The sequence below is a fragment of the Lissotriton vulgaris genome, unplaced genomic scaffold (assembly GCF_964263255.1).
Source record: "Lissotriton vulgaris unplaced genomic scaffold, aLisVul1.2 SCAFFOLD_5993, whole genome shotgun sequence".
Taxonomy (NCBI): Eukaryota; Metazoa; Chordata; class Amphibia; order Caudata; family Salamandridae; genus Lissotriton; species Lissotriton vulgaris.
This window is the reverse complement of record NW_028245798.1, coordinates 1-110,786: the sequence shown is the minus strand read 5'-3', so window position 1 is coordinate 110,786 and position 110,786 is coordinate 1. Positions and strand designations below refer to the sequence as shown.

Sequence of the window (110,786 nt, the reverse complement as noted above, 5' to 3'; positions counted from 1 at the left end):
AGCCCATTGTTACACAATGGGATAATTAACAACTGACAGAGTAAGCTTGCTAAATGTTCTCATGAAAACCTAGCTAGATGTATCTTTTGTAGCCGCCTATTAAACAACAACATGTCGAGATGGACGTTTATCACGGAATTCCAGGAATAAGGCAACAGACCATTGGAAGATCCTCTCCCCTTGGTCGGGGGTGAGTCAACATTTCGAGTTAGCAACATGTTTTGTGCTTTTCCCTATCGTATGTTCCTAGCTAGGGAGGAAAAGCATTCTATGCATACCTTCCCTGCCATGCCCCTTACCACTTTACTGTGCTAATCCTGCCCAAGATTGCTATAAACTACTGCGAACTGTGATTTCCTTTATTTTCCTTACCTTTTGTGACAAGACTTTCCTTCTTTGTGCTGATCATAGCTACTGCTGTGACTGCTTCTTTCTATTTTATGGGTTGTCAGTGCAGCTGGTAGAAAACTCTGCTGAGTTTCAGAACTACTCTTTGTGGGGAGTTTGGCCTTCCATTGCCATTAGCCTTTTACTATATAGTGCTTGCTCTTTTCCAAAATAACTCTTTATGGGCGCTCTTCAGGATACGTTAGGTTCTTTAGATTACGATAGGGAGTATTTCCTTTGTGGAACACACTGTTATTTTAAATACTGTCTCTAATAACACCTTCGAGACCTTCCTCAACCTCTACAACCGCCTGCTAAGGGCAACAAAGAAGACAGCCCTTGTTGCACTCATTGAAACCAGCGACACCTATGAACTTTCCAATATTGTTAAGGAATTCTCCAACCCGGTTGCTGAAAACAACATCACACTCTCACAGAAGGTGCCCGACAACCACACCCACTTCTTTCACGACAGGATCGCAATCATATACAGAAACTTCAAACCCCAACCCTCATTAAGGGGCTTGCTCCACAGATACACCACCACTAAATTCGACACTCAACACACACTGACCACCTGGAACATCCTTTCCACCCAGGAACCCACCTCCACCATGAAATCCATCTACTCAGGAGCTCCTACAGACTGCACAATATCTTCATCCTAGGAAACCAAAGGATCAACCAGGAACTTACCACCATACTCAACACGTATATTACCACAGCATAATTTCCTGACGCCTGGAAACACGCCAAAGTCAGACCACTACTCAAAAAACCCTCTGCTGACCCCAGCGAACTCAATAACTACCTGCCAATCTCCCTGCTCCCATTCCCAGCAAAGGTACTGGAAAAGATCAATCAACTCATGACACATCTGGAGCAGAACCAGCTACTTAGCGCCTCCCAATCCGGCTTCTGCAGCAATCACAGCACTGAAACCGCCCTGATATCAACCGACGCCATCCGAGCCCTCCTCAACTGAGGAGAAACAGCAGCTTTGATCCTCCTCAATCTCTTGGCAGCCTTTGACAACGTATCCCACCACATACTGATCGAAAGACTCCACCACATCGGCATTCAAGGGGACGTGCTCAGATGATTCACCTTATTTCCCACTGAAAGAACACAGAGGAAACACCTCTCAACTGTTGCCTCTGAATCCGAGATAATCACCCTCTGTGTTTCGCCCAGGCCTCAACCCTCAGCCCCACAATCTTCAACGCATATATCATCACCCCGCTGGCCAACATCGTCAGATCCCATGGTCTCAACATAATTTTTTTTACACAGACGACACCCTACTCATCCTCTCACTCACTGATTATTCCCACTACCACCAGAACCAACTTCCACGGATGCAAGACAAACGTCGCCGACTGGATGGACAACAACTGCCTGTAGCTAAACACAGATCAGATGGAAGCACTGATCTTTGGCAACAGCAGCAACATATGGAACAATTACTGGTGTACATCAGATCTAGGACCCGCACCCACTCCCTTCAACCATGCCAGATACCTCGCAATCATCATTGACAACAAACTCACCATGAAATCATAGATAACCGTTGTTTCCGCATGCTTCCTCACTCTGCGCATACTATGTAAAATCTTCAAAAGGCTACCACTACACACGAGATGCACAGTGACAAGCCCTCGTCCCCAGACATCTGGACTATGGCAATGCCCCCTACATAGTAACCTTCTACAGAGACTTCAGATGATACAGAACGCCACAACCAGACTCATCCTCTGCCTTCCCAGACGAATCCACATCATACCCCACCACAGGAAACTGGCTCCCTGTACAGAGGAGATGCCAATTCAAGTTGCAAACCCATGCACACAAGGCTCTACACAACAAAGGTCCCGCCTACATTAATTACCAACCATTGAGAAGACTACGCTCCACCTCGCTACCACTTCCCCATACTCCCTGCATGTACAGAAGAAAAAGTGGAGTACGGTCCTTCACCCACATTGCAGCAAAGAACTGGAACAGCCTCCCCACGCACCTCCAGACCATTATCTCACTTTCGGAATTCCAAGTGGCTCTCAAGACCTGGCTGTTTGAATAAAGCTCTGGGGCCTGCAAGTGCCTGGATACCCATTTGGGTGATTAGCCGCGCTTTTTGAACCTTGATTGATTAAATAATGATTGTTTATATTTCAGTAAACAAACTTTTCTGTCTAACCTGAATAAAAGAACAAAATTACAAACTAATCCCTTTTATGAGAAATAAAGCTTTTGAATCTTAATCAAACCACTCATCGAGTGGTTTGATTAAGCAGTGCGAACCCCCCCCCCCCCCCCCCCCCCCCCAAGCGCCTTGAGACCCTCCGGGTGAGTAGTGCGCGGTATAAATGCCTATGATTGATTGATTGATTGATTGACCAAACATTAAATGTTGTTAGTTAGCAATGTATTCAGATTGTGCTCCATTCTAACACAGTGGCAAAGATTTGTCGACCAAAGAAAGAAATATTCAGAGAAATTGTAGTTCCACTTAGTAAATCTTTAAGTGGAGCTGGTTATAAAATGTTCAAGAGATTTGCACGCTCGCATAACTGTAACTCGCTGTAACTCAGGTACCCTGCTACTGTTGTAAAGTGCTCTGAAGCCTTCGGATCATGTCCACGCTATATAAAAATTGCAAAATTACAAATAAATACCCGGTAGAGCGCCCTGCTTATTCCAACTTGGGCCACATAAACCTGTGGCACTTGACACAAACCGTTTCTCGAATGCTGCTCCCTTCCCTACCTGTACCTGGAACAATCTCCATTCACCCTTGCTGCACCTGAAAGTCCACGTTCTGTGATCACCGCTTCCCCACACCTGGCACACTTTGGTTTACTATCTCACCGCCACATTCATGTAGTACTGGCCTCCGACCCTCGCTCATGCTAATGTACCTGGCAGTGCCTCTGTTTTAAGCTGTCTTCCTCGCCTGTGGCGTTGAAGAACAAACGTTTCTGCAGATCTAAAAGCCTGGCCAACTGTACCTGAAGAATTCCCCTACTGCATGGGACCGCTAAATATTAGCACTGATATCTCCCAGGACATTAGACCCCCACATTACCTGATAAAACCCCTCCCCATATTGTTGCAAACCTCTCCTCCCGCAACTGTAGCCATGACATGGCCCTTCCCTACTCTACCTTATGTCCTACTTTTCTTTTTCAACCCGACACTTTCCTCCCTGAAAGACCCCCATGGCCTCCGTCCAGGGCTGTCCAAAAGCCACGTGCCAGGAAGGCAGAAACTCCGATCAGTGTCCCCATCGACGCATAGGCAATGCGCACCCAGAGGCGCCGGCTGAGCGCCATAGGGAAGAACAGAGGAAACAGGCAGACCTTCCGAAGCACTTGCTGGCGCTGACAACTAGGGCACACAAGGGGGCGGGGTAGTCAGGGACACCCAAGAGGGACTAGGGCGGGCACACAGGGGAAGGGTATGGGCAAAGACACTAAGGACGGACTATAAATATATTGTAAGGGGGAAGAGTTGATGCTAGATACAGAAGAAGGACAAGAGAGGAGACAAAAACTGAAGATGCCTGTTTGTTTTAAAGTGAAGACTGACTATCGCTGTTGGATTGACCCCGAATGGATTTCAGTCCAACTTTAAGTTTCAACAAGTGCAGCGCCCCATCTACAGTTCGTTTGAAAAATAAAGCAACGTTTGCGGTTCAGAGGTCCCCTCACACCCCTGGGGCAGTGTAAATACTGCACAAGTGATTGCTAGCCCTTATCCAAAGTATGTTTTGGGCACCTTCACAGAGGACACGGACAGACATGAACAGCGGGAGGGGACGGGAACAGCAGAAGGGGGATTTTTTGGGTAGTTAACACTTTTCTACACGTTCTTAATAGGAGCAATATTTAATTAAATTATGATTTTTGTTCTCTCAAAAATCCGGGCGACATGGGTTTTTCGAGAGGAGTTAAAGCTTAACGGAATGGCCGACCACTTTTTTATTTCCATGATTGAGACAGTGACACCATTACAAATGGGGCGGAGCTGGAAACCGGACGCAATTCCCGGAACAGAACGGCCACGGCTTGTGCAAGGCTGGTGCAAGAGCTTGTATAGGGCGTGTTCTACAAATGTAAACAGTATTGCGCAGACACTGTAAACATTGACGGTTCAAACCTCCCGCAAGTTTACTATATCCACTTAATTAATTTATGTATCCTACTAGCGGACAGACACGAACAGCGGGAGGGGGCGTGAGGGAGGACAGCGGGAGCCACAACAGAATGGCCACGGCTTGTGCAAGGCTGGTACAAGAGCTTGTATAGGGCATGTTCTACGAATGTAAACAGTATTGCGCAGACACTGTAAACATTGACGGTTCAAACCTCCCGCAAGTTTACTATATCCATTTAATTAATTTATGTATCCTACTAGCGGACAGACACGAACAGCGGGAGGGGGCGGGAACAGCGGGAGGGGGCGGGAGGGAGGACAGCGGGAGCCACGAACAGCGGAAGGGGGCGGGAGGGGGGACAGCGGGAGCCACGAACAGCGGGAGGGGGCGGGAGAGGGGACAGGGGGAGCCACGAACAGCGGGAGGGGGCGGGAGCCACGAACAGCGAGACAATCCTCATAGGAAGAGAAACTAAATAATGGCGGACGGAAGGTTCCAAATTTTTCGGATAGGGGGCGTGTTCGGTGTTTTCAGAATGGGCGTGGCCTAAAAGTGGAAGGAAGAACACCGAACACACCTCCAAATCCGAAAAGGACGGAGCCTATTCGGAGGGACAGCTCTCTCTTCCAATGGCTGGCCTCCGTTTAGGAAGCCAGCCAATGGGAGAGAGGCAAAAACAGAGGCGGGACAAATAGTCCACTCTGAGAAACATAAAATCTCGGTACTTCCGGTTCTGCCTTTGGCAAACCGGATATTACCTCGACCTAAAAAACGACATCAGTCATCAGTGACTGTATCCATTCTTTTAGCTTGTTAATTTTACAGTGAAGTACAAGCTTAGTATGTCTACTTTATATCTGTATGATAAATAGCTGTGGGATAATCAATCCCAGGGTAGCCTCTCTCTCATAACTCATCATAATTCATCAATAATAATTAGGCATATTTTGCAAACTATGGGGCCCATTAGGATGGCGGGTGAATCGCCCCCACTGGGCCGGCTGTAGCCACCGCTGGCCCGGCGGGGGAGATCCGCACGCCATCCACACCTAAAAGACCCCCCACCATATTAGGATGGCACCCCTGGCGGACAGTCCCGCATTCCGTTCAAGGCCGGACTGGGAACCAAAACCGGCCCTGGCAAAGTGCTTGGCCGGCCCCCCTCCCCACTCGGGGTGGTTGGAGGTGCCGCCGAGCTCTTTGCCGGGGCCGGTTTTCGGCCATTTTTGGTACAGGGTCGATTTTGCAACTATGCTGCAAAAACGGCCCTGTAACAAAAACGGCACCCAGGGGCCCAAAACCGGCCCCTACCCAGGCGGCGCACCGGGGGATTGCCTGGTGCCCGCTATGGCCAGTCCGGCCCTGATTCCGTTACGGTGGCGGGCAGACAACATCGTAATGGACCCTATGTCACTTCCTCCATATTTTCGGCAATTGCCAGGTGAATCATTAGTACCTAGGTATCCTGTATGGAGAACTAGTTGTTTTAATATACATGTAGAGGGGAAGGGTGCTCAGATGAAAAAAGTCAAGCCACAGTGTCAACTGTCGCTTAACTAGGTAGCTAATGGCAGAACCCTGGGAAAGGAGAATGCAGAGCAGGGCAAGTATTTTTAGCTAAAAGGTCACTTTAAAGTAAAGAAATATCTTAGTAGCTGTAAACATGTTACCCAATGCAGGAACATACTGATAATGAAAGAAATGATTGCAAGCACGTTTACTGATTTAACTTCCTAATCATTTTGATTTATGTAGCCCTTAATGTTCCTGCATATCTCCACTCGAAGAATAGGAGAGATTCAACCAGTATGACCTTTCTATCACAAAGGAAGTGGTTTACACTCAGGGAGCAAAACTGTTAGTTTCCGCATTGTATATGGTAGATACATGTATTTTATTCTCATAGGGCAAAAGTACAAAACTGTTTTATGGTACAAAAATTATTAAAATCTCTACTTTATATTAATTGTTTTCATCAGTTCCAAATGGCTATTCATAGTTTCACTTTCCAGAATATAACTGGTTTCAAATCTGTATCACTTCTATTTCCTTTGATTATCCCCACATTAAATGTCTTCTAATCCAGCTCTTGCATCCAGTTATAGGCGATTGGATCACTGTTATTTTCACAGCCAACCAGTCATTCAGTTCATGTGTAGGCCATTAGATCACAATTAACTCTATGGCCTGCCAACACGTGTTTCTTAGGATCACCAGCTACTTCTGGGCTACTTCAAGGCTGCATATTGCTAGAACACAAATAAATAATTACTATGGATGTAATATCTTTGGCATAAATACCTGTCTACGTTATGTGAAAGTACTTCACCTTCTCTAATAGAGGTATCTCTCAAATTTTCCTATTACGCTTTACAAATTATAAATAAATGCTGCTAAATAGTTTTGATCCATCAACATCAAAATTCTTCTATTCAGGCAGGCAGTGTTGGAGGGGTTTCCATTAAATTAATGCACTTTTATATTTTGACTTAAGATGATTTGGGGACCAATCCTTTGAATTTGTTGGCATTGCCTTGTCACAATCGCGCACCTACAAGGTGTTAATTAAAAGTCCTCTCTCCGTTATTTTCAACAGGAGTGTGCTGCAGTAATTGTGAGTTGCCAAGGGTGGCACTTGACTTACCCTAAGGTTGGATGGCTTTCATTTACTACTGTTTTGTAACATTCAGGGCTCTAGTAGCTTTAGAAGCGTGGTTTTCGAACAACAATGGGCCTACTTTAATGTGGGTGTTTGTAGTAGCCCTACTCTCCCCAAACCTCTCCTTTCCTTTCCTCAAACTCTTTCCATTTTGTAGTAAATATTCCCTATTTTTCAGCCACTCCCCGTTGCCTCCCACATTTGCTAATGAAATGTAGGCTTATGAGTGCAGATATTGTTACCACCATGGTGGAGATCTCTGAGCAGAAAAGAAAAACAAGGAGGGGATCTCCGTTCATAGGTAGTGAACACAATTTTGTAGTAATTCTTCATATACTACAAAATGCAGTTTGTCAAAAGGCCCTACAGTTAGCAAGGCATAAGTGATATAAATCATGTTTGCTTAAGTGGGCTAATTCAGAAAAGACCAGTGGACATGATGAACCTGGCTTATTCGTTCTTACTCTACAAAGTGAGAAACTCTGTTGAAGTAGCCCATATCAATATAGGCGATTAAGCCTGCCTACATAAAAATTATCTAAAGCATTAGTGGGGAAACGGTTTTAGGGAAATGGTAGAATCTTGATGCATTTTTCATATCTGTGAGTGTTGATTTGTTATTAGGCTATTTGTTGATGGAATGTGCAGCTCTTCCATGTTGGCTTAGTTATCATTCTGGAGGATTATGGATATGGATCAGCTACAGCTGATCCAGAAATGGGGTGCTTTTTTTCTGCAGATCGTCTTCCAGGGCCAGACTGGGGTACCAAAAGCAGCCCAACAAAAATGCTCAAACCAGTCCTGCTCCCTTTGTCGCCTTGTGATATTTCTCCATATCCATCGCACCATTCTCTCACTCTAATTCACTCCTCTCTTTGCCTCTGTGATTGCTTTCTCTCCCGGCTTCCTCCCTCCCTCCCGCCCTCTCCTCTTTTCCTCTCTCTCGCTTAAATCCTCCCTGTGTCTTCCTGTTGAAATTAACCTCTGTAGCTAGGAACAGTGACAGGGGTGCCAGGCATGGCCCTGGACTTTCAAAATCAGCCTTCAAGGGCTCCAGCCACGCAGAATAAAAGACCTGTCCATCTTTGGTGTCTTCTAACTAGAATATTTGCAGTTTGGAAGAAAGAAAAACCAAAAATATTCCCTGAGACTCAAAGAACCAGAAAATGGTGACCGTTTGTGAGGTCTCCCACACAAACACACACTTCTGAAAACAATTATCTTTCTAGAGTCCTGTCAGACCTCACACTTCATGTATGTAAGAGACCAAGGGGCATATTTATCACAGAGTTGTGTCGCCCTTACACCGCGCAAGGGGGCACAAGTGCAACGCAACTACTAAATCAGATTTATCAAGCCACCCAAGGCCACCTTGCATGGCCCTGCATGGCATGATACATCAAGAGTAACACAACTCAGCGTAAATCACTGTGATGCATTCTGCTCCCCCAGGGAGGCGTTCCATGGGTGTAGCATGGGTGTTCCCATGCATTCACCCATGGATTTTGGCACATTCCCAGATGTACCATTACTAGTAGACCTGGCAATGCGTCAAAATGCTACACCTCTCAAAGTGAGGAGCAACAAGGAGAAATATCTTTATTTCTCCAAATGTTTTTCTCTTTCTATGTGTGCTGCATTATGCAGCCCATATAGAAAGAGGTAAATGCCTCTGAGAAATCCTGCTTGCAACACAGACACACGCAAGGGTGCCTGCTTGGGTGCTAGGCAGCACATTGTGCGCCACCACAAGGAAAGAACAGGAAGGAGCCGTATAATGTTAAATATGTCACGTTCCTGGCCTTTCTCTTTCACGCACAGCAGCACAGGAAGGTGGCTTGCTGCGCTGCGTGAAATGTTGAAAAATATGTCTTTTCACACATGCACGCACACACACATACACTACATTTACATGCAAAACAGACACATCATGACTATTAAGCCTAAAACAAGTCAAACTGTGGGATTTGTTTTTAGGTCGAGCCCGGCAGCACATGCGCTGCTCTGCGAGGCATGCTGTATTCAGGTACGGACTTGAAGCTCCACCCACTCTCTGCCCATATTTTCCTTTGGTTTGTGTCATTATCCACTGTAAACTGTGGCTTTTCATTGGACAATAGGCTTAGTAGATCCTCCTTAGTATCTCCCGGACTCATTTTTTTAAATCTGTTTTACAATGTTAATAGCTCAAACTCTCGTAAATGCAAGACCTATTGCATTGCAAATGCTTGTTTCATTTTGGGGTGTATAACACACAAGAAATTGGGCTTTCTTTTATTTAGGCCAACTTTGCTTTGTCGTCCACCTTGGATGCAACACTGTAGTCTACCATGTGATCATTATTGTTGGTATTATTTTGCTGTAATAAAGTATTTTAGGCTTTTGCTATGAAGAACAATACACTATGTGACAAGTCATGTCATGTGTACAGACTTTGGGAACACCCAAGTCCAATGTAGTAGAATTGTGAGAGAATGTTCGAAGTATTCTGTAATAAATGTTTCCTTATGTTTGCTTCTTATTAATGCAAAGCCTGTGGACCACGTAGGAAATCTTTTCTTTAGAGACTTATAAAAGGATCTGATTCCTCCATGCTAAAGAGAACCCCTTACCCGCCCTTAGAAAGCAAATCTACGTGGATTTCCGGGTGAACTTTACTGAGTTCTTCTATGTACTCCTTATGATTTGTATCCATATTGGACTAACTGATTGATGGCCCAGTTTACACATATGATATTCTTTACAAAACTCTTTAATCTTTAGTCCTTCTCTGTCATTCTTTAAGTAGTATTTCTACCACTCCAATATTCCATGTGTAAGACTTAATTAATAGAGAGACGGAACCAGCGGGGAGCACCAAAGTTCGATAGGGACTATACCACTCCTGGTCCTGTCGTTGGCGCGTACAGAATGGTACGCTCTGTAAGGTTTGCACGCCTACAGACTCTGAGACACTATAAATAAACACACACCAGACTCGAGTCAAACTGACTGACAGGGCATAGGGACACAGTGGTCATTGGGTGGTGGTCAGGTATTCTGTTATGAGTTCTTGGTTTTCAGGAACATTCCCCATGACAATTTGTCCAACCCCAACACTGAAGGGGAGTACATGTAATCAATCTCTTTGTGGTAAATGTTCTTACACCGATTCTCCATAAACACAAAAAGAAGAAAATTCACTCTGATTCCCCTGCTCTTGAGTTGCAACAGAAGAGCATCTCATTTCGGCCCGTGACAACATTGTTCAGCTCCCTTGTGCACCAAAAAAACACACCTTCTGTAAACTAAAACCAGTTTTATATTTTTAGCACCCTTTATACACATCAACTCAGTAGTTCAGTGGCTGCCTGCCTTGAATTCAGGAATTGTGCTTTCATTTCTTTCGAATGCACTTTTCCCAACTCTTTCGGAAGTCATGAAAATTCATGTTTAATATAATTCACACAATTCAAGCTGTAGCGTGTGTTTTGTCTATAATGAGAAATGAAATTCAACACATTTGTTATTGATGGAGCAAAAGAAGCAGCAGTTCATTGATCTGTACTGTATACATGTGCAATAAGTAACTATTGCATTATTTTTAAAACTGCCTATCTAATGGCGTCAATATTTCTTTCAGATTACTCCAGGGAGCAAGTCCTCTGCAGCAAACCTGTGCCCCGGTGACGTCATCCTCTCCATCGATGGCTTTAATACAGCTAACATGACACATGCAGAAGCACAGGACAGGATCAAAGCAGCGACCCATCAGCTTTGTCTCAAGATCGAGAGGTAACGTAATCCTAAAGTATAAGGTAGCAATCCATTATTCGGTTACTAAAATATCACAATCAAGTTATGGAGGAAAACCGAGGTTTGTTAAAGACATAGGGGCTCATTAAAGTTGGGGTGTATTTCGGCCCGAAGTGTGGGATATAAAAACTCCACACTGTAGGTTTTGGGGAAATGACGTGCAGGGATCAGTGTTCCACAATAATTCCTGCATGTTTTCTCCCAGAGTTTCACACAGAAACTTAGTTCCCAGGTGAATTCTAGAACTATACAATCCTGATGGGGCTAGTAACTCCTGTTACCGAAGCCCTGCCAAGTACCACGCATCAGGCGTTAGACTAACGCATTTCAGTGTGGTGGTCCGCATACCGCACTGAAGTGCCAAGTCATGCATAATAGGCATAGCGCCTCCTGGACTGTGAAGTCCTAGCGCTGCTAATCATGCACCATTAATGCTGATTGAAACTAAAGCTGGAGTCGGCAGCGCGTCCTGCACGCTGCTCCCTGCAGACTTGGGGAGTGGCTGAGCTGCTCTGCAGCTCTAACTGCTACAATGCAACAATAAGATTCATGCTGCATTGTTATGTTATGTTATGTTATGTTATACCGGGGTTTTATATAGCGTACGGCTACTCGAAAGAGTGTCCCGACGCTTTGAATTGCACACTAAACTCATAACATAACAGGAAAAGCAAATAAAGAGGCGGAGAAAGGAAACCAGACAAGGCCAAAAAAAAACTAAGAAGTAAAAAGCCAGGTTTTGAGCCCTTTCCTAAAAGCCATTACTGATTGAATACACCATGAAGGAGAGAACGACTACTAGACCGGCTACTGGACCGGACCCCAACCTCATGGACCGTGGTGGCTGCTTAGCCCAGAGTACACCACTGTTCCTCTGCTGCTGCTGTGCCTGAGACTCATTGCACGGAGAAGCAGCCGGGTCTTTGGCGGTGTGTTTGTACTCTTGGGCGCCTCCTTTCCTCCTGCTTACAGCCGCTCTCACTTATCGGGCTTTGCAGCTGCTGGGGGATGCTCAGGCCGATGGGCCCCTGCTGCCAGTTGTGCGGGATCTCTGGTGAGTGAGCAACCACCTGCCTCCCTCCCTTACACCACACTGGTACTCTGCCACAGGGTACCAGGCGGCTCTGCTATCTACTTGCAGCCACTTCCTGATATGCCTCCCTTAGTGCACCCACCACGTCTGGTGCTCGGATCAGCCTGCTGTTGAGGCTTGAAGGTGGCCTGCTTCCCCTCTGGCATTCTGGTGGCCCTGCTGGGGGCCGGTGGCCTGACTTCTGTTTCTCGCTATGCTCTGAGGCCCCCCTTCATGCCCCAGCTATTACTGCCCAAAGCTATTCCACATCCCAATGGGTACCTGAGAATAGGCCTTTCTCTCTATGATACCCCCTGCCAGCTCCCATTTATGAGAGGGGTGACTCTTAATGGCAGTGGCCCGACTGGAGCAACTATATAGGACTGGCCCTGAGGAATGGCCGTTGAGAGATTTGGGCGCCATTAATAATACGGCGCCCTGGCTGTCTGATCTATGTGGGTCACCTGGGGACTCTCCAGACGTGACGGTTTGCCTTTATGTTTATTTATTTGAGAACTGCTTGAAACATTCTGCAGTCATGAAGTGTGTGACACTTAAAACAATTAAGACAGATAAATGATGTTTAGTAGTCAGCCTCACACGACTGATCTCGCGGTTAGGTTGTAATGTACCCACCTGCTTATGCACATTTAATGGCCTTGGTGAGGGGCATTAACCTCATGTCAGCCACTATCGCACACTCACCGATGTGTCTGGCACGCACATTCTAGTGGCATCATATAGAGACGAAAAACGAGACTAACAGACACATGCTCTCAAAGTGTCCACGTGATATTAGCCTGGGTCTTCTCAGATCCTCTTTGGGCCTTTGTGATTCTAGTTTGATCCATTTGGAGCTCACAGGCGATTTGAATCCTGCTAGGACACGGGAGGGCCTAAGCGGCAGTGCAGCACTATTTGGAGCTCCGAGGCCTGGAACCGCAAGGCTTTCATTTGAAGAAACCCTAACCCAAGTCTCCCAAGGCTGCTGACACCTAATTTAGTTAATTATAAACCTACTCTTCACATTCCTTTTCAGGGGCTTTGTAGCAGTTTCAAGTAGTTTTCAGAGCTTCTCATTGCTTAAATTGGTGTAATTTCTGATATTTATATATTTCCGTGCACTTCATTGTTTGGTTTTACTCGTCAGAAAGTGTCACCCATAGTCTTTGAAATGTCACTCATAATTACACTGAAATTCTGAAAATGTCACACATAGCAGTCCCTCATTGCTTCATAACTAATCAGACAATACCAATTCCTCAGAGCTGAGAGTAAAGAATCTACTCAGCACACAATGAGTGGGATAATCCTCTTGTGAGTCAGAACACTAGCAAAGCAGACATCATATGCTGTGAAATAGAAGGCATGGAAGCTGTAAAGGACCAACCTCTAGACCGGAGATCAACCTGCCAGTGCGACAGCAAAGTCAATCAGCCTATGAAGTCCTTGGTTAGGAGTGACTCAAATATACCAATGAGTCAAGTAACTGGACCTACGGGGTCTATTGGAATTGTTTTGGCTTTTCACATGTCGATTTGATTTTGACTGCTGAAAGCTACCATAATCTCCGTATCAAACTCTGTAGGAAAACGTGGAAATCGGACGAGAAACACCAATCCCACATGTTATGTCCAAAAAACATGTACTCCCTGTTATTTCTCCTTCTCTGGAATTACCAAAACCCCTAGTCACACTAATATCGAGATTGAAATAGTCTACACAAGGAAACAAGTAAAAAAAATTGTATAGGTAGTGACAACAGCTGTTAAACGACAACAATGGTGATTTAAATGTTGGTGGACCAAATATCTATAATTCTCCATGCAAATAATGGAATCCCCATAAATAAAAACACACATTGTGTATTCCCATTGTAAAATAGGCACACACGTATACAGATTCCTGAAGGAAGGGAATAGTGTCTACCACCATCGGACTGGTGTACATTTTCTGCATCACTGCATCTTTTGTGGAGCATTGGCAAAGGGAAAGGAGGGTCTGGGGATGCTTGCTGCTACCCTAACCAGCTGCGTTCCATTGCATGCCTTCAATTGCATTAATAATACGGCGCCCTGGCTGTCTGATCTATGTGGGTCAGCTGGGGACTTCTTAGACGTGACGGCCATTCCACTTACATTTACATTTACATTTGCTTGAAGCATGGCAGTGTGGCAATGGCAGGACAGTTTGACCGTGATCCAAGAATGGCTGCAAATGATAGGAGTTTGTGGGGTACTGGAGGTCCTCAGTTAGGTAGATTGTTAGTATCTCCAGCCCACTCATAAATGGTTATGGTTGGTCCTAGTGGTGGCTGAGCTGTAGGATCACACTTGCTATGCAATCTTATTCTAGTTGCAGATTCCTGAGCACATGAAAAATCCCATCCACCTTCCACAATGCAGTAATATATATAATGCCATCTAGACAGTTTCCGAGTACACTTTAATACACTGCAGGTATGCTCAACATCAGTTTCCTAGGGAACTTTTTTATGGCACAGGTAGGTTTAAATCCTTCAGGTTATCAGCAATTATAATTATTTATTTGCATAGTTCAGCAATAAATTATGGTTACCCTTGTGAGGCGAGAGATGGAGGACAGAACTTGTTTAATGCCTTTGAGCTGCATGGCAAAACAAATGATTTACAGGTGTATGGGTGGAAGGTAGAAAACATAGCTAGGATTTACCAGCCAGTTGCTTTCCTAATACCACTTATACTACCTCATGAGGATAAAGCCTTGCAAGCCATGGCCCGTCATGTTGAGTGACCACAGGTAGAACTTCGAACAACTCCCACCTTCTTGTGCCTTACCAATCTCATCCACCTTCTTGGGTTGTAGAAGTAATTGGGCCTAAAAGACTTCTGACTCACATATGAGCTAATGAACACATGCCGGTCTGCAGGTGAAGGACTTTTTTCATAGTCCAATAAATATCTTACTATGCTCACCAGATGCAAAGAGAGGGTAACTGCATCCTCCTAGAAATGACGAAGAAGCATCGCCTGATCAGAAATACCCAATGATACGTCAAAGGCCGTAACATCCAGGTCCATCTTAAAAGAGATAAGGCAAAGAAGTATTGTGACAATAACAGTTTTTTTCCACAAATTAATATTTGTCCACTCAAAACATAGATGAGGAACTTTGTGGAAGTCTCGGCAGCGACTATACCTTGACATATTTTACTATGTTATTCTTTAGTAACTAACAAATTAAAGGGTTTGTCCTGACTGAGATTCTATAGTTAAAGCAACAACTCAGCTCAGTTAATACATGTGTGTGTACAATAACTCATTCCTTGTTGAAATAGCTCTGATAAGACATTGTCCATATTTACCACAGGTGCCAACATGGAATTCTGATCAGGTACAAGCTAAACTACATCACTCTTACTCAATACAAATAAACAAAATGGATGTGGTATCTCCCTCTTTGTCCCCCCCGGCGGCTCCGCGTGTGATGGTGCTGCTCGCGGTGACATCACTTAGAATGTCACCGCGACCAGCGTTCCAAGGCGAGCGCCGGGGACACTGAGGCGTGACAGCGTTACCGAGAGGCTGTGGCTGAGGTCGCAGGTGTTGTACTTGTGCTAAATAAGTACTTCTGTTCACACACGTGACGGCTCCATCTGTCATTTGAAACCATCACCACACTGGCGACGAGGGTGACCTTCTGCGACCTCAACACGCCGGTGAGAAACAGCTGACTCGTGTTAAGCAGCCGGCTGACTGGAGGAGTTTCGAGTTGCTGTGGTAACGAAGACGGCAGCGCAGTGAGCTCACAGCCCAGGGAAGAAGGAGAGGCAAGGAAGGAACGGTGCCTGGAAAAGTACATGCAGGAGCGACCACGGGTCGGCGTTTACCCTTCATCTCGCAATCACCTCTCTGAAGTAAGGTAACGCGTGTCTGCCACTCCTGCGCGCATATAAGTATCTTCCCAAAGACACCATAAGAGTCAGCGTCAATGGTGTTTGTCGAACACACAAAGAAGGTGCGAAGTATGTGTGAAGACACCTCCAGGTTGGTGTGTAACCCCTAGACGTGAAGTACGCCTGTGTGCCAGCCCTGCGCGCTACCCCAGACCCTGACGAGCTACGTTTTGACAGCTGCCAAAGTGGGAGAGAAGCCCGGTTTGTGTGAGAACCTGACCAGCGCGCAGTCTAAACGCAGGTGCGCTGTGTCGCAATCGGAAAAGAGTAAAATCTGAACTTTGTACTGCTTCTATGGCTCTGTGAGTGGTCGGCCAAGGCGTTGACAGGAACAGTGCAGAAATAAAGTGGCTCATGCACTGCTTTTGCGAGTCTAAGCATAGTGTAACAACGTGAAGAGACTCGAACTGTACCACATTGAAAAGAGTCAGAGCATACCACGACTGCGTGGGTTAAAGGATTGCTTTGCGTGCAGCTGTTGTTTGGTGAGGAACTCTTCATGCTGTGACCCTGCTGGATCAAGGAGGTTCCGCCGCTAGCGCTTGGGTCTGGCATCATCCTCTCACACCACTGTTGACAGGCGCCTCAGGGAGCGACAGGGGAGCTGTGTTTGTTGAACTAAGCGCGCCGCCTGTGGTTTGTCGGAGGATTTTCCTGCGCTTGTAAAGAACTGTTGGCGATTTTGGCCCCATTGAGCAGACGCATATGGATGTGAATGGACAACTTATGAGGCCCCTGGAGTCCAGTCCTGACCGATGTCATTAAGAAAAGAGAACTGCACCTTAGCAAAACGTTGACTTTTCTTAGGGCAGACTTAGCGCAGGGCACATTCTGCCCCAGAGTGAATGTCTGTACAAATAAGGGGAGTGTAGTCGTTTTGTAATTGGGTCTTTCACCTCCCCATTGCTGGCCTTTCCATATGGTAAATAACTTCTGAAGCTCAAGTATTTAAGGGCCCCTAGCAGTATTTCCAGGCATACCTTCTTAGTACAGGCTGATAGTTCCACCTCTCTGAGTCTCACGAGGGGGGTTGGTGCAGGCTTCCAGAGTCCTATCTCATTCTGAGACTGTTGTGGATTGAAACATGCAAAGTGTAACCCCTCCACCCTTTTTCTTAACAAACCCAGGTGACCCCACCATCTTATGGAAAAAATGGAAGAAAGTTTTTTTAAATTACGCTACTGTGTGTGGGCCTAACTTAGGGTTAGAAAGGAAAGTTGCTTTGTTCGCTTATTATCTGGGCGCAGAAGGGGAGGAAGTTCTAGACCATCTCCCGGATTTAGGGGCACAGGAGGCAAGAGGGCTGAATGAGTTTGAAATTAGCCTAAAGAAGTTAGATCTGCACTACCTCCCTAAGACAAGCACAATCATGGAGAGGTACCACTTTGGGAAAAGAGCACAGAAGGAAGGAGAGTCTATAGAAGATTTTGTGTCTGAATTGAGAAAATTGGCCGCCACGTGCAAGTTTGGGGGAGCGAGTGAGGAGAGAATTAGGGACCAGTTTGTCTTGACCTGCAGGATGGAACGAGTGCGTGAAGAGCTATGGCTTAAAGATGACCCGCCGTTGAGAGAAGTTCTCATCATAGCCAAGCAGGTAGAGCACATGTTGCAGTGCGTCAAGGAGATTAAGCAAGATGCAGGGGAGAAGAAGAACGATGACAAGGTCAATGTCAGTGAGGTGGTGTCCGAATGCGAAACTGTGTCTGTAGTTAAAGGTCAGAAGGCAGTGGGCAAGGAACAGAAGGAAGGCAGGCCAGGAGGTTTATTCAAAGGTACCTGCTACAGGTGTGGCAAACAAGGGCACTTAGCCAACGACAAGGAGTGTCCCGCCCTCAGATTCACATGTAACAAGTGTGGTAAGAAAGGCCATTTTAAGCAATACTGCAAGAGTGGGCAGGGGGCCAGTAGACAGAGTAGAGACAGAACGAATGTGGTGTGCGACGAGTTTGTGGTGCAAGTAAAAGAGTTGAAGGCGCCTGGATCCAGAAGCCCAATGTGTGCAGAAATTACAGCACAGGGTGACGAAGATCAAGTCGATAGTCCCAAAGACACCATAAGAGTAGGAGAGGTTGACCTAGAAGCATTGTTTGACTCCTGTTCCAGAATAACTATTATTAATGCCAAGGAATTCTCGCGTGTGTCTAAAGGAAAGATAATCTTGAAGAGGTTAGACCTGAGGCCAGGAGGGTACGCGGGGCGCCCCATCTCCATGAAAGGGTACTTTCTGAGCAAAATTGAGTACAGGAACAGGACTACTGTGTCTAAAGTATATGTATCCACTGTAGGAGACAACATCTTGGGGTGGCGAGCTCAGAAGGGTTTGGGTGTGTATCTCAATCCCAACAGCAATCCCCAGATTTTGATACAGGAGATACAAGAATGTGAGTCAGACATCACCAAAGAATTTGAAGAGGTGTTTAGGGAAGGGCTTGGATGTTTGAAGAACTACTGTCACAAAATAAAATTGAAGATGAATGCCAAGCCTGTTGTGGCAAAAGTTAGAAGACTCCCAATAGCAATTCAGGAAGAGGTCAGATCCGAATTGGAGAAACTGTGTAAGGCTGGAGTCATTGAACCTGTGGAAGCGACCGAATGGTTGGCGCCCATCGTGGCAGCGAAGAAGAAGGATGGGTCAGTCCGGCTCTGCATTGATTTGAGGGCCCTCAACAAAGAGGTCGTCGTTGACCGATACCCCTTGCCGAACATCACCCAGATGATGAGCATGCTGGAGGGTGCCAGGGTGTTCTCCACCCTTGATCTCACCTCGGCCTATTTCCAGATAAAACTTCATGAGGAGTCTCAGGAACTCACTGCTTTTGTGACACCTATAGGCGCTTACAAGTTTTAAAGGATGCCGTTCGGTTTGGTCTCGGCGGCTGCCGTGTTCCAAAGAATCATGGGCAACATCCTGAAAGGCATCCCAGGCGTCATGTGTTACCAGGATGACGTGCTTGTCTTCGCTAAGAACCAAGTTGAGCATGATGAGAGACTGAGATGTGTGCTGAGGAGGTTCTTGTCCCAAGGCCTTACCGTAAAGAAGAACAAATGTGTCTTCAGTTGTGCTGAGTTGGATTTCCTGGGTCACAAGATAACAACAGAAGGCATACGTCCTAAGGCAGAACTGCAAAACACCATCGTGAACCTGTCACCCCCCAAAAGCAAAGACGAGATCAAATCGTTCATGGGGATGTTGGAGTTCTATGGAAAGTTCATAAGAAACTTGGCAGGCAGGACTTACGCCATCAGGCTACTGCTAAAAAAGGATAACGAATTCAAATGGAGCCAGGAATGCCAGAGCGAGTTCGAGGATGTGAGGAGGGCTCTTGCAGAAGCCCCTAGTTTGAAGTCGTACCTGCCCGGCCGGGCAACGATCCTCACCACTGATGCAAGTGCAAAAGGGTTGGGAGCTGTACTCACCCAGAAAGGCGAGGAAGGAGAAGAGACTGTAGCCTTCGCCTCGAGGTCACTCCAGAAGTCTGAGAACAACTACTCAGTTATCGAAAAAGAGGCATTGGCGGTATCATGGGCTGTAGGAAAATTCAGAGACTTCCTGTGGGGTACGCAGTTCACCCTCCGAACCGACCACAAACCGTTGGTAGAAGTGTTCAGTAAAAAGGGTTTGGATGCCATCTCCAGCAGGATAAGGCGTTGGGTGGTCAGCCTCCAGGAGTACACATTCCATGTTGAGTACGTCCCAGGAACGCAAAACCTTGCAGCTGACTGCCTGTCCAGACTCGTCAGCGGTGTAGAAGCAAGTGAAATGCGAGAAAAAACTGATGAAGAAGAAGAGGGATACATGGTTGAGAATGTCTGCACCATTCAGAAGGCGTTGGGTGAAGAAACGTGGAGAAAGGCACAGGAAGAGGACAAGACAATGGAAGAAATTTGCAGAAGAGTGAGGGATGGTTGGAAGCACAGTGACAAACAAGATGAAGACCTACGGCCTTTCCTGGCTGTCAAGGACGAGTTAACTATTGTTGACGGATGCCTGTTCAGGGGAACAAGGCTCGTGCCACCAGCGTCTGTGAGAGACAACCTGATCGAGATAGCCCACGAAGGGCACTTGGGCATCACCAAAACCAAGCAAAGGCTCAGGGAGAGCTACTGGTGGCCGAACATGGACCTGGTCACCGAAAGGAGAATCAGGGAGTGCATCCCGTGCTGCAATAGTGACAAGGTCTTGAAGCAACAGACACCACCCATGGTATGTAGGCCGCCCCCGTCAGGACCTTGGGACGAGCTGGCTTTGGACATCGTGGGCCCAATGACTGGGGAGCTGCGGACACCTTACATTCTAGTGCTCGTAGATTTGTATTCTCGGTGGCCAGAGATAAAACTCGTCAGTGAAGTCACGACCAAGACTGTCATCGGATTCTTACAGGAGGTATTCATCCGAGAGGGCCTCCCCAGCAACATACTCACTGACAACGGAGTGCAACTATGCTCGAAAGAGATGGAAGACTTCCTAGAAGAAAAAGGCATCAGACACAAGCGATGCGCATTATACCACCCAGAAACCAATGGCATGGTCGAACGCTTTAACAAAACCATCAAGGAGAGCATCCAGCTGGCCAAAGCCAGTGTCATAAGTTGGAAAGAAGAGGTGTGGAGGCGCCTGGAAGCGTACCGGTTCACGCCGCATCAGACAACGGGTGCCACCCCGTTCGAATTGCTCCGTGCAAGGACACCCAACACTAAGCTTACCCCGGGGTGGATGGAATGGCAAAAGGGGTGGTCGGACCGAACCAAAGAAAAGGATAGCCTGGGGAAACATGAACAAGCCATGAAGGTGAGGAAGGAAGGTTACGACCAACGCAAGGCCACACGGGAGGTTGAGTTCAAAGTAGGTGACAATATCAAGATCAAAGCTCCCACAGGGAAGGCAAGCTGGTCAGAGTACAGCAGTCCCACGAAAATCACTAAACTTTTCAAGAATGCAGTCAAAACCCAAGAAGGGAAAATATGGAACCTAGGGAGAGTTGTAAAGTACCACCCTCCTGTAGAGGTCCCAGAAGGTGCAAGGGGGGGGGGAGAGTGGTCCTAGGAGGGATAGTGGTTTCACTGTCAGGAGACCGTCAGGTGTTTCCCATCCGGGCCACAGGCCCAACAGGAGAGTGACCAGACCTCCCAGGCGTTTTGATCAATATGTAATGATGTAACTATTGCCATTCTACCTAATGTAAGGTCTTAACCTATTTCTGGTTTCTGCACATTGCTTTATAATGTTTTCAATTTCTGCATGGAAGGGGGATGTGTGGTATCTCCCTCTTTGTCCCCCCCGGCGGCTCCGCGTGTGATGGTGCTGCTCGCGGTGACATCACTTAGAATGTCACCACGACCAACGTTCCAAGGCGAGCGCCGGGGACACTGAGGCGTGACAGCGTTACCGAGAGGCTGTGGCTGAGGTCGCAGGTGTTGTACTTGTGCTAAATAAATACTTCTGTTCACACACGTGACGGCTCCGTCTGTCATTTGAAGCCGTCACCACAATGGAGTACATCAATCACACGCTAGTGAAACATTTGATTACATTTCCAAAATGTGGAGAATCATTTCCTTGAGAAATGTGAAAAAATTTAAATATATCTACCAGAAAAAGGGACACAGAGCAAGACAATAGGTAAGGAGGGAAAAGGGGCAGGAGTCATGAATAGTTGGGAGTGAAGAGGTACCAAGGTATAGATAGGTGGACAGGTATTAGACATTAGGTAAGGGTGGAGACACTAGGGTATAGGTTATGGCACAGGTACGAGAGTATAAGAAAGGTAGGAGGTATTAGAGTATAAGGAAGGGGAGAGGGGAAGAGAGGTGTGAAGGTATAGATAGTAGTAGAGTTGGAGGCACTAGGGTATATGTGGTGGAGAGTTACTAGAGTATAGCTAGGGTTACCAGTCCTAAGGTATAGACTTACGCGGTAGGAGGCTATAGTTAAAGGTACAAGTACTAAGAAATAGACTGGTAGAAGGAAAGAGGTATAGTATATGTAGGAGTGGAAGCATTAAGATAGTATTAGGGGCTGAGGCAATAAGGAAATGATAGGTTAAAAGTACTGGAGCGTAGACAGAGGTAGCAGGAGAAGAGGGCGGTCGAAAAGCAAAAAATAACTTAAAGAGAGGGAGAGAGAAACTACCTGGAGTAGAGGATAAAGAATTAGGAAAGGAGGTGAGAAATGAGGGCAGGGTTGTGAGCCCACCCCCAAACAAGACAAATCGAAGGCAGCTAGGGAGGGTCCTGAAGGAGGTTTGGGGTTCAGACCTATAAAAGGGAAACATAGGATTCCCGTGATCCTTGGGGTAAAGAAGTGCATGGATTTCTTCCTTGAAAGCCTCTGCTTTTTCCTACTGTTAAATATGGCAAGTAAAGGTGCAGCACAAACAGGTCTCCCTCAGAGAAGCCCCAGACCTTTTGAAGATGAATAACAAAGGTTGATGATACAGCCGGCAGTCGCTGGTGTCGTGGAACAAGTGGCCATGTCAGCATGATAATACCGGCTGCTCAAGCTTGCCAGATACAGAGGGTTGCCAGAGATGGGGCAGGCCAGGCAGTAATGGCTGCTGGATTTTATGTTTTGCCAATGAAAGGATGAAGTGTGCCCCTTCTTTGGTGCCTGACCCAAGTCCAATTAAGAATTAAATGAGGCACCTCTTCACAGTAACACAGGACAGAAAGGAGAGGTAAAGGAATATTTTGTTGATTATTACTTTGTATTTTTTATTATTTGGGTAAACGCACCTTACCCCCCCAAAGGGATAACTATGCACTGTAGAGAGATGTTAAAAATAAGAGCAGCACATAGAGAATAGCCACCCAACATTAGGAGAAAAAAGAATTACAAAACAAACGTAACAGCAGGCAGACCTGGAACAACACTAATCACAATAAAAATGTTTAATTAAAAAGTCAGAAAGCAAAATTAAAGGGGATGATGGACGGAGTGTTGAACATTGCAAGCACTCACCCACAGTCAACTGATCTGGGTTTAATTCATCATCATTCTTTAGCTCACTCCGCCACCCCGGTTCAGACTTGACCATATGCAAATCAGTCTGACCCTGTGCCTCATGGGAACAGTCCAGCCCGAACTGCAAAGTTTGAATATGGCCATGTCTGAACTGGGGTGGCGGAGTGAGCTAAAGAATGATGATGAATTAAACCCAGATCAGTTAACTGGGGGTGAGCGCTTGCAATGTTCAACACTCCGACCATCATCCCCTTTGGTTTTAAAAAGTCAGAAACACACAAAAACACTTACTTAAAATATGTGGGGAAAAGTTCATGAAACTTATTAGGTTTCAAATGTGCTTGTGTAAATTGCTCATTTGCGTTGACTTAAGCACGTGTATTTTTAAGCCTACTTTACATTTCTGGGTGTTCCCAGGGGCCTGTGAGGGGAGCAGCTGGGTAATTCCGTTCAACTCTTGTGAGATATAACTTAGGGGCATATGTATCAAGCCCTTTTCCCATTCACAAACGGGCCGATTATCTGAATCGGCCTGTTTGTGAACAGGCAAAGGCCTTTTGGGATGTATCATCCCAAAAGGGCATTGCAAATTAGAGAATTGCAAAATTTACGATTCTCTATTTTGCATTGCATTTAAGGCATCGCAAATTTTGATTCCTTGAATGTGATGTAGAAAGCACTTAAGTTGTGCAAATTTGGCATAAGAAATCGTAAATTACCAGCAACTGACAGTTAGAGGTAAATTGCGAATTCTTTGAAAAAAAGCACTTTTTTGCTTTTTTCAAAGTGCCATGTGGCACACATACATGCTCTTAGGGCATGTATGTGCACCACATGTGCACACATGCTCATTTCAGGGGTGCATCAGGGTGTCCTTATGACACCCTTGCACGCTTGAAATTGCATTCGTAATTTGCGAGTACGTAATGGGTACTTGCAAATTGCGAATGTCTTCCCATTCACTCCTTTGGGCCTTTAGGCCCATAGGAATGAATGGGAAGCCATTCTTTAATTGTGACTCGCAAAGTCGCAATTAAGGAATACCAAGGAATCACAAAATAATTACGAATTTTTTATTACATCTTGTGTTGCGATTCTCAAAAAATCGCTATTTGAGAATCGCAAATACAGTATTTGATACATATGCCCCAAAGTGGGTATTTGCAAACAAGTGACGACACACTGTTTCCACTGTTGCAAACCCACACCACTGATCTTTAAAGAATAAACGCTGTACTGTGTAAAATGCTACCCACAATAATCATTAAACATTTTTTGTCATCGAAGTGGTTCTGACAAGGGTAGTTTTGTAAAACAGCCTAGAACTGAGCTAGAACACGTGGAGCCTCATTTAGTGTTCAGGGGAGCAAGTGGCATCTGTAAAACACCCCAACACACTCCCAAAAAAGTGTCCCAGCTTGCTTCCTTGTTGGAACCCTTCGCCATGGCATTCCATCTGCCCTAGAACTTCGGGCACAAGGGCAGATGCCACACCCTGTCTTAGGCAGGCCTCCCAAACCTATTTCATGCCTTACAGAGCTGGCCCCTCCAGAAAAAAACACACGTTTCGTCAACATACTCAGAAAACATAGTATCATGCATGCTTCGCAAAATTCTGTTGGGGTTTATTTCTGAAAAAAAAGAAAACCCTTGCACCCAGTTTTGCAGAAGAACATTTAGCAGAAAGTGCCCTGTTGGCATTAAGGGTTCTCTAAATTAGGAGGGAACTACTACTTTGCTGAATCATGAAGGCAGGGCCTCCGCTGTCCAGTCCAACTCTCAATATTGATCTTAACATACTTCTCAGAAAGTACATTTTGCCTTTTGTTTTAAAAATAAATGAAAGGAAAGACTCAACCAAAACGTGTGTTCTCTTTTTCTCCATTTATAGGCCAGAAAGTAGAATATGGTCCCCACAAGTAACGGAAGATGGAAAGGCACACCCATTCAAAATTAACCTGGAAGCAGACCAAGAGGTAGGAACGCTCATCAATGAAAAGTACATGCGAGAGTAGCAATGATTGAAACAGCAGTATCTTGGGCCTTCTTCAGGGCTCCTATCAAAGAGCCTACGCAAGAATTGTTGTCAGTTAATTAATCAGTAAGTCAATCAATCAATTAGTCATTATTTGAGTGTCCCTTGAATGAATTAAAGCTACTGCATTTTACTACATCCAAGTTTGAGTCCAGAGCATAGACCACATATGGCATAGTGGGCCACCTATTGCAAGAAAGAGTGAATCTTCGAAAGGCAACTGAAGAGATCATATTTGATTTATCATATGAGGCACCTGACAGAGTCTATACACTTAAAGGCATATTACAACGACCCTGTGGCACTTTTACGCTGGCAGAGCATCACTTTTATGATGCTCCGGAGGCGCAGTGTGCTGGCACATATTTACAAGGCCACATAAAGTCACCCTGCATGACTTTTCATGGCCTTGTAAATATGGCCCCCTTTCATGCATTACTTTGCGTGAAAGGGGTCTTCCATGGGTGTCGCTGTGGGTGTTCCCATGCAACACCCGTGGAATCAGAAGTATTCCCAGATTTACAAGGTTTTGTAAACCTGGAAATACGTCAGATTCTAATAACTCCTCAGGGGTGGCGTTAAAGTGGCACAACGAGAAGAAATGCCTTTATTTCTCCTCGTTTTTTGCTCTTCCTATCTGTACTACATTCTGCAGCACACATAGAAGCAGGAAAATGCCATCAATGATTATTTTTGTGCATTTCCTGCATGAAAACATTCACCCCTGCAATGGAAGCACCCTTTCACCATGGTACAACTGTGCCTGCATTGGCGCTAGGCAGCCTATTGTGCGCAAAAGCAGAGGAAAGCACAGGGATGCATCGTATTGCTGTAAATACAATGCATCCCTGCACTTTCCTAATGAGGCAGCTTGGCATAGCAAAAGGCATCCAGCAAAGCGCTGCGTTCTTTTCTAGTAAATATGCCTCTTAGTTTGGAATTCTGTTCCTCAGTTCAAATAATAAATAGAAAGACAAACTTCCATCAAAGAGTAAATTGTTCAAAGCCTGAACCATGTGGCTCTGTAGGCCTCTCTGCAGCAAGCTCTTAACATGGCTCATGCCAGTAGGCCTCTGAGATAGATACACTACCAAGTGAAGGATGATGCTGATATTTAGGGAGCATGTTCCAGAGCCTGGACCTCTTACCAACAAAGGAGCTCTCACTGTTGTGGGCCTTTGCTAAAATCCCAGGTGCAACAGAATCCAAACCCCAAGGGCACTCTTAAGCCACCAGAATGCACGGTGTGGGTGCTAGATCAGACAAGATGGCCGCAATGCCAATGGATCTATGAGTTAGCCTAAGGAGCTGTACCTAAAAAGCATTACATTATTGGGTAGATGCAGTATCCTTGCGATGCAGTCTAGGATCATATTTAGTAGGTAGGTGTGGGTTAACAGAAAGGGATGAAGTAAAAGCTAGAAGGTCAGAGTTCAGACAGAAGGACAGATGTTCTGGTACAATGCCCTTTCCAGGCCCAAACCGGATTAAAGACTCTACAGGGAGATGCCATTAACCTTTTGCCCTTCACCTGGATGTCCAAATGGCAAACTAATATTTTGCCTGGGACTCTGAATATTCTTGACGGTTGAGGACAGATAACCTTGAACACCATCAGCTGCTGGACACAAATGTCTTTCTTTTGAAGCCATTGCAAATGATTATTCGCATTGGCTCTGAGAATCCGGGTTCCTTCTGAAAATCAATTTCAGACCACACCATTGGTATTTGGGAGTGCAGTAGGCAGCACGGTTTACTTACATAAGCATGGCAAGACCTTTATATGTATAAAAAATGACTAAAAATCAGTTTTTAATGCTGATTCCACCACTGATTTACTTCTGGATGAAAATCTGTATTTTCTTTTCTCAAGCCTGCCTCTGTGGTGAGCAACTCCTTATTGTTTGATGTCGGCCAAGTGTTTTTGGCTGACGCGTTTGATGTCTGACCTTTGTGGTTAGTCAGAGGCTAGCCGTTCACATGGATTAGTTACTCTTTGGCTCTGTTTGCAACACACGTTGTACTATACTGAATTGCATCTAATACCTCAGACTGCCTATTTCTATTTTAACTACATACCTGGTTCTCTGGCCAACTTCCTAGGTATTTAGTCCTAGTCTCATATCAATCTTGCTGGCCACATTTGACCCCAGTGCCATTCATTTGGACAAGGTAATGTCTCTAAATAACGGTTAGCAGCTGTCTTCTGAATGCCTATCTGGTATTTGTCCTTGAATCAACCTGTAAGTGTGGCAGACTTCCACTGTGAATTTAGTTTTTTGAAAGTGAGCCCCAGGATCAGAAAGCTCCCTTTAGTGCTTGACAACTTGCAAACTCATTGCAAATTGATTAACACTTGATAGAGAGAAACCTTTAACTTTGGAAGCATACATTTCTAGCATAGTGTTGCTGTTGATCTGTTTGGCTTCATCAAGTCCTTTCTGTGGACTGAGTCAAACTGCCACTAAATAGCTACTCTATAAAAGATGTAGATGCCACTGTGTTTAAAATGTCGTAGGTTATCTTAGAAATCGCTTTTAGATCCAGAATACAAAATATATAATGACAAAATGATTTCAATTCAATAGAGAAGTGTTTTTTTATGCTAAAGCATCTTATTTCCCCGCATTTTGGTTCCCTGACCAGTCAGAGCGCGTGCAGCCTATTCTACTGAGGTAGTTCTGCTTTTTCCCCACAACCTCTACTCTCATATTCACCATGCTGGTGAAGGGTTACCTAGGGGCCTATTTACAAGGACGGAGTTAAAATTATCGCCGCTTTAGCGGCAAGAAACTGCAGCTAAAGCCGCGATAATGGGCTTAATAATAGGCTCTTGAGAATTCCAATAGAAGCCCATGTACGGGTGTAAACTTGGGCTTCTATTGGAATTCTCAGGAATTCTCAAGAGCCTATTATCAAGCCCATTATCGCCGCTTTAGCTGCAGTTTTCTGCCGCTAAAGCGGCGATAATTTTAACTCCGTCCTTGTAAATATGCCCTCAAGTCCCTTCTCTTTGTGTGGACATAAATTACCACAACTTGTACCAATTCCCTTTATAAACCTCAGATATATTCCTGGTATTGTACACCCATTATCCCATTGTGTTGCACTCTGTCATACTTCCACACTATCCTAGCACAAAAGTCTCTCTCGCTCTCCTCACACCTCAATTCAAGTCTGGCTTTAACAGCGTTAAATCATTATGCACCAGAAAACATATTTTTGTCAACAATGAGCCTATCACGATTGAGAGAACAAGCGTTTTCATGTTCTAAAATTAATAATCAAATGCTTAATTTCAAACTCCCAGAGATTTTAAAGTAAATTGAATATTATAAAGGAAAAATGTGGATTAAGCTAGGTGTTTGGGAAAGGCATTAATGAACGTATGTGTTAGACAAACATAAGGGTTTTGAACTACCTAAAGAAGTGTATAAGAAAATGTTAAATAAAGTAATATTGAAGGTTTCTTCATATAAAATGAAGTCGAAGTTTAGATATCTCGTAGAACACACAATAACCAGTGCATCAATAAACTCAAATTTTATGTTGCACTAAATTCCCTGAATTCAATGGGAATCTTGACCACTGGGAACCCTTAAATTAGAGAATTCTTACAGTAAGAAAATAAGGGCACTTCTAGGGTATGTGAAGTTGCCTTAAAAGGCAAACATAAAGAAAAAGTATATTATGGCCCAAGAAAGGTAGAAAGAAAAACAATATAACAACAACAATATAATAAAACACAGTGTTATAAATTATAAACAATGATATTGCTATGGATAGCATCTGATGGTTGAAACACACAGTGGGTAATAAGAGCAGTGAATAAATATCATCTAGATAAATATTGTGGCCCACTGCCGAGTAAAACATTGTTAACAAGTTGCAATTAAGTCAAAAGCATAATACAAGAAAGGCTCACTTCATCCAATATAGCACAGTGCATTCACACAAATATGATCAATAGAATAATACATATTAAATATTTAACCTATGAACAAACCATTAGCAATAGAAATTGGTTCTGTTTTATCAAAAAATAAGAAATAAATACTGTGTGCTTATTTTTTGACAAACACGTGAGAAAAATGTATAAAAAACAAAGGACGAGGTTAAACATCAATCGTAGGAATTACGTAGAAAGTTCTTCAACATTCAATCCTTATTGCAAAATAATGTGACTATCTTAAAACAAGCCAGTATTACATTTTAAAGATGGTTCATTTTTGTGGTTTTAAAACCGTAAAAAATCTTTTGCATTTTGGGCCAAATTTATCAAAGACTTGCGTCGCCCTTAAAATTAATCTAGAGTAACGCAGCACAGCGCAAATCGCTGCATTGCATTTCTCTACCCCAGGGAAGCATTCCATGGGTGGAGTGTGGGTGTGTCCACCCATAGATTTTGGTGTATTCCCAGATGTACCATTACTGGTAGACCTGGGAATGCATCAAAATTCTATGGGGCATATCAGCAACAGACGGCGATAAATATCGCACTGCGCGCTTAGCGCTTTTTTATTTATCACCGGCTATCGCTGGAATTTATCACCCGGTTAGCTCATTATTAACAACGTGTTTCTCTAGGGTGATAAAATTCCACCGATAGTGGCTTTGTAGGAGGGGATATCCCCAGAAATCCAGCGAAAAGTCTACAGGATTATCGAAAACGTTGTTGATAGGCCAGGGTGCACTCAGCCTGACGATCCACCTGCCATAGGATAATGCAAGTAAGTCAGGTTTTCAGCAGATGTTAGTTTTCGGCAAAAAACGCGGTTACCAGGGATATTAAAATCGCTAACCATTTTGTGGGCCTGCCTTGTAAATATTGCGATATGCACATAGCGATAATTTACATGGTATTCCGTGAGGGATATGCCCACTTTGCATCTCATTAGAGATGCAGAGCGAGGAGTCGGGAAAACGGTTGCTAACATGCGCTAATGCATGTTAGCACCGCCTTGTAAATAGGGCAAAAATATTATATCCGCTTTTTTGGCTTTTAAAGCCAAAAAAGCTGAGATAAGGCCCTTGATAATATGCCCCAAAGTCTCCCCAGGTGAGCTGTAATGGGGAGAAACATTGCTTTCCCTTTGTGCTGCATTCTGCAGCACACATAGAAATAGGAAAATGCCTCTCAGGATTGTTTTTGTGCATGAAGGTGTCCCCTCCTGCACAAAAACAGCCCTGCTTTAAGTGTAGGCACCTTTGTACCATGGTGCAAGGGTGCCTGCTTTGGCACTAGGCAACACATTGTGCATCAGCGCAGGAAAAAACACAGAAATACACGGTATAATTTTAGATACAGTGCATTCCAGCCCTTTCCCTACCGTACGGCACAGCAAGGTGACTTGCTGCGCTGCCCAATGTTTTAATAAATATACCTCAAGGTATATTTAAAACTTAAGTGACATGAACCAAACCTTACAATAATGTGTCACCAATGCATAATTTACCTGGGTGACATTAAATGAATGGGTGGTAACACTTTGTTTTGTTCTGTGCTTAATTGCACCATGGCTACATTTGGCACATCATTGCACATTGCCATTTTTTGGGGCAGTTAGTGGTTTGCAATGTTTATACTTGAAAAAAAAATATTAACATTGATTTTTACCACTTCAAAGCACCAATGACTGTCATAAAATGAAATGGAGAAAATCAGCATGACTTTAGAAAATAAAATATTGTGATGAATAGCACAGCAGTGCAAATTAGCACATGCCTACAGAAGTTAGATCACCCATTCAACTATTGTTTCTAAAGGCGAGATGTATCAATATTAGGAACAGAAGTTAAAGCAGTCTTTTTATTTGAGTGCAACCTGTTTTCCTTAAAGGAAACCGCAATGCATTTAAAACAAAAATATCTTTTTGATTCTTTTGTTTGTCTAAGAAGACACAGTGGTTCCCTGGATCACTGCCTCCTCTTAAACACACTTTTTTTTACATTCTTAGATGGAAAGGGGTCCTGATGGGACACCTTTCCATTTGTGAATGGATTATCGCTACACTTCTGTAGACGGTAAATAATTAATGTTCTGTGACTGGAAATTTGCGAATAGGCCCGTTTGTGACTGCAAAAAAGCTTGAAACACGTGGCCCTAAGTATACTTAAATCTTGCACTTAAAAAAAATAGCATTTGTTTTTACAATGCATTTTGTTTTTACTTCTTATCCTCTGTTAATGCAATGATATATCTGAATTCTAATGTTGTGCTTGGTGAACATGACACTTGATTGATTGATTGATTGATTGACTACGATTAAAGTAACCTTCACTTTCACATTCAGTCTTGAAAGAGTGTCTTGTAGTAAACCTTTTTACACATGTAACATGTTCTGTTCTGTTATGTTATTCAATGGTGATTTGTATGGCGCACGGGAGGGGGTGTTGAGTGTGGGAAGGGGTAGACCAAGTGCCCTGGAAGTTGTGGACTGAGTTGTCTGAGAGTAACCTAGTTGAGGATTCAGGTTTTCAGTTTCCTCCATAGCTTTTGCACAGCAGTAAGATAGTAATTTCATATGAAGCTGAATTTGATTTACTAGTGTGCTGCTACAATAATCTGAAAGTGCATCTAATTGGTTGATTGGAGGTCTATGAAATGTGTTATATGTTTTTGTAAATTTAGAGGTTCTTGTGTTGCGATCATAAGTACCTTTTCACCTCGGCAGCTAATTGAGGTGCTCAGCAAGACCTCAAACAACATGCATTTTTCCTTGTTTTTGATAATTACGAGCAATTAGAATGTAGAAAGGAATCATGTTTGGACACACTTTAATTTAAGGTTCACAATGAACACAAGAGCTGGACTGTTTGTTTCAAGTGTTGTACTATATACGATATGTGTCATGAGCATTGATTTTCCAGGAAAGTAATACCTAAACTTCATTGAGAACTACTATGACTTAAAAAGCATTGCAATTCCATATACCATTCCAACTGAGTGCACAGTCCACCTATATCGAACAATAAATTGTTTCTAATTTTGTACCACTTGCACAGAGTGTCATAAGACTTTTCTCCTCAAATCTTTTAGAAAGCATCACAAACAATACCAACCAACCAATTATATTTCTGCTTGCTAGCAAATGAATATTTCCCATTGGTAAACCTTAAAACACTTCAAATCGAACTGTGCAGCACAGTAAAGGTGTCATACACATATGTCATTGAGTTGCAGAAAAGATCCCTAAATGTGAACCAGAAATAGTTAAAAGCAGAACATGACTGCTGTCCTGTACCAGCCATTCAAATTAGTATGCACATACATGTTCACACAGAGCTCCCTGCCGAAGATGTCAAGTCATATGAGCCAGTGAAAAATCACAAGAATCATAATGTGCCATCTGTGCCTTGTTAATTAACAATGTGATGATTGACAAAGATGCACTCATAGCTGCATTGTATCACTGATTTTGCAGTGACCTATGACTAACACTTCTTCACTTTGGTCAGAGTGAATGCCATCACCCATAAAAGAGATCACACGAGTAAAACATTGGTAAGGACACTAGGAATGTGTTCCTCACTCAAACGGCTGCTGATATCATTATTTTAATAAACCATGTTGTCAATTAATCTACTCCTTTAAAGCTAACTTTCATTAACATCGTAACAGAATAAAGAACACGTAATTTAAACTAAGAATTACATGTTGTCGAACTTTGATCAAACATATATTGCAGCAACAGGTCAATATGCTCCTCAAAGTGTTCCTGGTGTGTTCAAATCAATAGCACCTGGGAGCCCGGGATCAACATAAAATAAAATAATTGTTAAAAAATCACATCATCCAAAGCAAACAGTCAGTCAGTAAGCTAAAATAAAAATATAATCACTAAATAGATTGAGTTCTGCACAGATCTTAGTTTACATACAGCATAAAGTGACCAAATAAAGTACTACTAGTTTCTATGCCTTCAATAAAATCTTAATTTACAGTCGCTACTCGCTATAGCATGGGAAATCACCATTTTAGGGCAAGTATTTTGTTTTCAAAGGGTTTCCTCTATATGCAACCTCTCATGTACATACAAGGAGAGATGGCCTGCTGTCTTGAAGCAGAAGGTGGAGAAAGCAGATGCATTGCATTAATCTGTCACCATTAAAACTATCTTCCTTTCCCCCTCCAGAGGCGAGGGCCTTCGTAGCCCTGGTTTCTCTGTCCAAGTGGCATGCAAAGACAGACAGACCGCATAAGCGAGCTAGACCCATGCCCAAAAAGTCACCTTCAGTGTCTGATCAGTTGATAGATTTGATGAGTAGCCGCAATACCTGACAAGGTCAGCTGCTATCAGAAGTTAACCTCATTGCTTTTACTTGTTTTTAAACACGTTCTTTTTGTGCACTGCGCCACAGCTTTTAATGTTTATAGCTCTGTACTTAGTTTGGAGGCCAGATAATTGCAAGGGCAACTGTTGTGGGTCAAACTGCGCACTCCGTGTTTCTTTGAAGGGTGACAAATGGGGTGTTTATGACGCTTACCTCATTCTTAGTTCTGGGGCTCTAGCATCTCTTGCGTCTGCTCCCCGGTCCACCACAGCATTTGCTGATTGTGTGGAGGGAGCGCTGATGCGATATTTTCCCCCCACTTCCGGTGGGAAAATTACAGCCGCCATTTTTGTTCAAAAGATGGTCTAGTCTCTCGACACAGCACCCAATAGCACTGCATAAATGGAGGGACGGGTGCTGACTAGCAGCGGACACGCGCAGCGGGCGCGCCAAAGCCAAGCCCATCTGTGCCCGTCCGCACGCGACCTGCGCCAGCCATGCTGCCAGTTTCCAACCAGCTAGAACATTTTCAGCAGATTCTTTGCATGAAACACCAATAAACATTGTGAACACTATATAGAAGTTAATAAAATTAGAGGCCCGATAACATGCCGGAAATGTAAGTTACAGATACCATTCTACGAGTCTTCTAAAATAAGGGAAGAAGTAAATAGAGCCTTTCACCAGGCAGGTGTTTGGGGGCGTTTAATTAATTCACGATCTTTAGGTCAACAATGCCTTTGATAATAAGGAATTGATCATGGATAATGATTTAGACTTCCTATGTGTTACGGAATCCTGGCTAAAAGAAGACTAACCCGGACATTGCGGTTGCTTTGCCACCCAAATTCACAATTTGTAGGAAAGATAGAGAGGACGGTAGGGGGGAGGAGTAGCTATCTTACATAGAGAGACCTTACAATGGAAAACTTTCGCCTTACCAGGGCTTAGAGGAGCAGAACACATGGGCTTTTGTTGTCCTATTTATAACACCTTTTCCTTCTCTGGGGCTTTAATATATCGCCCCCCAGGCAATAGTAAGGCATTTTTGGACTCATTAGGAGATGCCCTCAGCGATGCTTTGCTTAGATATTCAAATTTCTCGCTACTTGGTGATGTTAATCTGCACCTGGAATATTTCCATAATAAAATAACTCTGGCAAAACATAATCAAAAAGAAATCTTCACAATTGGGACAGCCCAGGGATTACATCCTTCCTGGAAATGGTCAATTTGCTGGGCATGAAACAAATGGACCAGGGACCAACACATAGAGCAGGATATATCCTGGATGCTGTCTGTACCAACTTCAGTTCACTTCAGACAGGAAATCCAATTCCACAGGTCTGGTCTGATCACTGTTTTATTCCGTTAGCTTTTCCAATCTCTGATAAGGATTGTGGGGCAACGAAGAATGATGTAGGGGAAACCAAGGAGGAAATGGCATCTTTTAGCCACTAATCCTTCTTTGCCCTTAATCTCTAAAGACAAGGTTCCAATACTCTTGGGAGAACCAGGAGAGGATTCTCGCTGGTTCCACAGTTGGATCATGTCTACAGGCGAAGGATTAGCCCCGACTCAGCGCACGATCAGATTGAATAAAAGGAAAACTCATAATGACCCTTGGATTTTAAAAGAACTGGAGGGGCTTCACCTGCAGTCTAAACAGTTAGAACGCAGATGGAGAAAGGGATATGATGTATCCAATTTACAGACTTTTAAAACATTTAGGAAACGATATCATTCAGCTATTACATTAGCAAAAAAGAATATTTCCATAATAAAATAACTCTGGCAAAACATAATCAAAAAGAAATCTTCACAATGGTAAAATCTTTCACAGATCCCAAAGGCTTACCTGTAGAAATCCCTCCCTCTCAGAAGTTATGTAATGAAATCACAATATACTTTGAAGATAAGATGAAGGCCATTCAAAAGAACTTTGAGACCTACAATCTCCCGGAGCTCATTGAGGGACAGGTGTCAGAAAATAGAGATGACAGGTCTGGCCTCCAAGCCTTCCAAACGGCCACACTGTCCCAGACCAAGGAAGCGATATTGGCCAGTAAATCAGGCTCCCCATTGGACGCATGCCCCCGATCTTACTACATCATATCATCGATATTGTGAATCCGGTGATTAATAATATTGTGAACTCTTCACTATTTACTGGTACTGTACCGGATGAATGGAAATTTGCCACAATGAAGCCAATGAAGAAAAAAACAAACATCGATCCCTCTAACCTCTTTAATTACAGGCCCATATCCCTGTTACCAACATTAGGTAAGATTACAGAGAGAATAGTATATAAAGAACTCTCTAGTTACTCGGAGTCAACACAGATTTTCCATTTCCGACAATCCGGCTTTTGACCAAAACGCTCGACTGAGTCAGCGTTACTCGAGATATCGGACACCAATAAATTTATAACGGACAACGGCAAGAAGGCAGTCTTGATCCTTTTAGACTTGTCTGCCGCATTTGATTCCATTTCGCAGAACATCCTGTTAGCCGGATTGAGATCTTGTGGCATATCTTATTCCGCATTGGCATGGATTACATCTTTCCTGTCAAATAGGAAGCAGGTGATCTCGTTGGGATCTTTCCTTTCACCTGCACTTATCGTTTCTACTGATGTACCACAGGGGGCTTCACTTAGTCCACTCTTATTTAATATATATATATAGCTCCTCTTATCACATTGATTTTGACTTACGGGATCAAAATCACATCGTACACTGATGATACTCAGTTGATTCTGTCACTGGATAAGAATTCTACCGCTGCCGAAGAAAATTAATAAAACCACCCTGAGGAGACTACAGGTAGTCCAGCATGCTGCAGCTAGACTGGTCCAGGGCTTCCACGTAGAGCTGTGGAAAAAGGTAGGGCTAGGACCTTTCTCAAGATTTGCCCGGCGCTAACCGCCCTTGTACCATTCAAGTTTACCAAGCAATGAGGCAGGCGCCGGAGACCAGAAGGCAGGAAACAGAAGTTTATTCCGACGGAGCAGAACACATCAGATCAGACAACAAGGTATCATGTCGAGGTGCTCTAACAGCCTCTCGGAGGCCTGGCCTCTTATACACTGGTTTATGGCATGTGACCTTCCTTTAATACAATCAAGTCTTTGTAAGGCAAGAGAAAAAGACATCCCCGTAATCCTAGTGTCAATCCCACCCCCATATACCTTCACAATAGAGGTTCTCAACCTGCTGATAAGAGGAGGGGACCATCACGCAGCTGAGTGTTCCGTCGAGTCTTAGGATGTGTGCGCCTGATCATATCACAGGGGGTGGGGAGGCCTGGATCAATAGAGGGTCCTTTGAAGGAGAGCGACCTCATACAATAAAGGGCAGTAAATGATATCTCCTGGCTTAGGCAACGGCCTCGGACCTGTGTGGACAGTCGGAAACGGGGTGAGGGGCCATCAATGGAGTGGTATTCATGCCACGTGGACAATCCAGCGCAGGAGGGAGGTTTATCAACAGAGGGGCATTCATGGGAGGAGAGGAGGTGTTGGTCAGGCGCTGGCGTGACTCCCAAGGACAGGGTCATGCAGAAGGGTCATGCTCATAAGGAGGAGGAGGGAGGGGGAGCCAGGGTGCGCGGAGGATGCTTGCTGGGTCAGAGGGACGTGCTGGCGATCGATCGTGGACAGGGAGACCATGATACCTAAAATGGCTGCCGTGCACGTAGTACATAGGTGACCTAGAATAGCTGCCGTGCATGTAGTACATAGGTGACAAGCTGGCGCAGATGATGTTCAGATCGCAAATTAAAATTCCACAGTCCTCCCTTTTAACATATCTCGCCAACTTGTCAGTTTGGATTTATCCCCATAAGGCCACGTATTTCTACTTCATAGAGGGGACTCATGTGCTCATTCCGGAAGTCCAAAGTCTTTGGGCACATACAGTTAGAAACAAGGCCGCACAAAGGTGGCAGACATTGGATACCTAAACAACACCCACATAAGATCACAACAGGTATCAGCACGAAGGAAAACAACTTCCAACCCCAATTCTTCAAAGTGTCCCAAAACCAGCTCCCAAGCGACCATCCTTCTTGTTCTTGGTGAACCTCTGAGGAAAGTCTGTGGAGGTGTTCAATGGCTTTGTAGACTGAAGGCGAGTTGTCAGGCACGTATGTGCAGCAGCTGGATCCGATGATGCGGCACGCTCCTCCTCGGTCGGCTAGGACCACGTCTAGGACAAGTCTATTTTGGAGGGTCACGAGGCGGACCGCCTGAAGTTCCGCAGTGTTGTTGGCGAGGATACCAGCAGTGATGTTGATCGTCGTTTCCACTGCCTGGGTCAGGTGCCGGATAGCACGGCTGTTTGCCATTGGGCCCCACAGAGGAACAAGTCCCTTTGCTGCATCTAGGAACTGTGCTCCTGTGGAGTCGGCTTGTCCAAGGTCGTCTGCACGCCTCTGCCGGTGATGGTTGGCAGGGGCTACATATGTGGGCGGGAGAACGAAGGCAATGTAACAGGTACCCTTCCAACCCTTCGGGAGCCAGGTGTAAGCCTTGGTGCCACACACAAAGTACATGTTTGGAGAAGCAACAAAGGAAGGGGGGTCAGCTGAGTCCAATGTTCTGGTGATCTGGCAAGCGCTGTGACCCACCAGCTGCGTTCCATGGCCTTCGAGACACACAAGACCTGTGACATTGATGACAGACAGAGCCACAGTCAGTGTAGCGGTGGTTTGTTTTTGCAGATGAGAGAAGGTGGTCCTGGCTGGATTGTGGAGCACCTGTACTTCGACTCGTTCTTTGGCTGGAATGTCTTTGATGAAGGTGGCGCCTGCGAGCGCAGGACACAGGGCAGCAGGAGTCTTTCCGGTTCTGTTCAGCCAGAACCCGGAGTAGAAGTGTGACACTGTCCGGCCGGAGGTGGCGTTGTCCTTGTGGCTCTCTTGCATGAGGATCAGCCAGGCGAGGCAAGAGCCGTGAACTGAGAAGGGTGAAGGGATGAAGGGAATAGAGTGTCCAGTGGCATGCGGGAGCAACCCGCAGATCCAACAGTTCGTAGCATTTGCAGCAATGTTGTGTTGGTGCAACAGTTGTACGAAGGAATTGTTCCAGAATTCCCTGCGCCTTTCTCGGAGCTGAGGCGACAGAGGGATTAGGTGATGCTCTTTCAGGGGGGTCGGCTGTGCAGTAGGTAGTAATGCCTCATGAGCCGGTGTGCTTTCCTCCAGAATCCAGAAGGAGGTCATGAGGAGGAGGCAGAAGAGGAAGACAATGAAGAGTGCGATTGTCTTTGATTTGTGCAAGTTGTCAGTCTTTGGATTTCTATACTGGGTATTTCCTGTTGCTTCCATCATCTTCTTATCTGGCGCTTCCATCATCTTCTTATCTGGCGCTTCCATCACCTTCAAGGGAGCTCGGTAGCGGGCAGAACCACAGACTTCGTTTAGCTTCTCTCCCGGCAACCCTTGATTGTGTTTAGGTCACCGTTCTGAGATTTAACTTAGTCCGTGGCCTACTTAGCCGAAACTCCCTCCTTTCGACGCAGGAATCAGATATGAGTCGGGCAGCAACCATTTGTTTGCATCTTTTGTTCGCCAGCAACCCTCTTCGTCCTTCAAACCCACCCTTGCCCATTTAGTCAATTCGTGAGGGGTGCTGGCCGACTGTATGTCTCTGATCATTTCCCTTGTGTCACTCCATTTTTCTGCTTGTGACCTAGTCACATATATGCGTGTCACTGTCCTATTCTCAGCTGTGGTTCGTGCAGTGATGTCGGCTAATGCATTCCCTTGTCCGACTAAGTCTGTCACTCTTTTGTGTGCCTGACATTTGATCACCGCTAATCGTTTGGGGAGGAGAACTGCCTCAATCAGAGCGGACACTAAATCTCCGTGGAGGATTGGGGTGCCGTGGGACGTCAGGAATCCCCTCTCCCTCCACAGGAGCCCAAAATGGTGGACCACCCCGAAGGCATACTGGCTGTCCGTATATACGTTCGCGGTGGTCCCTGCGGCTATGATGCATGCTCGGGTGAGGGCTATCAGCTCCGCTGCCTGGGCAGATCGTTGTGTGATGCAGGCTGTCTCAACTACTGTCTGAGCTGTCGTTACTGCATAGGCAGCTGAGGTGGTACCATCTGGGAGTTTGATGCATGAGCCGTCTACCCATAGCTCTCCATCGGGGTCAGGAAAAGCAGTGTCTCGGAGGTCAACCCTACTCCTAGTCTGTTCGTCTGTGAGGGTCACACAGTCGTGTATGGGAGGAACGTCGGGGTCGTTTTCAGGCAGGGGTAACAATGTGGCAGGATTCAAAGTCGTGCATCTCTTTAGTGTGATGTGGGGTGCAAGCAGAGTCAACTCGTACCCTGTCAGTCGTGCGCTAGTCAGGTGTTGGGTCTTTGTCTGGTTCAAAAGGGTGTCAACTGCATGGGGCACTAATACAGTGAGGGAGTTGGAAAGTACAATTCCCTCGCTCTGACGGATGGAGACAGCAGCGGCAGCTACTGCTCGAAGGCAGGCAGGTAAAGCTCTGGCTACAGGATCAAGAGTGGCGGAGAAGTAGGCACATGGGCGCTGCTTAGGGCCAATCAATTGAGTCAGGACAGACAATGCGCATCCCTCCCTTTCGTGGGTGAAGAGGGAGAAGGGTTTGGAGTAATCCGGCGTTCCGAGGACAGGTGCCGAGCAGAGTGCATCCCGTAATTCCTTAAAGGAGGCTTGACACTCAGTGGTCCAAGGAAGCGGGGAGGGGACATCTTTGGTCAGCAGGGCAAGTAATGGTTTCACAATGAGGCTGTAATTAGGCAGCCACTGTCTGCAAAAAGAGGTTAGGCCAACCAAAGAGCGGACCTGTTTTTGTGTTTTTGGGATGGGGGTGTCTAGGATGGTTTGGATTCGGTCAGGGGTAAGTTTTCTCCCTTCTTTGGACAGAAGATGGCCTAAGTAAGTCACCTGTGGCTGACAGAACTGTAACTTCTTTTTGGAGACTTTATGGCCATTTTCTGCAAGGAAGTGTAGGAGTTGGACAGTGGCTGTCGTTGCAAGCGGGGTGGTGTCGGCCACAAAAAGGATATCATCGACATATTGGATCAACACCACTCCCTCTGGTAGCTGGAAGGCATCCAGCTGTCTTTTGAGAGCCTGGCTGTAAATGCTGGGACTTTCAGTGTACCCCTGGGGAGCTCTACAAAATCGGTACGAGCGAGATTTTAAAGTGAAGCCGAAAAGATAACGGCTGTCTGGATGAATGGGGATAGAGAAAAATGCGTTTTTAAGGTCGATAACAGAGAAGGTGGTGGCAGTGGATGGGATGAGGGTCAGAATGGTGGTGATATCAGAGACTACAGGATATTGGGGTACAACCACTTTGTTAATCTCTCGTAAGTCGATGATGAAGCGGTACGCTTTCTCATCTCCTTCACCTTGCTTCTTAACAATAGGTAGGATTGGGCTGTTGCAGACGTTGCTAACCACTTCTTCAACCACTCCTGCATCTACCAGAGACTGAATGATCGCTACCAGTGCCTTCTCACCCTCTGGGGATATCCGATATTGCGGGAGTTTCGGGAGCATAGCGTCCTGTCGTACAGTTATGTGGATAGGATCAATCATCATTCGCCCCACATCAGAGTCGTTTTTGGCCCACAGGTACGGAGGCAGGGTGTCAAGCAGGGACAGGTCAGCGTTAGTTATGCAGCACATGTGTCGTGGGGGACGGGATCTGGGCATGTCTGGGTTGTCGTACAGAATGACTCGTATTCCATCTGGGGAACACCTAATGGTAGCTCGAAAATGCTTCAGTAAGTCAATGCCCATAATGGCGTCAGGGGAGTTGGAGGAGAGTAGGAATGTCGCGTCAGCAGTGTTGTTTTCTAGGTCAAAGGTAATAGGTACGGACAGGGGGTTAGTGGAGGGCGTCCCATCGAATCCTATCGACGTTATGTGTGAGCCAGACAAGGGTGCCCTTGGAATCAGTCGTTTTGATAACACACTACGTGTCGCCCCAGTGTCTACCAAGAATGGAGACTCTGTACCCAAGACCTTAGCGGTGACATAAGGACCTTGCTGGTCAACACAGAGCTCGACTGGATCCCTCCCTTGCCCCTGGCAGTCCTATGCAAAATCGGGGGCATTTTCACCTTCGGATAGCTGATATTGGTTCTGTCGGGGACGGTCAAATGTATTCAGTCTTCCTGATCTGTCATTGTTAGTGTCGTTGGAGTTCCCTCCTCCCTGTACTCTATTCCTTGGACCACCTGCCACATCCCTGGAATCCCTATTTCTATTCACCTCTAGCAAAACCGGACACTGGGTTTTCCAATGGCCGAACCCTTTGCAGAAGGCGCATTGGTCATTGCTAATGTCTCTCCGTCCAGTGTGGGATGTTGGGGTGTGATCTTTAGGAGGTAGATCTCTGGGGGTGTTTGATTGATAGTTCCCCCTTTGATGTTCCCGCCCTAGCGCTATACCCTGTATCTGGGCTATCATTACCCTTTCCTTTAAATCTTTCTTCTTTTTCTCGGACGCCCTATCATTCTCATTCTTTTGGTGCTCGTAATACTGAGCCATCTGAAGGATAGCTGCGGGTTTGGAGGCCCCCCAACTACTCTCACTCGTCTGTAGTTTTTGGGAGACTTCTTGTGTTAGTCCCTTTACATAATTTTGCACAAACAGGTGCTGTCCGGTTGCGGTGGTCATGTCCTGGCCACTGTAGTCGGAGAACACTGTCTCAAATCGGGAGAAGTATTCTGACACATCTTCCTGGGGTTTCTGTCGACAGGCCGTGACTATCGACCAGTCTACTTTTCTTTCCGGGACCAGTGTTTTTAATTTCTGGACTATTTTATCTGGGAGTTCCAGTATGTCTTTCACTGGTTTACTCCCCGGCTCTCGCTGTCTATCTAGCTTACCGAGTTGGTCCCAGGTATGTCCAAACAGATCCGTGTGGTCAGCCTTCCGGATTTGCTTCCACACATCAGCCGGCAGACATAACCCAAAGAACAAGTCAATATCTGCTAAAGTCATTATTGTCGAACCCAAGGCTGTGCCTAATTCGGTATAAAATGCTGTCGGGTTCTTTCTTAAGTCGGGCAGGGTTTGCTTAAAGGTTAGGATATCTTGTCGATCCCATGGTTGGTAAACCCAATTGTACACAACCCTTCCCTTTGCATTTTCATTATTAATATCATCGCTCGTTCCCTGGCCCCGTGGCGGGATCCAGTAAGGAGCCGCTTCTCTGATAGGCATCATAGTATTGGCTACTTCTGCCGAGGTTGTTTCAAGGACCGTAACCTTGGCTTCTGGTTTCTGTTCTGTGAGGTGGCGGAAGACCTCAAGCATCTGCATGAAGAGCTCCGTCGCCTCACGTTCAGTCCCATCTCCAACATCAATTTTCCTATACAGTGTTGTTAATTTAGCGGGTCCCTTACTCTGATACCTATCTTCATACGCGTTCAGGGTGTAGTAGCTGAATCGCAAGATGAAATGCCGTCTGTGACTGTCGGCATGTGAATTATATACGCTCATTGTATAATCTTCGCTCTCCCTTCGTTCTACTAATGTCTTTGCTATTTTGTCAATCCCATCCCGCTCATCTTTGCTCAACCTATTTAGTCTGGCCGATGATTGTTTGCTAGACTCGGGGTCGTCTGATGAGGTTGTTAATGTGGCTGGTACAAAGGCCGTGAGGGCTGGTGCACTAGCCCTGAGATCGCTTTCGCTCACACTCGGAGCGTGAAAGCTTTGTCGGCAGGGGGCATATGGAGGGGGCATGTAGATGGTTGGGGGACCTAGTAGCAACTCATCGTTCGTCCGTTGTTTGGAGGGCAATTCAGGGTAGAGCGCAGAGGGGGTCCTAACAGGACATTGACCTGCCGACCCTGATTCTTGGTTCCGCGTGGTTTCCTTTCTTTCTTTTATTTCTTCTTCTAGTTGCTTTGCGGCTAGGTGGGCTGCCTTTCGTAATTCTTTCCCTATTTTTGCTTCTTCTCTTTTCTTTCGTTGTTCCGTTTCTTTGCGCCACATGCCGATACTGTCGAGCATAGTGGGCGTGGTCTTATTCTTCTGGAGCGCTATTTCTAATGTTTTTATTTTATTTTCGTCAAAGGAACCTATCAGTGGCCACTGACTTTCAGGGTTCTTTTTCGTATATTTATGCCATAGTTTAGTGTAAGCTATAGCGACTAGTCCATACTTAGTGAACATGTCCTTATTAGGGGTGCCCTCCAGTGGAGCTGGATGGTTCATCTCTAATAAGCGGTCCGGGCTAAACAGGCTACCAACCAGTGGGGAGAAGACAGGCATGACGGATTACAACGGGGACAAAAGTCTGCACTACCTATCTTATCACGGCGGACAAAGACTAGACAGAATATTTCTATTCTACGTTGTTTGGAGGCCGTGAATACCTCAAAAGAACCAATACCGAATAATCGGCCAATCAAACAATCCAGTGGGGAGAATAAGTGGGCACGAAAAATTATCGTTACCCACTCTTTCTCTACCTGCAAAGAGAGGCCTTGTTCTTCCCTGTTTGCAGACAAAGAATCTCCAGACAATAATCCACGAACGATAGTTCGGGAAACAGTGGGGGAGGAAGATAGGCACGACGGTTTACAATGGGGACAAAAGTCTGCGTTACCTATCCTTCACTGCTTGCAAAGAGAGAGCCTGTTTGTTTTTCCCCGTTTGCAGACAGTGAATCTCCAGAGGGTTTCAATAAAGCGTAATACTAGTATTATCCAAACAAAAAACAATTTTCCTTAATTTGTCGTGTTTACACGACCTTACCCGGACCGCATGGACGGTTTCCTGTCCTCTGGATCCAGCGCCCGATCGTCCTCTCTCCTTCGTGTTGTTCGCGGCACTCCTGATGGTTCCCAGTCAGGACCGTAGATCACTCGAGAGAGGTCTGTTCAGAACTAGTGAAGGTCGGATGATCGGCTGTCAGACGAGGGTCTATCGGACACGAGCTCTTCCCGATCGTTGCAGTCGTTCACTCTGTCATCGGGACCTCTCCCACTGGATCCACGTGTCGCTGATGGGCCCCACGCTTTGGGACGCCAATTGTGGAAAAAGGTAGGGCTAGGACCTTTCTCAAGATTTGCCCGGCGCTAACCGCCCTTGTACCATTCAAGTTTACCAAGCAATGAGGCAGGCGCCGGAGACCAGAAGGCAGGAAACAGAAGTTTATTCCGACGGAGCAGAACACATCAGATCAGACAACAAGGTATCATGTCGAGGTGCTCTAACAGCCTCTCGGAGGCCTGGCCTCTTATACACTGGTTTATGGCATGTGACCTTCCTTTAATACAATCAAGTCTTTGTAAGGCAAGAGAAAAAGACATCCCCGTAATCCTAGTGTCAATCCCACCCCCATATACCTTCACAATAGAGGTTCTCAACCTGCTGATAAGAGGAGGGGACCATCACGCAGCTGAGTGTTCCGTCGAGTCTTAGGATGTGTGCGCCTGATCATATCACAGGGGGTGGGGAGGCCTGGATCAATAGAGGGTCCTTTGAAGGAGAGCGACCTCATACAATAAAGGGCAGTAAATGATATCTCCCGGCTTAGGCAACGGCCTCGGACCTGTGTGGACAGTCGGACACGGGGTGAGGGGCCATCAATGGAGTGGTATTCATGCCACGTGGACAATCCAGCGCAGGAGGGAGGTTTATCAACAGAGGGGCATTCATGGGAGGAGAGGAGGTGTTGGTCAGGCGCTGGCGTGACTCCCAAGGACAGGGTCATGCAGAAGGGTCATGCTCATAAGGAGGAGGAGGGAGGGGGAGCCAGGGTGCGCGGAGGATGCTTGCTGGGTCAGAGGGACGTGCTGGCGATCGATCGTGGACAGGGAGACCATGATACCTAAAATGGCTGCCGTGCACGTAGTACATAGGTGACCTAGAATAGCTGCCGTGCATGTAGTACATAGGTGACAAGCTGGCGCAGATGATGTTCAGATCGCAAATTAAAATTCCACAGAGCGTCGGCCTCGGCTGTCCTGAAGACCCTCCACTGGCTCCCAGTTCATAAAAGAATTTTGTTCAAACTACTACTGACGACTTAGAGCACACCGTCAAATGGGCCTGATATATCTTTCAGCAAGATTCAAGCCATATACTACTGCAAGATCACTAAGATCTAGTGCTGCAGGTTTGTTCAAAGTGCCGGGCTTCAAATTAGTAACTAGAGGTGGGAAATCAGCCACTGTACGGGGAGAAAAAGCCTGGAATAGCATGCCAAAGGAACTCAGAGCAGTTGAACAGGAGGGGCAGTTTCGAAAGACATTAAAGACATGGATCTTTGGAATATATGATGCCTACTGCCTAGACCTAATCTAGGTCTTATTCTATACAATTGATCCTTGTCATTTACAATGCCAGGAGACTCCGTTAGGAGTGACAGTTGCGCTATATAAGATCCCCTTCTCATTTCATTTAATTTCATTTGGGTTAAAAGGCCCATAGTAAAAATTGGGCGGATAGTGAAGTGTGTATTCTTGACAACTCAACTACTCTGTAGTTTTGTCAAGGAAACTCATTTTCATAATACATGCTGATAAAATAATTTATGAAAAATCAATAGTAATTTAAAAAAGAACAAACTTGCCGAAAAATGACAACTGGCTTGGCATTGAAACAATGTCTTGAGAGGAAATTATTAAAATAAAACAGAAAACTGGCAAATTAAAAAGCAAATTGAAAAGCAGGGGAAAGTTACATTAATTGAAAATGGGATGAAGCAGAGCACAAAATTAAACACAAAACAGGGGGACCAGGTGAAAAATCATCTAAATAAGGACAGCAAAAATAAACGGTCCTGGAGATAAGTACATTGTTGCTACACATGAACCGATCAGTGCGATGAAATAAGTAAAGTGAAAGAATACGCAGAAAGAATGTGAGACATAGCTAGTACAAGATCGGGCATCTAACAACATCCTAATCATTAAATTCATCCAAGTCTTTACCAGATTTTGAATACATGAGTCTCGATTAGGGTCATGATGGGGCCAACCACAAGGTCAACAAAATCAGGATTTTTATGTCACTCCTGATAGGCGTTAATATTTTATATGTAATACTTAGAGAAAAGGGTATTAGGACCCTACACTAGTATAATTGCAAAATAATTGTGGTGGTCAATAAAAATGTGTTATTTAATTTGCATGTCGGAAACTATCTTTCTTTCTCAACTTTCACTTGTGTTTTTTTTCAAGGACTGATTAGTTGCAACACATAAGCAACCCTGGTTCATTTGGATTCTTCTGACTATCTAGATATTGAAATGTAAATGAAGAATTGAAATATTCAAATCTTATGTGTTATCTAAAACTGTTTAGAAAGCATTTCCAAAGAAGCAATGACAATTTGAATACACATGGGAAAATAATTGAGGACACTAATACACTTGTGGCAGCTCTCCAAGCTGCACAAACATATTCCTTTCTGAACAGATATATTTACAGCTACATGAACCCACTGTTCCAGATCACATAGAGGTTTCTTTATTTGTTTAATCATTTCACAAGGATCTTGTTTCCTTTAGAAGTAAAATTAGTGCCATTCTTCACTTCTAAAGAGCTCACCTGGGAAAGAAAAAAAAACAATCTCCCAGTGTTCTGAAATGTCACATTATCTATGGAGATGGAAAGACACTCTTTTTTGTGTATGTTATATGTATCTTTACAGGATTTTTAGTTGACCCTGCAATAAATATTTTAAGGAAGCAGAATCAGAGAAAGGAGCTGCTTGTTAATGTGCGTTCCCTGTTGGAGAACTTTGATTAGGTAGAGTAAATAGTAGATTTTTTTAGAACATAGTTTGGGAAAAAGCAGTGGTGTATTAGTAGTATTAGCTCACTGTTGGCTGATATTGTACGCAGCATCAGAGAGGAAAAGTCCTTTCCCCACAGTGTTGAACAAGTATGAAAAACAATTCTTACTAACAAAGTACTTATTTGCCATGCCGTTCAAAGTGGTTGTTGGCGGCTGGGAGGAGCACGTTTCCCCGGACTGCGAGGACCAGCACTTTACTTTGCTCGCAGCTGTGTCCTCTTCCCTGTTGTTCCCGCCCTTGCCTGGACGGATTTAACTGACTATACCCTTTCGCCAAGGGCGGGCCTGTTGTTGCCCGTTTGAGCCCGGAGGAGACCGGACCGGGCCCCCCCTCTTTCATCATCCCCGGTACCAGGTGCTGTTTCAAGTCTTTTGTAAGTACTTTGTATGGTGGAATTAGATTTTCACTTACTATCCCACTTTGAAACATGGCTACACGGGAGTCCAGGACTAAAGCCCACAATGGCAATCTCACAGGAACCCTGGACAACTTTATATTGAGAGCCAACTCTGTGATTGACCAGGGAATTGTGTTAATGGAACGCAGGGTGTCACAGGATCTTGCTATGGCCAAAAGATCCTCAATGGGGCACTTTGCGAATGCTCGCACACCAGAGGTTGCTAGGGGATCGAATATGGACAATGCTCCAACGACTGTGCAATATCATTCACCTACACAGGGTGTGGCTTTAACTCCCCCGTCTACTCACTCAATCGAGCAGGATACTTCAGTGTCATTGGGTGCACCCTCCCCGTCAAAGACCCCGGAAAGACCTAATACCCGCCAGTTTCAGGGAAAATGTATGGGTGCGATTCCCAAGAAGAAGCACCTCACTGCCAATACTGCAGGAGCTAGGGCAGCTAAACCTGCTACAGGCTGTAAGAAAAATGTAACGCTGCCAAGCTTAAAGGATGCTGAGGCACAGAGAATAAGTGTCGTATCTGATCTACCCATGCATCTAGTAAGCTCTGGGGGAGATAGTGTGCAAGGTGCAGGTGCACTTATGGAAGATCTACCGACAGGGGAGGACTCTTTATGTCTGAAATTTTGAGTGCCTCACTGCGTCCGTTGGAAGAGAGACTTGTCCGTATAGAAAGACAACTTTCCAAGTTTGATCATGTAACATTGGGAACTTTAAATAGCCTTGTTAATAATGCACTAGACCAGGGTAATTCAATTTTTTTGGCCACATCGGGGGGAGGGGGTGGCTGTGACGCACGATAATCTCGCTATCCCTGTGACACACCCAGTTGCACGTAATCCCACCAAATCCTTGGCGGAAATTGCCGCTACTAAAAATGCATCTCCCAAGAAACTGGGAACGGGGTCCAGGGCTGGCCAGCACACAGTATCCAGCAGTGTAGGAGGGGTCCAAACTGATACTAACAGTCATGGTGGGCGGGCACCTGTAAACTTAGGTACAAAAAACAGACCTAGTACTGAGCCTAGAGTTGATTTGCCACCAGAAGTGAGTCCCTATTTAATTGTTCTAACAGGGGTCCCCGAAATTAGTGCTCCGAATGATGAATCTTATACAACTTTGAAAAATAAAGCCACCCAATGGTTCAACATGCACAGACCACTGCCCCTACACACTACAAGTGAGATATCTATGGTTCAAAGGGTGGGTTGGGTAGGCCGCACACCTAAAACTCTAACTGGTGATTGTGTGTTGGTTAATTTTATGGACCCACATACCGTAGACTACATTTGTAATTGGAGTACAGCTAGCTCAGGCACAAAAATTGAAGCTAGGCCTCTTTCTTATTTCTATCCTAGCGAACAACTGAGGAATCTAGATGAGGGCTGGTCCCTTCTATCGCACTGTCGAATGGGCAGGGGTGGGATGAACAGGTATGGCCACTACCCACAGCTTGCCCGGAACCAGATCCCATGTTACAATAGGTTTAGCGACCTGGAACAGGTCGATTGACTAGAACTAAGTGGGCAAGAAATATTATGTAATAACTCAGGCCAGAATGTTGTTATCAAGGTCAACACTGGCGCATTGGGAAGAAAAAAGGCATATGATTCGTTAGGAGCCCAGAACCACCCACCAGGGAGAAACAGGAGTTGTGATACACCAGATTCAGGGAGGATAGACGATGATCCCCTACTACCACTGCCCTTGGTAATCATTATTGATGATGAACCCCTGGGGAGTGTTGACATTACTTCGTCCGATAGTCCAGGTTTGAGTGCTGGCAACATAAAGTGCATGGTATCATGTCCTGGAATGTGGCGGGTTTACTAAATAAATTAGCATGTCCGGAGTGGGGCACTTTTGTGGACACTAGCGACTAATGTGTATTCCAGGAAACCTGGGCCAGGGAGGACCAACATAGAGTGGGTTTTGCAGCCTTTAATAACGCTGCCCGATGGGGAGGCAAGGGACGACCATCAGGGGGCCTTACAACTTGGGTTGGGTTACATCTGGGTTGTATGGGCGGATCCATCTCAAACTATTCTGACGACATCCAGTGTGTTCTCCTGACTTGGCCAATCCCCTATAAACTCGCCATTGTGAATGTTTACTCACGGCCGACAAGTGTGGCGAATGAGTCCAAAACTATTGAAGAGTTGTCATCTTTTCTTGGCTCCCTTAGCAGGGATACACACTATATAGTCGCTGGGGATCTAAATTGCCACTTTGAGCCCCTGTGCATCTTAAATGAGGGGGTGCTGACGGGTGAGGACCAACATTGGGGAATCCTGCCGTGCCAGTCTCCCCATCCAAAGTCCTGGTCCCCACTGGCCATTCAGATCACAGCCCTAACTTTGAACAACTCAATCATGGCCTGCAATGGTCGGACGCCCTCTGATGTTCCGTCCAAGTGTACTTTCAACAAAAGGGCCCACGAATCAAGATTGGATTACGTTATGGTGGAGGCATGCTTATGATCGAAGGTTTTCGACTTTGAGGTAATATCCGGGGTGGACAGCGACCACAACGCATTGAGTCTGAAGATGGACTGCCCATGGCCAAGGGTAAATGAAAAGGAACCTGCCCTAGATGGGGTCGAAGGGCTGTCTATAACCAATAACAGACGTAGGGTTAGGTGGGAGAAATTGGCGACTTCGCGAGATGCACTACCTAAACTATATAGTTCAATTCTACCCCTTTTTATAAAGGTTGGTGCCTTAATCACTCAGCCCTTGGCATTAGATTTTAATGAAAATATGCAGTGTCTGCATCAGGACCTAGTAGCCTGTTTAGCTGAATTTCTTAATCCCCCTGGCTCTAGAAGGAGATGCAGGGTGCCTGTATCTTCCTGGTATAATGCATCCTGCAGGAAGGTAAAGACAGAGCTCATTGAGGCTCTTAAAGATGGGAGAGACAAACCAAAAATCCGTTCTCTAAGATTCCAATATAAAGAAATAATGATTCACGCTAGGAAGGAGTGGGATATGGAAAGATGGTCTAATCTTTCATCCGCGCTGGACTCGAGAGATGTGCGCAGAGTCTGGGCTATAGTTAGTACGGGGTCCAGAGAGCCCAGCTCCGCGATCGAACTTAACATCGAGGCGGGGGTCTGGGAGCTCCACTTTAAGACCTTATATGCAGCAGCCCCAGGTCCGGAAAACCTACCGGTAAACACAACAATATCTGGGGTTTTGGATGAGCAGGAATTCACGGTGGGGGAGGTCCAGATCTCTATAGGGAAACTGCCTATGGGTAAGGCTCCCGGCCTAGACAGACTTCCCGGTGACCTATTCAGGGATCAACTGGGGATCTGGGCCCCCTACCTGTGTGCCCTTTTTAATGCAGTTATGGGAGGTATGGAGGTACCGGGCACTTGGTTGGGAGCAGAGATTGTCCCAATTTTTAAGAAGGGCTCTCCTCTGCTCCCAACCAACTATAGGCCCATTAGCCTTATTGACGTCCCCAAAAAAATCTTTACCCACCTAATCCTGGATCGGCTCCAGGAGTGGATGGAGGAGTATGATATCCTCAGGCCGGATTTAGGAGGAACACATCTACTGTGGACCAAATTTTCCATCTCATTTTGTTATTCTGGAAGACGGTAACATTAGACAGTCTCTATATGGTCTTTGTGGACCTCCGGTCCGCGTTTGATTTAGTACCCAGGGGCAAATTGTGGGCAGTGCGCCCTCTGCCATGTTATGTAGTATATAACACACCATAAATATCTGGACTAAAACTAACTGCAAAGTTGCATGTGTTCCACAAATCAAGATGGTCTAACTCAAATTAGCAGGCAGAGAAAACTACTAGCACCTAAGTTGAAGTACCATAAAAAATACAATACCCTCTTGGGTACCACTCCTACCCCTTTGTTCATTGAAAGCACAAACCTGACTCAGTTGGGAACCTCACAAGGACATTAAGTTGTTCAACCTATCTTTCATGTGTTAGTCGCAGACAAGCTGCTAATAATTTGTTCGCAGCTGGCTTTGCTGGGAAGAAATTGCGCAAGAATACAGTTTACCACTATCGTATAGGGCTGTGAGGAGGGTGGAGATACTACGATGCAAGCTCGATGGAGCTGTTTGCAAGGTGCCACTAGTGATCAAAAAAATGTTCAGGCTAGTGGCTGTTTTGGCGAGAGAAGAGAGGCTTGAGTAATCCCAAAGAAACTGTAAAAGCATTCCTCATCTCCAGTTTAGAAGATACAGGCAATCACTCTCTGCATATTTATTATTATTTATTTATTTTATAGTATTTATAAGGCGCGCAGCTACCCACAAAGGGTTTCCCGGCGCCGAAAAGGAGGATCACGAGCCAAGCTAACCAGAGAGAGAATCCAGGGTACTTATAGGTCAAACAGCCAGGTCTTAACACTTTTCCTTGCATTCAATGGATCTAGGAAAGCCTCTTTATTGAAAAGAGATAGGAACAAGATTGTATTGTTAACAGTAAACAACCCTGACTTGGATATCTATAAAACACACTTTTCTGGTATCTCGGATGGAGCAAATCAAACTTTTTATAATAATATTTTTTTACCAGGCATACTACATTAGCTTTTTGCCCATGTCAGTGACAGCTTGTACTATTTTATTAATGTTACACTTTTTGATGATGATGGAGCAGGGGTATTTGAATATCAAGCTCTTGGTTAAATCATCAAGCAGAATTCCCCACTCGTAGTTTGGACCTTTAGTTGTCGACTTGAAGCATTGAGAGGGAGCTAACATCGGTAATACCTTTCAAATACTGTGAAACCAATGTGGTTTCACAATAACGACAGAGACGAGGGAATTCAACTGTAAAGGTTTATTTTTCAAGCATTAGTCAAATCATCAATCAGCAAACTTGCCAATGGTTTAGAAAACATATCAATAGAGACAGAATATTAAGATGCTCAGGGACTCTAAATGTAAGTATTATGAAATGCAAAATAGTAACAATCAATATGGAAAGAATGCAAAACCTCCAAATTAGCTGTTCCTTAAATGAAAGTGAGTTGGGGATTTCTAAAGGGAAGGAAAGAATGTGTCAGCATAATGTAAACCTCATTAGAAGGTAGGAGGAAATAAAAGAGTGTCTAGCATGAAGCTTCCACTCAGGGGAAACCCAGCAGAGAGATCTCCTCTCTTCAAAGTCAGGATAAAAGTCAATTCTAACTAACTATGGAGCACTAATTAAAAGCACAATTGAAGGCTCCAGAACGTCCATATCTTGCTCCCACAGTCTATAGCTAATCCCATGATGGCATGCGCTGGGAGTCGGTAAACTCTCTAAATTTTCATCCTCACACAAATAGGTGCACGTCTGTTTGTCCTTGAGATTTGCATCTTCCTAGTGCCCCCAGGTACAGGATGCTCCATTCACCTTCATTCCTCCACGTCTGCTGCCATATTTCCATTCTCAGGCCTCACTAGCGGTCTAGTACATAATAATAAACCTTTTTGCCAACCAGATGAAACACCTGCAGAGGAGATAAAAACAGCATACTGGCAAACTTTAAAGTATGCAATTTTCAACTAAGGTCTAAGATCAAGCTAAGTACACTGGAGAATCAACGTTGAAGCACATTGCAGTATTATAAATCCTTGGCAATCAAACAGTTATTATTAAACTGTAAATATATTCAATAAATGCAATTTCAGCCCATTGAGAAATGCAAAATGGCATTTTCAGAAATACAAAAACCGGTCTTCATTTGTGTTTCTACACGTTAGAAATCGCAAATTGCAACTGCGATTTAGGAATCACAAATAGGGATTACCTATTTGCGATTCCTAAAGCACATGTATGAAGCATCATAAATGGAATCAGGCATTTAGGCAATGCTATTACCACTGACTTGAAGTCGATGGTAACCATGAGCAAAATTAAAAACATTATTTAAAAGAGCATTTTTTAATGTGACATGAAGCGGAAGCGCACATATGCCCCTAGGGCACATGTGCATGTATATGTGCACTAGGAAGTTTAGGGTGCCTCTAGGGGAGACTTAAGCCCAGAGGCGCCCTTGGCTTTGCATTTCTTTTTTTTTTATTCTGTTTATTCAACCATTTGCTCAGATACATTACACTTATTCTGTACACTCAGTTAGGTTTTGCATTTCTTAAATTGCAATTTCCTATTAGGAAACCGCAATTTAGGAAATGCAGACCATTTCATAATTTGACCATAGGCGGGAATGCAATGGCATTTCCTATTTGCGATTCCCCAATAGCGATTCCTACTTAGTAGGAATTGCTATTAGGGAATCGCTAATTTAGTACATATCCTTTGCATTTCTTAAAAAGTGACTCCTTTGGAGTCGCTATTTAGGAAATGCAAACGGGAAGCTTTGAACATCTGGGCCTAAGTGTACAGAAGTATTTTTTTAATGTGTGATACCCAATAAGTGACAACCATCCCAATACGAAAACTGCATGCTTATTTCTCACATGCAATGTGCACATTTTTATAGAACCCAGACGTCTCCACCTGTGCTAAAATAAAATACGTTTTGAGTTTCTCCTAAGTACCTTAGTGTTTACTAAGAACGTGAAAGGCCTCAAAAGTCCCTTGCATGATTCTTGCTATGTGCAGAACTAAGTGTGCCATTTCTCAGCACACAGACTTTCTTGGCAGTTAGGTCCAGGCACCCCTCTAAATGCAACAGTTTTATAATGACTGTGTATGACATTTTTTTTTTTCATAACCGATGACTAATTTGCAATGAAGAATTTCCTGGAAAATCTCTGTATGCCTGTCATAATATGACATTGACCTGAAACTTAAGGCATGAGTGTAAAGCAGCTGTACAATCTTCAAGATGTCTCCCTTTATATCAAATTGTCTGCTTTCCTTTCCTGGTTTTCCCTCTAACTGGCCATCTTACTTCAATGCCTTCTTTACATCACAAATTGTTATTTTGTTTATATATATTTTACGAAAAAATCTCTTATATTATCTCACAAAACGAACTATTTATTTCCTTGTGTTTGGCACTTGCAATTTAAAAAAAATCCCAGTCCCTTAATCTATTTTGTGCCTACACTCGGTCTAATTGAAAGAAATAATGAACCGTTGCTGTTCATCAAAGTATAGACACTGAAAAGAGACTTCCAATGGCGTACTGCTGCTTTGCAGAAAGGCCTTCCTATACAAATGAGATTGGAAACGTTGCTGTATTAATGTAAATAGCAGTGCTCCAGTATTAACACCCGGTGTTCTTGGTTTTGCTTCATTCTGTTAGCTCTGGCATGCATTGTAGCGTTGTGTGTTTTGTACAGGAATTCAAGCCCATTGGTGTCGCGCACAACCGAAGGGCGCAGCCTTTTGTCGCTGCAGCAAACCTTGATGACAAAAGGCAGTTAGTGAGTTCCTCCTATAACACCCCCATTGGGCTTTACTCATCTGGCAACATAAAAGATGCCCTCCACGGACAAATGAGAGGTCTTGTTCCCAATGCTGAACAAATGTAAGTATCAGATATTTCTCGCTTGTGCTAATAATCAATAATGCATCTTATTTTGCGGCCGAGTCCAGTTCTTGTTGTTTCTATTCTTTCTTACCTTCATGTGCCTTTCTGCCACTCACAATCAGGTAAGGTGCGGCTGCCTTTCTGTCAATGTTTACCTCTTCATCAATCTATTAGGCCCTTTGTTCTCAAAATGGTAGCACTAGAGTCAGAAATGTTAAAAAGCTGCGGTCAGCTAACAGTAGGACATTACTTTTGCTGACACTGTCAAAAAATTCAAGGAACAAATGATGGTCGGTTGAGATTCAAGGTTTATTTAGGGTTTGACAGAATGGATGCTGCATCACAAACGTGGCGAATGAACTCTCCGCCGTATTACAAGTGGATTTTAGAATATGCCACTTGTAATATGGCGGACAGGATAACCATCACATTTTGACAGACTGTCAAAACCAAACTCTACATGAGGCCCTGAGTTCTTTGTGAATATTTTTGTAGGGAGTTATGACCAGCTTTCTTTATAACATATAAATGGCTTTATCTTATCCACTAAACACTGCAGTACTTTATGTTATCAAAGCAAAAAATGCTTTATTCAGATCCCTTTTCATTACAGGACTTGGGTTACTTTGAACACAAGCATAACGTTCGGCCTAAAGCCTTCATACTGCCCGGCCGAAGCAGGTTATATATATATATACTTCAACAGCATGCTCTGCGTTGGGTTTCTAATTTACTTCCATTGAAACATACCAGTCTGTCATTAATAAGGACATGCGATATCCCTGCGCTGCTGCCTGATCTGTTGAATTTTGTTACCCACTAATCCTTTTTAGCTTACTCTTTCACGCTATATTGATTTCTCTGTTGTTGCCTATTTCTAAATCTCTGCCTTTTTGTATTTATTTTATGGAATGCTTTTAACTTTTTTTGGGGAATAACAAATCCCAATTGTAGTTACACACATTTCTCGATTCTGGGTGTGGCTTTCTGATTCAAGGTACTTGGTTAGAAATATCTCGGTGCTTAGATGTCTCTAATTTCCTGGAAAAATCCCCCTAAATTACATAATGCTTGTTTACTCCATGAGTCAACCTCTTTACTTGATAAAACACAAGGCCATTGTAGCTCATTGGCTCTAGATACACAAATGATTTACCACTGGAAATGATTTGGATACATGGCATCCACACAAGTCCTATTCTTTAATATCTCATAGAAAAAGGACAATTTATTTAAATGGTCTAGAATTTGGCAACAATACGCGACAACGGTTCAATTCCTGTCCTAATGGAGTTTGTCAAGACAGAGATATGGTTAATTTCCATAGGAGCCAGGATCAAATGTACCAAAAGCCCTCGCTGCCATAACTGGAAAGTATCGCAGTCAATTCCATTGAGAATACATTTGATACAAAACCATTGTTAAAGGCACAAAGCTTTATCTTCTTCTACCTGAACTCCTTGATTTAAATACAAAATTCTAATAGATTATTAAACAGTAAAAATCTAGAGAGAGTTAAGGTTGAAAAACTTTTTGCAAACTGAGCATCAAGCCTAGGAAATTTTTCTAGAACCAGTGATGTTTGTAAAATACATCGTTTATTCTTCAAAAACTGCTGCAGAGAATTCGGCAAGGGATTTTATGCTAGAAAGAGTTACCGTAGCAGCCCTGTCTCAGTTCGAAGGTAACCTGGGAATTCTAGCTACCAGTGTTTTTAACATTTCAACTCTATTTAAGCAACTGCCTCTCAACCTTCACATTTCTTACTTCAAAAGCAGCAAACAGTTGCCTAGTTCTGCTGAGCAATTCAACCACGTCCAGAGTGAATTTTTCGTAGTATACCGCTACTATATTGCATGTGATATATGGCACGACAAAATGTTACATCCACTAAATTGATCTGAGCACTATTTCAAAAGGTAGGTCTAAGTAAGTGGATGTGGAGTTAAGAATAATACATGTAAACTTACCTTAATGGTGTATTTTTGTAGGTCAATATTGTTGACCTCAAAATAGTGATATATAAACCTTTAGATAGTGCAAAAAGACTTCACCCAAAAGTATGGGGAATATTCAGCAAAAAGACTACTTTATTTCCAAGACCCCATGAAAACAATAGAAGTAGAACATGAAGTGTAATCAAAGCTCTAAGAGATGGACTCTAATAGGTCCTTTCTGGCAGGCAATAACAGATGACTATGACACAATAATTCATTGTATTACCAGGTACATATTCCCCCACGTTTCCAGCAATCCACAACATTCTGCAACCACCCCAAAGTAGGCTTTTTGAGCAGTCCAATACACCCACTTCTGGATCACAACAGCCATGAGACAATTAACGGTAGACAAAAAATCAGGATTTGTAGGTGTTCATTAGTAAGTAAGGTATCTTTCGATTCCTACTCTCTAAATGCTGCAGGTGGAAGTGAGATGTTGCAGTGATGAAACACAGAGCTATGGTCCAACATCTGGCAGTTATACTGACACCAAGATTCACAACTGGAGCTCTGGGACTATTACACGGTTTTAGTGCATTATGTGGGGTGTTAGTACACTGTTCAAGTCTTGGGCCTTTGTTTCTCTCTAGATTCTAACAGACGACAAACTAAGCACAACTCAATTAATCTTTTTATTGAATGCAAGCATGTGCATGCTCTTCCCAATAAAAATTGGTACACTAAGTTTTTAGATACTTTTTGATTGCTGATTTCTTCTCTTTGATTCTTCTTTTCTGTTCACACCTCTTTCCTCATCTTTATTGTTTCTACCTCTGTCCGTGCCCACGCCTGCTTAACCACACAGTGAATGCAGCACTCCTTCGGGCTTTGATGGCGGCAGTGGACGGAGCACTCCTTCTACCATCAGTAATGTTAGCACTATTGACCCAACTGACCTGAAAGTTGCCGCCAAGATCGCCCCTAACATTCCTATGGAAATGGAGATACCGGGTGTAAAAATTGTGCACGCTCAGTTTAATACACCTATGCAGTTATACTCTGATGAAAATATTATGGAAACCTTACAAGGCCAGGTTTCTTCGATTTTGGGAGAAAAGCCTCCACCGAGGTAACCATATGTCTCATGTGGTGTGCAGTGAGTGCATTTTCCGTTAGTGTGACCACATTCTGCTTTTTGTTTCAAACTTGTGTGTGATTGTACTTATGATCAGTATAAGACAGTGAGGTCTTGGGTTTAAGGAGTGCTTCTTGGCAAGCAGATGCAACTCCAAGTGACTGGACATTATAAGTTAGTTGGAGCAAGTACAAACAAAAGGCCAAAGTAAAACAAAATGTGCCTATGTTCTCAAAAGGAAATCATGTTAAAGAATCGTTTCAGAAAAAAAGGTTTGCTTTTTCAGCTATTAGTTTATATGGACAGCTACCTGTGAGACATTGTAGACGTACAGTGATGCACGCATTTGGTTGATCTTAGGACACTTCAGTCCTATATCCACAGACTGCATGAATCCCCACGTGTGAGAAAATGTGGTTGAACCTCATAGAAAGGTTCCTTTCATCGTTTCACAGGGAAGCACAAGTTTCTTTTATTGTTGTGGTCAGAGCAATAGATAAAATGTAACAAGGGTGAAATAGTGTGTAGATATGGCAAATAGCTGGTATGGATTTCCCTACTGCAACCACACCACCACACCCATTAGCTTACTTGAAAGGTCTTCATCACAAGAAGTGCAACAACCTAATGTCACAATTCAGAGTCAAAGTCAACACCCAGTGGTCCAACTTATCAATCGATGACCACATCCAAGACATGATGCCCCCTGAGACATATGCCTCGCAGCCGGACACTTCAAAAAGAGTCCCATGGCTTTTAGCACTAATGGGAGTTTGTTCACATAGAAAAGCATGAGCACCATCACCTATCACAGACTACAAGTTGTTAATTTCAATCCACCAACCATGATTCCACTCATCACCTCACTCGCCTATGTATCATTAACATCATAACAGTTAACTCGAAGTTGAAGCAGGCCATCATCACTCTGGCTCTGAAAAAAATCTAATGCAGACAATAAATCAGTTCCAGCCTGTCTTCCACCCACAATCATAGACAAAAACCACACAACTTTATGTATATATGTCAAGGATTAATTTCTTGCAGGGACAAAAGTCACAACTATGCACTTTCTAGTCATCCCTTACTACCATTTTGAACTTTGTACAGACCAACATACTTTAGTGTATTACAAGACCCAGTTTTATGTTTTAGCATTTATTTGGGTAGGATCAACTAGCAGCAGATGGGATGTGCCACTTCAGAGATCAGTGCTGTACTCTGTAATATCCTACAATCAATTCTAAAACCAACATAGTAAAAATCTTTTGTGCCACAAGAGAAGCAGAGCAATTTCCAAAAATGATGCTTTACTTGTTATTAACTTTGAGGAGACATTTTGAGATAGAGATTGCTTGATATGAGGAAGTCACTGCTGCTTGCTCTCCCCCAACCATTAGGTGAGGTCATTATACAAATGTGCGTCATACTTAAACCAGGCAAGGACTTTCCACAATGAGAATCATATTTGCCGCTATCCCTTACTAAGCTGACAACACAATTCCAGGGAATAATCTAGTGAAAAGGCCCACATATTAATTACATTCCTGGCTTTGGCAGATTAACTTAGATTGTCCTGGAAGGTCCACTAGCTGTGATTTGTGCATCCTTATTACTCATTTCATTATGTTGATCCCTCTCTCCAAGCCATGGCTATTATCCTTCAGTACCACACACTAAGGTCCTCATTACTAGATGCCCGTTATCCCCCTGATAGCTCCAACTCCCCCCACACACCTGGAGTTACCAATACCAAAGGCATCAGTAATTCCAGAGGCAGGGTTACTGTGGAATGCATGTTGGGATCCTGAGGCTCCCCTTAGATAGGAGTAATTATTGGGGAAATCAACAATTTGGGATCCAGGATCTACAAGAAATTTCTCATTTTTATTTGGTATTTCACTGAAAGATTCCACTTTCCATCAACTGGAGTTTCCAGTTAAAACATCACAGTTACTGTGGATCCTTTATTCCCAAATCAGGAACACCGGGACATCAGAATGAGGTCATTGGTGGTGTTGGGGGATGTCTTCCCAGGTAGACATGTTTTAACTGTACAAACATTCAGAGACAGAACATCACCACCAGCCATACTATTCTATGTCAGCCTATTACACACATTACACATATTAAGTTAGTTTTCTACTTGCATACAAAGTATTGAGTTAGTTTGCTTGTTACATAGGGAGGTGATTGGTAGTCGCTGTGTACCTCTTCTGTCTTCAAGGTTCACTGTAAGAGTGGTATGGGCTTCCCAAATGGCAGTTCTAAACGCATGCGTTTCAAATTGATATAGGACTTTTATGGTACTCCTTCTTTGCTTCATAACAATGATCAGTACATACATCATTGATGCCACTGGTGTAGAGCTGAGTGAGTGGATTTCTATAGCCTTCTATCACCTTGCCTGCAGCAGTACAGTTATTCAGATGTATTGGTCCCAAATATTTGACCACTTAAGGCAATGACTACTATGAGAAATCTAAGTAAACCTGCTACAATTGGGATACGCACTGGATGCAGCTAGAAAGTATAAGAAATTCATTGCTACAGCTTTGCCTCTTACACTGTGTAAGGTAGTCTTCTGCTGGAACAGATGGCCTCCACTGCTGCAAAGGACTGGATATATGCTTAGGGCCTGTTTCTGAGATGTGGAAACCTTAAGGGAGGTCAGAAAATATCTCCCATTATTCGAATTTGCCTCAGGGATGAAGCATAACATGCGGATACAATATTTGTCGCACCAAAATCTTCATGTTTTACCTCTTTTTTCAGCATCCCTCCAAACATATCTCATCAAGTTGATCGAAAGATATCAGAGGAGACTGTAAGTGCACAATAATTACCACACAATTCATAATTTTGCAAAGGAGTTTGTATTCAAAGCCTGGATTTAATCAGAGGGCCTCAGTATAATGCGCTGAAATTATGGCGCTATACTCATCCAATGTACAACCAGAGTTAAAGAGGTAATAGCCTTTACATTGCTGTTTTTACAACAGGATTCCTTTACCACACATCCTTTACCACGCAGTGCCTTTATCATGCATGCCTTTAGCATGCATATGCCTTCACCATGCATGCCTTTACAACACCGAAAGGTAGGCATATTTAAGTTGTAAGGTTGTGTGTGTATATATATATATATATCTATATATATATATATATATATATATACCAAATTAAACAAGCATTGGCATAGCCAATAGGTCTCGCCTTTGGGACCTTATAAGTGTTTAGCCATGCAACAGTTGATGGCGAGACCTGTTGGCTATGCCAATGCTTGTTTTACTTTAACCCTCCCTCATGTAAACGTTCACATTGCTTGGGTGAGGCCATGCATTCTCTCTCCCTGGATATGCTCAGCTGTATACCAAAAAAACGAAAATAAACAAAGATATGTGCGAAAAAAGCATATAGAACGCATAGTGCAATATGAAATTCTTTACTTTCGAAGGAATTCAATATTCTCGGCAAAACATAACAGCTGGAAATGAATTTATATGGTAGGTACCCTCCTCTGAGCTATTTCCTTGAAGTGGGGACAGGAAGCAGTCCTGATACTTCGTGGGTTCCTTTCAAACAGCACTGAGCCGAAGCTCTTCGACAGAAAAAAACATAACAGCTAGAAATTAATTTATATGGTAGGTTCCTGGGTTCCTTTCAAACAGCACTGAGCCGAAGCTCTTCGACAGAACAGTTCCGAGACCCACCTGAGAGGATGAGCATTTTCCGTTCTCATTACAATTTGACGGAAGTACCATGTTGAGACGAGGACCTAGGTATTGTGTTGTATGAACGTTTTCAGCCTATGGCATCTCTGCATGAGTGTTTCTGTGCTCCGGTAGCCATGTTTACAGAGCAGAGCAGGAACTGTTATTTGTAATTATCTGCTCGATGACACTGAGTTAGTAATGCTCTGCCTAAATATAGCATGCCAGAGCCTGCCTGTTGACGAACGGGTTGACATACAGTCCCAGTCACTGAAAGTCTGTTAATCGCTGGGCACACTTAATGTGTTCACTCTGCTGTTTCAGGCTTATCAGACTTGGTGGTGAGTTTGCTGTGTGCACACGTTGTTGCGTTTATATATAGCATTTAAAAGCGAGTGATGCATTTTCTTTATTGCGTAATCAGCATGAAAGCTACACTACCCCAGTTTCAAGCAGGTGCATGAATGGCATTAAATGCATGCACAATGCCACAATTTAAAACAAGCATTGCCCGCCAGCTGTAAAAGTAACGCTGCGCGTCCGTGAAATGAAATAATTTCTTTTAAAACGCGAGTGGTGACGCGAGTTGTGCGCACGCGCCCAACGGGAAAAAGTGCTGTGCATGTCGCGTGCACTTGTGCACGTTCTAGCAAGTTGGTGGCTGGCAAGGTAGCGCTTTTTGAAGCAGCTACTAAATGTCTTGCAACAGCAGCGCATGCGCTGACTCTAGCGAGATCTAAAAAGGTTAAAGCTTAATTATAGTTAGGAAGCCTTTTTCCCTATTCAGACCAAACTTAAACTACACAAACTATAAATTCTAAAAGTATAGTTATAACTTTCACTTACAATTTCCATCACCTTGAAATTATTATAAGTGGTGCAGCTCCATACACACACTTTTCAGCTCGCTAACCAGGCAACACTAACTAAAACTCGTCACTCTACCATGCACTGTGTTGTGAGAAATGTTGTCATTTGAGATGTTATAGGTGTTGTTGTGAATGCTATGATGTCATATGCTATATGTGATGTAGTATGTGAAGGTATAACCAGTGCATAGTAAAGATGTCGCTTATAGCTAATGTAGTGTAGCGAATGAGGTGACAAGACTGTATTCGGAGGTGCGTGACGTATAGTAATTTGAAGATAGTGCATAAATTATAAATTGAAGTTATAATTATAAGATTATCGTTTTTTTCCAGTTGGATTTGTAAAAGAAATAAGAATAAATAAATGCCCCCATTAGGATGGTGGGCGGACTGAAGTCCGCCCGCAAACCCTAGCGGTGCTGTGACCGGCCGCCAGTGGCGTGGCGGTCCTGCACTGCCAATTAGGATGCGTAAGCAGCACCCGCCACAATGTTGAAAATGCATGTTGTGCATTGGCATGCACAACGTGACAGGCACCGTGTGGTGCCTGCCACCTTGTGAATGCAAATGTAGGGGGGTACCATGGGTACCCCCTAGGTGAACCCCTCACCACCTCCAAACACCAAGGGGCCCGAAACGGGCCCCCAAAATAAACACTGCATGCCTTTCCAGGGCGAAGTCTCCACCATTGAAAGGCATTTCTCTGCACACATCATAATATTGATGCCTGCAAGGCACCGCCATCATATTATGGGCCTTTTCAGCCCAGCAGGCAATCGTGACAATTGCCTACCAGCAGAAAAGCAGCAGACGGTCTTTCCGTCCGCCGTGTTACCCCCCGCCATGCTAATGGCCGTCTGGCGGGGTGTTTTGGCGGGCAGATCGTTGGCGATCCGCCCGCCTTGCTAATGGGCCCTAAAGTGTTTCTAACCATAAATTATCATTAATCTTTGTTTATTTCATTCTATATTAATGTTTTTATTTTTATTAAAAATATGTTTCAAATCGTACTGTGGAGTTTCATTCACTGGAGTGTCATGAAGTGGAGTGCCATACAGTACAGTGAAGGAGAGTCACACAGAGTCTAGTGTAATAGAGTGAAGTATTGTTGAGTGGAATAGAGTGGAGTAGAATAGAGTGGAGTTATGTAGTGTACAGCGGAGTAAAGTGTTATACAGTGGATTGGAGTGGTGTGTCATATAGTGAAGTGGAGTATCGAAGAGTGGAGTGGAGTATCGTAGAGTGGAGCAGCGTGTTCTATAGTGTAGTGGCATATCCAACAGTAGAGCTTAGTGTTGTACAGTGGAGTGTCGTCAACTGGAGCATCATGCAATGGAATATAGCATCATGGAGTACAGTGTCATAAATTGTAGTAGCATAGAGTGGAGTTTAGTGGGGTAGAGTATTGTACAGTTCAGTGTTGTCAAGTGTAGTGTTTTACAGTAGAGTGGTGGAGAGTCTCATAGAGTGTAGTGTTGTACAGTGGAGTGTCATTATTTGTGAGATCACAGTGCATGGTAGAATGGCGAGATATAGTTAGATTTGTCTGGTTAGCAAGCTGAAAAGTATGTGCATGGAGGTGCATTACTTACAATAATTTAAACGTGGTGGATACATTGTAAATGAAAGTTATAACTATGACTTTAGAATTTCTAAAATGTGTGTAGTCTGTGTTTGGTTTGTATATAGGGAAACAAGTTTTCCTAACAGTACCTTAGCTTCATGTTTTTCATTGAATTTCAATGTTTTTTGAAAATTTGTAATAAGAATGTGTTTTAAATTGTAGAGTCCAGTGTTGTCGAGTGGAGTGTCAGTATGTGGAGTGTTGTACAGTACAGTGGAGGAGAGTGTTGTAAAGTCTATTGTTGTAGAGTGGAATATTGTAGAGTGGAATACAGTGACGTAGAGTAGAGGGGAGTGGTGCACAGTACAATGTAGTAAAGTTTTAGCGTGGTCAAATGGTGTCTCATATAGAGGAGTCAAATATTGTAGAGGGGAGCGGCGAGTTGTACAGTGGACTGGCATGTCGTGCAAAAGAGTAGGGTGTCGTAGATTGTCATAGAGTGGAGTAGAGTGTTTTGGAGTGGAGTAGGGTGAAGTAGACTGTCGTGAAGTGGATTATTATCGAGTGGAGTGTCGTAGAGTACATTAAAGGGCAGTGGAGTGCTGTGTTTTTTATTTTTTTATTTTATTTAATGCGATTTTATATAGAGCGAACATTACCCGAAGGTGTCAGAGCGCTTTACAAAAGAACCAGTTGCGTTACATAAGTTTGGACTACATGAGTTACATAAGAGATACAAACAGAAAAAAAATGAAATGTACAAGGTGTAATGTCACTCAAGGAAGAGATAAAAACAGGAAAAAATGCACATGTACAAGTTGAAAGTCACTCAAGGAAGAGATACAAACAGATAAACTCTAAAATCACATAGGAATGGTAGTAAGTACAAACGTCTACTACATATACTAGTGGTTAGAGTTCTATACATACAAATAGTAAATTCGCACAGGATTACATTTTAACAGCAATTAGGCTTGGATAATTATATAATACATATTTACATATATATTTAAAGCCCCCCAGCAAAAAGAGAAAAACCATCAAAGGTCATCAGGAGGAGTCCTGAGGGAAGAAGGAACGGAACAAAGGTCAGACAAAATGGCGGGTCCGGGTCGTGGGTATAGACTGAGATCATCGCAGGTGGGAAGCACAAAAGTCAGGAAAGTCAAGAATCCAAAAGAAGAACACAGAGAGCAGGATTCCATGGAGTAGAGTCAGAGGGGTACGCAGCATAGGAAAGGATTCCTTGGCGAGGGACTGGCTGTTGAGATGGCCCGGAGTTATCAGGAGGCATTATGTCCTCTGCAGGCGCCATTTTGGAGTACACAACCCAGGCAAAGGAGGGCGGCAGTATCACTGAGGAGAAACAGTTCACAGCCGTGGGTGGGAATTCACAGCAGCACCTCTAGTGAACTAGAGGTGCCGGGATCAGAGGATTTCTCAGCCCCTCTTGAACCCGTCAGCACCACAGGGTGCTCGCGCGTGCAAGAGGTGCATGTGCAGACGTGCAAGAGGTACTTGCGTGTGCCTGGCAGGGTGCGTTTGCAGCTGGGCAGCGGCAGCGGCAGCCGCGTCGGAGGGCACAGCGCCCTGAGCCGGGGCCCCTCACCTGTGACCGCATCGCTGGCCCCTCGCTGGGGCGCCGGGAGCTCGGTGCTGCCTGTCCACCCCAACACAAAAGCAGAATAGATCTTCCATAGGTGAACTTAAGCAGAAGCACATGCTTCATCCTCCCTCTGCATGAACTGATCAAACTTTGCTGAGAACCCTTGCATGAGCTGACACTAACAGCGTATCCCCTATCCCTCCCTCCCCCAACACTGTGTGGCGTATCGTAGAGAGGAATGGAGTGGCGTATCGTCGAGTGTCATGCATGGTAGTACAGTGGCGTAGAGTGGATGGGTATAGAGTAGAGTAGAGTGGCATAGAGTGTAGTACAGTGTTGTAGAGTGGACTTCCATACAATGGAGTGAAGTGTCGGGTAGTGTAGCATCTTATAGCCGAGTACGGTACAGTGGTGTAGGGTGGACTAAAGAATAGTAGAGTGGAATCTAGTGGAGTGGAGTACACTGGAGTGGGGTAGCATAGAGAGGAGTAAATTGTCATAGATTGTAGTGGTGAGACATAGACTATAGTGGCATGGAATGCTGTAGAGCAGGGTGGCGTATCATACAGTCAAGTAAAGTCTCATAAATTGGAATACCGTGTTGTACAGTAGAGTATAGTGGCATGTCGTACAGTACTGGAAACTGTAGTCTACAACTGTAGTTGCAGACTACAGTAAAGTAGAGTGGTATGCAATCTTGTAGAGTATGTAGAGTGGAGCAGTGTACAGTACAGTACAATGTTGTAGAGTGTAGTAGAGTGGATTGGCATACAGAGTTATAGAGTACAGTGGAATAGAGTGGCATGGAGTGGAGTACTGTGTCATAGAGTACAGTGGAATAAAGTGGGGTACAGTGGCATACAAAGAGTTATGTAAAGTGTTGTCTAGTGGACTACAGTGTCGTAGAGCGGCACAGAGTGGAGTAGAGTGTTGTATAGTGGCATACAGTACAGTGCTGTATTGTACAGTGGAGTGTAGGGGTATAGACTGGAGTAAAGTGTCAGAGAGTGGCTTTCAGTGTAGTAGAGTGATGTTGCATGGAGTGCAGTAGTGTGCCAAACAGTGGAGCTGTGTAGAGTGGTTTGTTGTTCAGTAGTGTAGAGTCAGGCAAAGACTCATACAGTGGAGTAGAGTCGAGTGGAGTGGCATAACGTAGTATACAGTAAAGTAGAACCGACTGTATTGAATAAACTGTTATAAATTGGAGTGGTGTTTCATACTGTAGAGTGGAGGGCTGTGTCATACGGGAAACAGCCATTACAACGCAACTAAAACAACGCACTAAATTAAATTTTAACCCCTATACCATCCAACACTTACCCTACTATTACACCTCCTGGAGTTAGAATAGTAATTTTAACCCCTACACTATCCAACACTTACACTACTATTACATTCCCATTAATTAAAAAAAAATACTTACCCATACTTACGTTGTAATAGCAGCTGCGTTGTAATACCATGCGTTGTAATGGATCCTGCGTTGTAAAAGTTTTGTTGTAATGGTATGCGTTGTGAATGTATGCGTTGTAACGTCATACATCCGTGTCATACAGTGTTGGAACCCTGGGTAGTGTGTTGTATATTAGAGTGTATGGGCATAGAATTGAGTACAAATTTGGACAGTGGAAGGTTCTGGGATTCAGTAGAGTCTGGTAGAGTGGCATAGAGTGTAGTAGAGTTTTTTAGAGTGGAGGTATATAGAGTGGAGGAGTGTACATAGCATACAGTGGAGTGGTATACAGTGGAATAGCAGATACTGGAGTGTTGTAGAGTGGAGTGGCATACATTGGAATAGCATGGAGTGGAGTGGCATAGAGTTGAATAGCTTACAGTGAAGTAACTTACAGTGGGGTGGCATACAGTGGAGTAGCATAGCCTGTAGTGGCGTACAGTGGAGTGGCAAACAGTGGAGTGTTATACAGTGGAGTGTCTTAGAGTTTAATAACACATAGTGTGTAGTGGAGTGGGGGAAAATGGAGTGGTGTAGTCTGGAGTGGCTTACAGTTAAGTGTAATAGAGTATAATAGCATACAGTGGAGTGACATCCAATGTAATAGTGTAGAATGGAGTGGTGTGCAGTTTTTTTCCCAAAGATTTATATAGCGCGAATTTGACCCAAAATCAGGTATCAGAGTGCTTTACATGAGCACCAGTTGTGTTCCATGAGGACACATTAATTTTTGTTAGACACTGGGAGATTAAGTAATTTGCCTAGAATCACAGGATGTTGAGCGTCGTTGCTGAGACTCAAACCCGGTACTCCAGATTTGAAGTCGACCGCTCTAACTGTTCAGCTACATCCTCTCCCCAGTGGAGTGGGATAGAGTGGAATGCCTTACAGTACAGTGGGGAAGATTGAAGTTGAGCACAGTGTAATAGCATAGAGTGGAGTGGTGAATAGTGCAATAGCGTAGAGTATAGTGAGTGGCATAGAGTGGAATAGCGTACACTGCAGTGGCGTACAGTGGAGTGCATAGAATGGAGTGGTATAAACTGGAGTGGCATGCAGTGTAAAAGCATACAGAGGAGTGTTGTGGAGTGAAGTGGCATACCATGGAATAGCGTAGAGTGGAGTGGTGTAAGTGGAATGGCATACAGTGGAATAGCGTATAGTGGATGCGAGTCCAATAGAGTGGAATAGACTGGAGTGGCATAGAGTGGAGGTGCATTCAGTGTAAGAGCATAGAGTGTAGTAATGTGTACTGAAGTTGCATACTGTGTAATAGCGTAAAGTGGAGTGGCGTAGAGAGGAGTCTCGTACAGTGGAGTGGGGTTGAGTGGAGTGATGTAGAGTGAGTGGTGTACACCGGAGTGGCGTTTACTGAAATACCATTGAGTGGAATGGTGTATTGTGTAATGGTGTACAATTGAGTGGTGTACAGATGTATGTGAAATTTAGCACAATGTACGTTATGGTGTGAAGAGTAACACAAAACAGAGAATTGCATTGCCTTGCTTTTCTCCAGATTTACCAGTCAATGCATGTTAATTGCATGGCAGCCTTGCTCTGTAAATCTGAATTAAGTATTGGGTTGCCCATGCAACACCATGCGTGATGCAAAGGTACCGCAATACAAAAATACAGCTAGACCTTAATTATATTTTGGGCCATGGTATACCGTAGTAACTTTGTGGTATACTATGGTATATGGCGCTCACAAGTCAGTATATAATTGGGTACGTCCTGTTTTTAGAAAATGAAAAGGCATCCATATTATTTTCAGCACACTTTGGCTGTGTTCTGTGTTAGGGCCTTTGATATAGGTGATAGGTTTTATTGCCGTTCCGTACATGTTACCATTTTACTAAAGTAGTAATAGGTAGGGAAGAGAAATGTATTTTTTTAAACATATTTTTAAATAAAGTTTATGGATTACTGCAATAGTACTGTATTTTTTAGGAAATGTTTCTTTTTTTATATATCTGTTTTTCAAGTTGCGTGGTATTTTTTTAGGTATTTCCATAGTACTCCGTACACTTTTGTGTACAAAATTAAATATGTTTAAAATTGTAAATACAGTGCACTGCACTATATTTGTGAAAATCAGTGTATTACAGTGGTTGTCAATTTTTTAAGATTTTTTTTTTTTAATATATTGAAATGTATAATTATTTATCCCCAACTATTACTACTTTACCAAAATGGTAATAGATAGGGAAAAAATAGAAAACCTAATACCTGACTATATATAGGGCCTTTATCCAGAACGCTAGCAACGTGGCCTTAAAAGAACATGGCTGCCAAAAACATTTATTTTGTCCTCATATTACCTCCAGTGAGCATACACCCAAGCTATTTTAGCCTCTAATGCTCACCAGGTTGGAATCAAGGGCCAGTGTTCTCTATGTGGTATCCAAAGCCATTACACTGACATCAGCAATAGAATTATATTTATTGGACCTTGTCTCTTCTAGCATCCTCACTGTGAGTTTCCACATGGACTGATTGCAAGGGTAACCCTTATCTGCTGGTTTCTTTTCAATCTCATAAACGTAGACCACTTACTAGGTGGGGGGTCTGACTGGGACCACCTCATACATATCTCTCTCTATCCTTACTAAGGGGAGCCAGGGGAAATGTAATTTGCTTAAATAAGGACCCCACTCTGCTGCATCACTCAGTGTTCCAAATAGTACCAACTTTGGGATTACCTCCATTGCCCTTCCAAGAATATTTGCAGTCATCTTACCCACTGATTCCAGAAGTAGATCAAAACCAGGCAGCTGACAAACATATGAATGTCATCAGCATCCTGACTTCTGCACCTTTTACACCAACCCTATTTTCATGGATCTTCACCAGCTTCATGGGTGTCCAATGAATTCTGTGGAGAGTGAACATGTGTGTTTTCTTGAGGAGCAGATTTTACTGTAGAATATAGTAAGATAAAAATACTTGCCAGAGTTCCTGTAGCTCCTCTTGTGGTAGGTTGTCTTCCATACACTAAATGCTGGCTTCATATTCGCCGCAGCTGCATCTACCAGACGTAGATACCACTTGTATACTTCCTTCTTCATGGGCTTAGCTTCCTGAAGCTCCATTTCGATGATGGTGTTAGGCTCAAAATTTACCCAACCCTTCATCTTAAATCAAGTGGCCAGCTGATAATATTTGAATGTGGACATAACCCACTTTACAAGCATCAACCAGTCATCCCATGGCATTAGTTCATCTCCCCATCTCCTGCCCAATCTCGTAAACCCCGCATTCCTCAAGGGGCCGACTAGGTAGCTTTTCAAACATTCCGGGGTCCCTGGTGAGCCCCAAATTGGCACCAGCTTATTATAATATGGGATCACTAGTATAGTTCTAACTTCAGCCCATAATCTAGCAGTTGATCTCAAACACTTCAGTCTTACTTTTTAAAAATATTTGGGGGCTCCAAATCTCTGTATGAAACCTCCATTCCAAATGTTTATCAACATGGCCTTGGGAAGAATCCACATACAGGTCTCATGAGGGCAAGAAAACAGCACCCCCCAAGTTCTTCAATTGAAATGCCTAGCAAAACAGCTGAATTTTGGGGAGTGCTAGACCACCTTTACCCAATTTTCTTCTCAGTCTTTTCCGCGAAAATCAAATGCTTTTTGAGGCCCAGATAAAAGATGTTTTTCTTCAATGTATCTTATCTAGGGCTTTCCTTCCTAAGGTAAGTGAAATGTTGTCAAATAAAAAGATAAACTTGGGCAGGATTGTCATTTTCACAAGATTAACCCGCCCATAAAAAATACATTTGCCCATTAGCTTGGCCACTTTTTTTCTCACGCTCTCCAGTTTTCTGTCCACAAGATTGTCAAGATTGTGAACTATGCTTATTCCCAATTACCTAATGATTTCTTTGGTACCGCCTAAATCCCATTGTTATGTTATGTTATGTTATAGGGGGACTTCTATAGCGCTCATCTACTCCGAGGAGTGTCCTGGCGCTTATAATCCTCACAGGCACAGAATGGAGGGCAAGAAGGCACCTACTGAACAAAAAGCAGAGTTTTGAGATTTTTCCTAAAAGCCAGCAGATTACCGTTAGTTCTGAGGGACAGAGGTAGAGCGTTCCACAGCTGCGGTGCGAGAATGTTTAAAAGAGCGTCCAGCGCACCGAGTGCGCAGAATCGCAGGAACAACGGCCAGGGCCTGAGTGGAAGATCTAAGTGATCTGGAAGGAAGATAGAGCAACATCCGTTTCCGGAGATACCTGGCGCCCACGCCGTGCAGTGCTTTAAAAGCCATTGTTAGCGTCTTGAACACAATAGGCTTTCTGATTGGGAGCCAGTGAAGAGTTTTGAGCAGATCACTGGCACTGGCTCTCCTGTTGAGGCCGAAGATGGCACATGCCGCAGAGTTCTGGACGACTTGCAGGCGAGCCAGAAGGAACTCGGGAAGGCCCAGATACAAAACATTAGAGTAATCAAGGCGCGAGCCTATCAGGGCCTGAACCGTTACTCTTCTATGGTCCAGTGACAGTAGGGGCAGGCATTTCCTAATCATCTTTAGGATGGCAAAACATTTGCCGGCCAAGCCCAAAACCTGGGGTTCGAGAGAGAGACTGTTGTCGATCTGTATTCCCACATTTTTTGCGACTACAGAGTCGCTGGCGGGGGGAAACATGGCTGCAGGCCACCAGTCTTTCCACCTGGGGTCCGAGGAGCATCCGATGAAGAGCACTTCCGACTTGTCGGAGTTGCACTTGAGGCTGTTCTGTCCAAACCAGTTGAAAACAGCCTCAAGGCAACCCCTGATGTTCACACCATCAAAGTCGGAGTCTCTGTCGCACGTGAACAGGAGCGTGGTATCGTCAGCGTACAACACAATCTGAGCCCCGTGAGCCTCTGCCAGGGCCGCCAAAGGAGTTGGGCTCAGAATAGAGCCCTGAGGAACTCCCACCTCCAGTGGCGGCATAGTGGCAGAGAAAGGAGGAGCCCAGATCGTTTGTTGGCGATTAGCTAGAAAGGACTTGAACCAACTAAACACTGACCCCCTTAGGCCGATCTCCCAGAGTCTTGCAAGGAGACGGTCATGGGGGACGGTGTCGAAGGCCGCCGAGAGATCAAGCATTACCAACATGGCTTTACCTCCCCCGTCCAGTGTTTCCTTGATGGCCTCAGTGACTTCAAGCAAAGCTGTTTCAGTGCTCAAGTTGGAGCGAAACCCGGACTGCGACTGGTGAAGAATATCGTGTGTCTCAAGAAAGTTAGGGAGAGTGAGATGGACATGCTTCTCCACGGCTTTCGCAAGTGCTGGAAGGAGGGAAATAGGTCTGTAATTTGCATTGACCTTGGGGTCTAGGTTTTTTTTTTTAGGAGAGGCAAAATCAGGGCCTGTTTCCACGGCTGAGGGACCACCCCTGTGCTAAGGGAGAGGCTAAGCAGCAGAATAATTAAGGGATTAAGCACAGGAGCCACCTGGGCGAGGTATTTAGTGGGGCAGGGGTCTAACGGGGAGCCAGATTTTAATTTAGAAAGAAGGTCCAGGGAGGCCTGAAGGGTAAGCGGTGGAAAGTCCCAAAGAGCGGGACCTTCAGGGTTCGAGAGCGAAAGGGGCAAGGGCACTCCCTGTGCTCCGATCACACCGGCTGCAGTGAAAGAGGCCTGGATGGTCTTTGTTTTATTGGTGAAAAAGTTGGCAAGCTCGGTGATCCAGAGCTCAGAGTGCAAAGTCCTGGGGGTACACCAGGAAGGGGAGATGAAGTCCTTTACTACCCTAAAGATTTCTTTGCAGGAGTTGGAGGCTGCTTCGATTCATTTCGCCAGATAAGACTTTTTACCTGCGGTAATGGCGTGGTGGTATTCTCTAATGAGCTCTTTATAGGCTTCCTTGGAACTAGAGTCATAGTGCCTGCGCCATGCTCTTTCGGCTTTTTTGCATTGGCGTCACTTCTCAGCAAGTGTAGAGGAAAACCAGGGGGCGGAAGCTTTCGCGGAATTGGTCCAATGGGCCCGGGGAGGAGCCAATTCATCTAATCGTTGGGTAAGCCAGATCTGCAGGCGTTCGAGGTCCGTCTCCAGCAACCCCGACAGCTGGCATGGGTGGATGCAAAGAGCCTGAGCCAACATGGCAGGCAAAACCCGATGGAACGCCCTGACATCTTGGGCTTGACGGACATGCCCATTGGAGGAGCCCTTATCGACGTGAGTGATCTGAAATTCCGCTAAATAGTGGTCAGACCAAAGTACCTGTACAAGGGAGGACAGATTAATAGGGATCATGGAAAATACTTGGTCTAAAATGTGACCCCTACTATGCGTAGGGGCCAGGAGATAAGGAGTGAGCCCTAATGAAGAGGTGATGTCATTCAGCTTGATGCTGTCTGGGGCATCCACAGTGTCCATATGAATATTGAAATCTCCTAGGAGGAGACAGTGTTTTGATCTAAGACAGGTGTAATGTATGCAAAAGGGACGTATTGACGCAAGAAAGGGTTGTAGAGATGACGCAGTGAATAAACTGGGTTTTCCCCATGCTACGCTCCCCGGTCCGCTCCCCGGTGCGCGTACCGGGCTCTCCCCCCGCGCAAATCGAATTTTTTATTTTTTTATTTTGCCCCTCGGGCCCTTTTATGGCCCCCACATCAAACCTAGGGGGTCAGGGGGGGTCTACCCTGCCCCCTTATGGTCAATTCCCCTTTGTTTTTGCCACCTCTTGTGTCTCGATCCTACCGAGACACAAGATGGTGGCCGCTCCGGACTGTTTCGAATGTTTACAGACACCCGAGAGCCAATCAGCTTTCCGTGCGCAAGTCGGGTAGCTCGCCCGGTGCGCTCCCCGGTGCGTGTACCGGGGCGCTGCCATAGATATATATATTTTTTTAACCTAAATTACTCAAAATCCACTGGAGCACATATCTTGAGACATAGCATAGGCACATCGGGCTACCAGTCCCTACAATTTTGCCAAGTTTGGTGGAAATCCATTCAGCCGTTCGGGCTAAAAGTGAGTTTGACCGCCCTATGGAAATTAACATGGAGAAAACACGTTTTGGGACCCCCCTTTTATCTCGGCCCCCGCTTGACGAATCCCCCCCACATTTTCAGGGAAGGAGCGGAGCGGAGCGGAGCGGGCCACCTACTTTGAGAAATTCATGAAGATTCGTCCACCGGCGCCAAAGTTATTCCCAATAGAATGTTGCGGATTTCTTATGGAAAGTAGATCCTAACTATAACTACCGACTGGCGACCGCCAGTAGGTAATATAGATACAAAAAAGTAGGGGTTTCACATACCTTATATATGCTTACATTGTGTTGTAAGGCATGCGCGGTAAAAGCACTGTGTGGCAAAGGCACTGTATGGTAAAGAATGCGTGGTAGAGAAATGGGTTGTAAAAACAATCAAGCCTAAGCAGCGCGTTATTTTGGATCCACTGTGCAGTACCTTCTTACAAGATGATGTGCCATATCTAATTAGTCATCTTAATTGCCTTTGCAACACTTTTTCCTCAATTAATTTAATATAATGATACTCGACCTAAGTGACATAACTCAAGGCCCACAGCAAGTTTTCTGGTCATTTGTGTGAATCAGCGCACTTACTGAATGACTGAACAGACATTTATAAAGCGCACGGCTACTCAACAAAGTGTCCCAGTGCTATTAGCCAGCTCTCCACTTTCGCCACGCCCACCTAACTGCAAAATAGCAAAGTGTTGAGTTGTTTCCTGCAAGCAGCCAGTTCAGTCGTGGCTCTGAGGCCCTCGGAAGATAATTCCAGGTTTGGGCTCCCATAAACATAAAAGATTTTGCTTTGGTTCTAACCCGGCGTATCCTGGGTATGGTAGCCAGGCGATTAAATGAGGACCTCAAAGTTCTAAGGGGTGTTTAGTGAAGTATTCTCTTCCTAATGTAACTGGCCCCCATGCCATGTAACGCTTTATATGTAAGCACCAAAGCCTTGAATTTGATCCTCTTTCTCACTGGCAACCAGTGAAGAGCACCAAGATGCAAGGACATATGAGTCCTGGGGTTTAAATTGAGGACTAGTCTTGCCACTGCATTTTGAACTACCTGCAGACGGTTTAGAAGATAATCAGGCAGAGCCAAGTATAGAGCTTTCCTCAGAGTTCGTAATAGCCCGAAACAGGTACCTAATACCGCTTGGATTAGATTTTTCTTTGACAGACAACTGTCAATATGGATGCCCAGATATGTTACTGTGTTTTGAGCAGCCGGAGGTGGAGACATACATATCATGGAGCCACCAGAGTCTCCACTCCTCAGAGGGTGGAACACCAACTAAGATAATCTCTGATTTATCGGGATTTCATTTTAGTTGGTTCCCAGCCAGTCAAATGAACACCGAAAAGCAAATTCTAATCTTCTCCCCTCAAAATCTGCACCTTTCTCACAGGGGAAAAGTAGTTGTGTATTGTCCGCATATGATATTATTTTACCCCTGTACGCTTCAGCCAAAACTGCTAGTGGGGTCATATACACATTAAAAAGTGTAGGGCTCAAAGCAGAGCCCTGCAGGACACCCACTTTCAGATTCGAAACGTATTTTATCACTTTCATTTCTGAAGTGTTTTTTTACCTTGCAACAAATATGCTGCCTGTCTGGAAACCAAGATATGTGTCTGTCCTTGTTAAAACTGGTAACGAACAATGATAATTATTTTTTTTAAAGAAAGAAATGAATTAAACACATTTATTATACAATTCAAAGGAGCTTTTCCGATGACCTGTCACATTTCAAAACGATGGAGCAAAATTACTTAGAAGTAATGTAACGCAGCAACCAAACTTAGCGCGCATTGCGTATAAGGACAAGAGATAAGCAGCTCAATGTTTACTGAGATATAACGCTGTCGCTCTCTCCCTCAGTCCAGGCACACTTTAGGCTGCCTTCCACCACTCTCCCAATCTTGCAATATAATTCAAGGGTTTCTGAGTGATGTCTCCCACGGGCTTTTCACTGGAAGGGTAACCTATGCTTAGACATAAAACGTTTCTGACTTTGTATGTGCCTTCAAGGACTAATACCGATGCCCAGGCAAAGTTTAATACGTTTCCAACTTTGTATGTGTGCTGTATCGTACTGTATACATGCAACATTTGAAAAAGTTGGAGAAAAATACTTTCTTCCAACTTCACACCTGCCTCGATGAAGCATACAGGTTTGGCACAAAGTCTACAAATTTTAATTTGTAGGGTTTTGCGTGAGAATCTGCTCCAATTTCTCTACTTCTTTCGTGATGAGCACTGTGTCTCCTCTCTCAGTAGGAAACCTGGGTCTAACATTACACTGCCATCTAGTGGACACATTGGGTATGTCCCGTTGGATTCTTGTCTATATGCTGGAAGGTTTGCATAGTGAATGCTACAGAAAACATTCCTGCAGTACTGAATATTGTCAACTGGAAGGAGAACATATCATATAGGATGACCACATTAGACAATATTAAATATTAATTTTGTCGCATGTTCTATTAATAAAACATTAAAAGAGGTAAACAAATAATGCATGCAGTCGAGTCAGTGTCCCATAATACGCATAAAAAACAGCAGCATCCATTTTTAAAAGATGACAAATATCGTTGCATGAGAATAAAACATGAGAAAAGAGAAACAAATCAAAATAAATAAACCTTTGGGGGCCATACATAAATGCGCCACATTAAACCTAGACCTGTATTGAAGTGGTTAAGCTATTTTCCTATATTTTTGGCCCACGAGTCTTCTAAAAATTGTTCATGTCTACTGGTTTAAACATGAGCCTAAAAACTAAAATTAATAAAAAGAGTATTTCAAACATGCTACCAAAATAATGAACATTGTCTGGTTCCTAGCCAGTAGATATATAACCAGGAAATGTATGGCCAGGCACTGAGACAACTCTCATTACTGTTACAACACACGTATCCCTCTGCTTTATTTCCCTAGCTGCTTGTGAAGATCACAGGGTTCTAATAAAGCACTAAAGTGGTCACACGGGTCGCAGAATGTCAGAACAAGAGGCATTCTGATGGATCAAACCGTTTAGAATCCTTCGCTTTCCTCAGCAAAAGGCTCAATATGCACTTGAATATTGTATTACCTTTGCTGCAGTTGCTGCAGTTCATTGTAATTAAGGGATAAATAAAAGAAAACGTCTGAAAAATAAGGAAGGAAAAATAAAATGAAATGATCACATGTAAGCTCTTTTGCAGCGTCTAACTGCACAGTTGATCTCAAAATTGTTCATGTTAAATATATGCCTATAATCAGCGTCCTGCCCATCCAAAGAATCTACTCCCATTTAATAAAATGGAATACTAAAAAACCCTTTTTGATTAACTAGAATGTTACTAATTTAAAATGAAGGGAAGACTGAAAAAAATAGAGATTTGATAGTCTGAGGAAACATATGGAAAAAGCACGTGTAACAAAGGTGTAGCTCTGTCCCATTAACTCATGTCAGCCTTTCACCAACCTATTATGTCTTGAATAAATACCCATCCTTCATCTGAAATATTTTGAAACTGACAGACAACTGCTGCTGCTGTTGAAAGTCTAAGATTCACCCCAAAAGCAACACCTATTCTCCCAATTGATGAGGGAGATATTAGTGATTTTACTCAACGGCTGTTCCCATTTTATCATCCTGGATCACTAACCATAATTTCCATGAGAAAGTCAAATCATTAGACAAAATTGTTGACTCTAAAAAATAGCCCATCGAATCCCGGAAGGAGTGGGTCAATGTTTTTCACATGGAAAACTTCAACAGTTACAGGCGCATCACCAGGAATTTATTTTACTTATGTTTTAATATTTGTTATATCTTTTTAAATGGTCCTTTTAACAACTCTTTAAAACAGAATTCACTCCAAAGCTGTTCATATGGGGAAAAACACCAAAATAACTAAGCTCATTGCCACAGTTATTGGACATACGTGGCTTGAAGGCCGCGGGCGTGCACCAGCCCTGCCGATGATTTTTTAATCCTTATTCCCGCTGATTACGAGCTGCTTGCTTATTTTAAAAATTGTCATTGCTATATTTTGTGTTATGCCCTTCAGCGCCCGCTCTACTCATTGACTGTCACGGTAACTTGCTTACCTTATTTACTTCGCTCTCGACCCCGGTCCGCCCCGGCAGTGTGCCGTTTGCGAGGAGGGTCCCTGCACGAGCGCCACTTCCGGTTCTGCACCACTTCCGCCCTGCCTCTCCACCGTGCAGGTGAGCGGTCTAGTGGTTGCAGGGCTCCTGTCTATATCTTGCTTTGAATCTGGCCTCGCAGGCTGACATACGTGGCTTGAAGGCCGAGGGCGTGCACCAGCGCTGCAGATGATTTTTTAATCCTTATTCCAGCTGATTACGAGCTGCTTGCTTATTTTAAAAATTGTCATTGCTATATTTTGTGTTATGCCCTTCAGCGCCCGCTCTACTCATTGACTGTCACGGTAACTTGCTTACCTTATTTACTTCGCTCTCGACCCCGGTCCGCCCCGGCAGTGTGCCATTTGCGCGGAGGGTCCTTGCACGAGCGCCACTTCCGGTTCTACACCACTTCCGCCCTGCCTCTCCACCGTGCAGGTGAGCGGTCTAGTGGTTCACGTCAGTTAGTATAAATGGCGACCTGGAGGAAGCGCAGCGGACGAGCGCAGTGGGAGCACCGACTTCGCGCCGAAGTCGCGCACAAGTCAAGCCCGTCTGCGCCCGTCCGCGGCCGACCGAGGCCCGGGGCCATGCATGCTGTCTGTTGCATTACTTATTCCTCTCAAGATCTCCGTTCCTTTCATTGTTGCGCCCCCCTCGCTCCTCACATAGTTGCCATTACACAGAACTGTGGCATAGTGTCCTCCCTTCCTTCTAACACCCCCCGGGCTCCTCTCCCTGTCACCCCTTCCCACTACAACGCCGCCCCCACATTTATCAGTACCAGCTCTCTTGGTGCTCGTTCCATTTCGATAGTTTATCTTAACACCCGCTCACTCCCTAAACATCAACTCGAAGTATTTCAACTTCTGGATAGTGGCAACATTGACATCTTGCTCCTCGTAGAAACCTGGCTCCATGCGGATTCCTTTCCCGACATCCTGGCCGCTATACCTACGGGTTTCTATATCCTCCAATCTAACAGGACCTCTGGTAGACCGGGCAGTGGAGTTGCCGCCATCATCCGCTCTAACTTACAATTCACTTCCCTAACAACCACTCCTATATTAAACTCCGACATACTCACGTTGAAACTCACGTCTCCCAAACACTCTTTCATCTGTGTTTTAGTTTACCGCCCCCCAGTCAATATGCCCTCCTTCTCATCCCTGTTTGGCGATCTCATCTCTCAGATGGCCATTAACTCCGCCAGGGTCTTGATCATCGGCGATTTCAATTACTGGCCACTAGATCCCCATGAATCCACCCCTCACTTGAATTTACCGACCTACTACTCGGTCTTAATTTTTTGCAACATATCTCTGTTGCAACTCACAACAGGGGCCATACCCTTGACCAGGTATGGACAACCAACCTGGATATCTCCCCTCCCCTGGTCCACCCCTGCACCTGGTCTGATCACTTCCTCATTTCTTTCTTTCTGAAACTCTCAGTACCTACTCGTCCCCCTTCAGCATCCAATTTCTCGGCTTGCAATTGGAAGCATGCCGACATTTCCCTTTTCCATTCGACCCTCGCGACCACACTCCCCTCTGACCACTCTGACTTGAATTCTCAAACTGCCACACTTGACCAATGGCTGTCCCAAGCCAGCGACGTGGTCGCCCCTGTCAAAACCATTAAATCTAAACGTCCACACGACACTCAGCGTTGGTTTACTGATCAATTGAAAGCTGACAAATTACTTCTCAGACAGGCTGAGCGTCGCTGGAGGCAAAATTATGACCCCTCACTAAAGTCCATTTACATTGATTTATTAAAATCTTACAAAAAATCTATCATTTTGGCCAAATCCTCCCACTACTCCCAGAAAATTATTAGCGCTGCATCAAAAACAAAAGAAATTTTTTCCATCGTGGCTGAACTCTCCCTCCCTGATCGTGTTACGCCTCAGCCTCAACCCTCGCAGGCTCTGTGCGACTCCTTAAACTCATTTTTTATTGACAAAATCTCCACGATTAAAAACAACATCCCCTCCACCACCATGTCCCAGGTCAGCGTCCTCCCTTCTCCGAATCCTCGTTCCCTGCATGAATTTCCTGCTATTTCTCTGGACACTTTTCTTTCGATACTACAGGCTGTCGGCTCCAGTTCCCCCCACGACTGCTGCCCTCCCCAAATCCTAAGAGACGCCTTTATGGCTTGTCCTGGTCCTCCTCTTGACCTGCTAAATCGTTCACTGTCTACAGGCTCTGTCCCCGATGCTTTCAAAAGAGCAGTGGTCGTACCCATTTTTAAAAAACCCGGTTCTGACCCTGCGGTCTTAGGTAACTACCGACCTATCTCCCTTCTCCCCTATTTGGGGAAGGTCTTGGAGACTTACGTCACCCGTTGCCTGAGCGCCTTCATCGAGGAAACTCATTTCCTTGACGACCAACAGGCAGGCTTCAGACCGGCCCACTCCACGGAGGCAGTGGTGGTAGCGGTTATGGATGCGCTGAGACAGGGGGCTGATAAGAACTTGGCCCAGGCCCTGGTGTTATTAGATCTCTCGGCCGCTTTTGACACGGTCGATCATGACATTCTGATCGACCGTGTCAGAAATGCGGGCATCTTGGGCCCGGCCCTGTCTTGGATTGTGTCCTTCCTTCAACGCCGCTCCCAATCGGTACAACTGTCCACCTTCTCTGCTCCCCAAATCTCACTTTCCTGTGGTGTTCCCCAGGGTTCTGCCTTGTCCCCTCTTTTGTTTAATCTTTATATTGAGCCCCTTCTTGCCTCTCTTCGTCACTCCTCTGTTACCATTTTTAACTATGCAGATGATCTGCAACTCATCTTTCCCATCGACCTCTCCCCTCTCTCTTGCTCCAACTTCCAATCAATAATGCTTACCATCTATGAGTGGATGAACTTCAGTCAGCTGAAGCTCAACCCTAGCAAGACAGAGTTGGTTCTGATCGGTGGGCTTTCGCACCCTTGGACTCCTAACTTCTGGCCCCCAGCCCTCGGTCCCCCTCCCTGTCCAGTCAACTCCATGAAGAGCCTAGGAGTCATCATTTCTAGTGACCTTTCGATGCGGCCGCATATCAACGCTGTTACCTCGGCCTGCTTCTATCACCTTCGCAGAATCGGGAAGATCCGAAGGTTCTTATCATCAGAGGCTCTAACCCTTGTCATCGTGGCCCTGGTCACCTCACGTATTGACTATGCCAACTGTCTATACGTGGGGATTCCCGCATACCATCTTCACCGGCTTCAACTGGTGCAAAACCAGGCAGCCAGACTAATTTTTCAGCAGCCCAAACACCTACATGTTGCTGAAAAAACTACACTGGCTCCCGGTTGCGCAACGTTGCATCTTCAAAATGGGATGCACTGTTTTCAAATCTCTATCTGCCTCTGCCCCTGCCTTTATTTCTCTCAGCCTGCACCCCCAAGTCCCCTCTCGACACCTTATATCTTTTGCTCACAACCTCTTGATCACTCCCAGGTTCAAACGTAAGAAACAAGGTGGTGCTTGTTTTTCTTTTCTTGCTCCGTCTACCTGGAACTCTTTTCCCCTCTCAATCCGGCTCACACCTGACTATACTACTTTCCACAAACTCTTGACAACCTACCTGTTCCATCTTGCTCACGACTAGCTGCTTCTATTCCCCTGCGTCCTCTTTCCACTTGTCCCCATAGCAAATAATGTTGCAAATTAGCCACCTAGTTGTAAAGGTTTGGTTAATAATATCCGTATTCATCAACGGGGAAGGCACACCAAGGTAGTTATTGAAGTTATTGACCACTCAATCAATCAATCATTTGTAAAGCGTGGCTAATCCCCTGTGAGGGTCTCAAAGCACTGAAGTTGCTAGCTGCTGCATGGTGCTCAGTTCAATTGAACAACGAGGTCCTGAGTCCTTTCCTGAATCGCTGGAACAATGGGTTGGTCCTGGGGTGCAGGGGAACGTTGTTCCAGGCTTTGGAAGCCATATGTGAGAAAGAAATTTCTTTGCAGTTGGCGCAGTGGATCTGAGGTGCCTCTGTGGGGAGAGAGAGGTGGTTTGTAGGTGTCTGGTTGGCTGGTGGAAGGTCATGCGCGTGTTGATGTATGCTGGTCCTATGTTGTGCAGGGCTTTCTGTGCATGAATCAACATCTTGATCTGGCATCTCTTCTGGATAGGGAACCTGTGTAGCTTCTTAAAGTGAGGTGTGATGTGGTTCCATCTCGGGAGGCCAAGGATGAGTCTTGCTGATGAGCTTTGAATTGGCTGTGGTCTCTGCAGGAGGCATGCAGTGATTCTTATGTAGAGAGTGTTCCTGTAGTCCAACCTGCTGGTGATGAGGGCCTGTGTGATGGTATTTCTGGAGTCGACTGGGAGCCACCTTTATGATCCTGTGGAGCATGCATAGGGTGTTGAAGCAGGCTCATGAGACTGTGTTTCCCTAGTGCTTCATAGATAGCTTGCTGTCCAAGATGATGCTCAAGTTGCAGGAATAGTCTGTCGGAGCTTGATGTCCAAGATGATGCCAAAGTTGCGGGCATGGTCTGTCGGAAGGGCGGTGGGCTGAGATCCCCAATCCACCATGTGTCATTCCATGGTGAGGTGTTGTTCCCAAACATGAGGACTTCTGTCTTGTCTGTGATCAGATTGAGGCAGTAGTCCTTCAACCAGTCAGCTGCATTCATCATACATTTGTGGAAGTTGGCTCTGGTGGCGGAGGGGTCTCCTGAAAGTGATATGATGAGCTGGGTGTTATCAGCGTAGGAAATGATGTAGAGTCCATGTGATTTGACGAGATTGGCCAGGCAGTCATGCATGTTTTGAAGAGTTTTGGGGCAGAGGGATTATCCCTGAGGGATGCTGCAGATGATCTTCTTGGGTTCAGAGGTGAACGGTGGAAGACAGAATCTCTGAGTAATTCTGGTTAGATATGAGGCTATCCATTTGAGGGCGTGTCCCTGGATTCAGATGTAATGGAGTCTGTTGATCAATATGTGATGAGAGACGGTGTTGAAGGCGGCTTATAGGTCCAGGAGAATGAGAGCTGCTGTTTCGCCGTGGCCCAAGAAGGGCCTTACTTCAGCGTGTTTGTTCTCAGGGAAGCAGGACAGGGTAATGGAGGTGTTTGGGACTTTCTTGAGATCTTTGGCTTTCGTCTTGCTCCTGAGGTTGAAGAGGTGGTTTGGGCAGGGGCCCGCAAATGCTCCTGAGTGTACAGAGTTCATGATGGTGATTGAGGCTTAAGTTGTGAGAGGGTCCCAATGGGTGAGCGGGAGTTTGAATTTTGTGTTTGTGTGCTGGAGCAGGTTGAAGCTGTTGGTGGTGGGGGGGGGGTTGGGTTTGAAGTTTTTGTAGATGATTGAGATCTTGTCATGGAAGGAGTCTGCCAGAGTGTCACACAGTTTTTGGGAGGGGGTGATGTCGTTCTTGGTGGCTGTGGTGTTAGAGAACGCCTTCACAATGGCAAACATCTCCTTGTTGCGGTTTGTGCTGGCTTGTATGCGAGCTGTGAGTGTGTTCTTCTTTGTTTCTTTCAGCAGGCGGTAATGCTGGTTGAGTTCTGTCTTGAAGGCAATGAAGTCCCCTGTTTCTTTGCTGGTGCACCACTTCCTTTCGAGTTGCGGGCAATTGCATTTGGTGGATTTCAGTTCCACTGTGAACTAGCTGGCTCTTCTGGTAGGTCCTTTGGACTTGGCTGGCTTGGTGGGGCGGTTGTGTTGGCACATTTTGAGATCCACTGGGTGACATTCTTTGGAGCCTGGTCTGGGTTGGAGCGGAGTAGGGCCTTTGTGTTCTCCTGAAGCCCCTGGACTTCATCCCACTTAATTACTACTTTGGTGTCGTCTCCACCACCCTGAAGTAAGAAAACATCCAACTTATCCCAGTCTAGTAATATTTTGTGTAAGTCCCACTGAAAGAAAAATAGAATTTCAATGAGAAAAGGGTGATTCTGATCATATGTCAGTCTATGAGCTCCATGGAATCGTATCCATTGATGGTCGGCTTGGCTAAAACTGGGCAGTAAACCGAGTGCCGGACTTCCTGCTAAAATGGTGCTGCCACATGTACTTTAAAATGTATTATGAACAACTTGTAGTTTGAAACTTTTAGTTTTGGAAGTCAAAGTTTGACTTCCAAAACTTCCCAATCTTTCCACTTGCCTTAACTGGCCAAATTGGATAGAGCTATAGCTAGAAAAAAAGATTCACCCAGTTGAAGGAATGTCAAGACATGGTGAGGTTAATGCCAAATTTATGGTCAGATCAAAGTTGGAAAAAGGCAATTTTAAAATATGATGTCAATTTCAAAAATATTTTTTATAAAGTACATAACTAATAATAATGTAGGACTGGTTCTTAGTAGATGTTTCAACATACATGTATTTCACATAAACATCTCAAGATGTTTCAGTAGATTCCTTCCACTTTTTTGCAATAGACACATGGCTCTATTCATTGAATTGTACAGTACGTGGAATATATTCCAATCTCTGTAATATTATGATGAAGATTACAACTTTGTTTCATCGAGGTCTGTGATTGTGAATTTCAATGTAGGAGGTACTGATTGATGCACCTGCTGTCACCCCCGTTTCAATTGTAGTGACCCAGCTCCCACATCAGTGCCCCAGTCTGATGTGTACAAGATGCTTCACGACAACACAGAAGAGTCGAACAAGCCTCGCCAATCAGGTTCCTTCAAGGTGCTGCAGGACATGGTCGACGATGATGAAGGTAAGAAATCAAGGGGAAATGGAAATGAATGCCAGCTCAGAAGTTTGCTGGAATTAAAACTCAGAGGCATTGCATTTTTATCAATGTCAAATGGGCATGGCTTCCTATTTGATGCATCAGATGAAGCAGAATTCCTGAGAAAAAAAATGCAAGACTATGAAAGTTCCAGCCTGGATCAGAGAAAAGAGAAAGGAAAATTTGATATTTGATATTTATTTATTTATATAGCGCTGAATCACCCATGAGGGTATCTCGGCGCTTCGGAAGGAGAAACAACTTAATTCAGGAAGAGGATTTTATATTATTATTTTTAGAAAAGGTGAGTTTTTAACATTTTTCTAAATTGAGACAAATTTTGTCCCAGACGTAGCAAAGAAGACAGACCATTCCAAAATCTTGGAGCCAGGTAGGAAAAAGATTTGCCACCACTACGCGCTTTTTTTATTCTAGGAACAGCTAGCCAATGCTCCTTGCTGGACCTGAGATTGCGTGTGACTGAATAGGAAGAAAGTTTGTTAGAGAGATACTTGGGGCCCTTGCCATTACAGGCCTTATAAATGATGCAGCCTATTTTAAATTTTACCCTTTTCTTTATGGGAAGCCAATGAAGCTGTTTAAGAAGAGGCCCAGAGGATGTTCTAGATGGGACAATGGAGATACAGGCCTAAAAACCAGTAGCATACATAGCAGATGGCTGTCTGCTCCCGCATGTGTTTCTAGAGCAGTTGTCTTAAGGAGAGGCCCTGTTCAGTCAATCCCAATTTTGAGATTTGCAGTAATTTCCCACTCCAAACCTTTCCCCCACAGGCAGATTTAACCAGCTACCACCTGGCAAGACAACCCATGACATGATTGAGAGTCATATTGTTCAAAACAATACCTCTAATAACAGATTGAAATACATTCATTTGAAATGTCAACAGGATCATGTTTTTCTGATGTGCCTCAACCAGATAGGCCCTTGTCATTTGAAAAAGGATGCCATTTCTCACTGTAAGTTGGAAAATGGCTGCTACATTGTGGCATTAACGATCACACAAGGTACAGAGAACATCAATGTTGCCATTATCGTGTTTCTATTCCACGTTATGAATGCCTTTTTTTTTTACAGTATTTGTGTATTTGTTTGTTCTTCAGATCGCCCCTCTGGCACAAGGAGCGTCAGAGCACCAGTAACTAAGGCACACGCCGGGGGTAGCGCTGGTGCAAACAAGATGCCAATGTGTGACAAGTGTGGAAATGGAATAGTGTAAGTGGCTCTTCTGATTCATTTAGCTAATTACTCCTCACTTCAGCCGCCTTTGTTCTCAAACATTGAAAGCTATAGACAAGCTGTGTACTTGGCATTTAACAGACAAACCTTAAAGTGGAAATATATGATGTATAAAGAGATCTGGAAATGTGAGAGAGGAAAGAGCGCAAAATATTGAAACACAATGAAAGGTGCAAAGCCAAAAAGAGTCATATCAGCTGACATCAGAGGCGAGGAGGAGAAAGGGTATGAAAAGGAGGATGTGCCCGTAGAATAGGAACGGGAGATGATAATAAGCAGCATCTAGAGAGAAAAGGGGCCACATAAGAATAGTGGTGGAAAGGCTTTGCTGCCAAGGCAGCGAAAAATCATTGCAAATGACTACATGAACAGGTATGATTTTACCTCAACTGATTTGAGTGAGTGTTCTGATGGTAAAATGTTCTGCGGATATTTCAGCAGACTGAAGGATTTCTACGTTTCACTTTATAGCAATGAGTTGCTGTATTCAAATGGAGTGCCTATCCGATACTTCCCATTCTCTGCTACTACTGTTCATACTTATCTCAGATACTCCACTACATAAAATGATAAATAATTTTTAAAAAAACACTTACATTCAGGCCGGCCACCCGCCGACTCTAAGTCAGCCCGTCGTTGCCTCTCGCTCCTCAGAAGCAGGAGCCAGGAAGCACCCAGGCTCCTTACTCCCTTAGCTGCAAAGCAGAGTTGTGATTGGTCTGAGCACTGCGGTTTGGCGCTCAGATGGGGTATGGTAGCCCGGGCATGTTCTGCACCCAGGCTGTAATGCAGCCTAAGTGCAGAACATGCAAGGTGCGCATGACTGTTATTGTTGGCCGAGAGGGCCAGTCAAACATCTATGCGCACTTTAGAGTGGAGCAACCACTCATCCTCCTGGCCCCTGCTCTGGCAGTCCAACTCCGCCTGCACCAGGAAACGGAAAACTAAAGTAATAGTTACGCTGCTTATTACCATTTTAGTTTTCCTTTAGCTACTGCTAGCAGAGCATTGGGGTGATGCTCCTCCGCCTTAGCGAAGGAGCGCCCACTGATCTCATTATCCTGAAGCTTTTGTCCAGCAAGCAGGTGCGGCGATTACTCACACAACCAGGCAGATCAAAGATTAAATCCCATTATGAGTTGTCTCCTATTAATATGACAAACATAAACCATATTAATTAATCAGGTGTGTTAAAATCATCTCATATTTTGATTCTGGACCCAATAATTTATATACAATGCCACCCCTACAGCACGGCAAAATCCCTCTTAGCCCCCTAAGAACCAATCTAAATGCAGAAACTAGGATTATCACTGGAATCAGAAAATACAATCACATTTCACCCTCTCTGAAAGAATTCAAATGGCTCCCAATTGAAGCTCTTTCCAGCTTCAGAACTGCATGTCTCACTCACAAAGTTCTTCACACTGGTAAACCAGATTATCTTGCATCCAAACTCAAAAAGGAGGGTCAGAAGAGAAACCTAAGGAGCACAAACACCTTGCTTCTCATTCTGCCCAAATTGCAAACAAAGAACCCAGACAGGCTCCTTCTCGGACAATGCCCCTGAAATCTGGAACTCCATCTCAGTATTTATCAGGACTAACCCATCCTTCCTAAACTTCAAGAGGCAGCTTAAGGATTTCCTCCTTATTCGACACTTCAACCAGCTGGATAGCGATCACCCAGCGCAGTAGGGTTTCTTTACAACGCCATCTTATCCAGATGGATAACAATTGCCCAGGGCATGATAGTTTCTATACCTTGTTATTTTGCTTCCGTCTTCTGTGTCTTCCTCTGGGTCATCACCTCATTCGGCTCTCGAAACTGCTGTTTGCGGAACTAATTGTTGTCTGTTATCGTCGTGATAATGTTGTAAAGTGCTCTGATACCTTTGGGTCTGGCCAGCATTATCTAAAACTCTTAAATAAATGAATAAATACAAATTTTGCAACTAAAATTGTATCATGCCCCAAACTGGAGCTACAGTTTGAATACAAAAAAGGCACTGTGGAAACATTATATAAGATACACTGTACCCACAAAACTTGGGGCAATTCCTTTCAGTCTCCAATCAAATCATAGCAATTTAGACTGAGCCCCATCTGAATTAGTGCTACTTATCTGACATAGCATAGCATTTCTGCAAAACAGTCTTCCTCATTAAGCTTGCATGTGTACAGATGTGTGTATGTGTAGGCATTTATCACATGCATCCTGCTCATAGCCTCTTACCCCAGCTGTCCATAGCAGCTGACTTTATTTTGAAAGGTGGGTCCTGAGGATTACAACTCAAAACTATTTTATATAAAGCATTGTTAGTGGGGCTCATGAAAATGCAGAATTATACCACCAGTTGTCAGAAAGCAAACACAAAATGTGGGTTTTTACAGGCAGAACTCCCTTCTTCGCTTTTCATCCCACACATACACCCTCAACGAGACAAAAAGTAGGTCACTCAAGGTGGACTCTGTATTAGCTCCATATCAAACCCTATTTCACCAGTGAAACAGCACACTAGATATGTGATGTTCATGCCCAGAACTAAGAAGACAAAGATCAGAGCTTTCCCGAGTGGAAGGAGAATAAGGCCCCTAAACACACACACTCACCACTCCATGCCAAAGGCATGTTTGTCAGATCAAAGGAGTCGCTCTAGCACCTCCATGCCTAGTGGAGCTAAAAGGGAATTATGGACAGCAGACAGCAAAAAGAGCATACAGCAAGTCACCAAGATAACACATGGTGCGTGGAAAGTCAGACTTGGGCTTCTTCGTAGAATTATGAATGTCAAGAATTCCCAATTGGTAGTGGAGCTTGGTATTATGAAGAGTCCAATCCTGATGCTGGTCTTTCTGTTTCAGTTACACCCTCTGGGAACTTTTCAATCCAAGCTGTACCAGAATCTCTTCCTGTGAGATGAGTTCATGTTGAGTCATATAAAAGACAGTGCTAGCAACAGCAAAACATAACACAAACATTCGTTCCCTGATTTCTAATTGCACTCTTCGTCACCTTGCTTTACATGCTTTCCTTGATTTTTCTCAGCAGATTGGATATTAATTGTTGTCTATTTGTTGTCTTCAGTACCTTTGCTGTTTGTGTTGTGCTTTATCCCGCACATAGTTTTGGCTCAACCTCATTGTGGACCATCCGAATCTGCATCTTCTGTCTTGCTTGGCTCTTTTCTCCTTCCTGTTGTCAGAGAAAGTTTAGAGCCTTGCTGATTTTGCCAATCCAATCAATATCTTCAATCGAGATCTACACAAATTGCCAAAAATGTTTTTTTACTTCTTAGGTTTTTCCTCCTAGCTGTGACTCTCATTACCTGTCAACGTTCACATATAGTATTCTGTGCAGGAAGGCACTGTGGCTACTGGTAGGACTCACCCTTTCCTCGGGTGATCGCAAACAGAATTCAACTGACCTACATTAAGTCCAGCCCTTGACAAGATATTGCAGTTGTGCTGTGTGAAATTTCAGTTTTTTCCTCATCACTGTCTCATTTTAAAACATCCAGATTTATCCTGGTCCTTTCTCCCCACCTCTCATTTTTTTTTTTTTTTTTTTTTTTTGAAATATATTTTTATTGCAGGAATCAGTAAACTGTTACAAATATGACCAGTATCCAAAATACACTGAAATCAATCGACTGCCTCCCGACCACCCCCCGCAGCACGTTTTTACACCTCATCATCCAGCCCACAGTTCAAAAGTAGGGCGATAAAATCCAGTGGGGGTTCAGCAGGAGCGAAAGGCTGGTCCGGATAATCCACCGTCCGTCATCTGCTTTTCTAAACAAGCCCCCAAACCCAAAAGAAAGTCCCACCCACAAAACACTAACTTACAAAGAAATCCCTCCCCCACCCAACTCCGCCATCAGTGTATGGTAGCAACCGCAATAGGATTCGTGAGAGGACCCAAGATGAGCGTATCAGTAACAAAAAACACCATCGCCTATCGGGACTCAGGGCGCGCTTCTATCTCACTATCAGAGTCGCTGGGGGCGCAATAGTCTCTGAGGGCCTGCACTAGTGTCTCCCATTCCAGCGCTGTCTCCTGTGCTCGCTCGCTACGTTGTCTCCCAGCCAGTTGATACCTCAGCGTACTTTCCCCCGCCGCCCACTTCAATAGTTCGCTATGCCACCTGCCCCCAGTCGGACCAGCGCGTGCCTTCCAGTTCCTGGTCACCTCTCGTTTGGCCAAGAGAAGTCCTAAATCAATAAATTTACTGGAAATTTTGTTTTTGGGGGTATGTGGAAACCAATGCAACAGACCCACCGCCGCATCAAGCGATAGGGGTCTCCCTGTCACCTCCGTCAGGGTCTTCTCCACCTCCGCCCAGTAGGAGGACAGACCCGGGCAGGTCCACAACATGTGGAGGAGGTCTGCCTCTGGCGCCGGGCATCTGGGGCAAGCTGCCGAGTCCGTAGCGAAATACTGTTGGATTTTTGCCGGGGTCAGGTATGCTCGATGGAGTACATAATAGTGGACCAACTGAAAACGGGCGTGACGCGTCCCCTTCCACGCTCGCCGCACGAGCTGAGACCAGGTCGCTTCTGGGATTTCCTTGCCTATGTCTGCCTCCCAACGGCCCTTGAGGGTCGTAAGGGGGGTCAACCCTTCATTGACCAATCTACCGTAGAGGCAGGTGACCGCTTTCACCGTGCCCGCAGACATCATGACGTATTGGCACACCGGAGACGTAGGAGGTTCCTCCTGTCCGCCTTTCCAATGCGCCTGGATCGCACGTACCAGGGCCGAGTGCAACAGGAAGTCCCCTGGGGGAATCTCGAAACGATCAATGAGCTCCTGGAAAGGCAAAAGTACCCCGGCCTCATAAAGATCTCCCACCAACTGCAACCCCGCGTCCTCCCAGTCCGCCAATCGCGACCAATCCCCGCCATGGGGCAATGCCGTCAGCATCCCCAATGGTATTTCCGGCGCATACGGTATCCGGAGTTGGCCCCTGGCGTGAGCCCGGTTCCAGCACAGTCGGATGGTCTTTTCCTCCAACGTTAGGTCCTGTAAGGTCAAACGTTGGCGTAGAGCTATGAAAGATAGGACATGCCTAGCCATCCCTGTACCTCTCCTGTCCTCCGGGCCTCGGAATTCCCTGGCAACCTCCTGGGTGAAGGTCTGGAGCTGCGCCGCCAAATAATATTTCTCGAAATCCGGCACCGCAAGTCCACCCTCGGCTTTCGGCCTCATCAGGGTCTTAAGGGCCACTCTACGGCGGCCCGAGCCCCAAAGGAATCCAGTCACCGTCGACCGTAGAAGCCTAAACGAGGCCGGCGGGATCCAAACTGGCAGCGCCCGGAAATAGTATAGCAGTCGGGGGAGAGCCACCATTTTGAGGAGGGCGACCCGCCCCGCCAGCGAAAGCGGCAGTGTAGCCCAGAAGTCCATATTCCCCCGTAGAGCTCGACTGCACCTGGCGATGTTTCCGTCCAGGAGGTCAGATGGATTATGATAAATGTACACCCCCAGGTATCTGAAACAGTCAGGTTCCCATCTAAGTCCCCCATTAAGGACTGGACTAGGGGTGCCTCTACGGACCGGGAAGAGGCACGTCTTGGTCCAATTTACCCGTAGGCCCGAGACCGCCCCGAACGCCGAGAGCGCCGTCTTAGCTCCCTGTAGGGCCTCGACTGGGTCCTCCAGAAAGAGTAACAAGTCGTCGGCATATAACGAAACATGGTGCGTGCCCGAAGGGGTCCAGAAGCCACTGTAATGCGCCCCCGACCGGAGTAGCACTGCGAGGGGCTCCACCGCCAGCGCAAAGAGAAGTGGGGATAACGAACAGCCCTGTCTCGTGCCCCTTTCTACCGGGTACTGTGAGGAAATTAATGGGCCCGCCCGAACCCTGGCCGATACGGAGGCGTATAGGACCGCGGTCCATTTGATGAAGCCCTCCCCGAGGCCAAACCGTCGCAACACCGTGTGTAGGTAGTCCCATTCCAGGCTATCAAACGCCTTCTCTAGGTCCACCGACAGGACCACTGGGCATGGAGCATCCATCAGCGGTTCACCCAGCAAGCGGAACAACCTGCGGATGTTTATTGTCGTATTGCGCTTGGGGATGAACCCGGCCTGGTCCTCATGCACTAGGGAGGCCATGTGGCCAACCAGTCTCGAGGCCAGGATGCTGCTCAGAATCTTATAATCGACCGTCAGCATCGATAAGGGCCGGTAGGATGCCGGATCGGTCGAGTCTCGCCCCGGCTTGAGGAGGGGAACCACCAAGGCCTCCCGCATCGAGCCAGGCAGTCGGCCAAGCCTCCTCGCCTCTCTATAAACAATCACCAGTCTCGGAGCCAGGAGGTCGGCATAGGTCGCATAAAATTCCACCGGAAGGCCATCTAGTCCCGGGGTCTTGTTCCGCGCCATCCTTTTGATGGCGCTGCGGATCTCCCCCAGTTCGATATCGGAACCCAGGGCTTTCGCCACGTCAGGCTCCACCATCGGGAGCTCCAGGGATCCCAAATAGTCCTCAAGAAGGTCGGGGTCTTTGACAGCACAACTGCGGTACAACTGATCGTAGTAGTGCCGGTAGCAACCTAGAATCTCCGGTTGAGTATGCACCATGGTCCCGTCCATCATACGCATGGATGTCGTCAGTGAGGTCTGGCGCGTAGGGTTAGCCAGCCAAGCCAGCAATGCGCTCGTTTTATCCCCTTCTGCAAGGGACCGAACCGTATAGGCCTTGTAGTCGAAGCAGCGCAGCCGCTCGACCTCAGCTGCCACCGCTTCCTTCGCCTCCGCCGTGCGTCCCTGGAGTTCAGGGTGCCCGGGGCGGCGGAGTTCCAACTCCCGAAGCTTCCGATCGGCCACCTCCAAGTCATCGAGGATAACCCGCCTCATACCTACCTTCTTGGTGATGCAATAACCCCTCACCACCACCTTAAAAGCGTCCCATTCCAGCGCTCTCGAGCTCGCAGAGCCCCCGTTGGACGCGAAATACTCCTCGATCTTATCACCTAAGTCCGCTCTGAAGACAATATCCTCGAGCATCTCAGGGCGTAACTTCCAGGTGGGCACCGCCGGCGCCCCCGGAAACCAGCGAAGGGCCAGTAGGAGGGGGTTATGGTCCGAGATGGTCCTAGTCAAGTATTCGGAACGGACGGCCGCTGAAACCAGTTCAGTCGAGCCAAGAAACCCGTCCAGCCGAACGTGCAACTCGTGGAGGCCCGAAAAATAGGAGTAATCTCTAGTGTCGGGGTGTTGCGCTCTCCAAATATCCGTCAACCCCCACCGTGTCTGCCAGTCGCCACGGCTCTTGGCCACGCGGCGGACCGGAGAATCAGGGAGGGGCGGGTGCGAGCGATCAGTCTCCACATCCACCACTGAATTGAAGTCCCCACCGAGCAGGAGGGGCCCCGTGAAAAAGTGGGCTAACGAGCCCGACAACCTAGAAAGGAAGGCAATCTGGTCCATGTTAGGTGCGTAAACACAGCAAACGTTCAGGTCCCTCCCCCCCAGAGTGCCAGAGATGGCCACGTAACGCCCCTCGGGGTCTACCACTGAGTTTGTGACTTGGAAGGGAACCCCAGCCCGGATCCAGATTAGCGCCCCCCTGGCATACGCTGAGTACGACGTGTAGAAGACCTGTCCCCTCCATCTACGCTGTAGCGCCGCCCCTTCCGCCTTGTTCAGATGGGTCTCCTGCAGTAGCGCCATTTGTATTCCCCTACGCACTAAATAAGCGTGGACTTTGTGCCGCCTAGACATGGTATGAAGCCCCCGCACGTTCCAAGTAATACACTTCACATTAGCAACGTCAGCCATTGTCCCATACTGTGCATGCAAAGTCACCCCATCTGGGTCCCGGCAATAGGCAAACAACAATCCCCCCAACACTGATGGCGGCCATTTCCCTCAACCAAAACTCAACAAAATTTACGTTACCCCAACCCCTGCCCACCCTCCCCAGAACAGGACCCAAATAACTCCATTTAGTTCCCATCCAAACCATGCCCTCCAAAATTCCCCTCGTCCCCAACTAATCCTACAGTCGTCACCGTAGGAAGGCCTTAGGGGCCAGGTGCGGGCTGGGCGGTGGCAGTGGGCCCTCGATGCTCAGGCTGCCAGGACTAAAGCAAGCCCTAAACAGTAATGGAAACCCTCGGGGCAAAGGCAGGGCCCCCCACCCCCCGCTTCTCCTGCGGCCATGTTGAACCATCGGCTCCCTCCACCCCCGGTACGGGCCCCCACCCAAAAGGATACAGCTCACCCCGTCAACCCTGTCCATCAAGAAGGTCCTCAACCGATTTCGGTGTAATCACCGGTGTGCTGGTACTATCCGTCACCGAGTTCTCTGAGTCCGTCGACGCTCCCTCGTCACCAGGGTTCTCTTCTTCTGCGATGGCATCCTCTCTTGACCCAGAAAGGGCAGACAACACCTCCAATACACCTTTCCGCTCCGTCGATGTCTCTGCAGTAGTAGGGCCGCCTGAACGGCCCCGGCGACTCCGCACCCTCGTGGACCGCCGTCGCTGTCCCGGCTCCGCCGTTGTCTGAGATGTGGGGGCGAAGCCATCCTTCCCAGCTCTATACAGTTCAAGCCAGTTACAGGCATCCTCCGGGGTATCAAAAAATTGAGTCTTGTCATCCACAATGACGCGGAGCCTTGCAGGAAATAGGAGCGAGTATTGAATGCCCTCGCTCCGGAGCTCGCGCTTAATCGCCAAGAATGAGTACCGCCTACGTTGGGTTTCATAGGTGTAGTCCGGAAAAATGTTCACCTGGCTGTTCTCCACCTTGAAAGGGCCATTATGTCTAGCGGCATTGAGGATGAGGTCTCTGTCGCGAAAATGCAGGAGGCGCGCCACCACCGGGCGTGGCGCCCGGCCCAGTTGCGGTGGCCGTGCTGGGACTCTATGAGCCCGTTCAAGTGTGTAGAAAGAGGATAGGCCTTCCGGGGCTACCGTGTCTCGGAGCCAGGCCTCCAAGTAGGCCACCATGTCGTCATCCTCGATCTTCTCCGGCAGGCCTACCACTCGGATGTTGTTGCGCCTGTTACGGCCTTCCGCATCCTCCGCTCGCTGTTCCAGGGCAGAAATCCGGGTTAGAGCATCTTTCATTGCCGCGGCCAAGGTGCGCTGTGCCGGCTCCAAGGTTTTCACCGAGCCTTCCACTTCTTTGACCCTGTCCGATAGCTTGCCATGATCCGCCCTGAGAAGGCCCAGACTCGTCGCCACCTGGGCAATGTCCTGCTGAAGGGCCGAGCGTGTGGTCGCAATCGCTTCCAGGACGCGATCAAATTGTTGCTGCAGCGGTGTGCCACCAGCGTCCCCCGGGTTGCCGCTGCCTTCCTTGTCTGGGGTCTCCGAGTCAGAGGCGGCCGGGGTGGGCCCCTTGGCCCCTCTCGGCTTCCCCATATCGTGGGAAGCGCACAATGTGGGCTCAGATAAAGGTGCCCCCGAGTGCGGGCTCCGACTACAACTCTCCCGAATGGAGGCCCTCGGGATGAAGGCCGGTGATCCTCTTCTCCAGGGCCAGGTGGATCTCCACAGGTTCGGCTCACGCCACCACCGTGTCGTCTGAGAGCGCTGAGGAGGAGGCGGAGACACTCGGCGCCAGGCCGGGTAGGGCCGTCTGGTTGACGAGGATCCGGAACGAGGGCCACCCACTCCTCCAGAGACTTTGTGGCACCAGGGGGTTATGCTTCCCATGGGATCGGGCCGATCGGGGGATGCAACCAGGCACCGCGTCGGGGGTCGTCACCACCGCCGGGACCTCCAGGCGTCCGGGTTTACTATGGTGGGAGCTTCCGATCGCCCAGGCGCCTTCATCAATACCAGGGTCTCAGCAGGGCAGAGTCCAACTCCTCACTCTCCTGGAAAACACATGAGAAGAGGGCACGTTATGCTCAGCGGCGTTCATCCAGGCTAATGGCCCCGTCCAAGGGGACAAAGGGGTCCGGGCGCCATATTGGGTCGCTCTCCCCGGGACCTCGAACTTCGTGTTTCGGGCAGATCACCACCCGTCCAGGCCGCGCCGGTCGTCTCAGTGGGGTCTAGTTGGGCCGAGCTACGATTTGCGGGGGCTAGGGTGCCCCGCGGCCTCCGATTAACAGGATAATCCCGGGCTCAGTCCCGGAGCCGAGCTCTCAGGCGACCATCGCCATCGGCGCCCAAGCCACGCCCCCCCTTTCTCCCCACCTCTCATGTTAAATGTCTCAGTATGCCATCCAGTGGTTTGAAACCTGCACTGGGGCACATACACATGCACCTTTGAAATACACAAAGACATCCTAATATAACAACCACTGTGGCTAGGGTGATCCTGCCCATAATCAACAAGGGCAAGAACGTCCAGAAGTCAATACATTTTAACAGATTACAATCATGATACAAATTTAGGAGATGGAGGATGCAATCTTCTTTGAAAGATGGCAATATGAAGCAACCTCATTGAGAAGACTGGTTCTATCTGTTTTTCAGGAGTCTTAATGGGAAAAGGATTGATTTGTCCCAATTTAGCTTACGGCTAGGTAGTGTGCCAAATCCAATCACAGAGTCTAAAAATGTCTGTACAACAACATATGCTGGCTCTGGTGGATATATAACAATATCATCTGTAGAGAGCAATGTTATGAGTTCTGTGTTTCCTATTGAAAATTCCCAAACCCAACATTCTTCTCTCAGGAGCCAGGCCAATGGCAACATAGCTAAAGCAAACATAAGTAGCAACAGTGGAGGACTCCTTGTTTGTTACATGTCCATTGCACCAACGGTCTGACAGTACCGTACAGTGTTCATTCTTACCGGTGCTTGTGGTTCATTGGTTAAAGGTTTCACACAGGCTAGAACCTGTTGGCCAATGTCCATTTTACCAAGGACCCTAACAGGAACTCCCAACATGATATTAGTTTACTGTATTTGAGACAGTGCAAGGACCACCTTCCTTTTAGGAAGCAATTAAAGACATTCCTTTTTCAAAATTGACTTATGGTTATGGCTAGGGTCCGCTAGTTGCTTTTTGGCTGCCAAAGGCGCGGAGATACTCCTTCGGGAAGTGATCCTAGCGCGGTACAAGCACGCAAATAAAAATAAATAAATAAATTTTTTGGCGCCCAGTGCCACCAGTGTCTATACCCTTCCCAAGTTGAAGCTTACTGCACAACATGAGACAACATGATGAATTGTGTCCCATATTCCCGGTGCTACAAAGGCACTTTGATCTAGGTGTATCAGATTTGTTAGACTATCTCAGCCAATTATGTAGCAACTTACCAAACACATTCTTGTCTGTGTTTAGCATTGTAAGAAGGTGATATGCTTCAAGATCTGTGACCGCCTTGGTAGGACTGGAGACTATAATTCTCTATTCTTTTTTAGAGTCTGGTAATATCCCTTTTACCCCTCCTACATACTCTCCCCAAATACTGTCAGAAAACTGATCAGTAGTATTCCCGCAAACTCTGCAGGTAACCCATCACTTTCAAGGAACAAGTTGAGGAAGGGAAGTACTCTTCTCACGTTGTTTAGAAGATAAAACAAACATCACAGAGACTTGGAGAGATAAAGAAAACTCAAAATACTCATGCTCCAAATTCCCTCCTGATCAACTATGCAGGGGTATGACACAGGCCCATAGAAGTAGGCCACAGACTCTTGTCTGAGCTGTTTGAAGTGTTATGGAACATGATCTTTCATTCAGTGTAATTACATTTCAAACAGTTATTACTCATCCACCATTGCAACCAGCCAGTGTTGCCTAAAGTGCAGGGCATTAGTAACCTATTTGCCAGGCCCAGCCCGTGCACGGCGTTATACCGGGGCGGTGACGTCAGGCGGGGGAGGGGGGAGGTGCAGGGTGGGGGTTTGTGAAATGCGGGATATGGACCATTACAGGTAAGTAACAAAACAACAAAAAAACGAATTTCGTTGCCTACGCTGCATCACATTTGGCGATGCAGCGCGGGTAACAAAATTCGTTTTATTCATTTTTTTCGTTACTTACCTGGAATGTTCCATATCCCGCATTTTAAAACCCCCCACCCTGCCCCTCCCCCGCCTGACGTCACCACCCCGGTATAACGCCCTGCACGGGCCGGGGCTGCTATTTGCCCTGCACATTAAAATGGATTTGTGTTTTACTTGTGTACAAATGAAAAGTTCATGCAAAACCATGTAACAGACAACAGAGAGAAGGTCAAGCCTTGGGGACCAGCTCAACAGACTGATAGAATACTTGAGGGAAACACCCGAATTGGACTTTATCCAGTAGAAAGGCCTTGATCATGTTATGGCAATGCTGTGGAGCAGGAGCTGGTAGTTGATGGTGTTGAATACCTCTGGTAGATCTCATTATGTCATGGCCCTGCCTCTGCTACTATTTGCTATAATCTGAAAGTCATCAAGCACGGAAATGAAAGCTGATTTCTTGCCCATAGCAGGGAAAAAACCTTGCTTAGAAAGAGAAATCAGTATGATTTGTCTCCACAAATATTTGCACCTGCAGAGTGGCAGCTCTTTCAAGCTGCTTGGCAAGGTATGGCAATCTGATCTTTTAGCATAACTTAGTCATCACTACTGCAGACCAGATAGGTCTTCCTAGGAAAACATGATAGGTCCCCTCCCAATGACACTACCCAACTCCCACTAATAAACAACAGCCATATACCAGAGCGGATACATACAATCAAAACTCCTACCACTTTTCTAAAGTTCCCCCAAAGGAAAACCTCCTCAGTGCCAAGCAATATCTCTCTAGGAGTCACAGCCAAAACCATGAACAATTTGACTGCCCCCTCTTCAAAGCAAAAAGGAGTAAAAGAAACACAAAAACTTATTTAGTGACTCACTTGAGTTAACAAATCAAAATGCAGATGAATTAAGTCAACAAAATACCTCAAAGGCCAACTTATCTGCAGCCATCTCTCAGATTCTAGACTACACACTTTAGAGACAAGGGTGAATGAATACCAATAATTCTATAATAAATGGTCGATTTTCTACATTGACAAAATAACTCGCCTAAATCAACTTTAATAAAAAAGCTCCCCACTCCCCACAGGAAAAAACAGCATTTGTTTACTGTTTCCTCTTCACAATTTGTAAACACCTAAAAAGAATTGCTAGAGAAGAACAGATTTGAAAGGCCAATGATTGGTCAGAAATGCTAGGACAAGGGAATGTATGTTCATCATTGGATGGGGTCGAAGGCGATAAAGCAGTAAGGGGATATCTGTAGGGAAAGTAATGAATGGTTGGATCTTTTTGTAACGTTATACTGCCGGGGGCTGAAGAGAGCTAAAATCTGCTCTATTGAACCTGCACTGTTAAAAATAATAACATTTTACTAAAACAATAAAGTCAGTCATCGGTGGAAGTGGTGAAGAATGCCATCAGAGGAAAATGTTTGACAAGAAATCAGCAATAGAGAAGAGACAGGGGTATAATAGAGACCCCCGCAGCCCCCGCAATGCAGTGGCCCCCAGGGTTCCTTGTTTTGGAGGGGGCCTTCTCACCTCCCAAAGCCATGCCATTGCATGCCTTGAAGAATGCATGCAATGGCACGGACTAAGAAATAGGTAAATGCTAGTGAGTCACTCTGCTCTCCCATCTGCAGCATTGGGGGCAACCTTTTAGGAGGACCCCATTGAGCCCAAGACCCATGAATATCTGTGCGATATAGGAGACAACGAGGTCCCTCATCGCATTTTGCAGGGGGGCCATCATTTTGTGTTACGCCACTGGGAAGAGACAATCAGAGAGGGAAGTAAGAAAACAACTGACCACGGGGAGAGTTAGTAAAGTGGCGTTTGTAGCGGGTAGTTGGAATATCGCGACCAGGAGAGTAAACTAGAGAAAGGACAACCAGGGAGTCTTACGACCATTCTCCTTCTCTTTTCTTTGCTCTCGTCGCTCTGACCTCTCCTTCCTCTCTCTTTACATCAACTCTTTCTTCCATTCCCTCCTTTCATTCTTTCTCTTTGCTCATGCCACATTATATCTGCTGCAATCAACCCCAACAGCTTTATAGAGTTAGTGGCGTCTGCATGTGCCCCACCCCTATCCCGCCTCGGGGATGCCCGATCAGGTAAGTGGCTAGGCACGGAAAGCAGTGTTTAGAGATTGGCTGAGGAAAGAATCAATCAGAGGTCTAAACATAATAAGAAGGGGTCACGTGTTGACTGTTACCTTGAGCATGACAAGTCACTACTGTAGAAAAATTGTCATGTATAAAAGAGGGAGCTAGAGAGGGAATTTACCATGAGTGTGATGGATGAAGATGCTGCATCAAAAGTGACTGAATACAACAATACCGGGCAAAGTGTAGCAGCAGAGGCGAGAAATCAGACTAGAAAGAACTGGAGGAAAAAGTACTGCCCAGGGTCTGAAAGTGATTCGTGTTTGCAATCCACGGTGGTAATACAAGCTATATAGGATGATGACGGAGGGGAAAGCAGGACATGGACCCTAATTTTACATCAAAAGACCTAGTAGCTTGCTGTGATCCACCAAAATATTGTTTAGCCCAATGCTTTTCAGTACAGTCCCAGCAAGTCGGTGTCAGAGGACCACTTCACTACAAAGCTCACAGGTCAGCAGCTATCAGAAGCATGCACACAGTCGTCAGAACAGCACAGTATGTAGGTGAAGACATAGGACCTGTTTACGATTACTGAATACATGGCTGTGTTGTCAAATACGCCAGTCACAGTGCGCATAATGGCGAACCATGGTGACAGACATTTGAGAGAACAAAGCAAGTCAGCTTTAAAGGATGTGCAGGTTAGTTATTGCGGGTTTCCATGGGCATATTCTTGGTGCAAAGCGTTGGAGAGCCAGTGCCTTGATGTAATTAATAAAATACTGCTTGTGCAGCAGAAGACAGCCCTTGGTAAACCTGTCGGGCAGATTTACAAGCCCCTTGCGACAACTTTACGCCGCCGTTGCATCACTTCTGTGACGCAGCGGCATTGTAAACAATGTGCCACATTGCAATATATTTACAACGTGACGCACCTTGGGAGATGCATCGCGTTGTAAAGCCCTGCGCTACATTATACCTGTGTCAGGTATAATGTATGCAGGGTGGGCGTTCCGGCGTAAGCAAGCCTCGTAAAAGTGGCGCAATTCACACAGTCACGTTTACAACGCCACTGCGTCAAAACCTTGCGTCTGCTTGAAGCAGGCGTAAGGAGTGACGCAGCATGATAGGAAGAGACATTCCTGACCATTGCTGGAGTTGTGTTTTGCTTGCGCATCTGTCTATCAGTGCGCCACGGTATAAAGCATTGTAAATGTAATGCATCCATGGTGGCGCAAGGTTTTTTTACATGTCGTAAATTAACTGGCGCGTCTCTGCTAATATGCAGTAATGCGCAAGTTCTTGTAAATCTGCTCAGTCGTGTCTTCTAACTTCAGGTGGACGTCTAAGCTACTAGTTTGCATTTTAACATTAATATCTTGTTATGTTTGCCTCTTTTTCATGCAGTGGCGCAGTTGTGAAGGCACGAGACAAGTACCGGCACCCAGAATGCTTTGTGTGCTCTGACTGCAACTTAAACTTGAAACAGAAGGGCTACTTCTTCGTGGAGGGACAGCTGTACTGTGAAACGCACGCGAGATCCCGCATGAGGCCCCCTGACGGCTATGACGCAGTTGCTGTATATCACTGATTTGCACATACATCCGCACACACATTTTACCACTGTCTATGGACAAAAGCGACAGCTGGCTACCTGCTCAAATTAAAAAAGCACAATTTTACAAATGTTTGATGATTTCGCCTTTGCTTGAGGTGAGGGCTTAGGAGCTATTCTCCAGTTGCCGCACATTTACATTACACTATTGCTTTTTGCAAAGGTGTGTGAACTTGACATGCTGAGATATATTCTCACTTCAAAATGAGAGCACACAGAGCTGGAAGGGACTCTAATACGAAAATTCTATTCACAATAACATTTCCAGAACACAGTTGGCAAAAATGGTCAGTCAGAAGTCAGAGGCCAGGGAATGAATGAGCATGGAATCTGTACTACCTTATAATTTTCGTGATGAGCACAGTTGATGCATGGGTGTGCTGTACGGCAGGCTTTCACGGCCAAGCATCTGCAGTTCAAATGTTCTTAGCTCCGCACCCTCACCAGTGCTACAGCAATGCTAGGAATTCGTAAAGGTTGGCAGAGGCGGGTCACTTCACAGTGGCATGTAAAAAAACACCTGCTCTCACTCGTCTTTATTCACCGCATCTATTTAATTTAAAACAAAATGGCTTCTGTTTATGGTTCTGTGGGCCATTTACAGAAGAGGATTTCATTTATTTATCTAGCAGTATCTTTCAGAAATGTAAGAACCAACATAGCTTCACGCAGTTCACTCACATCACTACATAGGTAGCCACAGTGGCAAGAATTTGTTTTTGGACTCAACCACCTGTGCAAAAAGTTGTTTCTCTGCTTGTAATTAGGTGAAAAACTTATTTTCTCACTTGTTAGGTCGTACAGAGGTGATGCAAATTTACATTGACAACAGTTCAATCTTTGCAATATGGAAATGTTAGTGAGAAATTGCACCTTCATGTGTGCAATATGTTTACACCACTCTTTGATTTCCACACAAAATGTATCAACATTGATAAGATATCCTGCGTCACTACTGCTTGCTTTGTGCACAATCTGGGTGAATATTGACTTTTCTAAAGTAAAACTGACAAACATGACTTATCTGAGACAAGATATAAATTGTGACAAAAGTAATACCCAGTATCTGTTTTCTGTAAATTATATGCAATAAACAAATATATGAATAAAAAACTACCATACTTACAAAATTACCCTCATGTTTGTTCTTCTTGTAAAAGGAGTTGTCTGCAAAAATGCACCCCCCAGAACTCTTACAGCATGAGACCAACAGTGTGCGGTTTCCTTCCAAGGGTGTTGCACCTGTGAGGAGATCTTATGAATGGGGAGGGCTTATGGTTTTACTGAAGTACAAATATTTCTTCACTGATTCGCAAATTTTGATTGTGAGTGTGTGCGTGTGTCTGTGTAATGGTCTTAAACACATGTGCCTGGCCCTTTGTAACTCCGAGCACACAAATAGCACATGGTTAAAATCTTGATTGTATACGTGTTTTAATATTTCTCCTCTTGTTCCATAGGAATGTTTTGACTTATTTATTTATCGTTTCTGCACACCGCACAGTATGTTTGATAAATGTCTTTTTTAGGAGGCAGCCATGTACAAAGGAAGTATTATGTATTGTATGTAAAGTAGTTCTTGTTTAATCTGTGTGTATTTTTGTGGACCTCAGTGGGAGTTCCATATCAAAATAAATTATACTAGTGTCTCTGAGTAGGAGACAGGGAGAGAGAACGGGTAAATGGATCAATGTGAAAGAGATAATGGATAGAGCAGTGTTTGGGTGGGTGAATGGATTGTAAATAGCCATGCGTCTTTTCATCCATCCATCAATTCGCTCTCCCATTTACCAAACGATGCACTCACTCATTAATTCACCCATGCATGGACCCCATAGTATTCCCTATCTCGAGCACGGTGTTGAAAACAGTGCACTTATATTTCCAATCATGTAAAGACCTTCCCATGTATCAATCTTGAGATTCGTTTTGTTTTGTACTTATTTGTTTTTTGCATTTACTTACCTTTTTACGATGACCAATATGCAATGTACTATTTTAAAAGGAAGTGACTGGGTAGTGATAGGATCATCTTGCAGCTGTGCCATTTCTGATTTCGTTTTTGGTTTCTTTGGGAGTCCTTCTCAGGCAGAAGCCATCTGTCATGTCCTAGCATCTGACAAAGAGCTCATTGGGGATCACCTGATCCCAACCCTCTTCAACATATCCTTAATGTGTTATAGTAATGCACAGCTCTGTGCTATGATGCTAGGGTTGACTTGCTGAATCCATTAAATCTGATGTGAACACGTGCAGCAGTTAGTCTGGAGTGATCTTTGACTAGATCTCTTCCGTTGGCCTTATAGAAAGGACGTCCTACTCATTCGTACCTGCCGCATCAGTAATACTTTGTAACTTCATTTCATAGTTACATATGTATTAATTACAGGCAGGCAAGTTCAATAACATTTTTATTATAAGACAAATGCCAGTATGACATGGAGTCCGGACCAACAGTAGGCCCATAAGAAAATGGCTGATGTCTACTACCTCAGACCCATGCCCCCACTTCATATACAACCTTGGAAGAACCATCATCTCCCCCACACTCACCACTATCATCAACACTTCCATGACCACCGTCGTGCTGGAAAAATGCAGAAGTCAATGCACATTAAAGATACCAACATCGGACCCCAACACCCTCAGCAGCTACAGACCCATTTCGCTCCTGCCTTTCTCAGCTAAAGTCATTGAGAAAGCAATCAATACCCAACTTGCAGACCACCTAGAACTCCATCAACTCTGAGGCAGCTCTTAATCAGGCTTTCACACCAACCCCAGCACAGGGACAGCTCTCTTTGTTGTCACCAATGACATCAGAAGCATCCTCAGTCGAGGAGAAACTGCTGAACTAATCCTACTCGACCTCTCAGCAGCTTTTGATATGGTCTCCCACAAGTGACTCACCAGAAATTTTCAGCACTTTGGTATCTATGAACTGACTCACAAGTGGCTGTCATCCTTCCTCACGGATGGAACTTAGCGAGTTAAACTTCCACCCTACACCTCAAAATCCTAGAAACTCATCTATGTAGTCCCTCAAGGATCATCGCTCAGCCCAGCACTCTTCAACGTCTACTTGACGCCCTCACAGACATCATCAGAGCCCACAACATCAATATAGTATCCTACTCCAACAACACACAGCTCATACTTTCCCTCACTGACTCAACCAGTGCCGTCAATACAAACTTCGCCAACTGCATGAGAAACGTTGCTGCTTGGATGAAAAACATCTGCCTCCAGCTCAACACAGACAAAACCAAAGTCATAATATTCAGTAACAACCATTCCCCCTGGGATGCCTCTTGGTGGCCCTTCAAACTTGGCACCCAACTGACCCACGTGGATCATGTCAAAAACCTCGGGATCATCCTGGACACCAATTTCTCCATAAGCAGACAGATCTAATGCCGCATGTAAAATGAGCATGTAGCAAATTGAAGAACTCAAGTAAATGCTATACCTGGTACTGTGGTCATTGTTTTATTAGATGATGTGAATTTGTAGAGCACAGCTAATCACCTGTGAGGGTATCCAGGTGCTGAGTAGGACAGGCCTGAGGGAGAAGGAGGAGATCATGCCTGTTTTGTCTGGAAGAGCCATGTCTTGAGGTTCCTTAAGGAGTCCATGAGGGAGGGTGAGGTTCTGAGGTGTTTCAGGAGATCTTTCCAGATCTCTGGAGGTATGAGAAGGAGCATCCTTCTCATACCTCCAAACTTCTAAGGACCAGGCATCAGTTCGCTGAGTACAGTCATTTAGTAAAGATTTTTACCCTACTCTACGCCGCGACAATGAAGCACCAAGGGCGACCTCCAAAAACTGGGCTCCTGGAAAGCGCAAGGGACTGGACAACAAAGGCTCACCTGAATGCCTCGAGCTACTGAAAAGTACAGAGATGGGTTTATGGATCCATAGGAGGCCTGCTGGGAGCACTTTAAGAGGCATCGGTGGAGGCAGAAAGGTGGCTGACACAGCAGGCGTGCCACTTGATGCCCCAAGACCTCCAAGAGGTGCTGACAGCAGTCCCTGGTTGCGGTGCTAGGAGAATGTCAGAAGAGCTGTGATCACCTCCTAGAACAAGTAGGGCTGTTGGGTGGCCATTGCACCACTACAACCCCAAGGGATCAGAGATCCCTGGCAGTTGTGTGGCGTTCTTGAGGCTGAAATATGCTTAGCGGGACCGCTGCAGTCCCACCAAGCATATTATGAGTTTCCTCTCCGCCATGGTCTTCATGGTGTTTCCTCCTCCATGAAAACTGTGGCAGAGAGCAAATAAAGGGGCCTCTACAGGGCCCCCTGATGTGTTTGGGACGTGGGGTGCCTGCAGAGGGGCACATGTTGTTTCCCCCTATGTGCATGCACCTCAGTACCTGCACAGCATGGACAGCACCAGTTCATGCCATGCCGGTACTGTCTGAGATGCTCCCATTGCGGTGCCTATAGGCACCGCAGTGGGAACGTCAAAGAACTGCCCGCCAGTGATTTAAAAAGTTTAAAAAATGGTGGGCGTGTGCACACACTTTTGGCAATGCGGCGGCGGGGCAGTCCCGCTGCTGCACTGCTTTCAAACTAACACAAAAAAGCATGTAAAATAAGAAAACTTAACGGATAACACATGATATGGTCCTATTTTGCCATCTTCAGGTTCTAGTGATATTTATAAATGACTCTGCCATTTAGCTTGTGGTTTATGATGTCACCTAAACCTACAAGTTGGTTCCCCCCATTTAATTTGTTTACTTATTGAGCTCAGTCCAGATTCTGCAATACAGCCCTTCACACCATCCCAGCATCCTCTGAATAATCATGCATGCACATTGCACACTGGTTTAAGTTAGGGCAATGTGTAAAGTATTTATGCAGTACCAACACAGTCTCTTCCGTTTCATCTAAAAAAACATAGTTCCTCCATCAGCAAGAGACTGGTTAAGGGTTCAAGGTTTCAAGACAGCAACAACAGGGGTAGTACCCTGGGCTTGATAATACATTAAACCTTTAGTGAATCCACTCCTGTTCTTTTATATTCATGGCTAGACTGCAAGAGAGCAGTACCACCAACAGTATCTGCACCTAGAACTCAGCATAGTGACGGCATCAGCATACTTATAGAGGTCAGTAGCTTTGTCTACTCCTACTTTTATAGTTCTAATCGCAGATGTAAGTTTTCGAGAATGGAGGAAACATTGCAAGGCCAGAAGTGCAAGATCCCGGTTTGATGTTTTAATTTGCCCACTTGTTTGGCTTCATGTGCTGGAAAACGCCAAAGCCATGCCCCCCTTACGTGCCCCCCTCCTTTGTGGGCTCTGTATATCTGCAGTTAGCTCGTTCACGCAGCTCTACAAGCAGGTGGGTCTGAAAACCAACTTTTCTTTTCTTTTATTTATTTATTTATTTATGCGATTTTATATAGCGCAAACTTTACCCGAAGGTGTCACAGCTCTTTACATAAGGACCAGTTGAAAAACATAAGGACTTAGGATTACATGTGTTACATGAAGGATACAAACAGAAAAAATTGCAAATGTACAAGATGTAAAGTCACACAAGGAGATACAATGGATATACTCTAAGAGTCACATAGGAATGGTATATAGTACAAAGGTCTACAGCATATACTAGTGATTAGAGTTATCTCTATTTACATAGGGAAGGGATATGACTGGATATACTCTAAGAGTCACATAGGAATGGTAGAGAGTACAAAGGTCAACCGCATATACTCGTGATTAGAGTTATCTCTATATACATAGGGAAGGGATACACATGGATATACTCTAAGAGTCACCTAGGAATGGTAGAGAGCACAATGGTCTTCTGCATATACTAGTGATTAGAGTTATCTCTATATACATAGGGAAGGGATACACATGGATATACTCTAAGAGTCACAAAGGAATGGTGGAGAGCACAACGGTCTACTACATATACTAGTGATTAGAGTTATCTCTATATACATAGGGAAGGGAAATGACTGGATATACTCTAACCGCATAAGTGCTGCTCCAGTCCAACGGCCGACGGCACCACTACCTCGGGAGTGCTGCCGTCGGCCGTTGGACGTTCCAACTGCACCGGTGCAATGGAACGTTCAGCACTGGAGCTGGACGTTCCATAGCTGCTAAGGTGCTAAGAGTCACATAGGAATTGTAGAGAGTACAAAGGTCTACTGCATATACTAGTGATTAGAGTTATCTCTATATACATAGGGAAGGGATACGAATGGATATACTCTAAGAGTCACATAGGAATGTAATGTAATGTAATGTAATGTATGTGTCTTGTAAAGCGCACTGCTGCCCTGAGGCGTCCTGGCGCTGTAGACCGCTGGGGAACCCGTCCTGGCTATCCCTGTGAGATGGTCCCTACTGGGTATCTCCAAGGTGAAACCAGGCATCCCCGGCGTTTGTGGGGGGCCGTTGTGGAGATGAGGCAAGCTAATGCCCAGAGTTGCCGAGTGTGATCCCTGGTTAGAGTAGGCACCCTGGTCCACGACCCTGCCGCGTCGGGAATTGAACCCTGGTCCCGGGCCGTTCTCTGCTTCCGGATCTGCCACCTCTAACCAGTGAGCCACACCACTCCACTCCAATGGTAGATGGTACAAAGGTCTACTGCATATACTAGTGATTAGAGTTATCTCTATATACAGAAAAGCAGAGTTCCATAAGTGGGGTCGGAGGGGGGGTGCAGTCACAGCACAAAGGGAGGGTGGGAGGTTGCACACAATAAAAAATTACAAAACACGGGGTAGGGAAATGAGAAAACCCGAGGATGGCGCAGGGTGAGGTAACGAGAAGCAGTGGGAGGGTTTCAAGAGAGGCTGAAAGTAAGAGACAAGAACAATTTAAGGGGCAGGGGAAGGAAGAGGGGGGACAGAGAGAAAGGGAAAGGAAGGCAGAAAAAGGACAGGAAAACAAGAGCGAGACAAAACGAGCAAGACAGCGAGGGGTGGTTCGGAGGCACAGGAGTGACAACAGAAAGGTCGCTGGGACAGGGGAAGAGGCCAGAGATCGCCAAAATGGCAGATCAGGAGAGGGGCGGTAGAAGAAGAGAGCCATAAAATGAAAATAACGGGAGCACCAAGGTCCAAGTACGGCATCCAGGGTGGAGGGTCACCACAGCCAGCAAGTCCGGAGGGAGAAAGGCAGTCGGCCCAAGTCCACAGCCACCCCATCCATGAGCAGCGGGGGCAGAGGTGTTAAATCCAGAGACCAGGGGTCAGGGAAAAAAGGCAGCTGTCCGCAGAATGGGAGGCGGAAAAGTCTAAAAATAATGTCAAAAGAAAGCAGGAAGGAGCGTCTCACCAGAAAAATAGGCTCAAGTGTGGTTGCGGAGAGCCGTACAGACTCTAAACCTCCCCCGTGACCCAAATCAGCCCGAGGTCTAGCAAAGAGGCGAGCGGCGAAGCTAGAAGTGTCGGAGGGGGCTCCTCTCCGATAAGGTTAAGGAGTGAAGAGCTCAGAGCAGCCATGGAGAGCGGCAACTGGCACCCTCTCACCTCGGTCGTGTCTGCAAGTCAATCCATCAGTCCTGCGACGAGGCAAAGCAGTCAGGCGGCTGAGGAGAAAGGCAGTAGCAATTGGGCCGCCCAGGGACAGGATGGGGAGTCTCCGCCCGGCTCCTCTGCAACCCTCCGGAGAAACGAGTTTAGTATCGGGCATCGGAGACAGAGCCACAAAGCGAAGGGGGCCGTCCAGTGCTTCAAACCGGGCAATGAAGAGAATATGGCGGGGAGGGGGGGAGAAAAGACTAGCAGCGGAATCTTGAGGGGAGAAATACCCTATGCCCGGCTGGGTAGGTTTCGGTCACGGCAAGATACCTGGGCCGGACAACCCAAGCAGAGCGGCTCCACTGGACATCGCCCATGCTGGCTCAGGAACTCCGCAGGAGAAAAGCATCAAGCCTCAAGCGCCAGCTCCGACGATCATCTCGGGCTCAAAAGCACTGGATTGGGGCCTCGAGGAGCAACAAGGACCCAGGTGAGCAGGCCATCCCCGGGGAGGTGGTAATCCGGGGAATTCAGCCTAAAAGGCCGTGTCTGCCCGGGAGCTCCCGGTCGGAACTCCTCACCGGGCTTGCTCAATGCCGTGTTTTAGGAGGTACCTGGATCCTTCACCCCATGGCTTCGTGGGTGCCATGTTGTAAAGGGTTGAGTCCCTTTTTATGTAGTTTTTGTTCATTGATTTCTCACTTTTGATTTAATTTCCCTATAATTTGCCAGTAACTTCCTTCAATAGCTGAGCCTGTGTGAAGGATTTGGGGTTGCTGGAACCCCGTTTTAGTTTTAATTTGCTCATTTGTTTGGCTTAACGTGCTGGAAAGCGCTGAAGCCATGCCTCCTTACACGTCCCCCCCATGGCGGGCTATTTACAGCTGCAGTCTGTACGTCTGAGTAGCTGTATGAGCAGGTTGGTCTGAAACCCCACTTTTTTTCCTTGTACGCACGCTCAGTGCCATGTTTGAGGAGGTGCCTGGCTCCATCACCCCAGCGTTTCATGGGCGCCATATTGCAAAGGGTTGATCCCAGCTAACCTCCAGCCTACTGAATACCGCATTTGGTTTAGGCATAGTGTGTTCTGCACTTTGAAGATGGCAGCGCGATCCTTGAAGAATAGCTTCTACCACTTCTTCACATCCAGAATGAATTCACCTTGAGGAATCTGAATATTGTAGGAAATAATTTTTTTTTATTTTTCAAATCATTCTATCTCCAGGTACCTGAACTCATCCATGGTTGTTTGTATGCCCTGTGCTTGGAGTGAGCTATTGACATTCCAGTTCAGCTTGGTCA

General features: G+C 45.4%; 1 protein-coding gene across 2 annotated transcripts; it reads left to right on the top strand.

Annotated features, from left to right (window-relative positions):
• The first annotated feature begins 10,822 nt into the window (after positions 1-10,822).
• Positions 10,823-103,122, top strand: LOC147666291 (PDZ and LIM domain protein 3-like). Of its 2 annotated transcripts, XM_086949153.1 has the most exons (7): positions 10,823-10,976; positions 24,856-24,940; positions 55,591-55,658; positions 57,783-58,046; positions 84,931-85,061; positions 86,199-86,310; positions 101,785-103,122. In XM_086949153.1, exons 1-7 carry the CDS (start codon positions 10,909-10,911, stop codon positions 101,966-101,968), a joined length of 912 nt encoding a protein of 303 aa, XP_086805279.1. In that variant the 5' UTR covers positions 10,823-10,908; the 3' UTR covers positions 101,969-103,122. The 2 variants fall into 2 exon arrangements, with proteins under 2 accessions (XP_086805279.1, XP_086805280.1); XM_086949154.1 differs by lacking the exons at positions 55,591-55,658; positions 57,783-58,046 and adding an exon at positions 54,787-54,974.
• The last annotated feature ends 7,664 nt before the right edge of the window (positions 103,123-110,786 follow it).

What these genes read in the sequence shown, in the direction of transcription:
- LOC147666291 (XM_086949153.1), top strand. Translation starts at nt 10,909, where the DNA reads ATGACACATGCAGAAGCACAGGACAGGATCAAAGCAGCGACCCATCAG. An exon ending in ATACTGCCCGGCCGAAGCAG is followed by an intron (nt 55,659 to 57,782) that starts GTTATATATATA and finishes TTAACCACACAG; the next exon opens with TGAATGCAGCACTCCTTCGG. An exon ending in GGAGAAAAGCCTCCACCGAG is followed by an intron (nt 58,047 to 84,930) that starts GTAACCATATGT and finishes TTTCAATTGTAG; the next exon opens with TGACCCAGCTCCCACATCAG.